This window comes from Fringilla coelebs (assembly GCF_963513975.1).
Source record: "Fringilla coelebs genome assembly, chromosome: 8".
Taxonomy (NCBI): Eukaryota; Metazoa; Chordata; class Aves; order Passeriformes; family Fringillidae; genus Fringilla; species Fringilla coelebs.
This window is the reverse complement of record NC_140066.1, coordinates 3,750,091-3,879,840: the sequence shown is the minus strand read 5'-3', so window position 1 is coordinate 3,879,840 and position 129,750 is coordinate 3,750,091. Positions and strand designations below refer to the sequence as shown.

The window sequence follows — 129,750 nt, the reverse complement described above, 5'->3', positions numbered from 1 at the left end:
GCTGGTCTGATTTCACTGATGAAATGGTGCCACCTCTCTGGAGGAAGAACAACAAGGGAACCATCTGGACAAGGAAAGCTTAGTGAAAGAGACACTTTAGGGAAAGGATGTTTGATCTGCTGCTGACTTGGGCTGACAGTCCTTTCTGCCTGCTTGGTCAGAGCTCAGATGCCAAGGTTGCATTGAAGGGGGACAGGGATGTGTCCCTGACTGCCACCACTGGGATTCACTGCAAGAAACCAGTAGTAAAAATCTGCAGCCCTGACACCTGAGCAGCAAGTAAAAAAATAAGTCTTCCACACTCCTGAGAAACACTGTGTTTGCTTGGGTTACTTTTACTTCAGGAGGTTGGGAGGGGCTTCCTTCAGGCCATGGTGGCATGTACAAACACCCTTCCTGGTATTTTAGTTACCAATTAGAGAAAAAGTCTTTTCAATCTGCTCAAATAGGGGATTTTTTTGTTAGAGCTAGAACAGCTACAAGATAATAATCACATCTTTGGAAAAGCATTACACTTTAAACTGTTTTATAAAATCCTCAGTCCAGACCCTTTTGACTTAGTTATGAAACAACATTGGTGGCTTCCATTCCTGATGTTAAGCTAGCAGGAGTGATGATAGGCAGTACCCAGCTCTGAGCAGAACAGAAAAACAAGGTGAGGGACATTGTCCTCACGTGCATCTGCCTCAGAAATCTGTCTGAAGCCTGAAGAACACTCACAGGACATGGTCCATAAAGGCAAGTGACGTAGAAAAAGGAACATGCAATTCCTGACAGAGGCTTCCTCACCAAAACACAGCAGGGCTCTCCCATGGAAAAGGTACCAGGCAGCAGAAGGGCACAGAGCAACAACATATTTCTCTCAAGAATGCATCCCTTAACTGAATCCTCTTTGGAAACACTTGGCTTGTATAAATCACTGAGACCCCTCTGCTTTTAGGGATTTACAGCAAGAGCCAGCACTGGAAAGCTGCCAGCTGGGGCATTACAGCCCAACTGCTCACAGGTATTGCCAGTCAGCAGGATATGGAATGATAGCACTCATCTGATGAATCAGATGTAACTTCTTGGTTAGCAGGTGGAGAGCAGCATTCCACCTACCTCCCAAAAGCAGCAGGGCATATAACTCCTGTTGATCTGTAACAGGTGCCAGCAGAGGACTGAAGTAAGCAAACCTCATGACACAACTTGTTTGATCTCTGACTGCTCACGATGCCTTGAGAAGGCTGAGCTAGACCAGAGACTAGACAGAGTTAAAGAATAAAGCAGGGATTTATTAAAAGGATCTCCTCCATGGATCCACCTTGGGCAGCACAAGAGCCCAGCCAGGGCTGCACTCAGGATGAACCAAAATGTGCACAAAATACACAGGGCGCTCACAGAGTCTCTCACTTTTATCAGTTCTGGTTCATTTGCATTTTGGGGTTAATTGTGCAATTACAGCTTTAGGTTATGAAGTCCCATCCTCCTTGTTTTTCTCTTTTCAATTCATCCTCGTTTATGCTCTTGGGCCCAAAATTTGGATCAGATGTCCTTGGTCCCAAGCTAGAGAAGGAATTGTTTTGTCTCCCTACTCTGTGAAGAAAGCTCACCAACAATTAATGTGAAGCTCAGAACTACACACTAAAAAAGCACAGAATCTGAAAAATAGAAAAGCTAAAAATTAAAGCATGACTCAGAAAAATCTTATCTGAGAACAGTGTGGGTAGCAAATTCACTCACCACATGCTCTGCCATCACCTGGGCTGCTCTGCTACTGAGTGGAAAGGCCACACTTTGCTATCCATCATTGTGGATGGCACAAGGTCTGACTTCAGTATTACATTTCTTACATGAAGAAATTGTTTCACCTTAAAACAAGCTCCAAGACACTGTGGACAGACACTGAGCCTGATGTTTGGCCTGAGAGGACATAAGCACTCCATGGAACACCCTGACAATTTGACCTTATAAAAGTCATTTGTCACAAACCTTTTTGAGGGGACCACGAGCAGCTCAGGTCTGGCAGCTGCAGCATACAGGTTGTCAGAACAACCTGTAATTTCACAGGTACAATTCCTGTGCTCAGTCTGAGACACTGCAGGAACAAACTCAGCTGCCCCAGCCTTCAGCTCCCATCTAAATCTTGCTCTCTTTTCAACCTAGCAGCAGATGGAAAGCTGATATAACATCCACTGGTCCCTGTGCTCAGCTGGAGGCAGCATCCTTTAGGTAGTGCTCCTCAGTGTTTTTACACATGGAAATGCTGCAGAGGGACGCAGAAGATTTACTAGCATGTTAAAAAGAAGCTGAAAGACCAGGAAGGATGACATTTGAGATAGGGACAGAAGCAAATTCATACATCATATGGCAGTTAAATATGGCTGCTGTGAGTATGCAGCATGGAGGACAGCTAGATTACATTAGAATAAATTCCAAAACTATTTGGCCTTATAACTGCAGCTAAGGTTAATAATCCCCACCAATTATGAAAAAAGGAAACCTGCTCTGAACTGATTTGGATCACCATCCCTGCAGCCATTGGGTATCATGACTCCTTTTCCCCACCAAACTACAAAGGCTTTCCTGGAAATCTCTCATTTCCTGTGTCCTACCTGTAACAGTGCTCCAGTGACCTGTGTGATCTCTCTGAAGGAACTGAGCTTGACCTTCCCAACAGCTCTGCTCTTCACTTCCCAGCCTGGTGCCCTTGGGAATTTCCATCTGGGAGCGTTGGCCTGCTGAAGGAGAGGCTCTGTTCCAAACACCCACCCTTTGCAGGAGTCCCCCACCATGGCATGTTCTCCTGCCTGCACTGATCCCTTTGCCTCTCAGCTCCAGCTGCAGCCCAGAAAGCTGGCAGCTGTTAAGGGCCCTTTGCCATGGCACGGCCCCACCCAGCTGATTCCCAGCCTGGCAGCACAGTGGGCGCACATTCCCAGCCCTGGCGCTTGTTCCCATCCCGCTGCACGGAGCCCACTTGTTCCCCAGTGTTCCTGCAGGAATCCAGGCCCAGGTGTCTCTGGGGTCTGCAGGGGCTCTCCTGGGGCTACGTGGGGGTGCCTGTGGCATTTGGGAGGGGGCCTGAGGTGTGGGGGTGTCTCTGGGAGTCCTGCTCTTTCCCCTCATATTTCCCATCCTTTTTCCACTCATGTTTTGCACCCTGTCCTCCTCACCTTTCTAGAGCTTTCCTGCTTCCTAAACGCCACCTTTTCACCATTATGCCATCTCCATTTTCCGCTGCCATTTTTTGTCCAATTTTTTCCTCATTATTTCTGTCCTTTTTCCCCTCCCTTTTTTCCCCACTAATTTTGCCCCTTTTTTCCCTCCATTTGTTTCTTCTGCCCCTTTTTTCTGCCTGTTTTTGCTAGTTGTCCAATTTTATAACCTTCAAATAAGTACTCAATGTATGTCCAATTTATTAACTTCAAAGAAGTGGTCAAAGGCATCTTTAAAAAAAATTACAAAACCCTAGAACTCACAAAACCACACAGACATAAAAATTACACTTGCATGGGCCCAGACAGGTCTATACTGTTATGTATGGATCTTGAAGAATATTTAATTCTAGAGGGGTGGAAATTAAATGTAAACCAGGGAAATCACTTACACCTCACACAATCACATATGGTGGTTTTCTTCATTCAAGCGTATTTCTCCCCTTGCTTTAGATGAATAAATCAATCCCCAAATCTTGCTTTGTCCTTTTAGATTTCCAAAATAAATTCCTTTCAAGGGGGAACAACCTGCACATGTCCCTTTAAACACATTAATTCATTTGACACAGAGATAAGGATTCAAGCTCTTGCCCTGCTGCAACTCCTCACACAAGTTCAAGGGTTAAAATGTATTTTCCCTGGAATGTTCAAAAGCCACAGACACACTGCTTCACCTTAAAATAATCCTTCTCCTTCAAGTACAAATAGAGAACCAATACAAGAAGCAGCACAGCTTTTCTAAAAAAGTTATTTGAGATGCCAGAGACCACAAGCCAACCAGGAAAAACCCCTATTTTAATTGCAACAAGTTTTGTCAAATATATCTTGCTTCCATAACAACAATAATTGTTACAATTTTCTCTTCACTAGAGAAGTGCTTCAGGAGAACCACCATAACCAGACTGCTTCAGAACATCACGGGCATTAAAAAGCATTATTTCAGGTGCCACATGCGACCTCTGCTGGTTGCTGATCCTAAGAAAAGCCCGGAATGCAATGTTCCCAACTCCCTCACTCTGGCTCTTCCCTCAAACAAAATATGAGCCCTGACACTCCAGGTACACACATGCAATCAATTTTGGTGTTGTGTTCCAGCCCTTCTAAGAATCTTGGAGTAAAGGAAAAAGAATTAAACTGGTTTTTTGCTAATGACCAAATTAATGATCTCCATTTTAATCCACTGCCATTAGCAACCATCCATATCCAGGTGAAGGTGTCTGCTCATCATTTCACCTGTACAGACAAAGCCTGTGGCCTTACAGAGACAGCAACACTCCAGCCCTGAGCATTCCCTACTCTGAGGGCAGCAAATCCTCTGGCCTAAACATTCCACAACATGGTAAAAAAAAAATTCATCCAAGTGGTTCTAGCAGAGCTTGATAATTCAGATTGATACAGGAGTGCTCCTGTAGGGAGCAACAGTAAGGGACAGACAGCACTCTGGATTTGCAGAGGCAGTCAGCCACATGGCTAGAAGTGCAAGAGAAAACTCCAGCTGCTACATGAAAGGCCACTGGGTGCCCCTGGCCAACTGTACACAAGTTTTACTCACCCTGTTCTCACTGTTCTCAGGATTCAGCCACTTTGGCAGAAAATCAGCTGCTTCTATCAAGAGAAACTCTCCATCATTGTCATCAATCCTGGCCAAGGAGAAATTGGAAATTCAGCAGGAAAAGCCAGAGCACAACAACACACTTCTGCATCCATCTCCGCTGGGCTTTTTTTAATATTCATAGACACACAGGAAGCCTTATGTTAGAAGGGACCTTAAAGATCATCTGGTTCCAACCCTCTGGCACACTTTCCACTAGCCCAGGCTGCTCCAAGCCCCATCCATCCTACCCTTGGACACTTCCAACGTGTATGGGATGGGGAAACACCTCCAAGGATGGGCAATGTTAAGACAGGACCCTCAGAGCACAGGCACTGCCCCTTGGCAGCCCTCCCACAAGAGCAGTTCAGCAGCACCCGCCTTACCTGGCTGCCAGCCCCGGCAACTCCCTGCTCATCTCCCGGAGCAGGTACACAATGAACCACTCATCCTCCACGTTCTCCCCGAACACCGTGCTGCCGCCCAAGTGCGCCGGGCTCTCCCCTGCACGGGGCACAGAGAGGAGAGGCGGCTCAGCACCGCCGTGCCCAGGAACAGATTGTCCACACAGGCTGCGGAGTCTCCCTCACTGGGCATATCCCAGACCCTGCTGACACAATCTTGTGTCCTGTGCTCGGGGATGGCCCTGCAGCAGCAGGGAGGTGGCGCCAGATGCCTCACTGGCTTAGCCCGTGCTGTGACACCGAGAGTCGGGGAAGCCGCCGCGGCCCCCTCACACGCTCCTGGTTCGAGCCCGCCGGGTTCCCCTCACACGCTCCTGGTTTTTGGCCCCCGCGTCCCCCATACATTCTCCCGGTTCCGGCCGCCGGATCCCCCTCAAACGATCCCGGTTCCCCCTCACACGCTCCTCGACTCCGGCCGCCGGGCTCCCCTCACAATCCCCGGGTCCCCCTCACACTCACTCTGTTCCCGGCCTCCGGGTCCTCCTCACAAGGCCCCGTTCCCCCTCACACACCGCCGATTCCCTGCCGCCGGATTACCCTCAAAAGATCCCGGTTCCTGCCGCCAGGTGTCCCTCACAGGCTCCCGATCCCCTCTCGCACGCTCCGGGTTCCCGGCCGCCGGATTCCCTTCAGACGATCCCCCCTCATTTCCCCTCAGACGCTCCCAGTTCCCCCTCACACGCTCCTCGATTCCGCCCACCGGGTTCTCCTCACAGCCCCCCGGTTCCCCCTCACACACTCCTGGTCCCCGGCCGCCGAGTCTCCCTCACACGCTCCTGTATCTCCCTCACACTCTTCCGGTCCCCGGCTGCCGGGTCCCCCTCACAGTCCCCTGGATCTGCCTCACACTCTCCCGGTTCCCGGCCGCCGGGTCCCCCTCACATTCCCCCCGCTCCTCCCGCCCTGCCTCCCGGCCCGCTCCCGGCTCACCGCGGCGCCGCACGGAGCGCAGGCGGAACGGCTGCCGCTGCCACACGCAGCCGGCCAGGAGTGGGCCAAGCGCACCAGGGCCAGCTCAGCGCAGCGCCGCAGCAGCGCCTCGCCGCCCGGGACCGCCGCCGCCAACAGGCGGGAGCGCAGCGCGTCCTCGGGCAGCGCCGGCCGCCGCAGCGCCTCCATCGCGCCGGGGCCCAAAGCACTCTGCCCCGGGGAGGAGCGGCGCGGTGGCGGCGGCGGGGCTGCGCTCTCTGCCCGGAGCCGCTGTGTGTTCACGGGCAGGGACCAAAGCGGCCGTGCCGGCTGCGTTAGAATTTAGTGCCAGCTTTTCTTGCTGGGCCAGGGAGCACTCCACTAAGGCATTGGAGTGCTACAAGCCTACAGCCAGATTGATTCTCCTTCAGCTTAAATTCAATGTTCTTTTAGTTTGGTTTTAAGTGTTCTTAGAGATGCTATTAAGTCAAAGAAGAGAACAGAAATAAACAGGAGCACCACTGGCACAGTAATTGATATTTCACTCTTCCTCTTTTCAAAATATATGTAGATAACATGAAGCTTTTAACTCTGTGGTTTGGGACAAACACTCTTTTTTCCCTTTCTTTGGAAGAGATATGCAAGTCCTGAGACCCTGGGCCAGTGCTCCCTGCATTTTGGGTTTTTTTACAATTAAACAAGGGGCAGATAAGATTGACAAGGAAGGTACAACTCAGGAGCTCGCTGGGCAGCAGCCTCCAAACTCTTTGGCTGATGCAGAGAGCAGTAGGGTGTGAAGACTGCTTTGCAGTGTGAGATTAATCCATAATAACCTGCTCACTGACATCAAAGTCACTCCTTAGAAGCCACTTGTTATTTCCCGAGCTGCAGGAGCTGGAGTGTTTGACAGAGCCCGGGCAGAATGATGAAGAATGTTCCTGTCAGATTTCTCCTTCTCTTCCTGTGCCAGCAAGAGAATCCCATCCTCGGTAAGGGTTTTGTTCCTGCGAGCCAGTGTGTAGCTCAGAGCTAAAGCAGTGCCCAGGAGCATTAATGATTTCATCTGCACTGCCCCCTCAGCCCTGTGAGCTCTGAGCAGTGCGCTGGCAAGTGGGCCCAGCCAATTTCGGGCACTCGGACTCGGAGCCTGAACGGTTCGGAGCCAACACCGGAGACTGAGCTCCCTCTGCGCTCAGAGAGGGGAGACACCTTCCTCTGCAGGGAACGCTTTCCCAGCCGGGTTTTCTCTCCTCACAGCTCAAGTCTTGCCTCTTCAAGAGCACACCACGCAGTGCCCCCGGTGCTTTGCTGCTGGGAGCACTGGGAGAGATCCTGGAACACTGGGAGGGAACTGGGAGCACAAGGAATGCCAGGAGGGAGCTGGGAGGGAGAGTGGGAGCAGCGGGAGTGACCAAGAAGGAGCACTGGGAGGGATATCAGGAGCCCTGGGAAAGAATAGTGCTCCCAGCTCCTGCCCAATGCTCTCCCCATCCCTGCCGGGGCTTGCCAGGAAGAGGGATACTGGCAGGGAACTGGCAGGGAACTCCTCAGCACTCTGCAGGGTGCAGCAGCCCCAGGGGTGATCAGTGAGGAGGGAGAAGTAACCCCAGTCCACCCAAAAATGGGGGCTTGAGAGGAGAAAAGGGATTGAAATGGAGGGGGGAAAGCTTTTCTGTAATTGTGTTTGAACTGGGGAGGATCCCCACTGACCTGTGACTTGAAGGGTCTCAGTTGAAGGAAAACTCCTTTTTCATCATTTTGGGTGCCTCCCTGGCGGGCAGTCACTGCTTTCCCTGATTTTCATGTTTAAATGGAAGGAGAAAACCTTTAGGGTGCTGTTCCATGGGTTTGAATTGAGGGAAAGAGCCCCATTTTCTTCATCTTCAGGTTCAAACTGAGAGCAAACACCGCTGTCCCTGCTTTTATAGGTCTTCTCTTGAGAGAAACCTCTCGATGTGCCATTTTAAGAGTTCCATCGAGGGAGACCCTCCATTTCAAAGGACCTTTACAGAAGAAAAAGATGTGCAAAAGCCCCCAGAATGGTCTTTGCTGAGGGACATTGAGTAGGAAACTGCATTTCCCTTCATTTTAGGATGCTAAATTGAGGGGAAAAAAACCCTGATTCACATTTTATTCAGGATAAAACTGAGGGGAGACCCTCCTTATGCATCATTTAGGGATCTCAATCGAAAGGGAACCTCCATTCTCCCCTTGATTCCAGGCTTTGAACTGGCGACAGGAGGGAGTTTGCCCTTGGTTCAATCCATGAGGCAATTGAAATAGAGCGGTGAGGACGGGCTGGCGCTGCCGGCTGGGCTCAGTTTCTCCCTGGGGATGGCAAACGCCGCCGGGCACCGAGCAATGCCGCCGCACGCCCGGCACTGCCGGTGCCGCGCCCGCCGGGCCCAGCGGGGCTGGAAGCTCCACGGAGCAGCTCAGCGCCCGCTCCGCGCTCGGCCCTCCGAGCCCGGCACGGAGCGGGGGCTCTGGACACATCCCCATGCTGGGGCACAGCCGCTGCTCGGGCCCGGGGATCCTTTATCCCCCTGTGCAGCTGCCAGGGGCCGAGGGCACAGTCCTGGTTCCCAGGCTGGAACTCCTGCTGCTTTACCTCTCGTTCTCTTTCTCTGAGCTGTTTGATAATAAATTCACATAATTCCCCTCAGTCGTGTCCCTTATTCCTGTGACCGGTTCCCTCCCCAGCCTTTTGCCGATCCTCGAGCCTTTCCTGCTGTGTTCTGTTGCCTGCCCAGGGCCAGGAGGAGAGGCACAGAGTGGTTTTGCAGGCAAAGGGCACCAGGCCGGGCCCAGTAATCCCTGCCGAAATTCACTGTTGACAGCACCAGAAGCGGCTTCCCCTGGGCTGTGGCTCTTCACCAGCTCCTCCGGCGTAGGGCCCTTTTCTTAGCAAGATTTTTTAAGGACAGGAATGACCTAAATCCTCACCTCGCCTGGCCTCTGCCTCCGCATACGCGCCTCGCTAATTTGGCGCCAAGAGGAACAGTGATGCCAGAATGCAACAGTGACGCCGCTGACTCCAAGACGCCTTTCCCCGGCTGGCTTCCCCGCTGGCGTCTCGCCACCAGCCCTTGCTGAGTTCCTGATAGGTCAAAAAGGTCAAAAAGCTCTTCCACAACATCGGTTAAAGTGACACGGCAGCTCCAGTGCCGCACGTCTTAGGTTTGGTCGGTCCGGGACCCCAGCGGCAGCGGCGGGCGGCGCGTTCGGGTCATTCCGCACCACCGCCGGCACCCGGAGCCCGGCGAGGCGGCGGCGGAGCTCGGAAGCGGCTCCAGGCCAGGTGCGACTCGCGGTCGGTGTTGCCCCAGCTCGGGGCTCGCTGCGGGCGGAGGGGGCCGCGGTGAGGGGCGGGGGAGTTCTGGCGAGTTCCTTGTGCCGGCTTCCCCCGTGTCCCCCTGCGCTGAGATCGCCGAGGGAGGGGCTGCCCGCGGTCTCCTTGCCCGGATGGCCGGGAACGAGCCGGTGCCGCGGCAGCGATGGCTCATCCCGGCTGCTCTCGGTAGGACGGAGGCGGTTGCTCCGTGCCCGGGACAGTTCCCGGCCGTGCGGCACCGGGCTCGGGGCCGCTGCTCGGGCGGGAGGTGTCCGTGCCACCCGTGTCTGGGCTGCCACGGGATGAACTTGAACGTGCCTCAGAGCCGGAAGTGCTGCAGGCGCCGAGTGCGGGCGGAAAGCGCCGCATCCTGCCTGCTCCGGGGCCGAGGCTTCTCGGCGCTGCCCGGTGTGGCAGGAGCCGCTCCGTGTTCACGGGCAGGGAGCCCCAGCGGCCGTGCCGGCGCTCGGTGTCCCCGGGCTCCGAGGCGCCGGGGCAGGGAATGCGGGGCACAGTGGTGAGCAGCCCGGCGCTGCTGGTTCTCGTCCCTCGGCAGGCGGACTCCGAGCCGCAGCTGCCCCGGGCCGGCAGCACCCGGCAGCTCGCAGGCGCTGTCAGCGCCCGTCCCGGCACGGAGCTGGGCTGCAGAGCCACAGGGGCCGGGGCTGCGGGCACCGCAGAGCTCCCGGAGGCTGCGCTTGTCTCTGCAGCTGCCGCCGCACCTCTGGGCAGCGGGGACAGCGCAGCCAGAGCTGGCACCGCCCGCCTGAGCCGCGGGGTCCCGCAGGGCCGGCACCAGCAGTGACCGCTCATCGTGTCCCTTTCAGGGTGCCATCAGTGCGCCGGTGTAAAGCTGCTCCCGAGGCTGAACTCCCAAAGGCTTTGCCAGCACTCCTGATGTCTCGGCAGCAAGGAGCTGTTTATTCCAGGCAGAGAGATGCCAGCTGTGAGCAGGAGGAAAGTGAATCCTGCTCCATTCGTGGGGTTAGGAAGGACCCCCACAAGGACCAATCAACAACAGGGAACAGACACAGAAGATTCTGGGGTGAGTGCAGGGCCACCCCTGTGGCCTCTAGGGAGGGGATAGTGTCCCCTCCCAAGGACAGGGCTGGCAGGTGTGTGGCTGTTTCCCGATGTCTGGAAGAGGCCTCGTGCTCTGCTGGGCCCCATCAGCGGCTGGAAGCAAGAGCCCCAGCTGCCCCCAAGGCTGTGCAGCTCTCCTGCTGCAGCCTGTCCCCACAGCGGTGTCCCTGGCTGTGTCCAGGCTCTTGGCTCTCTGGCTGCCAGCTGAGTGAGGGCCACACTGGCTCAGGGCTCCCTGCTCTGCTCCCTGGCCATGGGCTGAGCAGATTGCAGGGCCAGCTCTGCTTCTGGCAGCCAGCAGCTCTTTCCTGCTCCAGGTGAATGGTTCAGGTCCCATCCCGTGGGCACGGCGGTGCTGATTCTGCTGCTCCTGGTGCTGGTGCTGGCTTTGGGGGTGGCCTGGGCTGTGCAGTCAGGTAAGGGAGGGGCAGCAGCCTGGGCCCAGCCCCTTGGGGCAGAGAGGGCTCTCTGCTCCCTGCACAGAGGAATCCTCAGACCTTCTCCTCTTCACCCTGCAGCAGCACCACAGGTTCCAGTTCCACCTGTGACCCAGCAGTGCTGTCCCTATGGCTGGGTTGGCTACAGAAGGGTCTGCTACTACTTCTCACGGGATTACAGCACCTGGGAGCAGGGTCAGGAACAGTGCTCCGAGCTCGGGGCCTCCCTGGCCATTGCCAAGGATGAGGAGGCCATGGTGAGTGAGGGGCTGCGGGCGGTGTGGGGTGGCTGAGGGCAGCCTGGGGGTGCTCCTGGGCCGGGCTCGGTGCTCGTAGGGCCGGGGCTGCAGCCCTGGGCCGGGGCCTTGCAGGGAAGGAGCCCCGGCGTGCGGGGGCAGCCCCGGGCACGTGTCCCCCCGAGGGGCCGGGGCAGCTCCCACTCCTCTCTCCTGGGCAGGATTTGCTCTCCCGACTCCGCGGGAACGGCGATTTCTGGCTTGGGCTGCGCAGACGGGGCGAGCGCCTGCAGTGGGAGGACGGCAGCAGCTACAGCTCCCGGTGAGTGCTGGGGAGCCGGGCAGGGCCTGGGGGGACAGGGGCACAAGGTGTTCCGCTGTTATCTTGTTTTGGCAAGACAGCTGTCTGTTAAGAATGGCAGGAGCCTTCTCTGAAATGGAAAATGTAAACTCCCTCCCTCTGAATTGTTATAATTTTGAAGTTACAAGGCTCTCAGGCAAAGATATGGGAGAAGGAATAACACTTCTTGACTAGGGGAACTAAAAATACAAATGTAATCATAGAAACAAAAAGAAACCTACTGGCTGGTTCAAAATATTACCTGACACCCTCTGGGTCAGGGTGGTGGCAGCAGTCCCATTCAGTGGTGGCTGCAGCCCTCCTGCAGTGACAGGCATGGTTGTGTAGGAGCAGTGCTCTTGTAGAAGGGTGGAGTTTTCCTCAGAAGGTCCAGTCATAGTGTAGATGGGCCTGTTCTTCCTCTGGGAATCCAGTGGAGAAGAAAGGTGCTCCTCTGGGAACCCAGTGGAAAAGGGTGCTGTGGCGCTCCAAACCTCAGGTTGTATCCAGGTAGGAATGCTTGGCTCCTCCCCCTCGGCTGAGCATCTCACAATGGGATGATGGAATTTTATCAGCCATGCAGTGACATTCACTTGCCCATTAACAGAATATATGGAGGGAGGATTGATTGTGGAGGAGATAAAGAAAACTGCCCAGTTAACAGAAGATAACTGCTCCTCCTCTAACAGATGGGAATAGAATACCCCTATTCCCAACCTGAGGCACCGGGCAACCAGCGCTGGCTCTGCTCCTCCCTGCAGGGTTCCTGTCCTCAGCAATTCCCAGTGTGTGTACCTGGCTCATGATGGATTGAGGAGTGACAACTGCTCCCATGAGCGGCCGTATGTCTGCAGCAAGGCCCAAGCTCCCCTGTAGCAGGGGCTGCAGAAAGGACCTTCTCCATGCTGGGCAGTGCCAGCCTCACCTCTGAGCCCAGCACAGGGCTGTCCTTCCTCAGCTGCACCCTGTGCCTTGCACTCCCTCCCAGGGTCACCTCAGTGCCTCTTCACCCCCAGCTGGCCTGGGGCTGCAAAGGAAAAGTCTCTGCAATCCATCCTGCCACCGATGCTGCCTGGAGTGAGTGCATTGCCCACATTACCCGTGAGAAACATGGCTCACTATTTACACTTTTTATAAAAGTTAATTAAGGGTTAAAATCCCACCCTGGGGTGCTTGTATATTTGTACACAGCTAACTTAAACTATGTTCTCTATATACTGTTACATTTTACAGGTACATGCATATTTAAACGAGTTGTTACAAACAAAACTTTCAATCTACATGTGTTTTTGTTTGTTTTTATCTTTTGAGTTGTCCTCAGGCCATCTTGTACCTTAAACTAATATATTTTATTTTTTTTCTTGTGGTTCTATCTTTCTGTATTTTCACTCTCTGATAACGAGGGTCAATAAAGTGGGGTTTTTTCCCAGCCTCTGGTTTTTGCTTCTGTTGTCTTTCTGATAAGAAAGTCCCCAAATGTGGGAAATCACTTATTTGATTTATACCATTTTCTGAGTGAGTTACATGAAACAATCATTTCAACATTTTAATCTCTATTATGCTATGGTCTAAGTATCCATTACACCTCTATTTATAAAAGCTATAAAGTGCATACATAAACTGACAGGTTATACTATATCAAAAGCAGTAATTACAAATTGCACTATATCAGGATTTTTGTGATCCATAATAACTTACAAAACAAAGGTTAATACATAAATACCTATATTTGTAATTTATAACATTATACAACCAGCTCAGTTGGGAAATCCAAATCACCCTGGGCTCCTGGAAATCATCACAAACTGGCCTGAAGATGAGAATTTTGGACTGTCTTGGAAGATGTGAGAAACATCCCTTACTTTTAAAATTGTACAGGTTTATTATATCTTAACAAAAAAATTCAACAACGGACTGAATAAGGAAAAATTACAGCACTGGGGGTCTCTGGGACTGTCAGCCCTGTGCTCGTTTACACAATGGGTGCTCTGCCTTTTATACCCTCAGCCCCTCCCAAAGTTTTGTCACTCAGCTCCTTCTCTGCCCTCCACTGCTGGAGATCACTTCCTCACACCGTGACTGGAGCTCAGGTGTTGTCCTGTGGCCCCTCCTGGTAATGAGCCAGCCCTCCCCAAATGCCCTGGCTACTGAGGCTGCTACAGGGGGAGGGAAAGGGGACTGTGGGGGGACATATTACAGTAACAGCACTCTCCATCTACAAACCTTCTCCTAACATAGACGTAATATCTATCCCTTAATTGTGAGAGCCAACCATCACATCATTTGTTTATAACAAACGTCTTTTTTCCTTTCCTATGAGTCATTTGCCTTGAAGAATTAACTGCCATTTTCAATTCTTATAATCTCTCAAAAACATTTTTAATGAGTCACACTAGCATCTGTCGGTGAGGGCGAGGACAGTGGGAAGAGAAGGAAAAATCTCAGGTTTTCTTTAGCCACACTTATTTGGAATGGACAAAATGGGATCACTGAGGTCTGGTGTGGCTTTTTGACCCCCATTTACCATGCTTATGGGGTTGCTGCTCATAGCAGGTGGATCTTAGTGGTGAGTACAGGCTGAGGCCAACTCACTCTTGCCTTCTAGTCCCTGTTGCATTAACAGACAGCTGAGCAATGACAGAGGTCTGGGGTTCCTTTCTTGCCCCCACCTTACCATGCTCGAGGGAGAGGATTGCAAAGGTTGACTGAGGGTCACTGCTGGTGCACAGCACACGGGGCATTTTTCACCCCTGACATTCCCATGGGGTGTTGGAAAGGAACTCACAACAGCCTGAGCCCACTGCCTGAGGAGCTTGTGCTCTGTCAGGGGGCACCTTTCACTTCTTACCTGAGCAGGGGAACGTGTGGCTCTGCTGCTGTGGAGGACAGCTCACAGTTGGGGATAGGGTGAGGAAAGCTCCAGGCCTCTCTGCAGAGGGGACAGTGGCTGTCAAACAAAGGTTTTCATCAAGATTTCATCTTGGACTGAAAGGGGGAAATGTGTCTGTGCTATGTATGGAAATTTGAGTGGAAAACAACTGCAATTTCTAATAAAGAATTCTCATCAATGGAAGGTCTCCTGTTTTCTAAAGAAGTTTTGCTTCAGTCAGACAGAAAATCACTTTCTGATGTACAGCTGTCAGTGCTGACTTAAGGTACACTTTGACAAGGTATATATTTAGTTTTCTACAGCAGTGCTAAAGATTCTGTGAGCATCTGAATCCCCGCACTGAAACAAAGCCTTTGAGACCCGGCTGTCAGAGGGTAGCCACAAGGAGGAAGTGGCTGTATGTGGTTAGCAGTTTCAGCAAAGAATATGGCAGCTTGTGGTAACCTTGGTTTTCTGCTGGGAAAACTTCCTGACAGTTTTAGGGTTAGCTGCGAACCCTAACCCTAACTCGTGCCCAAGATTGGATGTGCTGTTTCTGACACTGCTAAACTATTCCATGGCTCACCTGGAGTTCAGAAACTCCTGCTAGAAACTTTGTTATAAAAACAACTGCAGTCTTTTCTAGGGATCTTTTTCTTTGGGATCCTACCAACAGTTCTGAGTTTGCTCCCTGGCCTCACTGCATCTGTCTGTTTCTAAATTCAGCTCTTAGCTAGAAGGACACTTCCAAGCCAAAAGGATTTCTGAAGCAGGACTAACCTGCAGCACCTGGGTGCCTTCAGGCCATCCATCAAAAAGGAAAAGTGACCTCTGGACCCTGGGAGAGCCAAGTGATCTGTTGGCAGGAGAAATCAGGAATGGAGAAGGTGATTCCAGCTCTGCTGCTTGCTGCTCCTCCCCATCAGACAGGAGAGGATCAAGCACAGTCCATCAGCCTTTGCTTCCTTAGGGCAGGAAATCCCTGAGGAGACAAGGCCACCTCAGGCCATCAGATCCCACCTGAGAGAAGGAAATGCTAAAAACCTCACCATGCTCTCAGCCACTCAAATGAGCAACTTTTCTTATGGGTCCCCAATACCATTTCCAACAAAGCCCAGCTGGTGCTGAAAATTGCATTCACATTCAGGGGGCAAAACCAATAGGGAGTCACAGACACCTGAGGTAAAATGAGGGTTCCATAAAAGGAAAATTTCTCTTTGTTTTCAACAGAGGCAGATTTTCATCTTTAAAGCCCAAATCTTCTCTGACACACAAAAGAACATTAAATACAGAAACACTTTAGTTCCAACTTGAAACATCTGTTTTTTGGGAATTCTATTTGTACATGAAGTGTGGCTGGATGAACACTATTTAGTGGTTTTGGTTTGTTAATTTCAGATTTCTTTGAGATTGTTAAATTAATGTTTTGATGAGTGTGGTGGGTTTTAGTGTTGGTTAATTGCTAATGTATTTATTTTTTGTTTTGAGCTGGGATTAAGGGAAATGTAAAGTAGATTTAAAACCTTTAAAGGGTATAAAATTTTAGTGAAAGTAACTGAAATAAAAAAGTAGCAAGAATGAAAGTAAACTTTTCAGAACACTTTTCTTTCCTTTACAACATTTTTTTTACTGATAATATAAAGAAAGTAAACTTAAAATTTCTACTCAGTTTATTACTTTTAAAATAAAATTTTTTTAGTTTATTTAGGGAGAGAAGTCTTTTTTGTTAAGGTTATGGAGACTTCTCTATAAGATAAAAGAAAACAGTTTGTTGTGTGGTTTTTAATTTTGTAACGAATAGTTGTTGTTTGGGGAACTGCTATTGTGAAGTTTTTCTTATTTTTATAATCTTTTTTAAGATTATAGATTAGATATTAAAAGATTTTAGTTTGTTGATGGATTATGTTGATTTACAGGGTATTGTTTTTATGATGAGTTGTTTAAAGGCAAAAGTTATTATTATTTATTTTAAAAATTATTTTAACCTCCGAGGACAGATTTCTTTCTTTTATTGGAAGTATAAGATGATCTTTCTCTCTTTTTGTTTAAGCTGTTTATGCGATTACAGTTATTTTAATATTTGTTTATTTTAGTATGGAGGTTTTTGTTTGATATTATCTGAATACCTTCATTTTTTTATAGTTTCATGTGATAGAGGAAAAAAAGTTTTTTCTTCATAGTTTATAAGAGGATTTCCATTAAAAAACTGAGGTATTTTTCCCCCTTTTTTTTTTATTTGGGATTTAACTTCTTCTTAACTGATTTTGAAGGTTTTACGTTATTTTTTTATATGCCTGTATCTTGGTTTCTTTGTTTTTGTTTTTTTATACCCGAGGGAGGATTGAAGTATTGAAAGAGTTAGCATTTTTGTGAAAAATGCATATTTTATAATTGGCTTTTTGCAAATATTAAAATGAATATTATATGTGTTATGTTAGAAAGTTAAGCTGTATTAATTTTCTTTAGTAGTGTCTTTAATATAGTTTTAGATTATAACATAATGTTAAAATAGAAACTATGCTATGGAAGACAATTTTTTTTTTAAAGAGAGGACTCCCACTGAGACAGCAGCCACAGGACACCCGAATCTTTCAGAGAAAGAGAATTTACTGCTCCATTATCGGCAGAAACGAACTTCTTCCCGCCGCGCACGCCAGGATGACGCCGTTAGGCTTATGAGGAAGAAGCTGATACTGCCCAGCCAGAATCCTGTGTGTGAATGGAATTGATGCATCATGGATGAGCTGTATGAATGTGCAACTGGCTGCTGCTTTTAAGGGTTAATCCTCTGTTAACATGGGGCCTTTTTTGGGCTTATTTAGCCAAGAAAAAGGTACCCGGACGTCCATAACTCTTTGTTTTTATTGTCTCGTATTGTCCAAAACCAAATTGTCATTAGTCTAATTATGTTGCTATTTTTATGACCATTTTTTTACTGTTAAACTTTTAAAAACAAGGGATTTGTGTTTTTCACAAGCCAAAGTCAACTCTCCAGAAGTCTAGTATAAAAATTTTATTGATGCTTCTCCTGATACCTCGAAATATTGAGAACACTGTAATTTCATGCCCCAGGAGACCTCCAACCAGCACATCTCCCACCATCCCATCTCTATTCACAACCAACAGATCTAACAACGTCCCTTCCCTGGCAGACTCACCGGCTGTGTCTCCTGGGTCCGGACAACCCGCTCTGAGTGCCCTCGCTGTCAGCCCGGGATCCGTCCCGGGTGCTCCTCCGCGCTGCCGACTCGCCCTCGGGGCAGCCGTTCTCGGCCGGGCTTCTTCCCGCGCCTGCTCGCCCCGCTGCCATTGGCCGGTGATCCGTGCTGTGATTGTTCAAAAAAGCGCGGGCAAGCGGCGGGTTGGACCGGCACTGCTGGATGTGCTTGGGCGGCGTGTTCGGGTCATTCCGCATCAGCGGCGGCACCCGGAGCCCGGCGAGGCGGCGGCGGAGCCGCGAGCTCCAGCCAAGGTGCGACCTGCGGTCGGTGCTGCCCCAGCTCGGGGCTCGCTGCGGGCGGAGGGGGCCGCGGTGAGGGAGGGAGGGGGGGCTCTGGCGAGTTCCTTGTGCCGGCTTCCCCCGTGTCCCCCCTGCGCTGAGATCGCCGAGGGAGGGGCTGCCCGCGGTCTCCCCCGTGCCCGGATCGCCGGGAACGAGCCGGTGCCGCGGTAGCGATGGCTCATCCCGGCGGCTCTCGGTAGGATGGAGCCGGCTGCTCCGTGCCCGGGACAGTTCCCGGCCGTGCCGCACCGGCTCCGGGCCGCTGCCCGGGCGGGAGGTGTCCGTGCCACCCGTGTCTGGGCTGCCACGGGATGAACTTGAACGTGCCTCAGAGCCCAAAGCGCTGCAGGCGCCGAGTGCGGGCAGAAAGCGCCGCATCCTGCCGGCTCCGGGGCCGAGGCTTCTCGGCGCTGCCCCGTGTGCCAGGAGCCGCTCCGTGTTCACGGGCAGGGAGCCACAGCGGCCGTGCCGGCTGCGTTCAAATTTAGCGCCAGCCTTTTCTAGCCTCCTCCCTTCTTTTCTCTTTTCGAATTGAAGAGGCCTCAGCTTCCTCCCTATTTCCTTCCCCTCTCACCTTCCAGGTCCTGTTTCCCAGACCTTGTTCTTTCCTTATAAAACCCTTGATAACCCGTTCCCCACTTAAGGCTTTGTTGGATCCTTGTTTTTCTACCTTCTGGCTGCTGTGGGTGCAGGTCTGGTTTTGAGGTGCAGACCCTGCTCCCTCTGCTCCAGAAACCAGCCTTGCAGTTATCCCAATCTCCCGCTGCTGAGGGCTTCCATAGGCTCTTGCTGAAATGAGGAATATCCAGGAAGCTTTTCCTTTCTTGGGATTAGAATGATTTCTATAAGTCCTTGAGACGTGAGCATGATGGTTAAAAGCCCACTGTGCAAATGAAGGTTTTCCCCTTCTTTCCCCCACTCCATGCTCCATCCTCTCCCTTACATTGTCATCTCAACAACTGCTAAGGAAACCTTTCTCATCTTGTCAATTGGCAATGCAACTGCTCTTTAATTCAGGTTTAAAACAGGTTTTAAAGTCAGGCTCTGCCCAGGCTATTGATTTGCATTTTGGATGAAGTTGTTGGTGCTTCCCAAGCTCTGTGCTGCCTTTCTGCAAGGCTCAAAGAATGACCCTGGCAGGGAGTGCAGGAGCCTTGTGCACTCCTTGTTTAGAAATGGAGTGCATTACACCAGGTTCCTTTGAATGCCATCTGGAGTCAGTGAAATTAAGGCCCTGGCATTCCTTTGGGAAATGCTCCATTTAGGACAGACCCACCCTGCAGAAGCTGTTTGTCTGCTGGTCAGTTCATGCTCTGGTCAGTGCAGGGCCAGCCCCTCAAGGAATGCATGAGCCAAAGCCAGCAAGGAGAAGAAAAGACTCGAGCTCAGCTCAGAGAGCTGGGCAGAGGAAATGCCACAGATGTGCCTGGATCATGGCCCTCCCCAGCAGCTTTTCTTACAGTTCAGCGTTCAAAAAGCTGAAAGCTGATGCTCAGGACTTTGGGATCTGGCTTGTAACTGCAGAGGGGATGAGCTCCTTTACTGGAACTCAGGCACTGGAGTGCCACAAACCTGCAGCCAGATTGCTTCTCCTTCAGCTTAAATTCAATGTTCTTTTTTTTTTCTTTTTTTTTTTCTTTTCTTTTTTAAAAATATTTTTAGAGATGCTACAAGTCAAAGAAGAGAACAGAAATAAGCTGGAGCACCACTGGCACAGTAACTGATATTTAACTCTTCCTCTTTTCCTTTTCAAAATATATGTAGATAACATGAACTTTTCAACTCTGTGGTTTGGGACAAACACACTTTTTTCCCTTTCTTTGGAAGATATAAGCAAGTCCTGAGACCCTGGGCCAGTGCTCCCTGCATTTTATTTATTTTTTACAATTAAACAAGGGGCAGATAAGATTGAAAAGGAAGATACAACTCAGAGCTTTCTGGGCAGCAGCCTCCACACTCTTGGCTGATGCAAAGATCAGTAGGGTGTGAAGACTGCTTTCCAGTGTAAGAATAATCCATAATAACCTGCTCACTGACATCAAAGTCACTTCTTAGAAGCCATTTCTTAGTTCCTGAGCTGCAGGAGCTGGAGTGTTTGACAGAGCCTGTGCCGCGCCCGCCGGGCCCAGCGGGGCTGGAAGCTCCACGGAGCAGCTCAGTGCCCGCTCCGCGCTCGGCCCTCCGAGCCCGGCACGGAGCGGGGGCTCTGGACACATCCCCACGCTGGGGCACAGCCGCTGCTCGGGCCCGGGGATCCTTTATCCCCCTGTGCAGCTGCCAGGGGCTGAGGGCACAGTCCTGGTTCCCAGGCTGAACCCCTGCTGCTTTACCTCTCGTTCTCTTTCTCTGAGTTGTTTGATAATAAATTCACGTAATTCCCCTCAGTCGTGTTCCTTATTCCTACGACCAGTGACCGATCTCTCCCTGGCCTTTTCCCGACCCTCGAGCCTTTCCTGCTGTGTTCTGCTGCCTGCCCAGCGGCAGGAGCAGAGGCACAGAGCGGTTTTGCTGGCCCTGGGCACATGGCCAGGCCCAGCCCAGCCCAGCCCAAGAATCCCTGTGGTAATTCACTGTGGAGACCCCCAGAAGCAGCTTCCCTGGGATAGCCATTCTTCACCACCTTCAACAGCGTGGGGACTTTTGTCTTAGCACGGTTTTCGCCCGTGGCCACTTTCCAACGCGCCTAAAATTCCAAATGGCCGAAATTCCTTCCACACCAGACATTTTCTCCAGCCTGTTGCACAGTGGCTGTTCCCGATGCGTTTGGCAGACGGGAGGGGGATTATATACACACTGTTATCTTTATACGGTTACCTCACTCAGGTTCATGTATATTCATGGCTTTCATGCATTTTTCAACCATTCCTTCGAACTCTCTGATATTTTGGGAACTCCTTTTTCTGACTTCCTGGGTGTATGGTAAATATATTTTATTTCTTCTTGTGCCTCCATCCTGCTGTTTCAAATCCTCTAAAAAGATTTTAGCTGCCCTCCCTAATTTTAACATGGTATTCTATGATTGTTCTCTGGTGCTCTGGTTTGTCTCACAGTTATCACTTGGATGGGTCAGTCAGTGGATGCCCTTACAATGATTTTAAGTTACACAAAAGCCTTTTTCACATCGATGTGTTGCTCCAGTCAATAACACGGTACATTCATCACACTATTATTTCTATAAGTGATACATAGATGTTACATTGCTTACACTACTGTTTCTATGAACAATACAGTGCATACTTAAGGTGATAGATTATATTATATTAATATGCAGCTAAAAAAAGTTGTAATTGAGACTATTTCTAAATAGTTATAATCACTAAGAACATGCATAGGCTCATACATAAATGTGAAAGCCAAAATTACCTGGTCATTTTTCACACAGGCAGGGAGCCACAGCGGCCGTGCCGGCGCCCGGTGTCCCCGGGCTCCGAGGCGCCGGGGCAGGGAATGCGGGGCACAGTGGTGAGCAGCCCGGCGCTGCTGGTTCTTGTCCCTCGGCAGGCGGACTGCGAGCCGCAGCTGCCGCCGCACCTCTGGGGAGTGGGGACAGCACAGCCAGGGCTGGCACCGCCCACCTGAGCCTCGGGGTCCCGCAGGGCCGGCACCAGCAGTGACCGCTCATCGTGTCCCTTTCAGAGTGTCATGACCACAGGTGTAAAACTGTTCCCAAGGCCGAACTCCCAAAGGCTTTGCCGGCACTCCTGATGTCTCGGCAGCAAGGTGCTGTTTGTTACACGCGAAGAGATGCCAGCTGTGAGCAGGAGGAGAGTGAATCCATTCGTGGGGTGGTGAATGAGCCCGTGGATAACAGATCAGCAACAGGGAATAGACTCAGAAGATTGCTGGGTGAGTGCAGGGCCACCCCTGTGGCCTCTAGGGAGGGGATAGTGTCCCCTCCCAAGGACAGGGCTGGCAGGTGTGTGGCTGTTTCCCGATGTCTGGAAGAGGCCTCGTGCTCTGCTGGGTCCCATCAGTGGCTGGAAGCCAGAGCCCCAGCTGCCCCCAAGGCTGTGCAGTTCTCCTGCTGCAGCCTGTCCCCACAGCTGTGTCCCTGGCTGTGTCCAGGCTCTTGGCTCTCTGGCTGCCAGCTGAGTGAGGGCCACACTGGCTCAGGGCTCCCTGCTCTGCTCCCTGGCCATGGGCTGAGCAGATTGCAGGGCCGGCTCTGCTCCTGGCAGCCAGCAGCTCTTTCCTGCTCCAGGTGAATGGTTCAGGTCCCATCCCGTGGGCACGGCGGTGCTGATTCTGCTGCTCCTGGTGCTGGTGCTGGCTTTGGGGGGGGCCTTGGCTGTGCAGTCAGGTAAGGGAGGGGCAGCAGCCTGGGCCCAGCCCCTTGGGGCAGAGCGGGCTCCCTGCTCCCTGCACAGGGGAATCCTCACACCTTCTCCTCTTCGCCCTGGAGCAGCACCACAGGTTCCAGTTCCACCTGTGACCCAGCAGTGCTGTCCCTTAGGCTGGATTGGCTACAATGGGGTCTGCTACACCTTCTCACGGGATTACGGCACCTGGGAGCAGGGTCAGGAACGGTGCTCCCAGCTCGGGGCCTCCCTGGCCATTGCCAAGGATGAGGAGGCCATGGTGAGTGAGGGGCTGCGGGCGGTGTGGGGTGGCTGAGGGCAGCCTGGGGGTGCTCCTGGGCCGGGCTCGGTGCTCGTAGGGCCGGGGCTGCAGCCCTGGGCCGGGGCCTTGCAGGGAAGGAGCCCCGGCGTGCGGGGGCAGCCCCGGGCACGTGTCCCCCCGAGGGGCCGGGGCAGCTCCCACTCCTCTCTCCTGGGCAGGATTTGCTCTCCCGCCTCTGCGGGAGCGGCGATTTCTGGCTCGGGCTGCGCAGACGGGGCGAGCGCCTGCAGTGGGAGGACGGCAGCAGCTACAGCTCCCAGTGAGTGCCGGGGAGCCGGGCAGGGCCTGGGGGGACAGGGGCACAAGGTGTTCCCCTGGCAACCGGCGCTGGCTCTGCTCCTCCCTGCAGGGTTCCTGTCCTTGGCAATTCCCAGTGTGTGTACCTGGCTGACAAGAGATTGAGGAGTGAGAACTGCTCCAATGTGCGGCCGTATGTCTGCAGCAAGGCCCAAGCTCCCCTGTAGCAGGGGCTGTAGAAAGGACCTTCTCCACACTGGGCAGTGCCAGCCTCACCTCTGAGCCCAGCACAGGGCTGTCCTTCCTCAGCTGCACCCTGTGCCTTGCACTTCCTCTCAGGGTCACCTCAGTGCCTCTTCCTCCCAAGTGCCAACGCTGGGCTGGGGCTGCAAAGGAAGAGTATCTGCAATCCATCCTGCCACCAATGCTGCCTGGAGTTGTAGCAGACACTGAGTTAGCTTTAGTTCCATGGAGAACAGAAGCCTAGAGATAAGAAAATGCCAAGTCATAGTAACTAAGCCAGGAGTCTTCACTTAGGTCCTCCAGGCTTAGCTTATCTCTGTGACCCCATAAGCCATTCTCCCAAACCCTTACAACTGGTCAGTTCCTGAGCCCCCTTAATCCTACATAAGGGGCTACCTGAGCCCGTTCTGGCAGAAGCGCTGTTGTCAGAACCCTTCACAGACCCCTCATTATAACCACCGTGGAACCACCAGGCTGCCTTCTCATCTCCCTCGCCATCTGCATTCCCAATAGCCACTGCTGGCCAGAGCACCTTAGCAAGCTAAAGAGCTGAAAGTATAAAAGAGCTGAAAATCACTAAGAGCTGATAATCACTAAGGTTGCTAAAGCCAGCCTCAGCTATAGAGCAGTTTGGGTTTGGACACCCGGCCTCTGGAAGGCTGCGCTATCCGGCCCAAGACTGCTCGCCTGGGGCACCCTGATCCTGCACGGATCCCGCTATCCGGCTAGAAGCAGCCCTGTGGCTTTCACATGGAGTGAGTGCATTGCCCTCATTGTATGTGAGAAACACGGCTCACTGTTTATAATTTTTAGACAAGTTTATTATGGGATAAAATCCCACCTTTGGTTTCTTGTATATTTGCACAGGGTTGGCCTAAGCTATGTTCTCAATGTACTGTTACACTGTAGGCCTCTGCATATTCAGTAATGCTGTATTGCACTCAGTAGTTGCTGTTTTGCCCTGGGTTATTAGAGATTTGCACAGAGTAGCCTTTATATTGCACCGAATAGTTCCTGTTATATCACATGGTTTGTTCTTCCCTCTCTCCCATCACATGGTCCCTCCTCAGCACCCCAGACCCCAATAGCCCCTGGTGGTTTCTTCCCTGGTCAGTGTCTCCCCCCTCCCTCCCCACTTATATCCCCTTGGGTATGCTCCTCCTCCTCCATTCCCCTGGGAATCAAAGTCTCCCACCATCAGGCCATGCCCTCTTTCTCACCGGGGAAGTCACCAGAGTCCCAGGTGTCTCACAAGTCAATAAACAGAGGACATTTGTCCCCACATGGATAATGGCACTTCCAGTCTCTTGCTGTCCTCCCTGTAAGATCATGTGCAGTAGGGTCAATAGCTAGCTGGAGTGGACCCAAACAGCCTGCCCAGACACGGTCTTACACATTAGAGTTTATACATATTCAAACATTCATTTAAGTAATATATTCTTTTGTTTGGTTTCAACCTTTGACTTGTCTTTATGCCATATTCTTGATTAAATTAATATATTTCATTTTTATTGTGGTTCTATCTTGTATTTTCACTCCCTGATAAAAACGGTTGATAAATTTTGGTTTTTTCAGTTCTCTGGCTTCTCCTTCCGTTATCTTGTCTTCCAGATAAACAGTCCGTGAATGTGGAAAATCACTTAATTTTTATACACCATTTTCTGAGTTAGTTACATGAAATGGTCATTTCAACACTTCACAGTCTCCGTTATGCTATGGTCTAAGATAGTATCTATTACACCACTATTTAGAAAAGCTTAAGGGTGCATCCATAAACTGACAGATTATACTACATCAAAAGCAGTAATTAAAAATTGCACCATAACTTGCAAAACAAAAGTTACCACCTAAATGTGAAAGCCAATAACTATAATTGTTATTTGTAACATCATACAACAAACTCGACTGGGAAATGCAAATTGCCCTGGGCTCCTGGAAATCATCACAAGCTGGCCTGAATGTGAGAATTTTGGACTGTCCTTGGAAGATGTGAGAAAGGACCCTCGCATTTAACTGCTGTGTGGCCTGTGCTGTACAAACGGTGCAAATAGATGGAAGGGCTCCCTTAGGGCATGAGGAGAACTCCTGAGCTGAGGTTCAGAACAAAGCTGCTCTCTTGCAAACACTCCAGCTGATGTTGCTGCTTGGGTAATCTGACTTTTCCATCAGTGGGGCTGGGATTTCCCTGGGGCTGTGCTCATCCCAACTATTTCCATCTGTTCAGCAGCTTCACAGTGGAGCCCTGCAAGGCTCTGGGAGTGTTCCCAGCAGAGTTTGCCCTGGAAGAAGAAGCATTTCCATGCTGCCTCTTCCTCTGCTTTGAGGTGACACACGAGGCATCTCCACTTTGAATTCTGAGAGTGAAGGAAGCCTGATGGAGGTAATTAGGGAAGAGAGGTGGTGTGTGCTTCCCTTTCAATGGATTTCTGTCCAAGTGTATTCTGAAGTTGTTTAACTGGGTAATTTTCCCTTCTTGTCTGTGTTTCAGCTGGGGGAATCCCCATCCATCTGCAGTGTTAAGGGCATCAACTGAAAGGAACCCTGCCTTGGCCATTATTGCAGGGGTATGGATGGATGGGGAATCCCCATTTTCCTGCTGAGATAGAGCAGGGAACACCCTTTATGATGGGATTTGATAGGTTTGAAATGAGAGCAAACCTTCAATTTTCATCATCCTTCAGTTTAAATTGACCAGGAATCTCTGTTGTGCCTTATTTTTTAGAGTTTAAATTGGTAAAAACATCAATTTATTCCATAATTTGAGGGATTTATATTGAGGGGCAAAAAAAGGGCTGGAAAAAAAAGGCAGCACAAAAGGACAGCAAAAAAGAAGGTAGAAAAAAAAGTTGGTAGAAAAGGGTGGGAAAAGAAGGCAGCAAAAACAGGCAGAAAATAAAAGGGAAAGAAGAAAAAAATGGAGGAAAAAGGGGGAAAAGTGGGGGATGGGAAAGGCAGCAAAAAAAAGGGGGGAGAGGGGCAGAAAAAATCAAGAAAATATAGGAGAAAATAATGAGGGAAAAAAAGGGCAGCAGAAAAAGGGGGAAGACTTAAAAATGGAGATGGCATAATGGTGAAAAGGTGGCGTTTAGGAAGCAGGAAAGCTTGTGAAAGGTGAGGAGAAAAGGGTGTGAAACATGAGAGGAAAAAGGATGGGAAATATGAAGGAAAAAGAGCAGGACTCCCAGAGACACCCCCACACCTCAGGCCCCCTCCCAAATGCCACAGGCACCCCCACGTAGCCCCAGGAGAGCCCCTGCAGACCCCAGAGACACCTGGGCCTGGATTCCTGCAGGAACACTGGGGAACAAGTGGGCTCCGTGCAGCGGGATGGGAACAAGCGCCAGGGCTGGGAATGTGCGCCCACTGTGCTGCCAGGCTGGGAATCAGCTGGGTGGGGCCGTGCCATGGCAAAGGGCCCTTAACAGCTGCCAGCTTTCTGGGCTGCAGCTGGAGCTGAGAGGCAAAGGGATCAGTGCAGGCAGGAGAACATACCATCGTGGGGGACTCCTGCAAAGGGTGGGTGTTTGGAACAGAGCCGCTCCTTCAGCAGGCCAGCGCTCCCAGATGGAAATTCCCAAGGGCACCAGGCTGGGAAGTGAAGAGCAGAGCTGTTGGGAAGGTCAAGCTCAGTTCCTTCAGAGAGATCACACAGGTCACTGGAGCACTGTTACAGGTAGGACACAGGAAATGAGAGATTTCCAGGAAAGCCTTTGTAGTTTGGTGGGGAAAAGGAGTCATGATACCCAATGGCTGCAGGGATGGTGATCCAAATCAGTTCAGAGCAGATTTCCCTTTTTATAAATTGGTGGGGGTTATTAACCTTAGCTGCAGTTATAAGGCCAAATAGTTTTGGAATATATTCTAATTTAATCTAGCTGTCCCCCATGCTGCATACTCACAGCAGCCATATTTAACTGTCATATGATGTGTGAATTTGCTTCTGTCCCTATCCCAAATGTCATCCTTCCTGGTCTTTCAGCTTCTTTTTAACATGCTAGTAAATCTTCTGCGTGCCTCTGCAGCATTTCCATGGGTTAAAGCACTGAGGAGCACTACCTAAAGGATTTTACATCCAGCTGAGCACAGGGACCAGTGGGAAAGGATGTTATATCAGCATTTTCTGTGCCTGTGCTGATACTGTTCTCACTGGGAGGGAGCTGGGAAATCTGTATTTCTGCTCCTGTGCTCTTCCTGATGTTTGTCACAGCTGATGCCAACCCCAGTTTTCCCAGTGTAATGATGATTCTGGACACCTCTGAGTGTACCTGCTGGCCTTGGAAATGCCACTGGTGGTTATTAAGGGAAAGGCAAGTCCCACCACTTCTGTGTGGAAATGGAATCGTGTGGCCGTCCCTCTGTGCAGCTCTTTTAGTGACAGCAGTCAGTGGCCATTCCTGGTGCAGTTCTGTTATCTCCCACCCTTTTCCATTCCTCTCTTCTTAACCAGCCCTGCCCTAATGGTCCCTCGGTGCAGCTCTTTTAGAGAACAGGGCTCGTCTCAACAGGCGGCTGCTGCAGCTAGGGCAGGGGCAGGGCAAGGCACACCACAACACTGGTGGTGCTTGGAGACTGTTGGCTTTTGCAGTTCAGGGAGATTAAATGAACCTCAATTGTCAGAGATTTCCACCACCTGCTACTTCTCCCCTTATTTTCTGGATGGATTTTACAGTTCTTCCTTTCCTTCCACAGAGCTACAAAGCAAAATGCCCGCCTGCCCCATGGCCATCCCCACCACCTTGTCCCTCTTTCTCTCCCCTTTACTTGGCACCACTTTCTCCCTCCTCCTCCTGCTCTCCCTGCCAGCTGGCAGCAAAGCCATTTCACCCGCTGGCACCGGCTGCCTCCTCTCCCTCGCTCCCATTTTGCCCACTCTGAGCTCCTGGAGCCGCCTGCCCGCGGAGCCGGAGCCGCCGTGGGGCCGGGTGATGGTGCAGGGAATGATGGCAGGGATTCCTGGGCTGGGCTGGGCCGGGCCAGGTGCCCGGGGCCAGCAAAAGCGCTCTGTGCCTCTCCTGCTGCCCCTGGGCAGGCAACAGAACACAGCAGGAAAGGCTCGGGGCTCTCAGTAAAGGCAGCCAGAGATCTCTCACCCATGATGGGCAGAACAGGCCCAGACTGGGGAAATTAAAATTCATTTAATTTATTATCAAACACACCAGAGCAAGGAATTACATGTATGCCAAATCCTAAAAATGCACCTTCTCCACACCCTTCTCTCCTGCCTGGGCTTCACTTTGTCCCCAGTTCCTTCCTACAGAAGGAGCTGAGTCACAAAACTTTGGGAGGGGCTGAGGCTATAAAAGGCAGAGCATCCATTTTGTAAACGGGTACATGGCTGACAGCCACGGAAACACCCAGTGCTGTAATTTTATCTTGTTCAGTCCATTGTTGTAATTTTTTGTGAAGGTTTAATTAACCTTAAAATTTTTTAACTGCTCATTATCCTTGTCTCAATTAAAAAACCTCTGTTAACCCCATTTCTCCACCACAGATTTGTCTGAGTCTCTCACCTCTCAGCAGTCCAAATTCCTTGAAATTCAGCAGAACCATCTTCACACTTCCCAGCTCTTGCTGTCCATCTCTAATCCCTGTCCAACCTGCCAGTGCTCTCCCTGAACTGGTGACAAAGTCAATTACACAACATCAGTGGAGGAGAACTCAGTAATTGCTGAATGAAAAAAAATAAAGAGAAATTAAAAAGCTGATTTCAAACTGGCATTGGATTGCATTGCTGGTGTCTGGGTATCAAGAATTTCTACGTATTTCATTTCAAATTTATCTTGTTGAAATTAAAGTTGTCATATTTGAAATAGATTTTTCATTCCATATGCAAGCAATGTGCTGCATGCCTTCCAGGCACGTTTTCACTGAAACAACCCCAAAACTGCTCAGCCTGGGCTCACATGCAGCTACTGCTGGCATGATACCAATGTTCAGCAATTATGGAATTCATTTAGATAATGAACTATTACAAAAATACTTTAACTCCAAGAACTGATACTGCACTGAGGAACTTATGCAGACCTTCAAAAAGAGTTCAGCACTCAAGTTCTATTTCTGTTTTTATTGAAATAAAATTGAAAAATACTTCTGGCCAATATTTACACCTTTGCTCCAATTACTGTTCAAATCCTTGTGCTAAATAATGAACAGGCTTTTACAGAATTGTCAGAAGGTCTCACAATGCAGCATCGTGCTCTTGGCAAGGATTAAGTGCCTGCCCAACATTACACCAGCGTTCCGAAATCCCTGAGACTCTTCCTGCAATGTGCTATTTCCCCAGCTGCCCCTGAAGGCAGCAGCATTCTCAGAACAAGAACTGCTGCCCAGATATTGAACCCACTCAGCAATGGGTAAAAGGACATTTTAGAAATGTGGCAAACTGGATCACTGATTGGAAAAATGGAAGAGAGGTTTTGTAATAAAAGAAAACCTCATTTCAGTCATTCATTCTACATCATTTTCCAGTTTTCTGAAAATGCGTCACCACTAAGAAAATCTCATTTCCACCCAAACCAGTGTCCAAACAGGAGCTTTTGCAGGTAAATTCACTCTGCTGAAGTGACACATAAGGAACAGAATGCTCAAATTAAAACCTTTGGCCTCTCCTTCCACATGCTGCTCGTCTGTCTGTGCTCCATCTCCCCACCAGCCATGTCTTGTCCAAAGGCTCTCCCTGCCTTGCTCAGCTGCCAGTGAGCTCGCTGCTCTCAGGTAAATTCAGCCCCAGGCTCTGTAAAATGTTCGAGGTGGGTCCTGCCAGGCCAGCCTGGGCACTGTAGGACTCCAGCAGGTTTGCCACCAGGTTCATGTCCACATCCAGGGCTGCCAGCTCAGCAGCCTCAGCTCCAGAATCAGGGCCAGCACTCTCACATGGGGCTGCTCCAGCAGAACTTGCCTGCAGTGAGTACAAAGAGAAAGGGTCATCACATTGCATGAGCAGATTTAAAGGGGAAAAAAAAGGCAAACCACAGGAGAAAAGAAACAACAATTCTGCAGCCAACAAAGTCCAGTACACTCCTGAGTCCTGACAGACAGGAATTCAGACACCAAATGCTCATGCCAGCTGAAAATCACCACTGACCTTCACCCAGGTTAGGTTCCAAGAGAAGGACACAAAGTGTTGCTGAGTCCTGGCTCCAATTCCTGTGGGAGAAAACTACTACAGGAATTGGAGCAAGTCCTGAAGCTGCTTGCCCCACTACTCAAAGCAGGGAAATGCAACTAAGCCTTGGAAAAGATGGACAAATTCCAAGCTTAGGTAAGCTCTAGTTTGACAAAAACGTATGGTGGTGCAGGTCCAGCACACTTTGCTTGCACGTGGGAAGGTTCTGATCCCATCACTCAGAATGGCCACTGGCAGCACAATTCCAGCTTGGAAATTACTGCTGCAAATCAGAGCTCAGGGCACACTCACCCCTCTCTTGTGGCTGCTGAAACTTTTCCCAACGTTGGTCTTTGCCATGTGCACTTGGAACTCAATACAGGAGTGGGCCGTTCCTATAACTGAAGTATATTAAAGGATATTACCCTAAGAATTTCCATAAAGTTGTCCAATATAATACCATTCAAGTAAGTACTCAATTTATGTCCAGTTTATTAACTTGAAAGAAGTGGTCAAAGGCATCTTTAAAAAAAATACAAAACCTCAGAACTACCAAAAGCCCCAGAACTCACAAAAACCAAACACACATAAAAATTACACTTGCATGGGCCCAGGCAGGTCTATGCTGTTATGTATGGACCTTGAAGAATATTTAATTCTAGAGGGGTGGAAATTAAATGTAAACCAGGGAAATCACTTACACCTCACACAATCACATATGGTGGTTTTCTTCACTCAAGTGTATTTCTCCCCTTGCTTTAGATGAATGAATCAATCCCCACATCCCTCTTTTTCCTTTTTAACTTCCAAAACAAAATCCTTTCAAAGTGGAACAACCTGCACATGTCCCCTTTAAACACATTAATTCATTTGACACAGAGATAAGGATTCAAGCTCTTGCCCTGCTGCAACTCCTCACACAAGTTCAAGGGTTAAAATGTATTTTCCCTGGAATGTTCAAAAGCCACAGACACACTGCTTCACCTTGAAATAATCCTTCTCCTTCAAGTACAAATAGAGAACCAATACAAGAAGCAGCACAGCTTTTCTAAAAAAGTTATTTGAGATGCCAGAGACCACAATGCAACCAGGAAAAATACCTCTTTTAACTGAAACAAGTTTCATCAAATATATCTTGCTTCCATAACAACAATAATTGTTACAATTTTCTCTTCAACTAGAGAAGTGCTTCAGGAGAACCAGCATAGCCTGACTGCTTCAGAACATCACAGGCATTAAAAAGCATTATTTCAGGTGCCACATGCGACCTCTGCTGGTTCCTGATCCTAAGTAAAGGCCTGAATGCAATGTTCCCAACTCCCTCACTCTGGCTCTTCCTCAAACAAAATATGAGCCCGGACACTCCAGGCAGCCCTCGCACAAGAGCAGCTCAGCAGCACCCGCCTTACCTGGCTGCCAGCCCCAGCAACTCCCTGCTCATCTCCCGGAGCAGGTACACAATGAACCACTCATCCTCCACGTTCTCCCCGAACACCGTGCTGCCGCCCAAGTGTGCCGGGCTCTCACCTGCACAGAGAGGACACGCGGCTCAGCACCGCCATGCCCAGGAACACATTGTCCACACAGGCTGCGGAGTCTCCCTCACTGGGATATCCCAGACCCTGCTGACACAATCTTGTGTCCTGTGCTCGGGGATGGCCCTGCTGCAGCAGGGAGGTGGCACCAGATGCCTCACTGGGTTTGCCCGTGCTGTGACACCAAGAGTCGGGGAAGCCGCCGGGGCCCCCTCACACGCTCCCGGTTCCCCTCACACGCCCCGGTTCCAACCCGCCGGGTGCCCCTCACACGCCCCTAGTTCCCCCTCACACGCTCCTGGTTTCTGGCCCCCATGTCCCCCATACACTCTCCCGCTTCCCGGCCGCCGGATCCCCCTCAAACGATCCCGGTTCCCCCTCACACGCTCCTCGACTCCGGCCGCCGGGCTCCCCTCACAATCCCCGGATCCCCCTCACACTCACTCTCTTCCCGGCCTCCGGGTCCTCCTCACACGGCCCCGTTCCCCCTCACACACCGCCCATTCCCTGTCGCCGGATTACCCTCAAAAGGTCCCGGTTCCCGCCGCCAGGTGTCCCTCACAGGCTCCCGATCCCCTCTCGCACGCTCCGGATTCCCGGCCGCCGGATTCCCTTCAGACGATCCCCCCTGGTTTCCCCTCAGACGCTCCCAGTTCCCCCTCACACGCTCCTCGATTCCGCCCACCGGGTTCTCCTCACAGCCCCCGATTCCCCCTCACACGCTCCCGTATCTCCCTCACACTCTCCCGGTTCCCGGCCGCCGGGCCCCCCTCACAGTCCCCCCGCTCCGGCCGCTCCTCCCGCCCTGCCTCCCGGCCCGCTCCCGGCTCACCGCGGCGCCGCACGGAGCGCAGGCGGAACGGCTGCCGCTGCCACACGCAGCCGGCCAGGAGCGGGCCAAGCGCACCAGGGCCAGCTCAGCGCAGCGCCGCAGCAGCGCCTCGCCGCCCGGGCCCACCGCCGCCAACAGGCGGGAAGGCCCCGCATCCTCGGGCAGCGCCGGCCGCCGCAGCGCCTCCATCGCGCCGGGGCCCAAAGCGCTCGGCCCCGGGGAGGAGCGGCGCGATGGCGGCGGCGGTGCTGAGGATGATATCGCGATACGCGCGCACACCGGTGCAGCCGTGAGTGGCCGCCGCTCCCCCGGTACCCGGCGCGGCCCCGAGCCCCATCGCGGTTCTGGGCACGATCCCCCGGCCCCGCTCCCCTCAGCACCGAGTAGGGCCCTGTGACGGCCCGGTCACCCCCTGTCCCCGACGGGATTCCTGAGCACCGGACACCGGTGTGACAGAACGCGATTAAATCCCTGTAACTGCCTTTAACCCCTGACCCAAGAGTTGGCTCAGTTCTGACTTACTCGGCTCGTTTACTCTTGTTCTATTTAATTTAATTCAATGTAATTAATCTACAGGGATAATGGCATCATCTCTCCTTTTAGGGAGCTGTAGCCCAATTGACAGCATCTTAGGTTTAAGTTTACCTGATTTTGATCCAGCTGTCCTATTGTTAGAGGGTCAAATTGCCAAGTCCAAGAGACATGAATACAGATCTGAGGCAGAAAACATCTGGGTTTGTTGGCAATTTTCCAACCAGGTAGAGCCACAGCCTGGCCAGAGCCCAGACCCTCATTGGGAGGGTCTCCCTCACATTCCTTAAAAACAGATCCCTCAATAACAGCAGCTGTGAGATGCCCCAAACACAGCAAACTGCTGGAGTGCTCCTGTGAGAATAACTGGGGCTGTGTCTGATTGCCACAGGGCAGAAGCTGCCTTGCCCTCAGCAGGGCACAGCCCTGGCCCATCAGGATGGGTCACAAAAGGGTCAGCAAAGACCACAGGAGCTCAGCTCAGATGGGGCTTTTGACAGAGCCCAGAGATCTTATCCTGGAGCTCTGAAAACACAGGAAAATGATGAGACAGCCCTGGCTCAAGGCACAGCAACCCTGCTGGAACAAGAGGAGGGACCAAAGGCTGAGAAGGCAGTGCAGGGAAGGGCTGCAGGCAGCCTGGGCACAGAGATGCACCTGCAGCTGGGGAACAAACCAGAGAGATCCCAAAGTGACACCAGTCTGTAGACAGTCACACAAAGAGATGGCACAGCTCATGAAAAGCCAGGTATCAATAAGGTAATGATACCTTATGAATAATGCCTGTTCTAAAAATGAGTGAATTGACATGATGGAACCAATAGATCAGCAGTGACTGTCTCAGGAATTGCAGACAATATTCTTCCAGCATTCCTGTATCCATACCAGTGAAACACTGAACAGCTGACAATGGATAACAGCCATAATGTAGAACAACCCCCCACTCTGCTGTGTTATCTATGGAAGATAAACCAGAAGAGATCACAGTGAATGATCCTGTCAGGCAGTGCAGCACTGACACCTGTGCAACCTGTGAGAGGATCAAGGGCCCAACGAACTGTATCTGCTTCTGCCCAAAAGCAGGGGTTTATCAGTGCTTCATCACAGCTGTTTCAGTCGGATGTGTCTTATCTCTAGAAGCAAATAAAAATAACCATATCTTGCAATGTAAAAAACCCATATTTAAACAAAATTAACTTAGGACTTAAAATTAGTTGCAGTGTAATTCTAACTTAAAGTTAACATCTTTAATACTGAATAAAAACTGATCTTACTAAAACTGGAATAGAACATGAAACGGCTTAAAGTGAAGACTGAAACTTGACATTGTTCAAAATCAGTAACACTCAAACCTGACAGAAATCCACCTCAACGTAAACGAGTCTTAAAAAATTAACTTAATAGAGTAATAAAACATAACATTACTCAGACCTAGCTTTGCTTAATCTTAAGAACACTAAAATCATATGCTTAAAAGTTCTGGGTACTACAAAATGTAACTTATTCTGCTGCTATTAATAGCAAAAGGCACTGAAAATGTGAACAAAGTGTAGCTGAAATAACGGCCTGATGGTTTTACTGGAGAGATTAGAAAAATGTTATAAATATGTTGACCACATGTAATTTAAGACTGAGAAAAACTCATGGTAGCCACAAATTTTAAGGAACCATAAATTTACTCAGACCTTTTAAAGTGCAATTGTACCAAAAGAAACAACAATGTGGAATTTGGCAAGCTGTCCTACAAACCGGGTGCTTCTCGAGATTGTATTTAGTGTAACACCATATGGTCAATGTTTTCAGCATTTCTGTTAAAGAAATTAGATTATGTTGTACATTACAATAATTCACTGTGTTTACCACTTTGAATCTCTCCAGTAACAAGTCTCAGAGAAATCAGAGTACACGAAAAACACAAGATGAACATTAAAGAACCATTTCAGCACATATTTGAGGCATTCTAGCACACGGTGCGTGAGGCTTCGGTAATCAGGGGCAATCAGAGCCCTTCCGGCAGATGCCGGGGGTTCGCCCCGCCGGACGGGGGGAGCCACGGGGGTGTGAGGTCGCCCGGGGCCAAGCGGAGCCGCCGTGCCCGCCGGGCAAAGCCGAGCCCCGGCAGTGGGGAAGCCCCGGCGGCAGCGAGGGGCTCGGCGGGGAAAGCCGAGCTGCGACCCCGCCCGGGGCTCGGGGTGAGGCGGGGCAGCCCCGCGCCTGCCGACACCGCCGGGGTTTGCATTGCGCTCGGCCGAGCCGAAGGCACTCGGGTTCTGATCCCCGGTGCGGGCCGGCAGCGCCGGGAGGCGGCAGAACGGTGAAGGAACCGATCCGGGAGAAGGCAACGGGGGGAACGGGGGGAACGGGGAGAGGGGACGGGGCGGGGAACAAAACGGCCGCACCACGATTGGCTGCGCTCCCGAAGGCTGATTGGCCAAAACGTCCAAAATTCCTCACACACTAACGTCAGCTCTAAATGTGTAGCAGCAGCGGAAGGAACCGCAGCGGTGGCAGCACCCAGAGGTTGGCAAGGCGATGGCGGAGCTTAGAGGCGGCTTCAGTGCAGGTGCGAACCGCGGTCGGTTGTGCTCCGTTCACGGGTAGGGAGCCACAGCGGCCGTGCCGGCGCTCGGTGTCCCCGGGCTCCGAGGCGCCGGGACAGGGAATGCGGAGCACAGAGGTGAGTAGCCCGGCGCTGCTGGTTCTTGTCCCTCGGCAGGCGGACTCCGAGCCGCAGCTGCCCCGGGCCGGCAGCACCCGGCAGCTCCTGTTCCAGGGGCGAGGCCGCCGCGAGCGGAGCCGGGCCAGCAGTGTTGCTCTCACGGCTGCAGAGGGCGGCGGGAGCGGCTTGGAGTGCGGCCAGCGGTGACTGCATTGGCGGGGCCGCGCGGGGGCCGGGCCGGGGTGAGAGGAGAGGCCCAGAGCGCTTTTGCTGGCCCCGGGCACCTGGCCTGGCCCAGCCCAAAAATCCCTGCCATCATTCTCTGCACAGTTATCCAGCCCCACGGCGGCTCCGGCTCTGCGGGCAGGCGGCTTCAGGAATTCAGAGTGGGCAAAATGGGAGAGAGGGAGAGGAGGCAGCTGGTGCCAGTGGGTGAAATGTCTTTGCTGCCAGCTGGCAGGGAGAGGAAGAGGGTGAAAGTGGCACCAAGTAAACAGGAGAGAAAGAGGGACAAGGTTGCAGTGGTGGAAGGCGGCAGAGATGGCCATGGGGCAGGCAGGTATTTTGCTTTCCAGCTCCGTGGGAGGAAACCAAGAACTGTTTCTAGGAAAAGAGGAGAGAAACAGAAGATGGTGGATATCGTCGATAATTGGCATTCATTTCATATGCCTAAACCGCAAAGGCTCCGCGGGGCGCAGGGACGCTACGGCTCCTGTCCCGAAAACCTGCACTAATAAAAAGGGACCCACGCCGAAGAGCCTGGAGAAGAACCTCGGCCCCTCGGGACGCTGCTTCTGGGGGTCTCCCTCACTGCGGGCCGCGACCCTCCGCTCTCACGGACGGCCCCTCGCTGCTTTCCCGCACGACGAATGCTCAAAACCGCCAAAATCCCCCCTCACACCCACATCGGCTCTAAACCACGGTGCCAGCGGCCGTGCCCGCTGTGTCTGGCCGGGAGTGGAGCGGCGGCGGCGAGCGACACGTTCGTCTCATTCCGGAGCGACGGCGGCACCCGGAGCCCGGCGAGGCGGCGGAGGAGCTCGGAGGCGGCTCCAGCCCAGGTGGGACTCGAGGTCGGTGCTGCCCCAGCTCCCGGAGGCTGCGCTTGTCTCCGCAGCTGCCGCCGCACCTCTGGGCAGCGGGGACAGCGCAGCCAGAGCTGGCACCACCCGCCCGAGCCCCCGCAGGGCCGGCACCAGCAGTGACCGCTCATCGTGTCCCTTTCAGGGTGCCATCAGCGCCGGTGTAAAGCTGCTCCCGAGTCTGAACTCCCAAAGGCTTTGTCAGCACACCTGATGTCTCAGGAGACAGGTGCCGTTTATTCCAGGAAGAGAGATGCTGGCTGCTCCCGAGTCTGAACTCCCAAAGGCTTTGTCAGCACACCTGATGTCTCAGGAGACAGGTGCCGTTTATTCCAGGAAGAGAGATGCTGGCTGCGAGCAGGAGGAGAGTGAATTGTGCTCCATTTCTGGAGCTGGGAATGAGTCCCCGGAGAACAAATCAGAAACAGGGAACAGACACAGAAGATTGCTGGGTGAGTGCAGGGCCCCTGCTGTTGCCTCCAAGGAGGTGACAGTGTCACCTCCCAAGGACAGGACTGGCAGGTGTGTGGCTGTTTCCCGATGTCTGGAAGAGGCCCCATGCTCTGCTGGGCCCCATCAGGGGCTGGAAGCAAGAGCCCCAGCTGCCCCCAAGGCTGTGTCCCTGGCTGTCCCCACAGCTGTGTCCCTGGCTGTGTCCAGGCTCTTGGCTCTCTGGCTGCCAGCTGAGTGAGGGCCACACTGGCTCAGGGCTCCCTGCTCTGCTCCCTGGCCATGGGCTGAGCAGATTGCAGGCCCGGCTCTGCTCCTGGCAGCCAGCAGCTCTTTCCTGCTCCAGGTGAATGGTTCAGGTCCCATCCCGTGGGCACGGTGGTGCTGATTCTGCTGCTCCTGGTGCTGGTGCTGGCTTTGGTGGTGGCCTTGGCTGTGCAGTCAGGTAAGGGAGGGGCAGCAGCCTGGGCCCAGCCCCTCGGGGCAGATTGGGCTCCCTGCTCAGGGGAATCCTCACACCTTCTCCTCTTCCCCCGGCAGCAAAACAGGTTCTAGTTCCCTCTGCGACTCCACAGTGTGTTCTGTGCTGTCTCCCTGGCTGGGTTGGCTACAATGGTGTCTGCTACTACTTCTCACGGGATTACGGCACCTGGGAGCAGGGTCAGGAACAGTGCTCTGAGCTCGGGGCCTCCCTGGCCATTGCCAAGGATGAGGAGGCCATGGTGAGTGAGGGGCTGCGGGCGGTGTGGGGTGGCTGAGGGCAGCCTGGGGGTGCTCCTGGGCCGGGCTCGGTGCTCGTAGGGCCGGGGCTGCAGCCCTGGGCCGGGGCCTTGCAGGGAAGGAGCCCCGGCGTGCGGGGGCAGCCCCGGGCACGTGTCCCCCCGAGGGGCCGGGGCAGCTCCCACTCCTCTCTCCTGGGCAGGATTTGCTTTTCCGCCTCCGCGGGAGCGGCGATTTCTGGCTCGGGCTGCGCAGACGGGGCGAGCGCCTGCAGTGGGAGGACGGCAGCAGCTACAGCTCCCAGTGAGTGCCGGGGAGCCGGGCAGGGCCTGGGGGGACAGGGGCACAAGGTGTTCCCCTGGCAACCGGCGCTGGCTCTGCTCCTCCCTGCAGGGTTCCTGTCCTCGGCAATTCTGAGTGCGTGTACCTGGGTGACGGGAATAGATTGAGGAGTGAGAACTGCTCCAGTGAGCGGCCGTATGTCTGCAGCAAGGCCCAAGCTGCCCTGCAACAGGGGCTGCAGAAAGGACCTTCTCCACTCTGGGCAGTGCCATCTTCACCTCTGAGCCCAGCACAGGGCTGTCCTTCCTCAGCTGCACCCTGTGTTAATGCATAAATAGAAAAGCCAATAGCTTTCTTTGTTATTAATAACATATATAACAATCTCGACTGGCAAATCTGTATCACCCTCAGCTCTTGGAAATTACCACAAACTGGCCTGAACGTGATGCTTTAGCTTGGAAGAGGAAGAAGAGCAGCTGACATGTGCTGAGGAGGAACCCTACTTTTGTCATCAGGCACCTGACTGTGAACAAGGCTCTGTCAGCTGCTGGTTCTCTCTGTGTCTCTCGGCTTTGGAGGAGGACAGTCTGTCAGCTGCTGCTTGAAGAAGAGAATTCGCTGGCACTGCCATAACTCAGCCCAGAGCTGTTTCTCCTGCTGTGGGGTGAGCCTGTGCTTGTGAGAGCAGCCCCTGCACGGGGACCTCACTGTCACCCCTCAGTGCCAGGGGGCCCTGTCCCCCTGCTCGGTGCCCGGGACCCTGAGCTGGGCTCCCCCTGCCGGCCGGGCCCGGAACTGCAGCGAGGGGAAAGCGCCGGGAGCGGCCGGGCAGGGTCTGTGTCTGCCGGGGCAGCGCTGCGCTGGCTGTTACACTTGGTTATACTTTGTAATACTAATGAACGATTGTTTTCCATATTCTCATATCTTTGCCTGAAAGCCCCTTAATCTCAGAATTACAGTACATTGGAGGTAGGGTGATTACACTTTCCATTGCCAGGGAGACTCCTGCCTTCCCTAGCCAACACCTGTCTTCCAAACCAGAACACCCCCATCCCTCTCTGCAAGTGTGTGGGGAGGAGGGAGGGAACCGGGAACAAAGTGAAGCCCAGGCAGGAGAGAACAGCGTGGGCAAAGTATGTTTTTAGGATTTGACTTACTTCTCCTTCCTTTGCTCTGATTTCTTTGATAATAAATTAAATTAAAATTAATTTCCCAAGTCTGGGCCTGTTCTGCCCATGATGGGTGAGAGATCTCTGGCTGCCTTTATTGAGAGCCCCGAGCCTTTCCTGCTGTGTTCTGTTGCCTGCCCAGGGGCAGCAGGAGAAGCACAGAGCGCTTTTGCTGGCACCGGGCAGCTGGCCCAGCCCAGCCCAGGAATCCCTGCCATCATTCCCTGCACCATCACCCGGCCCCACGGCGCCTCCGGCTCCGCGGGCAGGCAGCTCCAGGAGCTCAGAGTGGGCAAAATGGGAGCGAGGGAGAGGAGGCAGCCGGTGTCAGTGGGTGAAATGGCTTTGGGGGCAGAGAGAGGAAGAGGGGGGAGAAAGTGGAGCAATGTGTTCTGGTTTAGGGCAATTTTGGGAGAAAAACTTTTAAAGGGGTTTCATCTGGAAACAAATTCAAGCTCCCCCACCCCCAACTGGTTTGGGAAAAACATTTCCTTAGAGAAAAGTGGGAAAAGCTGTTCATTTAACAGGCAAAGCACTCACCAGCACAAAAAAATGATCAATATTAAACAGCAGAACCTCTCACTGTTCAAAGAGATGACAAACTGAGAAAGTCTCCTCTGTGTGATATAGCTCAGTTCACTCAGTCCCTTATCAGTCCCTTATCAGTCCCTTATCAGTCCCTCATCTGTCCCTCTGGTGCCAGGCCCAGCCTGGTGGGTGGTAGGTGTGAGCCACCTGCACTCTCCTGGTGTTCAGTCCAGAGTTTGTTTAAACAGGCCCAAAGAAAAGGAAAAACCACAGTACAGGGAACTTCTCTGCCTCATCGAGGTAACAATTAAAACAGCAAAGGAGAGCTCTGCCTCGCCATCTGTTCTGCAGACAGCTCCAGCAGCAGCAGTGGCAGAGGGAGCGCAGGGTGTGATAACAACCTGGGCCTTCTTCCCTGCCCCTTTGCTCTCAGAACCTGCCGAAAGGTGCAGAATTATTTCTGGGCTAAAGAGCCAAACGGGGATATGAGTGTCATAAAGTCACCCCAGCACACTCCTGTACCTCCTAAAAATAAAACTATTAATCTTAACAAATTCCCTCCCACAGAAATTATCAAAAATATTAACTCATTGATAAAAATAAAACCTAGCAAAACATTTCCTCAAAATACAAAAATAGCCCATATAACAACTCGCTATAACAACAACAACATCAAACAACACACTATAACACCTAATATTGAAAAAACCATCCAAAATTCCATTAAAAAGTCTACCCATGGTTATTAAAAAAAACCTGCAATAACAATTTTAACCCCTAAAACCCTACAAAACAAGTTACATCAAATTTCTTTTTACCTCAACTCACCTCAACTATAACATTAAAAGAAAAAAACAGATATTAACTAAACGAAAAAATCAAAACTACCTTCATTATTATCAATAACATAATAACAAGTATTAGTACTATTAAACATACCATCTTACAAAACAAAACCACCATCAATTTTCTCTAACTAGTGCATAAACATAATCATAAAAAATTTAAAATATTATATTACATAAACTTATCTAACCACTCAGTCCACCCACAAACATCTTCAAAAATGAGATATTTAACAAATTAGATTAAAACAAACAATAAATCCTAGTTAATCAATTTATTTTTAAAAACCCAACTTTATACCTTATCTAAAAAGAAGTTACAAAATAAATTTCCAAATATTAATTATTATAATACCAGTATAAGTAATAGTATCTTATATAGTTCACTGTATACAACACATAACAAATACAACCATCAAAAAAGTTTTTACAGTCCAAAAAAGAAAGAAAGGTGTGAGAAATGGATTTGTAAAGAATTCTCAAACCCTGACAAAGCTCACACAGCCTTGAACATCTGTTTGCAAACGCTGAGATAAGGAGTGCTGACTTAGAGAGGTCACACAACAGAGATGGCATTGTTGAGAGGGAGATTGTTTCAATGAGTTTCAAAATATGGCCTTGAAAAAAGAGCAGGTACTTTAGAGAATTAGAACCATGAAAGATGCACTGAAACAGGGCCACATGAGGTAAAAATGCAGGTGATGGGGGTTAGGAGTAAAAGTAGTTCTGAAAGAAAACATTCACTTGTGTTAAAATTTTAGAAGTTTAGTAATAATGAAAATAGTAATAAAAAGGAGGACAATAGGAATTTGGACAATCAGAGTTAGGCCAACCAAAGACAATAAAACCCCAAAGAATTATGGATGTCTGGGTGCTTTTGCATTCTGCCACAAAAGCACACCTGGCTAACAAAGGATTAACCCTTAAAAGCAATAGCCTAATTCATATTCATATATCTCATACATGAATCAAACATTCCTTGCAAACTAAGGGGGTTTCTGCTTAATTTCAACTTTCCCTCTCACCTTGTAAATCAATCATTTTGGTCCCTCAAAGTCTGAGCTTTCCCGACAAGGAGGCAAGAGTTCTTCTCTTGGGATCTTGGTGAGTTGCTGCTGTTATCTCTATGCAAAGAATTTCTTGGTTATCTTATCCATCCCTCGAGCTACTTACAAAAAGTATCTTCCATCACATAGTTTCTATTTTAATAATATGCTATAGCCCAAAAACTATATTTACCACACTTCTAAAAAGAGATTAATACAGCTCTGCTTAAAAGAGACTAATACAGCATAACCTATCTAGTGTGAAAAATGCGTATTTTATGATTGGCTTTTTGCAAGTATTCAAATGAATATTATATGTGTTATGTTAGAAAGTGATGCTGTATTAATTGCCTTAAGTAGTGTGTTAAATACAGTTTTAGCATTATAACATAATGTTAAAATAGAAACTATGCTATGTAGGATACTCTTCTCCTAAAGAAAGGACTCGCACCGAGAGAGCAGCCACAGGACACCCAAATCTTTCAGAGAAAGAGAATTTATTGCTCCATTATCGAGTTCTTCCTGCCTTGCTCAGCCCTGAAGACGCCGTCAGGACTCAGAGGAAGAAGCTGACACTGCCCAGCCAGAATCCTGTGTGTGAATGGAATTAATGCATCATGGATGAGCTGTTTGAATGTGCAACAGGCTGTTGCTTTTAAGGGTCAATCCTCTGTTAACGTGGGGCCTTTTTTGGGCTTATTTTGCCCAGAAAGAGGAACCCAGACTGTCTGTAACTCTTTGTTTCTATTGTCTCATATTGTCCTAATCCAAATTGTCCAAATTATTATTACTCTAATTATATTGCTGTTTTTATAACCATTTTATTATCATTAAACTTTTTGTAATTTTAAAAACAAGTTGTTGGTGTTTTTCATATATAGAATTCATTTTATTATGTGCAAAGAGCCAATCATATAATAGGCATTTGTCATAGTGGTATTGTGTGGTAAAAGTTTTCAGCTAATATGCTGAAAAATATTCATAAGATATTGTAACCAGGAATTAAGTTAGCTGTTAATAGAATAACACTGACTCTGACATCTCTCAGCTCTCATTCTCCATTGAGACTGATCATGAAATCAAATCTTTTAAAACACCTCTGCGTTACCCTGTCAATACAAAAATAAAAACCCAACCTTGTAGCAGTGTGATGTCACAGCCTGTCTCAGGTATCCCTGTCCTTTCCCAGGCGCCAATCGCGTTCCTTCTCCCCACCCCTGACCCTGCTGCTGCTGTCTGTCCATCCTGGCATTCCGGAGGGCATCGAGTGATTGGCGGAGTTCAAAGGATGCCCTGCATCCCTGGGGGCCATTGGCCCTCCCAGGTGTCGCTTGCACCTGAGACCTGCCCGCCCAGCACCTGCTTGGAGGGATCCCTGCCCTTCCCCTCCCCTCTCCTAGAGTTTAAATTAGCCACAACCAGGGGTTCGGGATTCTGTTAGAGCTGTTCCGAGACTCAGAAGCCTGCCATCGGAATAAACTCTGGATCGACCTCTCTAGCAGAATCCACTCCTTTCCTTCGCCATTCGCCTTAAAGCATCTGCACAGAGGTAAAACCGGAGCTTTGCTTGTCTGGGCCTGTCCCGAGGGCCAATGACGAAAGGTGTCTGTGAGGCGAATGCACCGCACCTGCCGCCTTTCGGCCAAGCACCAAAGGCTCGACAAGCCCGGACAAGCCCCATCTGCACATATATTGGATATTAGTTCAATACAAAGCGTATCGCCTACCCTGGGTGCCGAGCCATCCCTGCTGCTCCCCAGAGCCCCGCGGGCACCGGGCCCGCCTGGCCCGCCCTTGGCAGCGAGGCCTCTCCTCCGTCCCTCGGGCCGGGCCGAGCCGCCAGCGCCACAGCGCCCCCTGCAGCCGCGGGGAGGCCCCGCACCCGCCCTGCCGGCCGCGTCCGCAACTGCAGCGAGGGGAAAGCGCCCGGGGCGGGAGAGGCCGGGCTGCGGCTGGGGCTGCGGGGGCAGCGCCGCGCTGGGGTGCGCTGGGGGACACACCGGCACAGAGCTGTCATTGTGCTCTCGGCTCTGCGCCCGACAGCCCCTTCATTGCAGGATTACAGTCATTCCCTTAGCAGATCCCTGTCCTTCAAACCAAAACACCCCCCTCCCTCTGGGCCACTGTGTGGGGAGGAGAGAGGGAGGGAACTGGGGATAACATGGAGCCCAGGAAAGAGAAAGCACTGTGGGGAAGGTGCATTTTCAGGATTTGGCGTACTTCTCATTCCATTGCTCTGATTTGTTTGATAATAAATTCAATTAAAATTCATGTCCCCACTCCGGGCTTCTTATGCCTGTGAAAGGTGAGAGATCTGTTGGTAAATGATGGAGAGCAGCCTCCCAAGCTCATCTGCCAGCTCCCTCATCCCCCTGGGGTGGATCCCCTCTGGCCCACAGATTTATGAACATCCAAGCAGCTCAGCAGTTCTCTGACTGCCTCCTCCTGGATAACAGGGGGTCCATTCTGCTCCCTGACACCATCTACCAGCCCAGGAGGACACTTGTCCTGAGGACAAGCTGTGTTCCCACTGAAGGCTGAGGGAAAGAAGGCATTGAGCACCTCTGCCTTCTCCTCATCTGCAGTTACTGAGTTCCTTCCTGCATTCAAAAGAGAACAAAAGTTGGTCCTTCCCTTCCTTTTTCTAGTAATACATCAGTAATCCTTTACAAAATTACCAAATTACGTTTAAGCTGAGCTTTGGCCTTCCATTATTTTTTTCTACATATCCTAGCAGCCCCCTTAAATACTTCCTGAGAAACCTGACCCTCCTTCCAAAGATGACACGTCCTACTCTTATTCCTAAATTCCTTCAAAACCTCATTCCCCATCCAGGCTGGACGTCTGCCTTGTTGAGGTCTTTTTTGGCACACAGGTACAGTCTGCTCCTGTGCCCTCAAGATCTCTGGTTTGAAGCATGCCCACCCTTCCTGAACTCCTTTGATTTCAAGGGCTGCTTTCAAGGGAATTTCTGAATAAGTCTCCTCAGTAGCCCAAAGTCTGCCCTCAGGAAGTCTAATGTAAAAATTCTATTGCTGTTCCTCCTGGTATCACCAAATATCAAAACCACTACAATTTCAGGATCTCTGTGCCAAATGAGGCCTCCAGCCAGCACATCTCCCACCAGCCCGTGTGTACTCACAAAGAGCAGGTGTGAGGAAGTCCCTCCCTGGAACGCTGCCCTGGAAACATGCCGGGAATGGTGCGGATCTGAACAGAGCTCATTTGTGGTTTCTCAGGCTCCCTGCCAACGCTCCTGTTTTCATCCTGGCTCTTTTTATCTGTTCCCGTGCTACCTGCCATCTGTTTTTGTTTGCAATTGCCTTCAGCCTGGCTCTTTTTTTGTTCTCGGCCTCACCTGCCAACCGTTCCCGTATGCAATTGAGCCCAGCCTGGCTCTTTGTTCCCTTCTCGACCTCCCTGAAACTGGTCCTGTTTGCATCCGCTCTTGACTCGCTTCCTCCCACGCCCCCTCCCCGCACCGCCGTCGGCTCTTTGTCCGTGCTGATTGTTCAAAACGGCCAAAAGCCGCTCCGACCCCACAGCGGCTCTACCCTGCGGTGCCAGCCGGAGCTCGGAGTGTCTGACCGGGATGGGAGCGGCTTCGGGCGGCACGTTCGGGTCATTTCGGAGCGGCGGCGGCACCCGGAGCCCGGCGAGGCGGCGGCGGAGCTCGGAGGCGGCTCCAGCCCAGGGGCGACCCGCGGTCGGTGCTGCCCCAGCTCGGGGCTCGCTGCGGGCGGAGGGGCCGCGGTGAGGGGCGGGGGGCTCTGGTGAGTTCCTTGTGCCGGGTCCCCCCGTGTCCCCCTGCGCTGAGATCGCCGAGGGAGCGGCTGCCCGCGGTCACAGAATAACAGAATCTCTGGGTTGGGTTGCAAGAGACCTCCAAGATCATCGAGTCCAACCCAGCCCCAACACCTCAACTAAACCCTTGCACCCAGTGCCACATCCAGGCTTTGTTAAACACATCTAAGGATGGTGACTCCACCACGTTCCTGGCGAGACCATTCCAGTACTTTATCACCCCTTCTGTAAAAAACCTCTTCCAAGTATCCAGCCTATATTTCCCTTAGTGCACATTAAGGGCCTGTGTCCCCTGGTTCTGTCAGTGCTGCCTGGAGAAAGAGCTCAGCCCCAGCTGAGCACAGCCACCTTTCAGGAGCTACAGAGAGTGATAAGGGCACCCCTGAGTCTCCTTTTCTCCAGGCTGAGCACCCCCAGCTCCCTCAGTGCTTCCTCACAGGGTTTGTGTTCCCAGCCCCTCTCCAGCCCTGTTGCCCTCCTCTGGATGCGCTCCAGCCTCTCAAGGTCCTTCCCACCCTGAGGGGCCAGAGCTGGACACAGCACTCCAGGTGTGGCCTCACCAGGGCCAGGTACAGGGGCAGAGTGACCTCCCTGCTCCTGCTGGCCCCACCATCCCTGATCCAGGCCAGGAGCCATTGCCCTTCTTGCCCACCTGGGCACTCTGCTGGCTCATGTTCAGCCGGCTGTGCACCAGCACCCCCAGGTCCCTTTCTGCCTGGGCACTGCCCAGCCACACCGTCCCCAGCCCAGAGCATTGCAGGGGTTATTGTGGCCAAAATGCAGGACTGGGCACTTGGATTTATTGAACTTCATCTCCCTGGACTCTGCCCATCCATCCAACAGTTCCAGGTCTCTCTGCAGAGCCCTCCTACCTTCCCACAGATGGACACAGCTCCCAGCTCCCTGTTCTCTGCAGATTTACTCATGAAAGCCTCAATTTCCTCATCCATGTCGCCAATAAAAATATGGAAAAATATTACTATTAAAAATTATGCCCACTAGAGACTGAGGCAAAGAAGGAAATAAGCACCTCTGCCTTCTCCTCATCTGCAGTTACTAAGTTTCCTCACACATCCAAAAGATAACAAAAGCTGGTCCTACCCTTCCTTTTACCAATAATATATTTCTAAATACATGTTTATTATCTTTTACAAAATTACCAAATTAAGTTCAAACTGAGTTTTGCCCTCCCTAATTTTTATCCTACATACCCTACCAGCCCCCTTAAAGACTTCCTGAGAAACCTGACCCTTCTTCCAAAGCTGATACATCCTCCTTTTATTCTAAAGTCCTTCAAAATGTTTCCGATCCAGGCTGGACATTTTCCTTGCTCACTCATCTTTGGGCACACAGGGACAGTCGGTTCCTGTGCCAAAGATCTCTGGTTTGAAGCACGCCCACCCTTCCTGAACAACTTTGTTTTCAAGGGCTGCTTCCCAAAGAACCTTCTGAATAAGTCTCCTAAATAGGCCCAAGTCTGTCCTCTGGAAGTTGAATGTAAAAATTTTATTGGTGTTCCTCCTGATATCACCAAATATCAAGAACACTACAAGTTCTTGATCACCGTGCCCCAGGAGGCCTCCATCCAGCACATCTCCATTTACAAAGAATAACTAACAAAGTTCTATCCCTGAAGGGCTCACTCACCAGCTGTGATTGCTGCGCCCTGGAAAGACTCTAAGATTGCTAAGCCCTGGAAAGTGCTTTGGACACGGACCAGATTCCTTCCTGACTGCCAAACGCATTTCTCGTCATCACCCCAATAAATGCTTCTATTGCTCGCCTCCTCTTCTCCCCGCCCCTCGCTGCTTCCCCGGGCTCAGTTTGTTCAAAAGATCCAAATTCCCTCCCACACTCAGTTCGGCTTCGCCCTGCGGCGGTGTGGCCGGGACCGGCGGGTCTGACCGGGAGCGGAGCGGCGGCGGCGCCCGGAGCTCGGAGGCTCCAGCCCAGGTGGGACCCGCGATCGGGTGTGCCCCTCTCGGGGCTGAGGGCGGGAGGAGGGGGCCGCTGCCCGGGCGGGAGGTGTCCGTGCCACCCGTGTCTGGGCTGCCACGGGATGAACTTGAACGTGCCTCAGAGCCCAAAGCGCTGCAGGCGCCGAGTGCGGGCAGAAAGCGCCGCATCCTCCTGCTCCGGGGCCGAGGCTTCTCCGTGTTCAGGAGCCGCTCCGTGTTCACGGGCAGGGAGCCACAGCGGCCGTGCCGGCTGAGTTAGAATTTAGGGCCAGCTTTTTCTTTCTTCCTTTGAAATACAAAGCCGTGTTTCGTGTCATGTAAATACAGGCAGCGTGTGTATTGTGATTCCAATATGTGTGGAAACCGACTATGGGAGAGTCATAAAGACGAACTCAAATAATAACTGAGGAAAGTAAAGTGTGCAAGAAGGGCTTTGATCCTATCCTTTGTTTGCAATTAATCTTTATAAGTTGATTTAGGAGCATTTGAATTGAAGCACTACGGATGTTGCTTTTTGACAGGAATTTTCTGCTTGTAGATAAGCCTTAAAGAGTTTTGCAATGATAACTTTGTGAAGTATAATTTTCGAATATTGCTTGTAGTAAGGATCTTTGAAACTATAGCTTTAGAATATATAACAAGGAAATATGCTTATCTCACGCCTTAATAAAAAAGTGAAAAGCAGCTTGAGAAAGGAAGATGAAAAACAACGGAATTATTAATAGATTAGAACAAGGGAAGCTGGACATCACTGTTTTGAGATTTATAGTCCTTGCAATTTAAAGGTGGACCTAAATCTGGAATCTGTACCTCACCAGACAGGAGATTTCCTTCTTCCTTTGGAAGCTGGACCCCCACCATCTGGGGATACTCCTTTTCTGGGATACACCCTTTGAAAAACTAAATCACAACAGTGTATAGAATTGTGACGTAAAAATTTGGAATAGAAACTGCTGAGAAAGCTTATGAGTACCCCGATAAATACCTGTAAGCCCCAACTATGGGTGTGCAGTTTGTGTGCAGCTGTGTCCCCACTGCACCCAGCACTGTCTTGCTCATACTTTATTAATTAATAAATTGATTGCCGCTTGAATATTGGCCTAGTCAAGCTTCTCATTTGTAACACTCCTCCCTTCTCCCTTCTTTTCTCTTCTCTGTTTGAATCTGAAGAGGCCTCGGCTGCCTCCCGTTTTCCTTCCTCTCTCACCCTCCAGGTCCTGTTTCCCAGACCTTGTTCTTTCCTTATAAAACCCTCGATAACCCGTTCCCCACTTAAGGCTTTGTTGGATCCTTGTTTTTCTACCTTCTGGCTGCTGTGGGTGCAGGTCTGGCTTTGAGGAGCACACCCTGCTCCCTCTGCTCCAGAAACCAGCCTTGCAGTTATCCCACTCTCCTGCTGCTGAGGGCTTCCTTAGGCTCCTGCTGAAATGAAAAATATCCAGGAAGCTTTTCCTTTCTTGGGATTAGAATGCTTTCTGCAAATCCTTGAGATGTGAGCATGATGGTTAAAACCCCACTGTGCAAATGAAGGTTTTCCCCTTTTTCCCCCCTCTCCATGCTCCATCCTCTCCCTTACATTGTCATCTCAACAACTGCTAAGGAAACCTTTCTCATCTTGTCAATTGGCAATGCAACTGCTCTTTAATTCAGGTTTAAAACAGGTTTTAAAGTCAGGCTCTGCCCAGGCTATTGATTTGCATTTTGGATGAAGTTGTTGGTGCTTCCCAAGCTCTGTGCTGCTTTAAAGCCTTTCTGGAAGGCTCAAAGAATGACCCTGGCAGGGAGTGCAGGAGCCTTGTGCACTCCTTGTTTAGAAATGGAGTGCATTACACCAGGTTCCTTTGAAAGCCATCTGGAGTCAGTGAAATTAAGGCCCTGGAATTCCTTTGGGAAATGCTCCATTTAGGACAGACCCACCCTGCCAGAAGCTGTTTGTCTGATGGTCAGTTCATGCTCTGGTCAGTGCAGGGCCAGCCCCTCAAGGAATGCATGAGCCAAAGCCAGCAAGGAGAGGAAAAGTCATGAGCTGAGCTCAGAGAGCTGGGCAGAGGAAATGCCACAGATGTGCCTGGAGCATGGCCCTCCCCAGCAGCTTTTCTTACAGTTCAGTGTTCAAAAAGTTGAAAGCTGATGCTCAGGACTTTGGGATCTGGCTTGTAACTGCAGAGGGGATGAGCTCCCTTACTGGAACTTAGGCACTGGAGTGCCCCAAGCCTGCAGCCAGATTGCTTCTCCTTCAGCTTAAATTAAATGTCCTCTCTTTTTTTGGTAGTTTCTATTTTTGTCTGTTTGTTTTGTTTTGGTTTTTTTTTTAAGTATCCTCAGAGATGCTACATGAAGAGAAAGAGAGCAGAAAGAAGCTGGAGCAACACTGGCACAGTAATTCATATTTAACTCTTTCTCTTTTCCTTTTCAAAATATATGTAGATAACATGAACTTTTCAACTCTGTGGTTTGGGACAAACACTCTTTTTTCCCTTTCTTTGGAAGAGATATGCAAATCCTGAGACCCTGGGCCAATGCTCCCTGCATTTCATTTATGTTTTTACAATTAAACAAGGGGCAGATAAGATTGACAAAGATGACAAAACTCAGGAGCTCGCCGGGCAGCAGCCTCCAAACTCTTGGCTGATGCAGAGAGAAGTAGGGTGTGAAGACGGCTTTCCAGTGTAAGAATAATCCATAATAACCTGCTCACTGACATCAAAGTCACTCCTTAGAAGCCATTTGTTATTTCCCGAGCTGCAGGAGCTGGAGTGTTTGACAGAGCCTGTGCCGCGCCCGCCGGGCCCAGCGGGGCTGGAAGCTCCACGGAGCAGCTCAGCGCCCGCTCCGCGCTCGGCCCTCCGAGCCCGGCACGGAGCGGGGGCTCCGGGCACATCCCCATGCTGGGGCACAGCCGCTGCTCGGGCCCGGGGATCCTTTATCCCCTGTGCAGCTGCCAGGGGCTGAGGGCACAGTCCTGGTTCCCAGGCTGAAACCCCTGCTGCTTTACCTCTCATTCTCTTGACAAGATTTGTGTCATAATAAATTCCAATAACTCCCCCAGTCGTGTCTCTTATTCCGGTGACCGGTGACCGATCTCTCCCTGGCCTTTTCCCGACCCTCGAGCCTTTCCTGTTGTGTTCTGCTGCCTGCCCAGGGGCAGCAGGAGAGGCACAGAGCGCTTTTGCTGGCACTGGTCACCTGGCCAGGCCCAGCCCAGGCCCGCCCAAGAATCCCTGTGATAATTCACTGTACAGACCCCCAGAAGCGGCTTCCCCGGGGCTGCGCTCCTTCGCCAGCTCCAATAGAGTGGGGCCCCTTTCTTAGAACGGCTTTCTTCAGAAAAAAGAGCGATCTGACTTCTCCCCTCCTCCCCTCTCTTCCTCGCCCCTCGCTGCTTTCCCCGCACGCTGATTGCTCAAAAGGCCAAAACCCCTCTCACTCCAGACATTTTCTCTACCCTGTTCCGCCCTGCCCGCTGTGTCTGCCCGGCAGCGGAGCGGCGGTGGCACCCGGAGCCCAGCGAGGGGCAGGGGGCTCTGGCGAGTTCCTTGTGCCGGGTCCCCCGTGTCCCCCCTGCGCTGAGATTACAGAGGGAGCCATTGTAAGAGTTCCATCAAGAGGGAGCCTCCATTTGAAGGGACCTTCACATATGAAAAGATGTCTGAAAGCCCCCAGAATGATCTTCATTGAGGGAAATCGCAAAGGAAACTGTATTTCCCCTCATTTTAGGAGGCTAAATTGAGGAAAAATCCCCCTTGATTTGTCACAATATAAACAGGCGGGACACTGTTTCTTCATCCAGGAAAGGCTCATCTTTACTGCACAGCTCATATTTTATAGGATTATCAGCTGGCACCGTGTTAGATCTTTTTGGCTCACAACACTCTGACACTCAGTTCATTGGTCAGTAAATGGCATTTTGCATTGCTATTAAACCTCTCTATTTTTGGCTAGTTTACATTTATTCTTCACTGATTCGTATGGGACAGATTTCTTGTTTTTGTGAGTATGAACCTGTTTTTCTTTACAACAATGGATTGTTCTGCAAACTGATTCTCATTCCTCTGATTCTCTCTCATGGGAATTAACAGAAGAGCTGTGAGCTGCACCCAGCCCAATCAGCAGGCCTAAACCATGGTATTAAAGGCTTTTCTTTAATAGGGTTTCTAGACATATGCAACAATTCCCCTTTCTTTTTGTTTTTTAAAAGAAGCTTATGTATTCTGATGTTAAAACAGTTTGGTCCTCTGAGATTGTTCCTGTCTGTTCTGTTAAACTTTCTCTGGATCTCAGTTCGGCATTGAGCACCTTCCTCACAACCCTGTGTTAAGACACTTCCCTGCCCTTCATACAGAAACTGCATTCAAACTTTTGTCCTCCTCCAGCACCAAGACATCATCACTCTGCATTCCAATATCCCACAGTCTGCTAACCACCCCCTCCCCTTCTTCACCTTCTCTGTTTCTTTTCTTCTTACTTTCTTTTCTTTTCCCAATCTTTTTCTCTTTTCTTTGTTTCAAGGTACCTCGGACTGTACGAAGGGTATACACAACCAGTTTACTTCTAAAAGTAAGCTTACAACTTTCTTGTACTAGGACTGCAGTAGCTGTTATAGCTTGGATACACGCTGCCCAGCCAAGGCTTATTTGGTCCAACATCTTTGATAAATAAGCTGCTGGTCTCTTTACTCCTCCCACCCCTAAATTGGAATGCTATGAGCGACTCCATTTTCTACATTTATGTACAAATGAAAAGGGTTTTTCTAACGAAGGTAAGCTTAAAGCTGGTACTTAAGCCAGCTTTAATTTCAGCTCTCCTAATTTAACATAATTTTCCTTTGTTAATCTTCCATATAAAAATTTTATTGCTTGTGTGTACCCATCAAACCATAATCTGCAATATCCCAATAATCTGAGTAGTTTTCTGATTTCCCTGTTTGAAGAGGGAGGGGGAAGAGATAAAATTCCTGCAATTCTCTCAGGGTTGAGTTTCCAGTGACTCATACTTGTTAAGTGTCCAAAATATTTTACCTCTAGTTCTACAAATTGCAGTTTTCCTTTTGATACCCTTAATCCTTTTTCCCCGGAGAGGATTCCAAAGTTACACAGTAGCTTCTCTAACTTCAACTTCAGTTTCTCCAGACAATAAAAGATAGTTTCTATTGGGCTTCTTCAGTGGGAGAACAGGGGTGTTATGAGAAGACATATAAGGTTCTAACATCCCATCCTTTATAATTCCTTCTATTACTGGCTTCAAACCTTCCCATCTTTCTAAGGATATAGGATACTGACATGCACATATGGGACAATCTTCTCTCTCAGTTGTGACCTTTGTGGGGTCAATATTTAATCCTCCTCTATTTCTTTCTCCAGCCCAAACTTCCTTGTTATTTTTTCTCATCCTCTTAGCCAAGTTTTAAAACCGTAGCTGTCATTTTCTCTTCCTCTTGTATAACTCCTATTTCTAGTTTTACTTGTAACTCTCTTTTTATTAAATTGCTACCTGCCCCAGGGACCAATAAGACATCCCCCATCAAAATTTTAGTTTCTCCCTCAATTACCACATCTCTATTGTCAGGAATTGTGAAACTCTCTCCTTTTGTTCCTGTTACTTTTACAACCTTTTTGAATACTTAAGAGGCATGTTCTTTCTGTCTGTTCTGGTTTGAAAGCAAAACCAGTGAGAGACTCCAAGTCAAAAATACAATTTATTAGGGAAAAGGAAAAACCAAAATACGTTGAATTAAGTAATCCTCTTTCTTTCTAATTTTTTCTAAAGGTATGTACTACTCCAAAAGCATACCTTGAATCAGTATATATGGTTCTTTTCTTTTGTGCTAATTATTCTAGAGCTCTTTTTAAAGTATATAATTCACAAGTTTGAGCTTACCAGTTTGAGGTTAAGGTTAATTTCCCTTATTCAATAGTTTGTGTGTTCAATAGTTTTTCCTATCAACTATTGCATACCCTGTATTTTATCATTTTGCAAGGATTTGTATCTCTGTTAGCTAACATAACTCCCAAAGGGCTATTTTGGGCTATCTCTGCTAGTGTGCTTTTTACTCCCTTTTTTCTTTCCTGTATTTAGCTTCCTGGTTTTCTGTCCCATTTTTCAAGATCTTATTTATCCATCCCTGCCTCTGTTTTTCACTTTCTCTAGCAACCTAAATACCACCTTCTTCCGACCACACACACAAAAAATTAAAAACCTTTTCTCTCACACTGCTTTTCAATACAATACAGCTCCCTCCAAGGACATATAGTGAAGCTTAAAACAAACAACCTACATTACACATACTTTCATTTGTCTACTTTCACTCACTTTCATTGCTCATTCACCTTCACACATGCCTTCACACCCTCAAAACCCAAAGCAGATCCCTGTCACCAGGGAATCGCGGGTGCGTTTGGCCCCCCTGGCCTCGGGGTTGGCCTCGGGGTTTCAGGATCGCCGGGTTTCAGCATCGGGGTTTCAGTACCGCCTCCGGGAGGGGCCCCGGCTCTGCTCACCTCCGGTGCCCGTTCCCCTGCGAGGCTGGCTGCGTGTCAGTCACGCTCTGTAGCCACGACCCTTTAACAAGCCAGAGAGAACAATGGCCTGTTTGCAGGTCACACACGTGTTCTGCCACAGCCCCCACCCGCCCAGGGGAACAACGGCTGATTTTGTGTGTGACTCACTCTCACATACACACAAGAAGAAAACAATAAGGTACCTGTGACTTTCAAATCGCCTGTTACAATTCCAGGTGTTACTGGCCAGTCCCAGTACTCTTGAATATCCCTCAATCCAGCTGTGTTGTCCGGCTCCGGATGCTTTGGGCATTCTCAATCCAGCAGAATTTTGCTCAGCCCTGGATGTTCCTGGGAATATTAATACCTCAGCTCAGCAGGTTGAATCCTGGATGCGCTCGGGCATTCTCATCCCTCAGCCCAGCAGAATTTTTAAGGGCCCCTTCCACACTTTTCTTTTTTATTTTATTCTGCTTTCCCAGTGGATTTTGTCAGGAAAACCGTCAGCTCCCTTCCTCCAATGGGTCCCAGCCCTTCCCTGAGACCTGATCCCAGTTTCTCCAGGGGGAATTCTCTCACACTTTTTATCACTCACTTTGTCTGTTTACTGGCTGCTTTTCTTGGGAAAAGATGAAAACACAGCATTTCATCGGGGACTACTCACTCACTTGGCAGGTCTGGGATATGCAGCCCATCTCTCAGCCACACACAGTCATCCCCCCACCCCGTACCTGCTCCAGCCTAAAAAAATACCCATTCTTTATCCTTGGGTCTTCATCTTCATGTACACTTTTGTCTTAGGGGGTCAATTACCCTGGTTTTAGAGAATACTTTCCCTTTTCTTTGTTTTATTGTCTCTTTTTGTCCACTGGTTGCAGCCTGCATCTGTTGGCCATCCAGATGAAACAGAGGGAGGCTGCCGAATGGGCAGGGTGTGCCTTCCCTACTTGGGATCCCCTAGGGCCCTGGCAGCGAGGTGCTGATCTGAGTCACAGCACCAAAACTGTGATAAACCCCAATCCCCTGTTTTAAAATTGTTGAAGTTTAATACTAATAAAATGGTCATAAAAATAGTAATACAAATTAGAGCAATAAGAATTTGGACAATCACAGTTAGGACAATAAAGGACATTAAGAGCAAAGAATGACGAACATTCAGATGCTTTCCTCAAAAAAGCATGGCTCACTAACAAAGGATTAACTCGTAAAAGCAATAGCCTGTTGCATATTCATACATCTCATACATGATTCAAAAACTCTTTGCAAACAACGGATGTTTTCTGGTTATTGTCAACCCCCCCCTTCCAATCTTGTAAATCATGGTCAGACTCCGTTGAGTCACTCTCTTCCTGATTGAATGGTTTCTTAGCTCCTATGTACATGTTTAATGCTCGGCATGTCCATCCCTCGTCTGACTCGTATCTCGGCCAGTAGACATGATCATTCCTAATTTCCCTTCTGGTCCATTCCAATACCAGTACTGAACCGCTTTGTTCTCATCCTTATCTCTGGTGTTGGGGTCATTTTTCCACCGGGCTAGCTTCCTTCCCAGTGGACTATCTGGAGGGATGCCCATTGGTTCCTCTTCAATTTCTGCTTCTTCCTTTGGGGATCCGCTACTCACCCATGATCCCATCCTGACCAGCAGATCACAGGTCTTTCCCTGACAGAGCCCGACTTTCCAACCGGAGGCCCTCCCGACAGGAGGGCGAGGGAAAGGGGAGAGAGAGAGGAAAAAAAAAGGGGAAAAAAACTAGGAAAAAAGCTTTACTTCTCTTTCGAAAAAACCTATGGTCCAGGAGGCTTCTGTCCCCAGCCCAGCCTGGCTCAACACGCTCCGCCCCGACTTGCACAGCACGTCAAGTGTTACACCTACTGGCCGCGCACTGGAGCCCGGCAGTGCCCCTCGTGAACCCCCGCTCGACGCCCTTTATGTGCGCTGGTTCTGTGCTGCAAAACCCTTCCCAAACCCTCCACCGGCCTAAGGGAAATCTCCGCTTTCCTCTTCACCATGCGTCCCGCCCTGCCCTCCAACCACCCAATATCCTAAAACTCCAACAGATCAGGACGGGTCTAATACAGTACTGACGTGGAGTTCGCTTCCTATACCGGAGTTACGGAGTAATTGTCTGGCCAAAAAATAGTACCCACCCCTTTTCTTCTCTTTTCTTTATCCAGCCTCCTGCTGTCTCCGGGCTTCAGCCGGCAACCACCAGTGGCCCTGGGAGTGTCCAACAGACTCCGCTAAATTTGTGGTGTGGGCCACAAATTGCGAAAACTCCTGGCACCACAGGGGTGAGGTGTTTATCCTGGACGAGTCCCCAAAACTGTGAGAAATAGCTACTCACTTTTTATAATTTTAAACTTTATCAAAAATACAACAGAAGACTGAAAAGAGAAAATGTTACAGAGGCGGGAGCAAAGGATTTTCCCCATGAAGTGCTCACCCACACAATAGATGTTTGACATTTTAACCCTTTAACTCCTCCCCAAGATCTGTCCTTCTTCACTATCCAGTGGCGGAGATCACATCCTCCTGACTGGAAGTCAGATATTGCCACAGTGACAAGCCGACCCTCCCAGATGTCCCAACTTCGGCATTCTGTTGAAAACAATGCAAGGGGATAAAAAATAATGGTAAATCTATAAAATTTTTCTTAACCTATATAAAGGATATTTATCTGTTAATTGTGAGAGTCAACCATTGCATTACTGATCTATAACAAGCCGGTGCCGAAGCAGCGATGGCTCATCCCGGCTGCTGTCGGTAGGACAGAGGTGGCTGCTCCGTGCCCGGGACAGTTCCCGCCCGTGCGGAACCAGGCTCGGGGCCGCTGCTCGGGCGGGAGGTGTCCGTGCCACCCGTGTCTGGGGCTGGCAGGGGATGAACTTGAACGTGCCTCAGAGCCCAAAGCGCTGTATCCTGCCTGCTCCGGGGCCGAGGCTTCTCGGCGCTGCCCTGTGTGCTAGGAGCCGCTCCGTGTTCACGGGCAGGGAGCCACAGCGGCCGTGCCGGCGCTCGGTGTCGCCGGGCTCCGAGGCGCCGGGGCAGGGAATGCGGGGCACAGTGGTGAGCAGCCCGGCGCTGCTGGTTCTTGTCCCTCGGCAGGCGGACTGCGAGCCGCAGCTGCCCCGGGCCGGCAGCACCCGGCAGCTCGCAGGCGCTGTCAGCGCCCGTCCCGGCACGGAGCTGGGCTGCAGAGCCACAGGGGCCGGGGCTGCGGGCACCGCAGAGCTCCCGGAGGCTGCGCTTGTCTCCGCAGCTGCCGCCGCACCTCTGGGCAGCGGGGACAGCGCAGCCAGAGCTGGCACCGCCCGCCTGAGCCGCGGGGTCCCGCAAGGCCGGCACCAGCAGTGAGCTCTCATCGTGTCCCTTTCAGGGTGCCATCAGCGCCGGTGTAAAGCTGCTCCCGAGGCCGAACTCCCAAAAGCTTTGCCAGCACTCCTGATGTCTCAGGAGACAGGTGCCGCTTATTCCAGGCAGAGAGATGCTGGCTGTGAGCAGGAGGAGAGGGAACCCTGCTCCACTCGTGGGGTTAGGAAGGACCCCCACAAGGACCGATCAGCAACAGGAAATAGACACAGAAGATTCCTGGGTGAGTGCAGGGCCACCCCTGTTGCTTCCAAGGAGGTGACACTGTCCCCTCCCAAGGACAGGGCTGACAGGTGTGTGGCTGTTTCCCGATGTCTGGAAGAGGCCTCGTGCTCTGCTGGGTCCCATCAGTGGCTGGAAGCAAGAGCCCCAGCTGCCCCCAAGGTTGTGCAGTTCTCCTGCTGCAGCCTGTCCCCACAGCTGTGTCCCTGGCTGTGTCCAGGCTCTTGGCTCTCTGGCTGCCAGCTGAGTGAGGGCCACACTGGCTCAGGGCTCCCTGCTCTGCTCCCTGGCCATGGGCTGAGCAGATTGCAGGGCCGGCTCTGCTCCTGGCAGCCAGCAGCTCTTTCCTGCTCCAGGTGAATGGTTCAGGTCCCATCCCGTGGGCACGGCGGTGCTGATTCTGCTGCTCCTGGTGCTGGTGCTGGCTTTGGGGGTGTCCTGGGCTGTGCAGTCAGGTAAGGGAGGGGCAGCAGCCTGGGCCCAGCCCCTCAGGGCAGAGCGGGCTCCCTGCTCCCTGCACAGGGCAATCCTCACACCTTCTCTTCTTCCCCCTGCAGCAGCACCACAGGTTCCAGTTATACCCGTGACTCTGCAGTGCTGTCCCTTTGAATGGGTTGGGTACAGAGGGGTTTGCTACTACTTCTCACGGGATTACAGCACCTGGGAGCAGGGTCAGGAATGGTGCTCCAAGCTCGGGGCCTCCCTGGCCATTGCCAAGGATGAGGAGGCAATGGTGAGTGAGGGGCTGCGGGCGGTGTGGGGTGGCTGAGGGCAGCCTGGGGGTGCTCCTGGGCCGGGCTCGGTGCTCGTAGGGCCGGGGCTGCAGCCCTGGGCCGGGGCCTTGCAGGGAAGGAGCCCCGGCGTGCGGGGGCAGCCCCGGGCACGTGTCCCCCCGAGGGGCCGGGGCAGCTCCCACTCCTCTCTCCTGGGCAGGATTTGCTCTTCCGCCTCCGTGGGAGCGGCGATTTCTGGCTCGGGCTGCGCAGACGGGGCGAGCGCCTGCAGTGGGAGGACGGCAGCAGCTACAGCTCCTGGTGAGTGCCGGGGAGCTGGGCAGGGCCTGGGGGCACAGGGGCACAAGGTGTTCCCCTGGCAACCAGCGCTGGCTCTGCTCCTCCCTGCAGGGTTCCTGTCCCCAGCAATTCCCAGTGTGTGTTCCTGGCTGATGGGAATAGATTGAGGAGTGACAACTGCTCCAGTGAGCGGCCGTATGTCTGCAGCAAGGCCCAAGCTCCCCTGTAGCAGGGGCTGCAGAAAGGACCTTCTCCACGCTGGGCAGTGCCATCTTCACTTCTGAGCCCAGCACAGGGCTGTCCTTCCTCAGCTGCACCCTGTGCCTTGCACTTCCTCTCAGGGTCACCTCAGTGCCTCTGCATGCCCAGTGCCAACGCTGGGCTGGGGCTGCAAAGGAAAAGTCTCTGCAATCCATCCTGCCACCGATGCCGCCTGGAGTGAGTGCATTGCCCTCATGATACAACAAGCTCTGATGAGAACTCCAAATCTCCCTGGCATCTTGGAAATCATCACAAACTGGTCTGAATGTGACACTTTTGGACTGTCTTTGGAAGAGGAGGAAGAACTGCTGACACGTGCTGAGGAGGAATCCCACTTTTGTCATCAGGCACCTGACTGTGGAGAATAGTCTGTTGTCTTTCTATCTGTCTGTCTGCTGTGAAGGATCTGACTGTCCTCCCAGGCTGGAGCATGACAAGGATTTGTCTCTCTGAGGGAGAAGCAGTGACATGACATGGCATGACTGTAACCCCCATCCCTCTGTGCCACTGTGTGGTGAGGAGGGAGGGAGGGAGGGAACTGGGGACAAAGTGAAGCCCAGGAAGGAGAGAACAGCGTGGGGAAGGTGCATTTTTAGGATTTGCTGTACATCTCATTCCCTTGCTCTGATTTGTTTGATAATAAATTCAATTAAATTTAATTTCCCCAGTCCGAGCCATGATGGGTGAGAGATCTCTGGCTGCCTTTATTGAGAGCCCCGAGCCTTTCCTGCTGTGTTCTGTTGCCTGCCCAGGGGCAGCAGGAGAGGCCCAGAGCGCTTTTGCTGGCCCCGGGCACCTGGCCCAGCCCAGCCCAGGAATCCCTGCCATCATTCCCTGCACCATCACCCGGCCCCACGGCGGCTCCAGCTCCGTGGGCAGGCGGCTCCAGGAGCTCAGAGTGGGCAAAATGGGAGCGAGGAGCCAGTGGGTGAAATGGCTTTGCTGGAGCTGGCAGGGAGAGGAGGAGAAGGGAGAAAGTGGAGCAAAGTAAAGGGGAAAGAAAGGGGGACAAGGCTGGAGCAGTGGAAGGCAGGGGATGGCCATGGGGCCATGGGGCAGGTGGGCCATGGGGCAGGTGGGCATTTTGCTTTTCAGCACTGTGGGAGGAAAGCAAGAGCTGTCAAATCCATGCAAGAAAAGAGGGGAGAAATAGCAGGTGGTGGAAATTGCTGACAATTGGGATTCATTTGCTCTCCCTGAATTGCAAATGCCAACAGCCTCTGAGGAGGATGAGTGTTGGGATGTTTCTTGCCCCTGCCCTGGCTGCAAGCAGCCGCCTGTTGAGACGAGCCCTGTTCTCTAAAAGAGCTGCACCGAGGGACCATTGGGGCAGGGCTGGATAAGAAGTGAGGAATGGAAAAGGGTGGGAATTGTGAAGGGAATAAAATAGAATGGTATAAGGAAAAATGATAACAGAACTGCACCAGGAATGGCCACTGACCACTAAAAGAGCTGCACAGAGGGACAGCCACACGATTCCATTTCCACACAGAAGTGGTGGGACTTGCCTTTCCCTTAATAACCACCAGTGGCATTTCCAAGGCCAGCAGGTACACTCAGGGGTGTCCAGAATCATCATTACACTGGGAAAACTGGGGTTGGCATCAGCTGTGACAAACATCAGGAAGAGCACAGGAGCAGAAATACAGATTTCCCAGCTCCCTCCCAGTGAGAACAGTATCAACACAGGCACAGAAAATGCTGATATAACATCCTTTCCCACTGGTCCCTGTGCTCAGATGGAGGCAGCATCCTTTAGGTAGTGCTCCTCAGTGCTTTTACCCATGGAAATGCTGCAGAGGGACACAGAAGATTTACTAGCATGTTAAAAAGAAGCTGAAAGACCAGGAAGGATGACATTTAGGATAAGGACAGAAGCAAATTCACACATCATATGACAGTTAAATATGGCTGCTGTGAGTATGCAGCATGGGGGACAGCTAAATTAAATTAGTATCTATTCCAAAACTATTTGGCCTTATAACTGCAGCTAAGGTTAATAATCCCCACCAATTATGAAAAAAGGAAACCTGGTCTGAACTGATTTGGATCACCATCCCTGCAGCCATTGGGTACCATGATTCCTTTTCCCCACCAAACTACAAAGGCTTTCCTGGAAATCTCTCATTTCCTGTGTCCTACCTGTAACAGTGCTCCAGTGACCTGTGTGATCTCTCTGAAGGAACTGAGCTTGACCTTCCCAACAGCTCTGCTCTTCACTTCCCAGCCTGGTGCCCTTGGGAATTTCCATCTGGGAGCGTTGGCCTGCTGAAGGAGAGGCTCTGTTCCAAACACCCACCCTTTGCAGGAGTCCCCCACGATGGCATGTTCTCCTGCCTGCACTGATCCCTTTGCCTCTCAGCTCCAGCTGCAGCCCAGAAAGCTGGCAGCTGTTAAGGGCCCTTTGCCATGGCACGGCCCCACCCAGCTGATTCCCAGCCTGGCAGCACAGTGGGCGCACATTCCCAGCCCTGGCGCTTGTTCCCATCCCGCTGCACGGAGCCCACTTGTTCCCCAGTGTTCCTGCAGGAATCCAGGCCCAGGTGTCTCTGGGGTCTGCAGGGGCTCTCCTGGGGCTACGTGGGGGTGCCTGTGGCATTTGGGAGGGGGCCTGAGGTGTGGGGGTGTCTCTGGGAGTCCTGCTCTTTTTCCCTCATATTTCCCATCCTTTTTCCACTCATGTTTCACACTCTTTTCTCATCACCTTTCTAGAGCTTTCCTGCTTCCTAAATGCCACCTTTCAACCATTATGCCATCTCCATTTTTAACTCTTGCCCCCTTTTCTGCTGCCATTTTTTGTCCCATTTTTTCCTCCTTTTTTCTGCCTTTTTCCCCCCTCTCTTTTATCCCCACTTATTTTCCGCCTTTTTCCCCTCCATTTGTTTCTTCTGCCCCTTTTTTCTGCCTGTTTTTGCTAGTTGTCCAATTTTATAACCTTCAAATAAGTACTCAATTTATGTCCAATTTATTAACTTCAAAGAAGCGGTCAAAGGCATCTTTAAAAAAAATACAAAACCTCAGAACTCACAAACCCCCCAGAACTCACAAAAACCACACACACATAAAAATTACACTTGCATGGGCCCAGACAGGTCTATGCTGTTATGTGAAGAATATTTAATTCTGGAGGGGAGGAAATGAAATGTAAACCATCAGTTACCCCTCACACAATCACATATGGTGGTTTTCTTCACTCAAGTGTATTTCTCCACTTGCTTTAGATGAATCAATCAATCCCCAAATCTTGCTTTGTCCTTTTAGATTTCCAAAATAAATTCCTTTCAAGGGGGAACAACCTGCACATGTCCCTTTAAACACATTAATTCATTTGACACAGAGATAAGGATTCAAGCTCTTGCCCTGCTGCAACTCCTCACACAAGTTCAAGGGTTAAAATGTATTTTCCCTGGAATGTTCAAAAGCCACAGACACACTGCTTCACCTTGAAATAATCCTTCTCCTTCAAGTACAAATAGAGAACCATTGCAGGAAGCAGCACAGCTTTTCTAAAAAAGTTATTTGAGATGCCAGAGACCACAAACCAACCAGGAAAAATACCTCTTTTAACTGAAACAAGTTTTGTCAAATATATCTTGCTTCCATAACAACAATAATTGTTACAATTTTCTCTTCAACTAGAGAAGTACTTCAGGAGAACCAGCATAGCCTGACTGCTTGAGAACATCACAAGCATTAAAAAGCATTATTTCAGGTGCTACATGCGACCTCTGCTGGTTCCTGATCCGAAGAAAAGGCCTGAATGCAATGCTCCCAACTCCGTCACTCTAGCTGTTCCCTCAAACAAAATATGAGCCCTGACACTCCAGGCAGCCCTCGCACAAGAGCAGTTCAGCAGCACCCGCCTTACCTGGCTGCCAGCCCCGGCAACTCCCTGCTCATTTCCCGGAGCAGGTACACAATGAACCACTCATCCTCCACGTTCTCCCCGAACACCGTGCTGCCGCCCAAGTGCGCCGGGCTCTCGCCTGCACGGGGCACAGAGAGGACACGCGGCTCAGCACCGCCATGCCCAGGAACAGATTGTCCACACAGGCTGCGGAGTCTCCCTCACCGGGCATATCCCAGACCCTGCTGACACAATCTTGTGTCCTGTGCTCGGGGATGGCCCTGCTGCAGCAGGGAGGTGGCGCCAGATGCCTCACTGGGTTAGCCCGTGCTGTGACACCGAGAGTCGGGGAAGCCGCCGGGGCCCCCCTCACACGCCCCGGTTCGAGCCCGCCGGGTGCCCCCCCACATGCCCCAGTTCCCCTCACACGCTCCCGGTTCCCCACACACGCCCCGGTTCCAACCCGCCGGGTGCCCCTCACACGCCCCAGTTCCCCCTCACACGCTCCTGGTTTCTGGCCCCCATGTCCCCCATACACTCTCCCGCTTCCCGGCCGCCGGATCCCCCTCAAACGATCCCGGTTCCCCCTCACACGCTCCTCGACTCCGGCCGCCGGGCTCCCCTCACAATCCCCGGGTCCCCCTCACACTCACTCTCTTCCCGGCCTCCGGGTCCTCCTCACACAGCCCCGTTCCCCCTCACACACTGCCGATTCCCTGCCGCCGGATTACCCTCAAAAGGTCCCGGTTCCCGCCGCCAGGTGTCCCTCACAGGCTCCCGATCCTCTCTCGCACGCTCCGGGTTCCCGGCCGCCGGATTCCCTTCAGACGATCCCCTCCAGTTACCCCTCACACGCTCCGGAATTCCGCCCACCGGGATCTCCTCACACCCCCCCGGTTCCCCCTCACATCCTCCCGGTTCCCAGCCGCCGGGTCCCCTTCACACTCTCCCGGTTCCCGGCTCCCGGTTCCCCCTCACACCATCCCAGTTTCTCGGCCGCCGGGTCCCCCTCACAGTCCCCCCGCTCCGGCCGCTCCTCCCGCCCTGCCTCCCGGCCCGCTCCCAGCTCACCGCGGCGCGGCACGGAGCGCAGGCGGAATGGCTGCCGCTGCCACACGCAGCCGGCCAGGAGCGGGCCAAGCGCACCAGGGCCAGCTCAGCGCAGCGCCGCAGCAGCGCCTCGCCGCCCGGGCCCCCAGGGCCAACAGGCGGGAGCGCAGCGCGTCCTCGGGCAGCGCCGGCCGCTGCAGCGCCTCCATCGCGCCGGGGCCCAAAGCGCTCCGCCCCGGGGAGGAGCGGCGCGGTGGCGGCGGTGGGGCGGCGGGGCTGAGGATGATATCGCGATACGCGCGCACACCGGTGCCGCCGTGAGTGGCCGCCGCTCCCCCGGTACCCGGCGCGGCCCCGAGCCCCATCACGGGCCCGGGCGCGATCCCCCGGCCCCGCTCCCCTCAGCACCGAGCAGGGCCCCGTGACGGCCTGGTCACCCCCTGTCCCCGACGGGATTCCTGAGCACCGGACACCGGTGTGACAGAACGCGATTAAATCCCTGTAACTGCCTTTAACCCCTGACCCAAGAGTTGGGTCAGTTCTGACTTACTCGGCTCGTTTACTCTTGTTCTATCTAATTTAATTCAATGTAATTAATCTACAGGGATAATGGCATCATCTCTGCTTTTAGGGAGCTGTAGCCCAATTGACAGCATCTTAGGTTTAAGTTTACCTGATTTTGATCCAGCTGTCCTATTGTTAGAGGGTCAAATTGCCAAGTCCAAGAGACATGAATACAGATCTGAGGCAGAAAACATCTGGGTTTGTTGGCAATTTTCCAACCAGGTAGAGCCAGGGCCTGGCCAGAGCCCAGACCCTCATTGGGAGGGTCTCCCTCACATTCCTTAAAAACAAATCCCTCAATAACAGCAGCTGTGAGATGCCCCAAACACAGCAAACTGCTGGAGTGCTCCTGTGAGAATAACTGGGGCTGTGTCTGATTGCCACAGGGCAGAAGCTGCCTTGCCCTCAGCAGGGCACAGCCCTGGCCCATCAGGATGGGTCACAAAAGGGTCAGCAAAGACCACAGGAGCTCAGCTCAGATGGGGCTTTTGACAGAGCCCAGAGATCTTATCCTGGAGCTCTGAAAACACAGGAAAATGATGAGACAGCCCTGGCTCAAGGCACAGCAACCCTGCTGGAACAAGAGGAGGGACCAAAGGCTGAGAAGGCAGTGCAGGGAAGGGCTGCAGGCAGCCTGGGCACAGAGATGCACCTGCAGCTGGGGAACAAACCAGAGAGATCCCAAAGTGACACCAGTCTGTAGACAGTCACACAAAGAGATGGCACAGCTCATGAAAAGCCAGGTATCAATAAGGTAATGATACCTTATGAATAATGCCTGTTCTAAAAATGAGTGAATTGACATGATGGAACCAATAGATCAGCAGTGACTGTCTCAGGAATTGCAGACAATATTCTTCCAGCATTCCTGTATCCATACCAGTGAAACACTGAACAGCTGACAATGGATAACAGCCATAATGTAGAACAGCCCCCCACTCTGCTGTGTTATCTATGGAAGATAAACCAGAAGAGATCACAGTGAATGATCCTGTCAGGCAGTGCAGCACTGACACCTGTGCAACCTGTGAGAGGATCAAGGGCCCAACAAACTGTATCTGCTTCTACCCAAAAGCAGGTGTTTATCAGTGCTTCATCACAGCTGTTTCAGTTGGATCTGTCTTATCTCTAGAACAAAATAACTCCATCTTGCAATGTAAACAAACATATTTAAACAAATCTAACTTCAGACTTAAAATCAATTGCAGTGGAATTCAGTGCCACCTCAGTAGAATTAGAGGTACATTTAAGAGAACTTAAAGTTAGCATATTTAATACTGAATAAAAACAGATCTTAATAAAACTGGAATAGAACATGAAACAGCTTAAAGTGAAGAAGACTGAAACTTGGACCTTGTCCAAACTCAGCAGCACTCAAACCTGACAGAAATTCACATGGACATAAATGACTCTTAAAAAATTAATAGAGTAATAAAACATAACATTACTCAGACCTATCTTTGCTTAATCTTAACACTAAAATCATATTCAAACAAAACAAAACCAAACTAACAATCAGTATCCTTCAAAGTTCTGGGTACTACAAAATGTAACTTATTCTGCTGCTATTAATACCAAAAGGCACTGAAAATGTGAACAAAGCGTAGCTGAAATAACAGCGTGATGGATTTACTGGAGGGATTAGAAAAGTGTGACAAATACCTTGACCCTATCTAATTTAACATTGAGAAAAACTCATGATAGCTGCAAATTTTATGGAATCATAAATTTACTAAGACATTTTAAAGTACAATTGTACCAAAAGAAACAACCATGTAGAATATGGCAAAGTGTCCAACAAACCGGGAGCTTCTCGAGATTGTATTTAGTGTAATACCATATGGTAAATGTTAATCAGCATTTCTGTTAAAGAAATTAGATTGTGTTATTCTAATAATAATAATAAAAATAATAATAATGATGATGATGATGCACTGGATTCACCGCTTTGAATCTCTCCAGTAACAATTCTCAGGGAAATCAGAATTCATGAAAAACACAAGATGAACTTTAAAGAACCATTTCAGCACATATTTGAGGCATTCTAGCACACGGTGCGTGAGGCTTCAGTAATCAGGGGCACTCAGAGCCCTTCCGGCAGATGCCGGGGGTTCGCCCCGCCGGACGGGGGGAGCCACGGGGGGCAGTGAGGTCGCCCGGGGCCAAGCGGAGCCGCCGTGCCCGCCGGGCAAAGCCGAGCCCCGGCAGTGGGGAAGCCCCGGCGGGAGCGAGGGGCTCGGCGGGGAAAGCCGAGCTGCGACCCCGCCCGGGGCTCGGGGTGAGGCGGGGCAGCCCCGCGCCTGCCGACACCGCCGGGGTTTGCATTGCGCTCGGCCGAGCCGAAGGCACTCGGGCTCTGATCCCCGGTGCGGGCCGGCAGCGCCGGGAGGCGGCAGAACGGTGAAGGAACCGATCCGGGAGAAGGCAGCGGGGAGCCCTGCGGAGACCGGCCCGCGGCCGCGCCGCCAGGTGGCCGCACCTCCGAACAGCGCTCCCGGGTCGCGCCCCCGAGCCGCGCTTGGCTGCGTTCCCGCACGCTGAATAATCAAAAGGGCAAAATCCCTCCCACACTGCCGTCAGCTTTAAAAGAGCGGCGGCAGCGGCCGGGCCCGCTGTGTCTGGCCGAGAGCCCGGCGAGGCGGCGGAGGAGGTCGGAGGTGGCTCCAGCCCAGGGGCGACCCGCGGTCGGTGCTGCCCCAGCTCGGGGCTCGCTGCGGGCGGAGGGGTCCGCAGTGAGGGGCGGGGGGCTCTGGCGAGTTCCTTGTGCCGGGTCCCCCCGTGTGCCCCCTGCGTTGGGATCGTCGAGGGAGCGGCTGCCCGCGGTCACAGAATCACACAATCGCTTGGTTGGGTTGCAAGAGACCTCCAAGATCATCGAGTCCAGCCCAGCCCCAACACCTCAACTAAACCCTGGCACCCAGTGCCACATCCAGGCTTTATTAAAACACATCCAAGCATGGTGACTCCACCACCTCCCTGGGCAGACCATTCGAGTACTTTATCTCTCTTTACGTAAAAAAAACATATTCATTGGGGAAAAAACATTTTCCCTTGGGAAAATAGGTTGGATATTAGGAATATGTTCTGGTTCTGTCACTGCTGCCTGGAGAAAGAGCCCAACCCCAGCTGAGCACAGCCACCTTTCAGGAGCTGCAGAGAGTGATAAGGGCACCCCTGAGTCTCCTTTTCTCCAGGCTGAGCACCCCCAGCTCCCTCAGTGCTTCCTCACAGGGTTTGTGTTCCCAGCCCCTCTCCAGCCCCGTTGCCTCCTCTGGACGCGCTCCAGCCTCTCAAGGTCCTTCCCACCCTGGACACAGCACTCCAGGTGTGGCCTCACCAGGGCCAGGTACAGGGGCAGAGTGACCTCCCTGCTCCTGCTGGCCACACCATCCCTGATCCAGGCCAGGAGCCATTGCCCTTCTTGCCCACCTGGGCACTCTGCTGCCTCATGTTCAGCCGGCTGTGCACCAGCACCCCCAGGTCCCTTTCTGCCTGGGCACTGCCCGGCCACACCGTCCCCAGCCCAGAGCATTGCAGGGGTTATTGTGGCCAAAATGCAGGACTGGGCACTTGGAATTATTGAACTTCATCTCCTTGGACTCTGCCCATCCATCCAACAGTTCCAGGTCTCTCTGCAGAGCCCTCCTACCTTCCCACAGATGGACACAGCTCCCAGCTCAGAGTCCTCTGCAGATTCACTCATGAAAGCCTCAATCCCCTCATCCATGTGGTCAATGCAAGCACTGGGCAGAGCTGGCCCCAGCACAGAGCCCTGAGGGACACCCCTGGTGCCTGGCACCAGCTGCATGCAGCACCCTCACCAGCCCTCTCTGGGCCGTCCAGCCAGGTCTGAGCCCAGCACAGAGTGCTCCTGTTCCAGCCCTGGGCTGCAGCTTTGCCAGGAGGGAGCTGTGGGAGACACTGCCAAAGGCCTTGCTGGAGCCCAGACAGACACATCCACAGCCTCTCCTGTGCCCAGCAGGAGGGTCAGCTGGTCATGGAAGGAGACCAGGTTGGGCAAACATGGCCTAGCCCTCCTAAACCCCTGCTGGCTGGCTCTGACACCCTGGCCATCCTGGAAGTGCTGTCTGATGAAATCAATATCAACTGCTCCACGGCCTCACTGGGCACTGAGGTCAGGCCAACTGGCCTGTAATTGCCAGGATCCTCCTTCCCAGCCTTGTTGTGAGTGGGTGTCACACTGGCCACCTTCCAGCCCTCTGGAACCTCCCCAGTGAGCCAGGGCTGTTGGTAAATGATGGAGAGCAGCTTCCCAAGCTCATCTGCCAGCTCCCTCATCCCCCTGGGGTGGATCTCCTCTGGGCCCAAGGATTTATGAACATCCAAGCAGCTTAGCAGTTCTCTGAATGCCTCCTCCTGGATAACAGGGGGCCCATTCTGCTCCCTGACACCATCCACCAGCCCAGGAGGACACTTGTCCTGAGGACAAGCTGCTGTGCTCCCACTAAAGGCTGAGGCAAAGAAGGCATTGAGTATTGGTGATGAGGAGAGACAGGGAAGGCTTTGAGATGGTCAAAGATTCCGATTTTATTGTGGGATACAAATGCTTATATATTCATTCTAGGAAGATTTGTAATGTTGTACTACAGTGATTGGGTTAATCATCACATAAACTAACTTAGACACTTTAAACATCTCTTGCTTGCAGAAGTCCTATGTAATTTTCTTTTTCCAGTAAACTCATCTGATTCAGTCTCTTGTAATATTGATTTAATCATCAATGCTTTATTTGCAATTGCCAAGTCACCCTGTTATCAAATTTCTTATTCTAACCATGTCCAAACTCCTTCATCTGTCATTGATCCAATATTTAAACAGTTGAGCACCTCTGCCTTCTCCTCCTCTGCAGTTACCAAGTTCCCTCACGCATCCAAAGGAGAACAAAAGCTGCTCTTCCCCTTCCTTTTATTGTTAATATATTTGTAAAAACATTTTTTCATTATCCCTTCCAAAAAATGCCAAATTAAGTTCAAACTGAGCTTCGGCCTCCCTATTTTTTTTCCTACATTCCCTAGCAAACCCCTTAAATACTTCCTGAGAAACCTGACCCTCCTTCCAAAGATGACACATCCTCCTTTTATTCCTAAATTCCTTCAAAACCTCGTTGCCTGTTGGGAAGGATGAAAATTTGACAAGAAAGTCTCACAGATATGTATGCTTGGCAGAAAGATTTTTGAATGTAGAATCTGAAGAAGGAAGAGAAATGAAAGCAAGTTTTGGTGCAGAAAAGAATTGCTGAGCCAGTCTTACTGGGTAACTAAGAAGGCAAAGGGTGTGTTAGGAGAGCTTTTATGACTTTAAAAGTTTAAGTTTTGATACAGAAAAGAATTGCTGAGCCCGTCTTACTGGGTAACTAAGAAGGCAAAGGGTATATTAGGAGAGGTTTTATGGCAGGATAAACCTGCCTCCAACAAGAGCTGTTTTTACCAAGCAGAAATATACCACAGGCAAACAAGACATGTTGATGTGGCAAGTAGAAAAAAGTCTCAGAATTTTCCCCTGCAAGAAAACTAAAAAACAACTTCTAGCTTAAACTGTAACATACTAACTTTTAGTGATTGGAGAATAGTAACATGAATATGGTAATTATAGTAGTTATGATAGGCTATAGATAAAAATCCAGGTATAGGTTGATTCTTATGTATTAAGATGCTCAAGAAAGAAAAGTATATAATACAATGTAACCAAAACTAAAGCATCTTCAGGCTGGTCTGCAGCTGGAGCTGACAGCTGGAGAGCTGGAGTTGTGGCTCTGTCACCCACAGCCCTGGACTGCTGTAATGTCCTGGATACAACAAACTGCATCATGAAGAACTGCCTGGAGTCCCGCATCTCTCCTATCAGGCTCTTAAGGTTGCCCATCCAGGCTGGATGTTTTGCCTCGTGGATTCATCTTTGGGCACACAGGGACAGTCTGTTCCTGTGCCAAAGATCTCTGTTTTGAAGCAAGACCACCTTTCCCAGAGTCCTTTGTTTTCAAGGGCTGCTTCCCAAGGAACTCTCTGAATAAGGCTCCTAAACAGGCCAAAGTCTGCCCTCTGGAATGTAAGAACTTTATTTATGTTCCTCCTGATATCACTAAATATGGGGAACACTGTAATTTCGTCATCACCACACCCAGGAGGCCTCCAGCCAGCACATCTCCCACCAGCCCATCCCTCTTTACAAACCACAAGTCTAACAAAGCTCCTCCCATGGGAGGCTCACTCACCAGCTGTGACTTGTGAGCCCAGGAAACACACCTTAAATGCTGTCACTCTGCACCTGGCTCCTTTCCACGTGCTCCTGAGCCACGGCAATACTCCCTACGTGCCATTGCTTTCGACCTAGCCCATTCCCGGATGCTCCTGAGCCCTGGCAACATAGCCTAAATGCTGTCACTCTGCACCTGGCTCCTTTCCAGGGCCTCCTGAGTCCTGGCAATACTCCCTACATACCATTGCTTTTGACCTGGCCCATTCCTGGATGCTTCTGAGCCCTGGTAACATGCCCTAGCATACGGTGACTCTCAGCAGCTCCAGGAGTTCAGAGTGGGCACAATGGGAGCAAGGGAGAGGAGGCAGCCGGTGCCAGCGGGTGAAATGGCTTTGCTGGAGCTGGCAGGGAGAGGAGGAGGAGGGAGAAAGTGGTGCCAAGTAAAGGGGAGAGAAAGAAGGACCAGGCTGTTGTGATGGAAGGCAGCAGTGATGGCCATGGGTCAGGAAGGCATTTTGCTTTCCAGCTCTGTGGGAGGAAAGGAAGAGCTGTCAAATCCATGCAGGAAAAGGGGAGAAATAGCAGGTGGTGGAAACAGCTGACAATTGGGATCAATTTGATCTGCCCGAACTGAAAATGCTCCGTGAGGGGGGAGGACGGAGGGAGGTCCTATCCCGAAAAACACGCGCTAAGAAAAAAGGACCCAGCTCGGAAGACCTGGAGAAGAACCTCAGCCCCAGAGGAAGCTGATTCTGGGGGTCTCACCACACCACGGGCCGCGGCACTCCCCTTTGTCCCCGCGGTCCACTGCCCTTCTACCTCCATTCCCCGGCACGGCACGCCCATCTCTTCACTGCGGGCAAAGGTCCGTTATCCTCCTTTATCGTTTTATGCTCCTTTATTGCACTCTTTATGCAAAAGGCGCTCCCACACGGTCATTAAACTGCGTTGGCAGTGGCCGTGACAGGGATTTTTGGCGGGGATCGGAGCGGCGGCTGCGAGCGGCGCGTTCGTGTCATTCCGGAGCGGCGGCGGCACCCGGAGGCCGGCGAGGCGGCGGCGGAGCTCGGAGGCGGCTCCAGCCCACCTGCGACCCGCGGTCCGTGCTGCCCCAGCTCGGGGCTCGCTGCGGGCGGAGGGGGCCGCGGTGAGGGGCGGGGTGCTCTGGCGAGTTCCTTGTGCCGGCTCCCGCTGTGTCCCCCCTGCGCTGAGATCGCCGAGGGAGCGGCTCCCCGCGGTCTCCTCCTTGTCCGGATCGCTGGGGACGAGCCGGTGCCGCGGCAGCGATGGCTCATCCCGGCTGTTCTCGGTAGGACGGAGGCGGCTGCTCCGTGCCCGGGACAGTTCCCGGCCGTGCCGCACCGGCTCCGGGCCGCTGCCCGGGCGGGAGGTGTCCGTGCCACCCGTGTCTGGCCTGCCACGGGATGAACTTGAACGTGCCTCAGAGCTCAAAGCGCTGCAGGCGCCGAGTGCGGGCAGAAAGCGCCGCGTCCTGCCGGCTCCGGGGCCGAGGCTTGTCGGCGCTGCCCTGTGTGCCAGGAGCCGCTCCGTGTTCACGGGCAGGGAGCCACAGCGGCCGTGCCGGCGCTCGGTGTCCCCGGGCTCCGAGGCGCCGGGGCAGGGAATGCGGGGCACAGTGGTGAGCAGCCCGGCGCTGCTGGTTCTTGCTCCTCGGCAGGCGGACTCCGAGCCGCAGCTGCCCCGGGCAGGCAGCACCCGGCAGCTCGCAGGCGCTGTCAGCGCCCGTCCCGGCACGGAGATGGGCTACAGCGGCTGCAGAGCCACAGGGGCCGGGGCTGCGGGCACCGCAGAGCTCTTACTCTGTCTCCGCAGCTGCCGCCGCACCTCTGGGCAGGGGGGACAGCGCAGCCAGAGCTGGCACCGCCCGCCTGAGCCGCGGGGTCCCGCAGGACCGGCGCCAGCAGTGACCTCTCATCGTGTCCCTTTTAGGGTGCCATGAGCGCCGGTGTAAAGCTGCACCCGAGGCCGAACTCCCAAAGGCTTTGCAGCACTCCTGATGTCTCAGGAGCAAGATGCTGGCCGTGAGCAGGAGGAGAATGAATTGTGCTCCAGTCCTGGGAGTGAGTCCCGGGAGAACAGAAGAGCAACAGAGAATAGACACAAAAGATTGCTGGGTGAGTGCAGGGCCCCCGATGTTGCCTCCAAGGAGGTGACACTATCACCTCCCAAGGACAGGGATGGCAGGTGTGTGGCTGTTTCCCAGTGTCTGGAAGAGGCCTCATGCCCTGCTGGGCCCCATCAGGGGCTGGAAGCAAGAGCCCCAGCTGCCCCCAAGGCTGTGCAGTTCTCCTGCTGCAGCCTGTCCCCACAGCTGTGTCCCTGGCTGTGTCCAGGCTCTTGGCTCTCTGGCTGCCAGCTGAGTGAGGGCCACACTGGCTCAGGGCTCCCTGCTCTGCTCCCTGGCCATGGGCTGAGCAGATTGCAGGGCCGGCTCTGCTCCTGGCAGCCAGCAGCTCTTTCCTGCTCCAGGTGAATGGTTCAGGTCCCATCCCGTGGGCACGGCGGTGCTGATTCTGCTGCTCCTGGTGCTGGTGCTGGCTTTGGTGGTGTCCTGGGCTGTGCAGTCAGGTAAGGGAGGGGCAGCAGCCTGGGCCCAGCCCCTCGGGGCAGAGCGGGCTCCCTGCACAGGGGAATCCTCACACCTTCTCTTCACCCAGCAGCGAAACAGGTTCCAGTTACACCTACAACTCTGTGCTGTCCCTTTGAATGGGCTGGGTACAGAGGGGTTTGCTACAACTTCTCACGGGATTACAGCACCTGGGAGCAGGGTCAGGAACGGTGCTCTGAGCTCGGGGCCTCCCTGGCCATTGCCAAGGATGAGGAGGCCATGGTGAGTGAGGGGCTGCGGGCGGTGTGGGGTGGCTGAGGGCAGCCTGGGGGTGCTCCTGGGCCGGGCTCGGTGCTCGTAGGGCCGGGGCTGCAGCCCTGGGCCGGGGCCTTGCAGGGAAGGAGCCCCGGCGTGCGGGGGCAGCCCCGGGCACGTGTCCCCCCGAGGGGCCGGGGCAGCTCCCACTCCTCTCTCCTGGGCAGGATTTCCTCCTCCGCCTCCGTGGGAAAGGCGATTTCTGGCTCGGGCTGCGCAGACGGGGCGAGAACCTGCAGTGGGAGGACGGCAGCAACTACAGCTCCCAGTGAGTGCCGGGGAGCCGGGCAGGGCCTGGGGGGACAGGGGCACAAGGTGTTCCCCTGGCAACCAGCGCTGGCTCTGCTCCTCCCTGCAGGGTTCCTGTCCTCGGCAATTCCCAGTGTGTGTTCCTGGCTGACAAGAGATTGAGGAGTGACAACTGCTCCAGTGAGCGGCCGTATGTCTGCAGCAAGGCCCAAGCTCCCCTGTAGCAGGGGCTGCAGAAAGGACCTTCTCCACGCTGGGCAGTGCCAGCTTCACCTCTGAGCCCAGCACAGGGCTGTCCTTCCTCAGCTGCACCCTGTGCCTTGCACTCCCTCCCAGGGTCACCTCAGTGCCTCTTCATCCCCAGTGCTGGGCTGGGGCTGGGGCTGCAAAGGAAAAGTCTCTGCAATCCATCCTGCCACCGATGCTGCCTGGAGTGAGTGCATTGCCCTCATGACACAACAAGCTCCAATGGGAAATCCAATTCTGCCTGGCTCTTGGAGATCATCACAAACTGCCCAGAATGTGACACTTTTGGACTGTCTTTGGAAGAGGAAGATGAACAGCTCACATGTGCTGTGGAGGAGTCCCACTTTCTGCATCAGGCTCCTGACTGTGAGGAAGGGTCTGTCAGTTTCTGACTCTCTCTCACCTTTGGAGGAGGACGATCAGAGGTGCTGCTTGGGGAAGGGAATTCGCTGCCACGGCCATAAACCCAGTTTGCAGCTGCTTCTTCTGCCTTCTCCCTCACTCCATAAACCAGACAGGCCTTGCCCTTGCAAACTCAGCTGGAGATCCTCATATGTGGGACTTGGCCCAGCTGTGACTCAGACTCAGCTGGATTTTACCCAAAAAGAGACAGGCAATGGCTTCAAGCCCTGGGAATCATTTGTTTAATTCAGGGCCAGCCTGAGAGCTCCCCCATCAGCCTTTGGTGGTTTTATGTTAAGTTGCCCAAGTTCTGCTCCCCTAGTGCTTCCTTGTTTCCCCTCTCTGGTTACAGTTCTAGAATGTTCCACCCCTGAGTGTATATATTGTTGCTTCCCCTTTGTTTGGGGTCTCTGGATCCTGCCCCTCGTACTGTGCATGGCTCCTCCCCGTTTGCTGTTTCTCACCCTTTATTAAAGTTCTTTCTGGGCAGCTCCATTGAACCCGCTCCTTTTAATTTTCACCACCCTCGCCTGAAGTCAGGGAACCTGAGAGGTTTGTCACAGCCACCCTCACTGTGACACTGACAGAAAAGCTTTAAAAATACTTTTAGTATAAATATTGCATTATTCAGACATTGTTTAGGAGGTAATTCCCCTTTCTTTTTGTTTTAAAAATAACACGCATGTCTCTTGCTGTGGACATGAAGGGAACATCAAAACAAAACAATATAGGCAGTGAAAGAAGAAACTATCAGTAATCAAGAATAAGTCAGATAATACATGTAATTAATACCAAATGTGAAATTGTAAGATTATCAATGTCTGCACCATCACCCAGAGGTTGCAGCAGCTGACAAACCTCATTTCAGTGAGGACCAGGAGAGCCATTCCCAGGAAAGGTGTCCAAGCTCACTTTAAAAATAGATCCAGCTGTCCTATTGTTAGAGGGTCAAATTGCCAAGTCCAAGAGACTTGGATACAGATCTGAGGCAGAAAACATCTGGGTTTGTTGGCAATTTTCCAACCAGGGAGAGCCAGGGCCTGGCCAGAGCCCAGACCCTCATTGGGAGGGTCTCCCTCACATTCCTTAAAAACAAATCCCTCAATAACAGCAGCTGTGAGATGCCCCAAACACAGCAAACTGCTGGAGTGCTCCTGTGAGAATAACTGGGGCTGTGTCTGATTGCCACAGGGCAGAAGCTGCCTTGCCCTCAGCAGGGCACAGCCCTGGCCCATCAGGATGGGTCACAAAAGGGTTGGGAAAGACCACAGGAGCTCAGCTCAGATGGGGCTTTTGACAGAGCCCAGACATCTTATCCTGGAGCTCTGAAAACACAGGAAAATGATCAGACAGCCCTGGCTCAAGGCACAGCAACCCTGCTGGAACAAGAGGAGGGTCCAAAGGCTGAGAAGGCAGTGCAGGGAAGGGCTGCAGGCAGCCTGGGCACAGAGATGCACCTGCAGCTGGGGAACAAACCACAGAGATCCCAAAGTGACACCAGTCTGTAGACAGTCACACAAAGAGATGGCACAGCTCATGAAAAGCCAGGTATCAATAAGGTAATGATACCTTATGAATAATGCCTGTTCTAAAAATGAGTGAATTGACATGATGGAACCAAGAGATCAGCAGTGACTGTCTCAGGAATTGCAGACAATATTCTTCCAGCATTCCTGTATCCATACCAGTGAAACACTGAACAGCTGACAATGGATAACAGCCATAATGTAGAACAACCCCCCACTCTGCTGTGTTATCTATGGAAGATAAACCAGAAGAGATCACAGTGAATGATCCTGTCAGGCAGTGCAGCACTGACACCTGTGCAACCTGTGAGAGGATCAAGGGCCCAACAAACTGTATCTGCTTCTACCCAAAAGCAGGGGTTTATCAGTGCTTCATCACAGCTGTTTCAGTCAGATGTGTCTTATCTCTAGAAGCAAATAAAAATAACCATATCTTGCAATGAAAACAAATATATTTAAAGAAAATAAACTTAAGACTTAAAATTAGTTGCAGCGGAATTCAATGTCACCTCATGGCACTAGGGATAAACTAAACTAAATGTATTGTTACATCTTAAATACTGAAAAAAGCTGGACTTTTATTAAACTGGAATGAAAAGGCTTTAAGCGAAAAAGACTGAAACTTGAATATGTCCAAACTCAGCAAGACTAAAACTTGCCAGAAATACAACTGGAAAAAAATTATTAGCAGAAAAAATAAACTCAATAGAGTAATCAAACATTAATTAACAAAACTCACACCTAACTCTGCTTAATTTTATAAACACTAAAACCATATACCAAAAAACCAGAAGTGAACAAATAATAAATATCCATAAAAATTGCGGGTACTAGTAAATGTAATTTAATTCTGCTGCTATAAACACCAAAAGAAAGTAGTGAAACCTTGGGTCCAGGAGGTATCGCACGCAAGGCGGAATAGCAGCAAGAGGCCAGCCACTGCAGGCCAAAGGCCCATGAACACAAATACCGGCCCATTTCCCCAGGAAACTAAACTCACAAACCCAGGTTTCTGGAGTCAGTGTGCAAATAGCCCCTGGAACTGTGAAACAAGCCCGACCTAGCAGTAGTGCCATCTTGGGACCAAGAGCCATCGTGCGTTATAAAGGACTCCAGAAGTCAGCCAGCCATTTCAGGCCTCAGGCCCCTGAACAACTGTCCACGCCTTTTCCCCAGCAAACAAAACTCACCAGACCAGGCACTTGGTGTCAGATTGCTGAAGCCGCTTGGCACTGTCAAACCAGCCTAGGTTGGCAAGGGGGCCATCTTGGGTCCCAGAGGCATCCTGGAGGATAAGGAATACCAGTAGTCAGCCGGCCATTTCAGGCCTCAGGCCCCTGAACAACTGGCCACAGCTTTTCCTTCTGCAAAAAAAACTCACCAGACAAGGCACTTGGTGCCAGATTGCAGAAGCCACTTGGCACTTTCAAACCAGCCTAGGTTGGCAAGGGGGCATCTTGGGTCTGAGAGGCATCCTGAAAGAAAAGGAATTCCAGTAGTCAGCCGGCCATTTGAGGCCTCAGGCCCCTGAACAACTGTCCACGCCTTTTCCCCAGCAAACAAAACTCACCAGACCAGGCACTTGCTGCCAGATTGCAGAAGCCACTTGGCACTGTCAAACCAGCCTAGCTTGGCAAGGGGGCCATCTTGGGTCTGAGAGGCATCCTGGAGTATAAGGAATACCAGTAGTCAGCCGGCCATTTCAGGCCTCAGGCCCCTGAACAACTGTCCACGCCTTTTCCCCAGCAAACAAAACTCACCAGACCAGGCACTTGGTGCCAGATTGCAGAAGCCACTTGGCACTGTCAAACCAGCCTAGCTTGGCAAGGGGGCCATCTTGGGTCCCAGAGGCATCCTGATAGAAAAGGAATTCCAGTAGCCAGCCAGCCATTTCAGGCCTCAGGCCCCTGAACAACTGTCCACGCCTTTTCCCCAGCAAACAAACTCACCAGACCAGGCACTTGCTGCCAGATTGCAGAAGCCACTTGGCACTGTCAAACCAGCCTAGGTTGGCAAGGGGGCCATCTTGGGTCCCAGTGGCATCCTGGAGTATAAGGAATTCCAGTAGTCAGCCGGCCATTTGAGGCCTCAGGCCCCTGAACAACTGTCCACGCCTTTTCCCCAGCAAACAAAACTCACCAGACCAGGCACTTGGTGCCAGATTGCAGAAGCCGCTTGGCACTGTCAAATCAGCCTAGCTTGGCAAGGGGGCCATCTTGAGTCTGAGAGGCATCCCGTATGAAAAGGAACTCCAGAAGTCAGCCGGCCATTTCAGGCCTCAGGCCCCTGAACAACTGTCCACGCCTTTTCCCCAGCAAACAAAACTCACCACACCAGGCACTTGGTGCCAGATTGCAGAAGCCACTTGGCACTGTCAAACAAGCCTAGCTTGGCAAGGGGGCCATCTTGGGTCTGAGAGGCATCCTGGAGCATAAGGAATTCCAGTAGTCAGCCGGCCATTTCAGGCCTCAGGCCCCTGAACAACTGTCGAAGCCTCTTCCCCAGCAAACAAAACTCACCAGACCAGGCACTTGCTGCCAGATTGCAGAAGCCACTTGGCACTGTCAAACCAGCCTAGCTTGGCAAGGGGGCCATCTTGGGTCTGAGAGGCATCCTGAAAGAAAAGGAATTCCAGTAGTCAGCCGGCCATTTCAGGCCTCAGGCCCCTGAACAACTGTCCACGCCTTCTCCCAGGCAAAGAAAACTCACCAGACCAGGCACTTGGTGCCAGATTGCAGAAGCCACTTGGCACTGTCAAACCAGCCTAGCTTGGCAAGGGGGCCATCTTGGGTCCCAGAGGCATCCTGATAGAAAAGGAATTCCAGTAGTCAGCCGGCCATTTCAGGCCTCAGGCCCCTGAACAACTGTCCACACCTTTTCCTTCTGCAAAAAAACCTCACCAGACCAGGAACTGGGTGCCACATTGCAGAAGCCACTTGGCACTGTCAAACCAGCCTAGCTTGGCAAGGGGGCCATCTTGGGTCTGAGAGGCATCCTGGAGTATAAGGAATACCAGTAGTCAGCCGGCCATTTCAGGCCTCAGGCCCCTGAACAACTGTCCACGCCTTTTCCCCAGCAAACAAAACTCACCAGACCAGGCACTTGGTGCCACATTGCAGAAGCCACTTGGCACTGTCAAACCAGCCTAGGTTGGCAAGGGGGCCATCCTGGGTCCCAGAGGCATCCTGATAGAAAACGAATTCCAGTAGTCAGCCGGCCATTTGACGCCTCAGGCGCCTGAACAACTGTCCACGCCTTTTCCCCAGCAAACAAAACTCACCAGACCAGGCAGGGCAGCCAATCAGCCTAGGGTTAGGGCAGGGGCCAAGGAGAAAGCCCACAAGGAGGCCAGGTTGTGGCAGTTTTTTGATGCCCCTGGGATGCCCTTTGCAGATGCAGTGTGCCCGGAGCCCAGGGCCTTTTAGTTTGTGGAAGCCTGACCCCTAGCCGTAACCTTAACCCTAACCCTAACCCTAACCCTAACCCTAACCCTAACCCTAACCCTAGGCAGGGCAGCCAATCAGCCTAGGGTTAGGGCAGGGGCCAAGGAGAAAGCCCTCGAGGAGGCCAGGTTGTGGCAGTTTTGCGATGCCCCTGGGATGCCCTTTGCAGCTGCAGTGAGCCCAGAGCCCAGGGCCTTTTAGTTTGTGGAAGCCTGACTACTAGGTGTAACCCTAAACCCTAACCCTAACCCTAGGCAGGGCAGCCAATCAGCCTAGGGTTAGGGCAGGGGCCAAGGAGAAAGCCCTCGAGGAGGCCAGGTTGTGGCAGTTTTGTGATGCCCCTGGGATGCCCTTTGCAGCTGCAGTGTGCCCGGAGCCCTGGGCCTTTTAGTTTGTGGAAGCCTGACCCCTAGGCGTAACCCTAACCCTAACCCTAACCCTAACCCTAGGCAGGGCAGCCAATCAGCCTAGGGTTAGGGCAGGGGCCAAGGAGAAAGCCCTCAAGGAGGCCAGGTTGTGGCAGTTTTGCGATGCCCAGGTGATGCCCTTTGCAGCTGCAGTGTGCCCGGAGCCCTGGGCCTTTTATTTTGTGGAAGCCTGACCCCTAGGCGTAACCCTAACCCTAACCCTAGGCAGGGCTGCCAATCAGCCTAGGGTTAGGGCAGGGGCCAAGGAGAAAGCCCTCGAGGAGGCCAGGTTGTGGCAGTTTTGCGATGCCCCTGGGATGCCCTTTGCAGCTGCAGTGTGCCCGGAGCCCTGGGCCTTTTAGTTTGTGGAAGCCTGACCCCTAGGCGTAACCCTAACCCTAACCCTAGGAAGGGCAGCCAATCAGCCTAGGGTTAGGGCAGGGGCCAAGGAGAAAGCCCTCGAAGAGACCAGGTTGTGGCAGTTTTGCAATGCCCCTGGGATGCTCTTTGCAGCTGCAGTGTGCCCAGAGCCCAGGGCATTTTAGTTTGTGGAAGCCTGACCCCTAGGCGTAATCCTAACCCTAACCCTAACCCTAACCCTAGGCAGGGCAGCCAATCAGCCTAGGGTTAGGGCAGGGGCCAAGGAGAAAGCCCTCAAGGAGGCCAGGTTGTGGCAGTTTTGTGATGCCCCTGGAATGCCCTTTGCAGCTGCAGTGTGCCCGGAGCCCTGGGCCTTTTAGTTTGTCGAAGCCTGACCCCTAGTCGTAACCCTAACCCTAACCCTAGGCAGGGCAGCCAATCAGCCTAGGGTTAGGGCAGGGGCCAAGGAGAAAGCCCTCGAAGAGACCAGGTTGTGGCAGTTTTGCAATGCCCCTGGGATGCTCTTTGCAGCTGCAGTGTGCCCAGAGCCCAGGGCATTTTAGTTTGTGGAAGCCTGACCCCTAACCCTAACCCTAACCCTAACCCTAGGCAGGGCAGCCAATCAGCCTAGGGTTAGGGCAGGGGCCAAGGAGAAAGCCCTCAAGGAGGCCAGGTTGTGGCAGTTTTGCGATGCCCCTGGGATGCCCTTTGCAGCTGCAGTGTGCCCAGAGCCCTGGGCCTTTTAGTTTGTGGAAGCCTGACCCCTAGGCGTAACCCTAACCCTAACCCTAACCCTAGGCAGGGCAGCCAATCAGCCTAGGGTTAGGGCAGGGGCCAAGGAGAAAGCCCTCGAGGAGGCCAGGTTGTGGCAGTTTTGCAATGCCCCTGGGATGCCCTTTGCAGCTGCAGTGTGCCCGGAGCCCTGGGCCTTTTAGTTTGTGGAAGCCTGACCCCTAGGCGTAACCCTAACCCTAACCCTAACCCTAACCCTAACCCTAGGCAGGGCAGCCAATCAGCCTAGGGTTAGGGCAGGGGCCAAGGAGAAAGCCCTCGAAGAGACCAGGTTGTGGCAGTTTTGCAATGCCCCTGGGATGCCCTTTGCAGCTGCAGTGTGCCTAGAGCCCAGGGCCTTTTAGTTTGTGGAAGCCTGACCCCTAGGCGTAACCCTAACCCTAACCCTAACCCTAGGCAGGGCAGCCAATCAGCCTAGGGTTAGGGCAGGGGCCAAGGAGAAAGCCCTCGAGGAGACCAGGTTGGGGCAGTTTTGCGATGCCCCTGGGATGCCCTTTGCAGCTGCAGGGTGCCCGGAGCCCTGGGCCTTTTAGTTTGTGGAAGCCTGACCCCTAGACGTAACCCTAACCCTAACTCTAACCCTAGGCAGGGCAGCCAATCAGCCTAGGGTTAGGGCAGGGTCCACGGAGAAAGCCCTCGAAGAGACCAGGTTGTGGCAGTTTTGCAATGCCCCTGGGATGCTCTTTGCAGCTGCAGTGTGCCCGGAGCCCAGGGCCTTTTAGTTTGTGGAAACCTGACCCCTAGGCGTAACCCTAACCCTAACCCTAACCCTAACCCTAGGCAGGGCAGCCAATCAGCCTAGGGTTAGGGCAGGGGCCAAGGAGAAAGCCCTCAAGGAGGCCAGGTTGTTGCAGTTTTGTGATGCCCCTGGAATGCCCTTTGCAGCTGCAGTGTGCCCGGAGCCCTGGGCCTTTTAGTTTGTGGAAGCCTGACCCCTAGGCGTAACCCTAACCCTAACCCTAGGCAGGGCAGCCAATCAGCCTAGGGTTAGGGCAGGGGCCAAGGAGAAAGCCCTCAAGGAGGCCAGGTTGTGGCAGTTTTGCGATGCCCAGGTGATGCCCTTTGCAGCTGCAGTGCGCCCGGAGCCCTGGGCCTTTTAGTTTGTGGAAGCCTGACCCCTAGGCGTAACCCTAACCCTTACCCTAACCCTAGGCAGGGCAGCCAATCAGCCTAGGGTTAGGGCAGGGGCCAAGGAGAAAGCCCTCAAGGAGGCCAGGTTGTGGCAGTTTTGTGATGCCCCTGGAATGCCCTTTGCAGCTGCAGTGTGCCCGGAGCCCTGGGCCTTTTAGTTTGTGGAAGCCTGACCCCTAGGCGTAACCCTAACCCTAACCCTAACCCTAGGCAGGGCAGCCAATCAGCCTAGGGTTAGGGCAGGGGCCAAGGAGAAAGCCCTCGAAGAGACCAGGTTGTGGCAGTTTTGCAATGCCCCTGGGATGCCCTTTGCAGCTGCAGTGTGCCCAGAGCCCTGGGCCTTTTAGTTTGTGGAAGCCTGACCCCTAGGCGTAACCCTAACCCTAACCCTAGGCAGGGCAGCCAATCAGCCTAGGGTTAGGGCAGGGGCAAAGGAGAAAGCCCTCAAGGAGGCCAGGTTGTGGCAGTTTTTTGATGCCCCTGGGATGCCCTTTGCAGCTGCAGTGTGCCCGGAGCCCTGGGCCTTTTAGTTTGTGGAAGCCTGACCCCTAGGCGTAACCCTAACCCTAACCCTAACCCTAACCCTAACCCTAACCCTAACCCTAGGCAGGGCAGCCAATCAGCCTAGGGTTAGGGCAGGGGCCACGGAGAAAGCCCTCGAAGAGACCAGGTTGTGGCAGTTTTGCGATGCCCCTGGGATCCCCTTTGCAGCTGCAGTTTGCCAAGAGCCCTGGGCCTTTTAGTTTTTGGAAGCCTGACCCCTAGGCGTAACCCTAACCCTAACCCTAACCCTAGGCAGGGCAGCCAATCAGCCTAGGGTTAGGGCAGGGGCCAAGGAGAAAGCCCTCGAGGAGGCCAGGTTGTGGCAGTTTTGCAATGCCCCTGGGATGCCCTTTGCAGCTGCAGTGTGCCCGGAGCCCTGGGCCTTTTAGTTTGTGGAAGCCTGACCCCTAGGCGTAACCCTAACCCTAACCCTTATCCTAACCCTAACCCTAGGCAGGGCAGCCAATCAGCCTAGGGTTAGGGCAAGGGCCAAGGAGAAAGCCCTCGAAGAGACCAGGTTGTAGCAGTTTTGCAATGCCCCTGGGATGCTCTTTGCAGCTGCAGTGTGCCCGGAGCCCTGGGCCTTTTATTTTGTGGAAGCCTGACCCCTAGGCGTAACCCTAACCCTAACCCTAACCCTAGGCAGGGCAGCCAATCAGCCTAGGGTTAGGGCAGGGGCCAAGGAGAAAGCCCTCGAGGAGGCCAGGTTGTGGCAGTTTTGCAATGCCCCTGGGATGCTCTTTGCAGCTGCAGTGTGCCCAGAGCCCAGGGCATTTTAGTTTGTGGAAGCCTGACCCCTAGGCGTAACCCTAACCCTAACCCTAACCCTATTCAGGGCAGCCAATCAGCCTAGGGTTAGGGCAGGGGCCAAGGAGAAAGCCCTCGAGGAGGCCAGGTTGGGGCAGTTTTGCGATGCCCCTGGGATGCCCTTTGCAGCTGCAGTGCGCCCGGAGCCCTGGGCCTTTTAGTTTGTGGAAGCCTGACCCCTAGGTGTAACCCTAACCCTAACCCTAGGCAGGGCAGCCAATCAGCCTAGGGTTAGGGCAGGGGCCAAGGAGAAAGCCCTCGAGGAGGCCAGGTTGTGGCAGTTTTGCGATGCCCCTGGGATGCCCTTTGCAGCTGCAGTTTGCCAAGAGCCCAGGGCCTTTTAGTTTGTGGACGCCTGACCCCTAGGCGTAACCCTAACCCTAACCCTAACCCTAGGCAGGGCAGCCAATCAGCCTAGGGTTAGGGCAGGGGCCAAGGAGAAAGCCCTCGAAGAGACCAGGTTGTGGCAGTTTTGCGATGCCCCTGGGATGCCCTTTGCAGCTGCAGTGTGCCCAGAGCCCAGGGCCTTTTAATTTGTGGAAGCCTGACCCCTAGACGTAACCCTAACCCTAACTCTAACCCTAGGCAGGGCAGCCAATCAGCCTAGGGTTAGGGCAGGGGCCAAGGAGAAAGCCCTCGAAGAGACCAGGTTGTGGCAGTTTTGCAATGCCCCTGGGATGCTCTTTGCAGCTGCAGTGTGCCCGGAGCCCAGGGCCTTTTAGTTTGTGGAAACCTGACCCCTAGGCGTAACCCTAACCCTAACCCTAACCCTAACCCTAGGCAGGGCAGCCAATCAGCCTAGGGTTAGGGCAGGGGCCAAGGAGAAAGCCCTCAAGGAGGCCAGGTTGTTGCAGTTTTGTGATGCCCCTGGAATGCCCTTTGCAGCTGCAGTGTGCCCGGAGCCCTGGGCCTTTTAGTTTGTGGAAGCCTGACCCCTAGGCGTAACCCTAACCCTAACCCTAGGCAGGGCAGCCAATCAGCCTAGGGTTAGGGCAGGGGCCAAGGAGAAAGCCCTCAAGGAGGCCAGGTTGTGGCAGTTTTGCGATGCCCAGGTGATGCCCTTTGCAGCTGCAGTGCGCCCGGAGCCCTGGGCCTTTTAGTTTGTGGAAGCCTGACCCCTAGGCGTAACCCTAACCCTTACCCTAACCCTAGGCAGGGCAGCCAATCAGCCTAGGGTTAGGGCAGGGGCCAAGGAGAAAGCCCTCGAAGAGACCAGGTTGTGGCAGTTTTGCAATGCCCCTGGGATGCCCTTTGCAGCTGCAGTGTGCCCAGAGCCCTGGGCCTTTTAGTTTGTGGAAGCCTGACCCCTAGGCGTAACCCTAACCCTAACCCTAGGCAGGGCAGCCAATCAGCCTAGGGTTAGGGCAGGGGCAAAGGAGAAAGCCCTCAAGGAGGCCAGGTTGTGGCAGTTTTTTGATGCCCCTGGGATGCCCTTTGCAGCTGCAGTGTGCCCGGAGCCCTGGGCCTTTTAGTTTGTGGAAGCCTGACCCCTAGGCGTAACCCTAACCCTAACCCTAACCCTAACCCTAACCCTAACCCTAACCCTAGGCAGGGCAGCCAATCAGCCTAGGGTTAGGGCAGGGGCCACGGAGAAAGCCCTCGAAGAGACCAGGTTGTGGCAGTTTTGCGATGCCCCTGGGATCCCCTTTGCAGCTGCAGTTTGCCAAGAGCCCTGGGCCTTTTAGTTTTTGGAAGCCTGACCCCTAGGCGTAACCCTAACCCTAACCCTAACCCTAGGCAGGGCAGCCAATCAGCCTAGGGTTAGGGCAGGGGCCAAGGAGAAAGCCCTCGAGGAGGCCAGGTTGTGGCAGTTTTGCAATGCCCCTGGGATGCTCTTTGCAGCTGCAGTGTGCCCAGAGCCCAGGGCATTTTAGTTTGTGGAAGCCTGACCCCTAGGCGTAACCCTAACCCTAACCCTAACCCTATTCAGGGCAGCCAATCAGCCTAGGGTTAGGGCAGGGGCCAAGGAGAAAGCCCTCGAGGAGGCCAGGTTGTGGCAGTTTTGCGATGCCCCTGGGATGCCCTTTGCAGCTGCAGTTTGCCAAGAGCCCAGGGCCTTTTAGTTTGTGGACGCCTGACCCCTAGGCGTAACCCTAACCCTAACCCTAACCCTAGGCAGGGCAGCCAATCAGCCTAGGGTTAGGGCAGGGGCCAAGGAGAAAGCCCTCGAAGAGACCAGGTTGTGGCAGTTTTGCGATGCCCCTGGGATGCCCTTTGCAGCTGCAGTGTGCCCAGAGCCCAGGGCCTTTTAATTTGTGGAAGCCTGACCCCTAGACGTAACCCTAACCCTAACTCTAACCCTAGGCAGGGCAGCCAATCAGCCTAGGGTTAGGGCAGGGGCCAAGGAGAAAGCCCTCGAAGAGACCAGGTTGTGGCAGTTTTGCAATGCCCAGGTGATGCTCTTTGCAGCTGCAGTGTGCCCGGAGCCCAGGGCCTTTTAGTTTGTGGAAACCTGACCCCTAGGCGTAACCCTAACCCTAACCCTAACCCTAACCCTAGGCAGGGCAGCCAATCAGCCTAGGGTTAGGGCAGGAGCCAAGGAGAAAGCCCTCAAGGAGGCCAGGTTGTTGCAGTTTTGTGATGCCCCTGGAATGCCCTTTGCAGCTGCAGTGTGCCCGGAGCCCTGGGCCTTTTAGTTTGTGGAAGCCTGACCTCTAGGCGTAACCCTAACCCTAACCCTAGGCAGGGCAGCCAATCAGCCTAGGGTTAGGGCAGGGGCCAAGGAGAAAGCCCTCAAGGAGGCCAGGTTGTGGCAGTTTTGCGATGCCCAGGTGATGCCCTTTGCAGCTGCAGTGTGCCCGGAGCCCTGGGCCTTTTATTTTGTGAAAGCCTGACCCCTAGGCGTAACCCTAACCCTAACCCTTACGCTAGGCAGGGCAGCCAATCAGCCTAGGGTTAGGGCAGGGGCCACGGAGAAAGCCCTCAAGGAAACCAGGTTGTGGCAGTTTTGTGATGCCCCTGGGATGCCCTTTGCAGCTGCAGTGTGCCCAGAGCCCAGGGCCTTTTAGTTTGTGGAAGCCTGACCCCTAGGTGTAACCCTAACCCTAACCCTAGACAGGGCAGCCAATCAGCCTAGGGTTAGGGCAGGGGCCAAGGAGAAAGCCCTCGAGGAGACCAGTTTGTGGCAGTTTTGTGATGCCCCTGGGATGCCCTTTGCAGCTGCAGTGCGCCCGGAGCCCTGGGCCTTTTAGTTTGTGGAAGCCTGACCCCTAGGCGTAACCCTAACCCTAACCCTAACCCTAACCCTAACCCTAGGCAGGGCAGCCAATCAGCCTAGGGTTAGGGCAGGGGCCACGGAAAAAGCCCTCGAAGAGACCAGGTTGTGGCAGTTTTGCGATGCCCCTGGGATCCCCTTTGAAGCTGCAGGTTGCCAAGAGCCCTGGGCCTTTTAGTTTTTGGAAGCCTGACCCCTAGGCCTAACCCTAACCCTAACCCTAACCCTAGGCAGGGCAGCCAATCAGCCTAGGGTTAGGGCAGGGGCCAAGGAGAAAGCCCTCGAAGAGGCCAGGTTGTGGCAGTTTTGCGATGCCCCTGGGATGCCCTTTGCAGCTGCAGGGTGCCCGGAGCCCTGGGCCTTTTAGTTTGTGGAAGCCTGACCCCTAGGTGTAACCCTAACCCTAACCCTAGGCAGGGCAGCCAATCAGCCTAGGGTTAGGGCAGGGGCCAAGGAGAAAGCCCTCGAGGAGACCAGTTTGTGGCAGTTTTGTGATGCCCCTGGGATGCCCTTTGCAGCTGCAGTGCGCCCGGAGCCCTGGGCCTTTTAGTTTGTGGAAGCCTGACCCCTAGGCGTAACCCTAACCCTTACCCTAACCCTAGGCAGGGCAGCCAATCAGCCTAGGGTTAGGGCAGGGGCCAAGGAGAAAGCCCTCAAGGAGGCCAGGTTGTGGCAGTTTTGCGATGCCCCGGGGATGCCCTTTGCAGCTGCAGTGTGCCCAGAGCCCTGGGCCTTTTAGTTTGTGGAAGCCTGACCCCTAGGCGTAACCCTTACCCTAACCCTAGGCAGGGCAGCCAATCAGCCTAGGGTTAGGGCAGGGGCCAAGGAGAAAGCCCTCAAGGAGGCCAGGTTGTGGCAGTTTTGCGATGCCCCGGGGATGCCCTTTGCAGCTGCAGTGTGCCCAGAGCCCTGGGCCTTTTAGTTTGTGGAAGCCTGACCCCTAGGCGTAACCCTAACCCTAACCCTAGGCAGGGCAGCCAATCAGCCTAGGGTTAGGGCAGGGGCCAAGGAGAAAGCCCTCAAGGAGGCCAGGTTGTGGCAGTTTTTTGATGCCCCTGGGATGCCCTTTGCAGCTGCAGTGTGCCCGGAGCCCTGGGCCTTTTAGTTTGTGGAAGCCTGACCCCTAGGCATAACCCTAACCCTAACCCTAGGCAGGGCAGCCAATCAGCCTAGGGTTAGGGCAGGGGCCAAGGAGAAAGCCCTCAAGGAGGCCAGGTTGTGGCAGTTTTGCGATGCCCAGGTGATGCCCTTTGCAGCTGCAGTGTGCCCGGAGCCCTGGGCCTTTTATTTTGTGAAAGCCTGACCCCTAGGCGTAACCCTAACCCTAACCCTAACCCTAGGCAGGGCAGCCAATCAGCCTAGGGTTAGGGCAGGGGCCAAGGAGAAAGCCCTCGAGGAGGCCAGGTTGTGGCAGTTTTGCGATGCCCCTGGGATGCCCTTTGCAGCTGCAGTTTGCCAAGAGCCCAGGGCCTTTTAGTTTGTGGACGCCTGACCCCTAGGCGTAACCCTAACCCTAACCCTAACCCTAGGCAGGGCAGCCAATCAGCCTAGGGTTAGGGCAGGGGCCAAGGAGAAAGCCCTCGAAGAGACCAGGTTGTGGCAGTTTTGCGATGCCCCTGGGATGCCCTTTGCAGCTGCAGTGTGCCCAGAGCCCAGGGCCTTTTAATTTGTGGAAGCCTGACCCCTAGACGTAACCCTAACCCTAACCCTAACCCTAGGCAGGGCAGCCAATCAGCCTAGGGTTAGGGCAGGGGCCAAGGAGAAAGCCCTCAAGGAGGCCAGGTTGTGGCAGTTTTGCAATGCCCCTGGGATGCCCTTTGCAGCTGCAGTGTGCCCGGAGCCCAGGGCCTTTTAGTTTGTGGAAACCTGACCCCTAGGCGTAACCCTAACCCTAACCCTAACCCTAACCCTAGGCAGGGCAGCCAATCAGCCTAGGGTTAGGGCAGGAGCCAAGGAGAAAGCCCTCAAGGAGGCCAGGTTGTTGCAGTTTTGTGATGCCCCTGGAATGCCCTTTGCAGCTGCAGTGTGCCCGGAGCCCTGGGCCTTTTAGTTTGTGGAAGCCTGACCTCTAGGCGTAACCCTAACCCTAACCCTAGGCAGGGCAGCCAATCAGCCTAGGGTTAGGGCAGGGGCCACGGAGAAAGCCCTCAAGGAAACCAGGTTGTGGCAGTTTTGTGATGCCCCTGGGATGCCCTTTGCAGCTGCAGTGTGCCCAGAGCCCAGGGCCTTTTAGTTTGTGGAAGCCTGACCCCTAGGTGTAACCCTAACCCTAACCCTAGACAGGGCAGCCAATCAGCCTAGGGTTAGGGCAGGGGCCAAGGAGAAAGCCCTCGAGGAGACCAGTTTGTGGCAGTTTTGTGATGCCCCTGGGATGCCCTTTGCAGCTGCAGTGCGCCCGGAGCCCTGGGCCTTTTAGTTTGTGGAAGCCTGACCCCTAGGCGTAACCCTAACCCTAACCCTAACCCTAACCCTAACCCTAGGCAGGGCAGCCAATCAGCCTAGGGTTAGGGCAGGGGCCACGGAAAAAGCCCTCGAAGAGACCAGGTTGTGGCAGTTTTGCGATGCCCCTGGGATCCCCTTTGCAGCTGCAGGTTGCCAAGAGCCCTGGGCCTTTTAGTTTTTGGAAGCCTGACCCCTAGGCCTAACCCTAACCCTAACCCTAACCCTAGGCAGGGCAGCCAATCAGCCTAGGGTTAGGGCAGGGGCCAAGGAGAAAGCCCTCGAAGAGGCCAGGTTGTGGCAGTTTTGCGATGCCCCTGGGATGCCCTTTGCAGCTGCAGGGTGCCCGGAGCCCTGGGCCTTTTAGTTTGTGGAAGCCTGACCCCTAGGTGTAACCCTAACCCTAACCCTAGGCAGGGCAGCCAATCAGCCTAGGGTTAGGGCAGGGGCCAAGGAGAAAGCCCTCAAGGAGGCCAGGTTGTGGCAGTTTTTTGATGCCCCTGGGATGCCCTTTGCAGCTGCAGTGTGCCCGGAGCCCTGGGCCTTTTAGTTTGTGGAAGCCTGACCCCTAGGCATAACCCTAACCCTAACCCTAGGCAGGGCAGCCAATCAGCCTAGGGTTAGGGCAGGGGCCAAGGAGAAAGCCCTCAAGGAGGCCAGGTTGTGGCAGTTTTGCGATGCCCAGGTGATGCCCTTTGCAGCTGCAGTGTGCCCGGAGCCCTGGGCCTTTTATTTTGTGAAAGCCTGACCCCTAGGCGTAACCCTAACCCTAACCCTAACCCTAGGCAGGGCAGCCAATCAGCCTAGGGTTAGGGCAGGGGCCAAGGAGAAAGCCCTCGAAGAGACCAGGTTGTGGCAGTTTTGCGATGCCCCTGGGATGCCCTTTGCAGCTGCAGTGTGCCCAGAGCCCAGGGCCTTTTAATTTGTGGAAGCCTGACCCCTAGACGTAACCCTAACCCTAACCCTAACCCTAGGCAGGGCAGCCAATCAGCCTAGGGTTAGGGCAGGGGCCAAGGAGAAAGCCCTCAAGGAGGCCAGGTTGTGGCAGTTTTGCAATGCCCCTGGGATGCCCTTTGCAGCTGCAGTGTGCCCGGAGCCCAGGGCCTTTTAGTTTGTGGAAACCTGACCCCTAGGCGTAACCCTAACCCTAACCCTAACCCTAACCCTAGGCAGGGCAGCCAATCAGCCTAGGGTTAGGGCAGGAGCCAAGGAGAAAGCCCTCAAGGAGGCCAGGTTGTGGCAGTTTTGTGATGCCCCTGGAATGCCCTTTGCAGCTGCAGTGTGCCCGGAGCCCTGGGCCTTTTAGTTTGTGGAAGCCTGACCCCTAGGCGTAACCCTAACCCTAACCCTAGGCAGGGCAGCCAATCAGCCTAGGGTTAGGGCAGGGGCCAAGGAGAAAGCCCTCAAGGAGGCCAGGTTGTGGCAGTTTTGCGATGCCCCTGGGATGCCCTTTGCAGCTGCAGTGTGCCCGGAGCCCTGGGCCTTTTAGTTTGTGGAACCCTGACCCCTAGGCGTAACCCTAACCCTAACCCTAACCCTAGGCAGGGCAGCCAATCAGCCTAGGGTTAGGGCAGGGGCCAAGGAGAAAGCCCTCAAGGAGGCCAGGTTGTGGCAGTTTTGCGATGCCCCGGGGATGCCCTTTGCAGCTGCAGTGTGCCCGGAGCCCTGGGCCTTTTATTTTGTGAAAGCCTGACCCCTAGGCGTAACCCTAACCCTAACCCTTACGCTAGGCAGGGCAGCCAATCAGCCTAGGGTTAGGGCAGGGGCCACGGAGAAAGCCCTCAAGGAAACCAGGTTGTGGCAGTTTTGTGATGCCCCTGGGATGCCCTTTGCAGCTGCAGTGTGCCCAGAGCCCAGGGCCTTTTAGTTTGTGGAAGCCTGACCCCTAGGTGTAACCCTAACCCTAACCCTAGACAGGGCAGCCAATCAGCCTAGGGTTAGGGCAGGGGCCAAGGAGAAAGCCCTCGAGGAGACCAGTTTGTGGCAGTTTTGTGATGCCCCTGGGATGCCCTTTGCAGCTGCAGTGCGCCCGGAGCCCTGGGCCTTTTAGTTTGTGGAAGCCTGACCCCTAGGCGTAACCCTAACCCTAACCCTAACCCTAACCCTAACCCTAGGCAGGGCAGCCAATCAGCCTAGGGTTAGGGCAGGGGCCACGGAAAAAGCCCTCGAAGAGACCAGGTTGTGGCAGTTTTGCGATGCCCCTGGGATCCCCTTTGCAGCTGCAGGTTGCCAAGAGCCCTGGGCCTTTTAGTTTTTGGAAGCCTGACCCCTAGGCCTAACCCTAACCCTAACCCTAACCCTAGGCAGGGCAGCCAATCAGCCTAGGGTTAGGGCAGGGGCCAAGGAGAAAGCCCTCGAAGAGGCCAGGTTGTGGCAGTTTTGCGATGCCCCTGGGATGCCCTTTGCAGCTGCAGGGTGCCCGGAGCCCTGGGCCTTTTAGTTTGTGGAAGCCTGACCCCTAGGTGTAACCCTAACCCTAACCCTAGGCAGGGCAGCCAATCAGCCTAGGGTTAGGGCAGGGGCCAAGGAGAAAGCCCTCGAGGAGACCAGTTTGTGGCAGTTTTGTGATGCCCCTGGGATGCCCTTTGCAGCTGCAGTGCGCCCGGAGCCCTGGGCCTTTTAGTTTGTGGAAGCCTGACCCCTAGGCGTAACCCTAACCCTTACCCTAACCCTAGGCAGGGCAGCCAATCAGCCTAGGGTTAGGGCAGGGGCCAAGGAGAAAGCCCTCAAGGAGGCCAGGTTGTGGCAGTTTTGCGATGCCCCGGGGATGCCCTTTGCAGCTGCAGTGTGCCCAGAGCCCTGGGCCTTTTAGTTTGTGGAAGCCTGACCCCTAGGCGTAACCCTAACCCTAACCCTAGGCAGGGCAGCCAATCAGCCTAGGGTTAGGGCAGGGGCCAAGGAGAAAGCCCTCAAGGAGGCCAGGTTGTGGCAGTTTTTTGATGCCCCTGGGATGCCCTTTGCAGCTGCAGTGTGCCCGGAGCCCTGGGCCTTTTAGTTTGTGGAAGCCTGACCCCTAGGCGAAACCCTAACCCTAACCCTAACCCTAACCCTAACCCTAGGCAGGGCAGCCAATCAGCCTAGGGTTAGGGCAGGGGCCAAGGAGAAAGCCCTCGAAGAGACCAGGTTGTGGCAGTTTTGCGATGCCCCTGGGATCCCCTTTGCAGCTGCAGGTTGCCAAGAGCCCTGGGCCTTTTAGTTTTTGGAAGCCTGACCCCTAGGCCTAACCCTAACCCTAACCCTAACCCTAGGCAGGGCAGCCAATCAGCCTAGGGTTAGGGCAGGGGCCAAGGAGAAAGCCCTCGAAGAGGCCAGGTTGTGGCAGTTTTGCGATGCCCCTGGGATGCCCTTTGCAGCTGCAGTGCGCCCGGAGCCCTGGGCCTTTTAGTTTGTGGAAGCCTGACCCCTAGGTGTAACCCTAACCCTAACCCTAGGCAGGGCAGCCAATCAGCCTAGGGTTAGGGCAGGGGCCAAGGAGAAAGCCCTCGAGGAGGCCAGTTTGTGGCAGTTTTGTGATGCCCCTGGGATGCCCTTTGCAGCTGCAGTGCGCCCGGAGCCCTGGGCCTTTTAGTTTGTGGAAGCCTGACCCCTAGGCGTAACCCTAACCCTTACCCTAACCCTAGGCAGGGCAGCCAATCAGCCTAGGGTTAGGGCAGGGGCCTAGGAGAAAGCCCTCAAGGAGGCCAGGTTGTGGCAGTTTTGCGATGCCCCTGGGATGCCCTTTGCAGCTGCAGTGTGCCCAGAGCCCTGGGCCTTTTAGTTTGTAGAAGCCTGACCCCTAGGCATAACCCTAACCCTAACCCTAGGCAGGGCAGCCAATCAGCCTAGGGTTAGGGCAGGGGCCAAGGAGAAAGCCCTCAAGGAGGCCAGGTTGTGGCAGTTTTGCGATGCCCCTGGGATGCCCTTTGCAGCTGCAGTGTGCCCGGAGCCCTGGGCCTTTTATTTTGTGAAAGCCTGACCCCTAGGCGTAACCCTAACCCTAACCCTAATCCTAGGCAGGGCAGCCAATCAGCCTAGGGTTAGGGCAAGGGCCAAGGAGAAAGCCCTCGAAGAGACCAGGTTGTGGCAGTTTTGCAATGCCCCTGGGATGCTCTTTGCAGCTGCAGTGTGCCCGGAGCCCTGGGCCTTTTATTTTGTGCAAGCCTGACCCCTAGGCGTAACCCTAACCCTAACCCTAACCCTAACCCTAGGCAGGGCAGCCAATCAGCCTAGGGTTAGGGCAGGGGCCAAGGAGAAAGCCCTCGAGGAGGCCAGGTTGTGGCAGTTTTGCAATGCCCCTGGGATGCTCTTTGCAGCTGCAGTGTGCCCAGAGCCCAGGGCATTTTAGTTTGTGGAAGCCTGACCCCTAGGCGTAACCCTAACCCTAACCCTAACCCTAGGCAGGGCAGCCAATCAGCCTAGGGTTAGGGCAGGGGCCAAGGAGAAAGCCCTCAAGGAGGCCAGGTTGTGGCAGTTTTGCGATGCCCCTGGGATGCCCTTTGCAGCTGCAGTGTGCCCAGAGCCCAGGGCCTTTTAATTTGTGGAAGCCTGACCCCTAGACGTAACCCTAACCCTAACCCTAACCCTAGGCAGGGCAGCCAATCAGCCTAGGGTTAGGGCAGGGGCCAAGGAGAAAGCCCTCGAAGAGACCAGGTTGTTGCTGTTTTGCAATGCCCCTGGAATGCTCTTTGCAGCTGCAGTGTGCCCGGAGCCCAGGGCCTTTTAGTTTGTGGAAGCCTGACCCCTAGGCGTAACCCTAACCCTAACCCTAACCCTAACCCTAGGCAGGGCAGCCAATCAGCCTAGGGTTAGGGCAGGAGCCAAGGAGAAAGCCCTCAAGGAGGCCAGGTTGTTGCAGTTTTGTGATGTCCCTGGAATGCCCTTTGCAGCTGCAGTGTGCCCAGAGCCCAGGGCATTTTAGTTTGTGGAAGCCTGACCCCTAGGCGTAACCCTAACCCTAACCCTAACCCTAGGCAGGGCAGCCAATCAGCCTAGGGTTAGGGCAGGGGCCAAGGAGAAAGCCCTCGAAGAGACCAGTTTGTGGCAGTTTTGTGATGCCCCTGGGATGCCCTTTGCAGCTGCAGTGCGCCCGGAGCCCTGGGCCTTTTAATTTGTGGAAGCCTGACCCCTAGGCGTAACCCTAACCCTTACCCTAACCCTAGGCAGGGCAGCCAATCAGCCTAGGGTTAGGGCAGGGGCCAAGGAGAAAGCCCTCAAGGAGGCCAGGTTGTGGCAGTTTTTTGATGCCCCTGGGATGCCCTTTGCAGCTGCAGTGTGCCCAGAGCCCTGGGCCTTTTAGTTTGTGGAAGCCTGACCCCTAGGCGTAACCCTAACCCTAACCCTAACCCTAACCCTAGGCAGGGCAGCCAATCAGCCTAGGGTTAGGGCAGGGGCCAAGGAGAAAGCCCTCGAAGAGACCAGGTTGTGGCAGTTTTGCAATGCCCCTGGGATGCTCTTTGCAGCTGCAGTGTGCCCGGAGCCCAGGGCCTTTTAGTTTGTGGAAGCCTGACCCCTAGGCGTAACCCTAACCCTAACCCTAACCCTAACCCTAGGCAGGGCAGCCAATCAGCCTAGGGTTAGGGCAGGGGCCAAGGAGAAAGCCCTCAAGGAGGCCAGGTTGTGGCAGTTTTTTGATGCCCCTGGGATGCCCTTTGCAGCTGCAGTGTGCCCGGAGCCCTGGGCCTTTTAGTTTGTGGAAGCCTGACCCCTAGGCGTAACCCTAACCCTAACCCTAACCCTAACCCTAGGCAGGGCAGCCAATCAGCCTAGGGTTAGGGCAAGGGCCAAGGAGAAAGCCCTCGAAGAGACCAGGTTGTGGCAGTTTTGCAATGCCCCTGGGATGCTCTTTGCAGCTGCAGTGTGCCCGGAGCCCTGGGCCTTTTAATTTGTGGAAGCCTGACCCCTAGGCGTAACCCTAACCCTAACCCTAACCCTAACCCTAGGCAGGGCAGCCAATCAGCCTAGGGTTAGGGCAGGGGCCAAGGAGAAAGCCCTCGAGGAGGCCAGGTTGTGGCAGTTTTGCAATGCCCCTGGGATGCTCTTTGCAGCTGCAGTGTGCCCAGAGCCCAGGGCATTTTAGTTTGTGGAAGCCTGACCCCTAGGCGTAACCCTAACCCTAACCCTAACCCTAGGCAGGGCAGCCAATCAGCCTAGGGTTAGGGCAGCGGCCAAGGAGAAAGCCCTCGAAGAGACCAGGTTGTGGCAGTTTTGCAATGCCCCTGGGATGCCCTTTGCAGCTGCAGTGTGCCTAGAGCCCAGGGCCTTTTAGTTTGTGGAAGCCTGACCCCTAGGCGTAACCCTAACCCTAACCCTAACCCTAGGCAGGGCAGCCAATCAGCCTAGGGTTAGGGCAGCGGCCAAGGAGAAAGCCCTCGAGGAGACCAGTTTGTGGCAGTTTTGTGATGCCCCTGGGATGCCCTTTGCAGCTGCAGTGCGCCCGGAGCCCTGGGCCTTTTAGTTTGTGGAAGCCTGACCCCTAGGCGTAACCCTAACCATTACCCTAACCCTAGGCAGGGCAGCCAATCAGCCTAGGGTTAGGGCAGGGGCCAAGGAGAAAGCTCTCAAGGAGGCCAGGTTGTGGCAGTTTTGCGATGCCCCTGGGATGCCCTTTGCAGCTGTAGTTTGCCAAGAGCCGAGGGCCTTTTAGTTTGTGGAAGCCTGACCCCTAGGCGTAACCCTAACCCTAACCCTAACCCTAACCCTAGGCAGGGCAGCCAATCAGCCTAGGGTTAGGGCAGGGGCCAAGGAGAAAGCCCTCGAAGAGACCAGGTTGTGGCAGTTTTGCGATGCCCCTGGGATGCCCTTTGCAGCTGCAGTGTGCCTAGAGCCCAGGGCCTTTTAGTTTGTGGAAGCCTGACCCCTAGGCGTAACCCTAACCCTAACCCTAACCCTAGGCAGGGCAGCCAATCAGCCTAGGGTTAGGGCAGGGGCCAAGGAGAAAGCCCTCGAAGAGGCCAGGTTGTGGCAGTTTTGCGATGCCCCTGGGATGCCCTTTGCAGCTGCAGGGTGCCCGGAGCCCTGGGCCTTTTAGTTTGTGGAAGCCTGACCCCTAGGTGTAACCCTAACCCTAACCCTAGGCAGGGCAGCCAATCAGCCTAGGGTTAGGGCAGGGGCCAAGGAGAAAGCCCTCGAGGAGACCAGTTTGTGGCAGTTTTGTGATGCCCCTGGGATGCCCTTTGCAGCTGCAGTGCGCCCGGAGCCCTGGGCCTTTTAGTTTGTGGAAGCCTGACCCCTAGGCGTAACCCTAACCCTTACCCTAACCCTAGGCAGGGCAGCCAATCAGCCTAGGGTTAGGGCAGGGGCCAAGGAGAAAGCTCTCAAGGAGGCCAGGTTGTGGCAGTTTTGCGATGCCCCTGGGATGCCCTTTGCAGCTGCAGTTTGCCAAGAGCCCAGGGCCTTTTAGTTTGTGGACGCCTGACCCCTAGGCGTAACCCTAACCCTAACCCTAACCCTAACCCTAGGCAGGGCAGCCAATCAGCCTAGGGTTAGGGCAGGGGCCACGGAGAAAGCCCTCGAAGAGACCAGGTTGTGGCAGTTTTGCGATGCCCCTGGGATGCCCTTTGCAGCTGCAGTTTGCCAAGAGCCGAGGGCCTTTTAGTTTGTGGAAGCCTGACCCCTAGGCGTAACCCTAACCCTAACCCTAACCCTAACCCTAGGCAGGGCAGCCAATCAGCCTAGGGTTAGGGCAGGGGCCAAGGAGAAAGCCCTCGAAGAGACCAGGTTGTGGCAGTTTTGCGATGCCCCTGGGATGCCCTTTGCAGCTGCAGTGTGCCCAGAGCCCAGGGCCTTTTAATTTGTGGAAGCCTGACCCCTAGGCCTAACCCTAACCCTAACCCTAACCCTAATCCTAGGCAGGGCAGCCAATCAGCCTAGGGTTAGGGCAAGGGCCAAGGAGAAAGCCCTCGAAGAGACCAGGTTGTTGCAGTTTTGCAATGCCCCTGGGATGCCCTTTGCAGCTGCAGTGTGCCTAGAGCCCAGGGCCTTTTAGTTTGTGGAAGCCTGACCCCTAGACGTAACCCTAACCCTAACCCTAACCCTAGGCAGGGCAGCCAATCAGCCTAGGGTTAGGGCAGGGGCCAAGGAGAAAGCCCTCAAGGAGGCCAGGTTGTGGCAGTTTTTTGATGCCCCTGGGATGCCCTTTGCAGCTGCAGGGTGCCCGGAGCCCTGGGCCTTTTAGTTTGTGGAAGCCTGACCCCTAGGTGTAACCCTAACCCTAACCCTAGGCAGGGCAGCCAATCAGCCTAGGGTTAGGGCAGGAGCCAAGGAGAAAGCCCTCAAGGAGGCCAGGTTGTTGCAGTTTTGTGATGCCCCTGGGATGCCCTTTGCAGCTGCAGTGTGCCCGGAGCCCTGGGCCTTTTAGTTTGTGGAAGCCTGACCCCTAGGCGTAACCCTAACCCTAACCCTAACCCTAGGCAGGGCAGCCAATCAGCCTAGGGTTAGGGCAGGGGCCAAGGAGAAAACCCTCAAGGAAACCAGGTTGTGGCAGTTTTGTGATGCCCCTGGGATGCCCTTTGCAGCTGCAGTGTGCCCAGAGCCCAGGGCCTTTTAGTTTGTGGAAGCCTGACCCCTAGGTGTAACCCTAACCCTAACCCTAGGCAGGGCAGCCAATCAGCCTAGGGTTAGGGCAGGGGCCAAGGAGAAAGCCCTCGAGGAGACCAGTTTGTGGCAGTTTTGTGATGCCCCTGGGATGCCCTTTGCAGCTGCAGTGTGCCCGGAGCCCTGGGCCTTTTAGTTTGTGGAAGCCTGACCCCTAGGCGTAACCCTAACCCTAACCCTAACCCTAGGCAGGGCAGCCAATCAGCCTAGGGTTAGGGCAGGGGCCAAGGAGAAAGCCCTCGAAGAGACCAGGTTGTGGCAGTTTTGCGATGCCCCTGGGATGCCCTTTGCAGCTGCAGTGTGCCCAGAGCCCAGGGCCTTTTAATTTGTAAAAGCCTGACCCCTAGGCCTAACCCTAACCCTAACCCTAACCCTAACCCTAACCCTAACCCTAGGCAGGGCAGCCAATCAGCCTAGGGTTAGGGCAGGGGCCAAGGAGAAAGCCCTCGAAGAGGCCAGGTTGTGGCAGTTTTGCGATGCCCCTGGGATGCCCTTTGCAGCTGCAGGGTGCCCGGAGCCCTGGGCCTTTTAGTTTGTGGAAGCCTGACCCCTAGGTGTAACCCTAACCCTAACCCTAGGCAGGGCAGCCAATCAGCCTAGGGTTAGGGCAGGGGCCAAGGAGAAAGCCCTCGAGGAGACCAGTTTGTGGCAGTTTTGTGATGCCCCTGGGATGCCCTTTGCAGCTGCAGTGCGCCCGGAGCCCTGGGCCTTTTAGTTTGTGGAAGCCTGACCCCTAGGCGTAACCCTAACCCTAACCCTAGGCAGGGCAGCCAATCAGCCTAGGGTTAGGGCAGGGGCCAAGGAGAAAGCCCTCGAGGAGACCAGGTTGTGGCAGTTTTGCGATGCCCCTGGGATGCCCTTTGCAGCTGCAGTTTGCCAAGAGCCGAGGGCCTTTTAGTTTGTGGAAGCCTGACCCCTAGGCGTAACCCTAACCCTAACCCTAACCCTAACCCTAGGCAGGGCAGCCAATCAGCCTAGGGTTAGGGCAGGGGCCAAGGAGAAAGCCCTCGAAGAGACCAGGTTGTGGCAGTTTTGCGATGCCCCTGGGATGCCCTTTGCAGCTGCAGTGTGCCCAGAGCCCAGGGCCTTTTAATTTGTGGAAGCCTGACCCCTAGGCCTAACCCTAACCCTAACCCTAACCCTAACCCTAGGCAGGGCAGCCAATCAGCCTAGGGTTAGGGCAAGGGCCAAGGAGAAAGCCCTCGAAGAGACCAGGTTGTTGCAGTTTTGCAATGCCCCTGGGATGCCCTTTGCAGCTGCAGTGTGCCTAGAGCCCAGGGCCTTTTAGTTTGTGGAAGCCTGACCCCTAGACGTAACCCTAACCCTAACCCTAACCCTAACCCTAGGCAGGGCAGCCAATCAGCCTAGGGTTAGGGCAGGGGCCAAGGAGAAAGCCCTCAAGGAGGCCAGGTTGTGGCAGTTTTGCGATGCCCCTGGGATGCCCTTTGCAGCTGCAGTTTGCCAAGAGCCCAGGGCCTTTTAGTTTGTGGAAGCCTGACCCCTAGGCGTAACCCTAACCCTAACCCTAACCCTAGGCAGGGCAGCCAATCAGCCTAGGGTTAGGGCAGGGGCCAAGGAGAAAGCCCTCGAAGAGACCAGGTTGTGTCAGTTTTGCGATGCCCCTGGGATGCCCTTTGCAGCTGCAGTGTGCCTAGAGCCCAGGGCCTTTTAGTTTGTGGAAGCCTGACCCCTAGACGTAACCCTAACCCTAACCCTAACCCTAGGCAGGGCAGCCAATCAGCCTAGGGTTAGGGCAGGGGCCAAGGAGAAAGCCCTCGAAGAGACCAGGTTGTTGCAGTTTTGCGATGCCCCTGGGATGCCCTTTGCAGCTGCAGGGTGCCCGGAGCCCTGGGCCTTTTAGTTTGTGGAAGCCTGACCCCTAGGCGTAACCCTAACCCTAACCCTAGGCAGGGCAGCCAATCAGCCTAGGGTTAGGGCAGGGGCCAAGGAGAAAGCCCTCGAAGAGACCAGGTTGTGGCAGTTTTGCGATGCCCCTGGGATGCCCTTTGCAGCTGCAGTGTGCCCAGAGCCCAGGGCCTTTTAATTTGTGGAAGCCTGACCCCTAGGCCTAACCCTAACCCTAACCCTAACCCTAACCCTAACCCTAACCCTAGGCAGGGCAGCCAATCAGCCTAGGGTTAGGGCAGGGGCCAAGGAGAAAGCCCTCGAAGAGGCCAGGTTGTGGCAGTTTTGCGATGCCCCTGGGATGCCCTTTGCAGCTGCAGGGTGCCCGGAGCCCTGGGCCTTTTAGTTTGTGGAAGCCTGACCCCTAGGTGTAACCCTAACCCTAACCCTAGGCAGGGCAGCCAATCAGCCTAGGGTTAGGGCAGGGGCCAAGGAGAAAGCCCTCGAGGAGACCAGTTTGTGGCAGTTTTGTGATGCCCCTGGGATGCCCTTTGCAGCTGCAGTGCGCCCGGAGCCCTGGGCCTTTTAGTTTGTGGAAGCCTGACCCCTAGGCGTAACCCTAACCCTTACCCTAACCCTAGGCAGGGCAGCCAATCAGCCTAGGGTTAGGGCAGGGGCCAAGGAGAAAGCCCTCAAGGAGGCCAGGTTGTGGCAGTTTTGCGATGCCCCTGGGATGCCCTTTGCAGCTGCAGTTTGCCAAGAGCCCAGGGCCTTTTAGTTTGTGGACGCCTGACCCCTAGGCGTAACCCTAACCCTAACCCTAACCCTAACCCTAGGCAGGGCAGCCAATCAGCCTAGGGTTAGGGCAGGGGCCAAGGAGAAAGCCCTCGAAGAGACCAGGTTGTGGCAGTTTTGCGATGCCCCTGGGATGCCCTTTGCAGCTGCAGTGTGCCCAGAGCCCAGGGCCTTTTAATTTGTGGAAGCCTGACCCCTAGACGTAACCCTAACCCTAACCCTAACCCTAGGCAGGGCAGCCAATCAGCCTAGGGTTAGGGCAGGGGCCAAGGAGAAAGCCCTCGAAGAGACCAGGTTGTGGCAGTTTTGCAATGCCCCTGGGATGCTCTTTGCAGCTGCAGTGTGCCCGGAGCCCAGGGCCTTTTAGTTTGTGGAAGCCTGACCCCTAGGCGTAACCCTAACCCTAACCCTAACCCTAACCCTAGGCAGGGCAGCCAATCAGCCTAGGGTTAGGGCAGGGGCCAAGGAGAAAACCCTCAAGGAGGCCAGGTTGTTGCAGTTTTGTGATGCCCCTGGAATGCCCTTTGCAGCTGCAGTGTGCCCGGAGCCCTGGGCCTTTTAGTTTGTGGAAGCCTGACCCCTAGGCGTAACCCTAACCCTAACCCTAGGCAGGGCAGCCAATCAGCCTAGGGTTAGGGCAGGGGCCAAGGAGAAAGCCCTCAAGGAGGCCAGGTTGTGGCAGTTTTGCGATGCCCCTGGGATGCCCTTTGCAGCTGCAGTGTGCCCGGAGCCCTGGGCCTTTTATTTTGTGAAAGCCTGACCCCTAGGCGTAACCCTAACCCTAACCCTAACCCTAGGCAGGGCAGCCAATCAGCCTAGGGTTAGGGCAGGGGCCAAGGAGAAAGCCCTCGAAGAGACCAGGTTGTGGCAGTTTTGCGATGCCCCTGGGATGCCCTTTGCAGCTGCAGTGTGCCCAGAGCCCAGGGCCTTTTAATTTGTGGAAGCCGGACCCCTAGGCCTAACCCTAACCCTAACCCTAACCCTAACCCTAGGCAGGGCAGCCAATCAGCCTAGGGTTAGGGCAAGGGCCAAGGAGAAAGCCCTCGAAGAGACCAGGTTGTGGCAGTTTTGCAATGCCCCTGGGATGCCCTTTGCAGCTGCAGTGTGCCTAGAGCCCAGGGCCTTTTAGTTTGTGGAAGCCTGACCCCTAGGTGTAACCCTAACCCTAACCCTAGGCAGGGCAGCCAATCAGCCTAGGGTTAGGGCAGGGGCCAAGGAGAAAGCCCTCGAGGAGACCAGTTTGTGGCAGTTTTGTGATGCCCCTGGGATGCCCTTTGCAGCTGCAGTGTGCCCGGAGCCCTGGGCCTTTTAGTTTGTGGAAGCCTGACCCCTAGGCGTAACCCTAACCCTAACCCTAACCCTAACCCTAACCCTAGGCAGGGCAGCCAATCAGCCTAGGGTTAGGGCAGGGGCCACGGAGAAAGCCCTCGAAGAGACCAGGTTGTGGCAGTTTTGCGATGCCCCTGGGATGCCCTTTGCAGCTGCAGTTTGCCAAGAGCCGAGGGCCTTTTAGTTTGTGGAAGCCTGACCCCTAGGCGTAACCCTAACCCTAACCCTAACCCTAACCCTAGGCAGGGCAGCCAATCAGCCTAGGGTTAGGGCAGGGGCCAAGGAGAAAGCCCTCGAAGAGACCAGGTTGTGGCAGTTTTGCGATGCCCCTGGGATGCCCTTTGCAGCTGCAGTGTGCCCAGAGCCCAGGGCCTTTTAATTTGTGGAAGCCTGACCCCTAGGCCTAACCCTAACCCTAACCCTAACCCTAATCCTAGGCAGGGCAGCCAATCAGCCTAGGGTTAGGGCAAGGGCCAAGGAGAAAGCCCTCGAAGAGACCAGGTTGTTGCAGTTTTGCAATGCCCCTGGGATGCCCTTTGCAGCTGCAGTGTGCCTAGAGCCCAGGGCCTTTTAGTTTGTGGAAGCCTGACCCCTAGACGTAACCCTAACCCTAACCCTAACCCTAGGCAGGGCAGCCAATCAGCCTAGGGTTAGGGCAGGGGCCAAGGAGAAAGCCCTCAAGGAGGCCAGGTTGTGGCAGTTTTTTGATGCCCCTGGGATGCCCTTTGCAGCTGCAGTTTGCCAAGAGCCCAGGGCCTTTTAGTTTGTGGAAGCCTGACCCCTAGGCGTAACCCTAACCCTAACCCTAACCCTAGGCAGGGCAGCCAATCAGCCTAGGGTTAGGGCAGGGGCCAAGGAGAAAGCCCTCGAAGAGACCAGGTTGTGTCAGTTTTGCGATGCCCCTGGGATGCCCTTTGCAGCTGCAGTGTGCCTAGAGCCCAGGGCCTTTTAGTTTGTGGAAGCCTGACCCCTAGACGTAACCCTAACCCTAACCCTAACCCTAGGCAGGGCAGCCAATCAGCCTAGGGTTAGGGCAGGGGCCAAGGAGAAAGCCCTCGAAGAGACCAGGTTGTTGCAGTTTTGCAATGCCCCTGGGATGCCCTTTGCAGCTGCAGTGTGCCTAGAGCCCAGGGCATTTTAGTTTGTGGAAGCCTGACCCCTAGGCGTAACCCTAACCCTAACCCTAACCCTAGGCAGGGCAGCCAATCAGCCTAGGGTTAGGGCAGGGGCCAAGGAGAAAGCCCTCGAAGAGGCCAGGTTGTGGCAGTTTTGCGATGCCCCTGGGATGCCCTTTGCAGCTGCAGGGTGCCCGGAGCCCTGGGCCTTTTAGTTTGTGGAAGCCTGACCCCTAGGTGTAACCCTAACCCTAACCCTAGGCAGGGCAGCCAATCAGCCTAGGGTTAGGGCAGGAGCCAAGGAGAAAGCCCTCAAGGAGGCCAGGTTGTTGCAGTTTTGTGATGCCCCTGGGATGCCCTTTGCAGCTGCAGTGTGCCCGGAGCCCTGGGCCTTTTAGTTTGTGGAAGCCTGACCCCTAGGCGTAACCCTAACCCTAACCCTAACCCTAGGCAGGGCAGCCAATCAGCCTAGGGTTAGGGCAGGGGCCAAGGAGAAAACCCTCAAGGAAACCAGGTTGTGGCAGTTTTGTGATGCCCCTGGGATGCCCTTTGCAGCTGCAGTGTGCCCAGAGCCCAGGGCCTTTTAGTTTGTGGAAGCCTGACCCCTAGGTGTAACCCTAACCCTAACCCTAGGCAGGGCAGCCAATCAGCCTAGGGTTAGGGCAGGGGCCAAGGAGAAAGCCCTCGAGGAGACCAGTTTGTGGCAGTTTTGTGATGCCCCTGGGATGCCCTTTGCAGCTGCAGTGTGCCCGGAGCCCTGGGCCTTTTAGTTTGTGGAAGCCTGACCCCTAGGCGTAACCCTAACCCTAACCCTAACCCTAGGCAGGGCAGCCAATCAGCCTAGGGTTAGGGCAGGGGCCAAGGAGAAAGCCCTCGAAGAGACCAGGTTGTGGCAGTTTTGCGATGCCCCTGGGATGCCCTTTGCAGCTGCAGTGTGCCCAGAGCCCAGGGCCTTTTAATTTGTGGAAGCCTGACCCCTAGGCCTAACCCTAACCCTAACCCTAACCCTAACCCTAGGCAGGGCAGCCAATCAGCCTAGGGTTAGGGCAAGGGCCAAGGAGAAAGCCCTCGAAGAGACCAGGTTGTTGCAGTTTTGCAATGCCCCTGGGATGCCCTTTGCAGCTGCAGTGTGCCTAGAGCCCAGGGCCTTTTAGTTTGTGGAAGCCTGACCCCTAGACGTAACCCTAACCCTAACCCTAACCCTAGGCAGGGCAGCCAATCAGCCTAGGGTTAGGGCAGGGGCCAAGGAGAAAGCCCTCAAGGAGGCCAGGTTGTGGCAGTTTTGCGATGCCCCTGGGATGCCCTTTGCAGCTGCAGTTTGCCAAGAGCCCAGGGCCTTTTAGTTTGTGGAAGCCTGACCCCTAGGCGTAACCCTAACCCTAACCCTAACCCTAGGCAGGGCAGCCAATCAGCCTAGGGTTAGGGCAGGGGCCAAGGAGAAAGCCCTCGAAGAGACCAGGTTGTGTCAGTTTTGCGATGCCCCTGGGATGCCCTTTGCAGCTGCAGTGTGCCTAGAGCCCAGGGCCTTTTAGTTTGTGGAAGCCTGACCCCTAGACGTAACCCTAACCCTAACCCTAACCCTAGGCAGGGCAGCCAATCAGCCTAGGGTTAGGGCAGGGGCCAAGGAGAAAGCCCTCGAAGAGACCAGGTTGTTGCAGTTTTGCAATGCCCCTGGGATGCCCTTTGCAGCTGCAGTGTGCCTAGAGCCCAGGGCATTTTAGTTTGTGGAAGCCTGACCCCTAGGCGTAACCCTAACCCTAACCCTAACCCTAGGCAGGGCAGCCAATCAGCCTAGGGTTAGGGCAGGGGCCAAGGAGAAAGCCCTCGAAGAGGCCAGGTTGTGGCAGTTTTGCGATGCCCCTGGGATGCCCTTTGCAGCTGCAGGGTGCCCGGAGCCCTGGGCCTTTTAGTTTGTGGAAGCCTGACCCCTAGGCGTAACCCTAACCCTAACCCTAGGCAGGGCAGCCAATCAGCCTAGGGTTAGGGCAGGGGCCAAGGAGAAAGCCCTCGAAGAGACCAGGTTGTGGCAGTTTTGCGATGCCCCTGGGATGCCCTTTGCAGCTGCAGTGTGCCCAGAGCCCAGGGCCTTTTAATTTGTGGAAGCCTGACCCCTAGGCCTAACCCTAACCCTAACCCTAACCCTAACCCTAACCCTAACCCTAGGCAGGGCAGCCAATCAGCCTAGGGTTAGGGCAGGGGCCAAGGAGAAAGCCCTCGAAGAGGCCAGGTTGTGGCAGTTTTGCGATGCCCCTGGGATGCCCTTTGCAGCTGCAGGGTGCCCGGAGCCCTGGGCCTTTTAGTTTGTGGAAGCCTGACCCCTAGGTGTAACCCTAACCCTAACCCTAGGCAGGGCAGCCAATCAGCCTAGGGTTAGGGCAGGGGCCAAGGAGAAAGCCCTCGAGGAGACCAGTTTGTGGCAGTTTTGTGATGCCCCTGGGATGCCCTTTGCAGCTGCAGTGCGCCCGGAGCCCTGGGCCTTTTAGTTTGTGGAAGCCTGACCCCTAGGCGTAACCCTAACCCTTACCCTAACCCTAGGCAGGGCAGCCAATCAGCCTAGGGTTAGGGCAGGGGCCAAGGAGAAAGCCCTCAAGGAGGCCAGGTTGTGGCAGTTTTGCGATGCCCCTGGGATGCCCTTTGCAGCTGCAGTTTGCCAAGAGCCCAGGGCCTTTTAGTTTGTGGACGCCTGACCCCTAGGCGTAACCCTAACCCTAACCCTAACCCTAGGCAGGGCAGCCAATCAGCCTAGGGTTAGGGCAGGGGCCAAGGAGAAAGCCCTCGAAGAGACCAGGTTGTGGCAGTTTTGCGATGCCCCTGGGATGCCCTTTGCAGCTGCAGTGTGCCCAGAGCCCAGGGCCTTTTAATTTGTGGAAGCCGGACCCCTAGGCCTAACCCTAACCCTAACCCTAACCCTAACCCTAGGCAGGGCAGCCAATCAGCCTAGGGTTAGGGCAAGGGCCAAGGAGAAAGCCCTCGAAGAGACCAGGTTGTGGCAGTTTTGCAATGCCCCTGGGATGCCCTTTGCAGCTGCAGTGTGCCTAGAGCCCAGGGCCTTTTAGTTTGTGGAAGCCTGACCCCTAGGTGTAACCCTAACCCTAACCCTAGGCAGGGCAGCCAATCAGCCTAGGGTTAGGGCAGGGGCCAAGGAGAAAGCCCTCGAGGAGACCAGTTTGTGGCAGTTTTGTGATGCCCCTGGGATGCCCTTTGCAGCTGCAGTGTGCCCGGAGCCCTGGGCCTTTTAGTTTGTGGAAGCCTGACCCCTAGGCGTAACCCTAACCCTAACCCTAACCCTAACCCTAGGCAGGGCAGCCAATCAGCCTAGTGTTAGGGCAGGGGCCACGGAGAAAGCCCTCGAAGAGACCAGGTTGTGGCAGTTTTGCGATGCCCCTGGGATGCCCTTTGCAGCTGCAGTTTGCCAAGAGCCGAGGGCCTTTTAGTTTGTGGAAGCCTGACCCCTAGGCGTAACCCTAACCCTAACCCTAACCCTAACCCTAGGCAGGGCAGCCAATCAGCCTAGGGTTAGGGCAGGGGCCAAGGAGAAAGCCCTCGAAGAGACCAGGTTGTGGCAGTTTTGCGATGCCCCTGGGATGCCCTTTGCAGCTGCAGTGTGCCCAGAGCCCAGGGCCTTTTAATTTGTGGAAGCCTGACCCCTAGGCCTAACCCTAACCCTAACCCTAACCCTAATCCTAGGCAGGGCAGCCAATCAGCCTAGGGTTAGGGCAAGGGCCAAGGAGAAAGCCCTCGAAGAGACCAGGTTGTTGCAGTTTTGCAATGCCCCTGGGATGCCCTTTGCAGCTGCAGTGTGCCTAGAGCCCAGGGCCTTTTAGTTTGTGGAAGCCTGACCCCTAGACGTAACCCTAACCCTAACCCTAACCCTAGGCAGGGCAGCCAATCAGCCTAGGGTTAGGGCAGGGGCCAAGGAGAAAGCCCTCAAGGAGGCCAGGTTGTGGCAGTTTTTTGATGCCCCTGGGATGCCCTTTGCAGCTGCAGTTTGCCAAGAGCCCAGGGCCTTTTAGTTTGTGGAAGCCTGACCCCTAGGCGTAACCCTAACCCTAACCCTAACCCTAGGCAGGGCAGCCAATCAGCCTAGGGTTAGGGCAGGGGCCAAGGAGAAAGCCCTCGAAGAGACCAGGTTGTGTCAGTTTTGCGATGCCCCTGGGATGCCCTTTGCAGCTGCAGTGTGCCTAGAGCCCAGGGCCTTTTAGTTTGTGGAAGCCTGACCCCTAGACGTAACCCTAACCCTAACCCTAACCCTAGGCAGGGCAGCCAATCAGCCTAGGGTTAGGGCAGGGGCCAAGGAGAAAGCCCTCGAAGAGACCAGGTTGTTGCAGTTTTGCAATGCCCCTGGGATGCCCTTTGCAGCTGCAGTGTGCCTAGAGCCCAGGGCATTTTAGTTTGTGGAAGCCTGACCCCTAGGCGTAACCCTAACCCTAACCCTAACCCTAGGCAGGGCAGCCAATCAGCCTAGGGTTAGGGCAGGGGCCAAGGAGAAAGCCCTCGAAGAGGCCAGGTTGTGGCAGTTTTGCGATGCCCCTGGGATGCCCTTTGCAGCTGCAGGGTGCCCGGAGCCCTGGGCCTTTTAGTTTGTGGAAGCCTGACCCCTAGGTGTAACCCTAACCCTAACCCTAGGCAGGGCAGCCAATCAGCCTAGGGTTAGGGCAGGAGCCAAGGAGAAAGCCCTCAAGGAGGCCAGGTTGTTGCAGTTTTGTGATGCCCCTGGGATGCCCTTTGCAGCTGCAGTGTGCCCGGAGCCCTGGGCCTTTTAGTTTGTGGAAGCCTGACCCCTAGGCGTAACCCTAACCCTAACCCTAACCCTAGGCAGGGCAGCCAATCAGCCTAGGGTTAGGGCAGGGGCCAAGGAGAAAACCCTCAAGGAAACCAGGTTGTGGCAGTTTTGTGATGCCCCTGGGATGCCCTTTGCAGCTGCAGTGTGCCCAGAGCCCAGGGCCTTTTAGTTTGTGGAAGCCTGACCCCTAGGTGTAACCCTAACCCTAACCCTAGGCAGGGCAGCCAATCAGCCTAGGGTTAGGGCAGGGGCCAAGGAGAAAGCCCTCGAGGAGACCAGGTTGTGGCAGTTTTGCGATGCCCCTGGGATGCCCTTTGCAGCTGCAGTGTGCCCAGAGCCCAGGGCCTTTTAATTTGTGGAAGCCTGACCCCTAGGCCTAACCCTAACCCTAACCCTAACCCTAACCCTAACCCTAACCCTAGGCAGGGCAGCCAATCAGCCTAGGGTTAGGGCAGGGGCCAAGGAGAAAGCCCTCGAAGAGGCCAGGTTGTGGCAGTTTTGCGATGCCCCTGGGATGCCCTTTGCAGCTGCAGGGTGCCCGGAGCCCTGGGCCTTTTAGTTTGTGGAAGCCTGACCCCTAGGTGTAACCCTAACCCTAACCCTAGGCAGGGCAGCCAATCAGCCTAGGGTTAGGGCAGGGGCCAAGGAGAAAGCCCTCGAGGAGACCAGTTTGTGGCAGTTTTGTGATGCCCCTGGGATGCCCTTTGCAGCTGCAGTGCGCCCGGAGCCCTGGGCCTTTTAGTTTGTGGAAGCCTGACCCCTAGGCGTAACCCTAACCCTAACCCTAACCCTAGGCAGGGCAGCCAATCAGCCTAGGGTTAGGGCAGGGGCCAAGGAGAAAACCCTCAAGGAAACCAGGTTGTGGCAGTTTTGTGATGCCCCTGGGATGCCCTTTGCAGCTGCAGTGTGCCCAGAGCCCAGGGCCTTTTAGTTTGTGGAAGCCTGACCCCTAGGTGTAACCCTAACCCTAACCCTAGGCAGGGCAGCCAATCAGCCTAGGGTTAGGGCAGGGGCCAAGGAGAAAGCCCTCAAGGAGACCAGTTTGTGGCAGTTTTGTGATGCCCCTGGGATGCCCTTTGCAGCTGCAGTGTGCCCGGAGCCCTGGGCCTTTTAGTTTGTGGAAGCCTGACCCCTAGGCGTAACCCTAACCCTAACCCTAACCCTAACCCTAACCCTAGGCAGGGCAGCCAATCAGCCTAGGGTTAGGGCAGGGGCCACGGAGAAAGCCCTCGAAGAGACCAGGTTGTGGCAGTTTTGCGATGCCCCTGGGATGCCCTTTGCAGCTGCAGTTTGCCAAGAGCCGAGGGCCTTTTAGTTTGTGGAAGCCTGACCCCTAGGCGTAACCCTAACCCTAACCCTAACCCTAACCCTAGGCAGGGCAGCCAATCAGCCTAGGGTTAGGGCAGGGGCCAAGGAGAAAGCCCTCAAGGAGGCCAGGTTGTGGCAGTTTTGCGATGCCCCTGGGATGCCCTTTGCAGCTGCAGTGTGCCCGGAGCCCTGGGCCTTTTATTTTGTGAAAGCCTGACCCCTAGGCGTAACCCTAACCCTAACCCTAACCCTAGGCAGGGCAGCCAATCAGCCTAGGGTTAGGGCAGGGGCTAGGAGAAAACCCTCAAGGAAACCAGGTTGTGGCAGTTTTGTGATGCCCCTGGGATGCCCTTTGCAGCTGCAGTGTGCCCAGAGCCCAGGGCCTTTTAGTTTGTGGAAGCCTGACCCCTAGGTGTAACCCTAACCCTAACCCTAGGCAGGGCAGCCAATCAGCCTAGGGTTAGGGCAGGGGCCAAGGAGAAAGCCCTCAAGGAGGCCAGGTTGTGGCAGTTTTGCGATGCCCCTGGGATGCCCTTTGCAGCTGCAGTTTGCCAAGAGCCCAGGGCCTTTTAGTTTGTGGAAGCCTGACCCCTAGGCGTAACCCTAACCCTAACCCTAACCCTAGGCAGGGCAGCCAATCAGCCTAGGGTTAGGGCAGGGGCCAAGGAGAAAGCCCTCGAAGAGACCAGGTTGTGTCAGTTTTGCGATGCCCCTGGGATGCCCTTTGCAGCTGCAGTGTGCCTAGAGCCCAGGGCCTTTTAGTTTGTGGAAGCCTGACCCCTAGACGTAACCCTAACCCTAACCCTAACCCTAGGCAGGGCAGCCAATCAGCCTAGGGTTAGGGCAGGGGCCAAGGAGAAAGCCCTCGAAGAGACCAGGTTGTTGCAGTTTTGCGATGCCCCTGGGATGCCCTTTGCAGCTGCAGGGTGCCCGGAGCCCTGGGCCTTTTAGTTTGTGGAAGCCTGACCCCTAGGCGTAACCCTAACCCTAACCCTAGGCAGGGCAGCCAATCAGCCTAGGGTTAGGGCAGGGGCCAAGGAGAAAGCCCTCGAAGAGACCAGGTTGTGGCAGTTTTGCGATGCCCCTGGGATGCCCTTTGCAGCTGCAGTGTGCCCAGAGCCCAGGGCCTTTTAATTTGTGGAAGCCTGACCCCTAGGCCTAACCCTAACCCTAACCCTAACCCTAACCCTAACCCTAACCCTAGGCAGGGCAGCCAATCAGCCTAGGGTTAGGGCAGGGGCCAAGGAGAAAGCCCTCGAAGAGGCCAGGTTGTGGCAGTTTTGCGATGCCCCTGGGATGCCCTTTGCAGCTGCAGGGTGCCCGGAGCCCTGGGCCTTTTAGTTTGTGGAAGCCTGACCCCTAGGTGTAACCCTAACCCTAACCCTAGGCAGGGCAGCCAATCAGCCTAGGGTTAGGGCAGGGGCCAAGGAGAAAGCCCTCGAGGAGACCAGTTTGTGGCAGTTTTGTGATGCCCCTGGGATGCCCTTTGCAGCTGCAGTGCGCCCGGAGCCCTGGGCCTTTTAGTTTGTGGAAGCCTGACCCCTAGGCGTAACCCTAACCCTTACCCTAACCCTAGGCAGGGCAGCCAATCAGCCTAGGGTTAGGGCAGGGGCCAAGGAGAAAGCCCTCAAGGAGGCCAGGTTGTGGCAGTTTTGCGATGCCCCTGGGATGCCCTTTGCAGCTGCAGTTTGCCAAGAGCCCAGGGCCTTTTAGTTTGTGGACGCCTGACCCCTAGGCGTAACCCTAACCCTAACCCTAACCCTAACCCTAGGCAGGGCAGCCAATCAGCCTAGGGTTAGGGCAGGGGCCAAGGAGAAAGCCCTCGAAGAGACCAGGTTGTGGCAGTTTTGCGATGCCCCTGGGATGCCCTTTGCAGCTGCAGTGTGCCCAGAGCCCAGGGCCTTTTAATTTGTGGAAGCCTGACCCCTAGACGTAACCCTAACCCTAACCCTAACCCTAGGCAGGGCAGCCAATCAGCCTAGGGTTAGGGCAGGGGCCAAGGAGAAAGCCCTCGAAGAGACCAGGTTGTGGCAGTTTTGCAATGCCCCTGGGATGCTCTTTGCAGCTGCAGTGTGCCCGGAGCCCAGGGCCTTTTAGTTTGTGGAAGCCTGACCCCTAGGCGTAACCCTAACCCTAACCCTAACCCTAACCCTAGGCAGGGCAGCCAATCAGCCTAGGGTTAGGGCAGGGGCCAAGGAGAAAACCCTCAAGGAGGCCAGGTTGTTGCAGTTTTGTGATGCCCCTGGAATGCCCTTTGCAGCTGCAGTGTGCCCGGAGCCCTGGGCCTTTTAGTTTGTGGAAGCCTGACCCCTAGGCGTAACCCTAACCCTAACCCTAGGCAGGGCAGCCAATCAGCCTAGGGTTAGGGCAGGGGCCAAGGAGAAAGCCCTCAAGGAGGCCAGGTTGTGGCAGTTTTGCGATGCCCCTGGGATGCCCTTTGCAGCTGCAGTGTGCCCGGAGCCCTGGGCCTTTTATTTTGTGAAAGCCTGACCCCTAGGCGTAACCCTAACCCTAACCCTAACCCTAGGCAGGGCAGCCAATCAGCCTAGGGTTAGGGCAGGGGCCAAGGAGAAAGCCCTCGAAGAGACCAGGTTGTGGCAGTTTTGCGATGCCCCTGGGATGCCCTTTGCAGCTGCAGTGTGCCCAGAGCCCAGGGCCTTTTAATTTGTGGAAGCCGGACCCCTAGGCCTAACCCTAACCCTAACCCTAACCCTAACCCTAGGCAGGGCAGCCAATCAGCCTAGGGTTAGGGCAAGGGCCAAGGAGAAAGCCCTCGAAGAGACCAGGTTGTGGCAGTTTTGCAATGCCCCTGGGATGCCCTTTGCAGCTGCAGTGTGCCTAGAGCCCAGGGCCTTTTAGTTTGTGGAAGCCTGACCCCTAGGTGTAACCCTAACCCTAACCCTAGGCAGGGCAGCCAATCAGCCTAGGGTTAGGGCAGGGGCCAAGGAGAAAGCCCTCGAGGAGACCAGTTTGTGGCAGTTTTGTGATGCCCCTGGGATGCCCTTTGCAGCTGCAGTGTGCCCGGAGCCCTGGGCCTTTTAGTTTGTGGAAGCCTGACCCCTAGGCGTAACCCTAACCCTAACCCTAACCCTAACCCTAACCCTAGGCAGGGCAGCCAATCAGCCTAGGGTTAGGGCAGGGGCCACGGAGAAAGCCCTCGAAGAGACCAGGTTGTGGCAGTTTTGCGATGCCCCTGGGATGCCCTTTGCAGCTGCAGTTTGCCAAGAGCCGAGGGCCTTTTAGTTTGTGGAAGCCTGACCCCTAGGCGTAACCCTAACCCTAACCCTAACCCTAACCCTAGGCAGGGCAGCCAATCAGCCTAGGGTTAGGGCAGGGGCCAAGGAGAAAGCCCTCGAAGAGACCAGGTTGTGGCAGTTTTGCGATGCCCCTGGGATGCCCTTTGCAGCTGCAGTGTGCCCAGAGCCCAGGGCCTTTTAATTTGTGGAAGCCTGACCCCTAGGCCTAACCCTAACCCTAACCCTAACCCTAATCCTAGGCAGGGCAGCCAATCAGCCTAGGGTTAGGGCAAGGGCCAAGGAGAAAGCCCTCGAAGAGACCAGGTTGTTGCAGTTTTGCAATGCCCCTGGGATGCCCTTTGCAGCTGCAGTGTGCCTAGAGCCCAGGGCCTTTTAGTTTGTGGAAGCCTGACCCCTAGACGTAACCCTAACCCTAACCCTAACCCTAGGCAGGGCAGCCAATCAGCCTAGGGTTAGGGCAGGGGCCAAGGAGAAAGCCCTCAAGGAGGCCAGGTTGTGGCAGTTTTTTGATGCCCCTGGGATGCCCTTTGCAGCTGCAGTTTGCCAAGAGCCCAGGGCCTTTTAGTTTGTGGAAGCCTGACCCCTAGGCGTAACCCTAACCCTAACCCTAACCCTAGGCAGGGCAGCCAATCAGCCTAGGGTTAGGGCAGGGGCCAAGGAGAAAGCCCTCGAAGAGACCAGGTTGTGTCAGTTTTGCGATGCCCCTGGGATGCCCTTTGCAGCTGCAGTGTGCCTAGAGCCCAGGGCCTTTTAGTTTGTGGAAGCCTGACCCCTAGACGTAACCCTAACCCTAACCCTAACCCTAGGCAGGGCAGCCAATCAGCCTAGGGTTAGGGCAGGGGCCAAGGAGAAAGCCCTCGAAGAGACCAGGTTGTTGCAGTTTTGCAATGCCCCTGGGATGCCCTTTGCAGCTGCAGTGTGCCTAGAGCCCAGGGCATTTTAGTTTGTGGAAGCCTGACCCCTAGGCGTAACCCTAACCCTAACCCTAACCCTAGGCAGGGCAGCCAATCAGCCTAGGGTTAGGGCAGGGGCCAAGGAGAAAGCCCTCGAAGAGGCCAGGTTGTGGCAGTTTTGCGATGCCCCTGGGATGCCCTTTGCAGCTGCAGGGTGCCCGGAGCCCTGGGCCTTTTAGTTTGTGGAAGCCTGACCCCTAGGTGTAACCCTAACCCTAACCCTAGGCAGGGCAGCCAATCAGCCTAGGGTTAGGGCAGGAGCCAAGGAGAAAGCCCTCAAGGAGGCCAGGTTGTTGCAGTTTTGTGATGCCCCTGGGATGCCCTTTGCAGCTGCAGTGTGCCCGGAGCCCTGGGCCTTTTAGTTTGTGGAAGCCTGACCCCTAGGCGTAACCCTAACCCTAACCCTAACCCTAGGCAGGGCAGCCAATCAGCCTAGGGTTAGGGCAGGGGCCAAGGAGAAAACCCTCAAGGAAACCAGGTTGTGGCAGTTTTGTGATGCCCCTGGGATGCCCTTTGCAGCTGCAGTGTGCCCAGAGCCCAGGGCCTTTTAGTTTGTGGAAGCCTGACCCCTAGGTGTAACCCTAACCCTAACCCTAGGCAGGGCAGCCAATCAGCCTAGGGTTAGGGCAGGGGCCAAGGAGAAAGCCCTCGAGGAGACCAGTTTGTGGCAGTTTTGTGATGCCCCTGGGATGCCCTTTGCAGCTGCAGTGTGCCCGGAGCCCTGGGCCTTTTAGTTTGTGGAAGCCTGACCCCTAGGCGTAACCCTAACCCTAACCCTAACCCTAGGCAGGGCAGCCAATCAGCCTAGGGTTAGGGCAGGGGCCAAGGAGAAAGCCCTCGAAGAGACCAGGTTGTGGCAGTTTTGCGATGCCCCTGGGATGCCCTTTGCAGCTGCAGTGTGCCCAGAGCCCAGGGCCTTTTAATTTGTGGAAGCCTGACCCCTAGGCCTAACCCTAACCCTAACCCTAACCCTAACCCTAGGCAGGGCAGCCAATCAGCCTAGGGTTAGGGCAAGGGCCAAGGAGAAAGCCCTCGAAGAGACCAGGTTGTTGCAGTTTTGCAATGCCCCTGGGATGCCCTTTGCAGCTGCAGTGTGCCTAGAGCCCAGGGCCTTTTAGTTTGTGGAAGCCTGACCCCTAGACGTAACCCTAACCCTAACCCTAACCCTAGGCAGGGCAGCCAATCAGCCTAGGGTTAGGGCAGGGGCCAAGGAGAAAGCCCTCAAGGAGGCCAGGTTGTGGCAGTTTTGCGATGCCCCTGGGATGCCCTTTGCAGCTGCAGTTTGCCAAGAGCCCAGGGCCTTTTAGTTTGTGGAAGCCTGACCCCTAGGCGTAACCCTAACCCTAACCCTAACCCTAGGCAGGGCAGCCAATCAGCCTAGGGTTAGGGCAGGGGCCAAGGAGAAAGCCCTCGAAGAGACCAGGTTGTGTCAGTTTTGCGATGCCCCTGGGATGCCCTTTGCAGCTGCAGTGTGCCTAGAGCCCAGGGCCTTTTAGTTTGTGGAAGCCTGACCCCTAGACGTAACCCTAACCCTAACCCTAACCCTAGGCAGGGCAGCCAATCAGCCTAGGGTTAGGGCAGGGGCCAAGGAGAAAGCCCTCGAAGAGACCAGGTTGTTGCAGTTTTGCAATGCCCCTGGGATGCCCTTTGCAGCTGCAGTGTGCCTAGAGCCCAGGGCATTTTAGTTTGTGGAAGCCTGACCCCTAGGCGTAACCCTAACCCTAACCCTAACCCTAGGCAGGGCAGCCAATCAGCCTAGGGTTAGGGCAGGGGCCAAGGAGAAAGCCCTCGAAGAGGCCAGGTTGTGGCAGTTTTGCGATGCCCCTGGGATGCCCTTTGCAGCTGCAGGGTGCCCGGAGCCCTGGGCCTTTTAGTTTGTGGAAGCCTGACCCCTAGGCGTAACCCTAACCCTAACCCTAGGCAGGGCAGCCAATCAGCCTAGGGTTAGGGCAGGGGCCAAGGAGAAAGCCCTCGAAGAGACCAGGTTGTGGCAGTTTTGCGATGCCCCTGGGATGCCCTTTGCAGCTGCAGTGTGCCCAGAGCCCAGGGCCTTTTAATTTGTGGAAGCCTGACCCCTAGGCCTAACCCTAACCCTAACCCTAACCCTAACCCTAACCCTAACCCTAGGCAGGGCAGCCAATCAGCCTAGGGTTAGGGCAGGGGCCAAGGAGAAAGCCCTCGAAGAGGCCAGGTTGTGGCAGTTTTGCGATGCCCCTGGGATGCCCTTTGCAGCTGCAGGGTGCCCGGAGCCCTGGGCCTTTTAGTTTGTGGAAGCCTGACCCCTAGGTGTAACCCTAACCCTAACCCTAGGCAGGGCAGCCAATCAGCCTAGGGTTAGGGCAGGGGCCAAGGAGAAAGCCCTCGAGGAGACCAGTTTGTGGCAGTTTTGTGATGCCCCTGGGATGCCCTTTGCAGCTGCAGTGCGCCCGGAGCCCTGGGCCTTTTAGTTTGTGGAAGCCTGACCCCTAGGCGTAACCCTAACCCTTACCCTAACCCTAGGCAGGGCAGCCAATCAGCCTAGGGTTAGGGCAGGGGCCAAGGAGAAAGCCCTCAAGGAGGCCAGGTTGTGGCAGTTTTGCGATGCCCCTGGGATGCCCTTTGCAGCTGCAGTTTGCCAAGAGCCCAGGGCCTTTTAGTTTGTGGACGCCTGACCCCTAGGCGTAACCCTAACCCTAACCCTAACCCTAGGCAGGGCAGCCAATCAGCCTAGGGTTAGGGCAGGGGCCAAGGAGAAAGCCCTCGAAGAGACCAGGTTGTGGCAGTTTTGCGATGCCCCTGGGATGCCCTTTGCAGCTGCAGTGTGCCCAGAGCCCAGGGCCTTTTAATTTGTGGAAGCCGGACCCCTAGGCCTAACCCTAACCCTAACCCTAACCCTAACCCTAGGCAGGGCAGCCAATCAGCCTAGGGTTAGGGCAAGGGCCAAGGAGAAAGCCCTCGAAGAGACCAGGTTGTGGCAGTTTTGCAATGCCCCTGGGATGCCCTTTGCAGCTGCAGTGTGCCTAGAGCCCAGGGCCTTTTAGTTTGTGGAAGCCTGACCCCTAGGTGTAACCCTAACCCTAACCCTAGGCAGGGCAGCCAATCAGCCTAGGGTTAGGGCAGGGGCCAAGGAGAAAGCCCTCGAGGAGACCAGTTTGTGGCAGTTTTGTGATGCCCCTGGGATGCCCTTTGCAGCTGCAGTGTGCCCGGAGCCCTGGGCCTTTTAGTTTGTGGAAGCCTGACCCCTAGGCGTAACCCTAACCCTAACCCTAACCCTAACCCTAGGCAGGGCAGCCAATCAGCCTAGGGTTAGGGCAGGGGCCACGGAGAAAGCCCTCGAAGAGACCAGGTTGTGGCAGTTTTGCGATGCCCCTGGGATGCCCTTTGCAGCTGCAGTTTGCCAAGAGCCGAGGGCCTTTTAGTTTGTGGAAGCCTGACCCCTAGGCGTAACCCTAACCCTAACCCTAACCCTAACCCTAGGCAGGGCAGCCAATCAGCCTAGGGTTAGGGCAGGGGCCAAGGAGAAAGCCCTCGAAGAGACCAGGTTGTGGCAGTTTTGCGATGCCCCTGGGATGCCCTTTGCAGCTGCAGTGTGCCCAGAGCCCAGGGCCTTTTAATTTGTGGAAGCCTGACCCCTAGGCCTAACCCTAACCCTAACCCTAACCCTAATCCTAGGCAGGGCAGCCAATCAGCCTAGGGTTAGGGCAAGGGCCAAGGAGAAAGCCCTCGAAGAGACCAGGTTGTTGCAGTTTTGCAATGCCCCTGGGATGCCCTTTGCAGCTGCAGTGTGCCTAGAGCCCAGGGCCTTTTAGTTTGTGGAAGCCTGACCCCTAGACGTAACCCTAACCCTAACCCTAACCCTAGGCAGGGCAGCCAATCAGCCTAGGGTTAGGGCAGGGGCCAAGGAGAAAGCCCTCAAGGAGGCCAGGTTGTGGCAGTTTTTTGATGCCCCTGGGATGCCCTTTGCAGCTGCAGTTTGCCAAGAGCCCAGGGCCTTTTAGTTTGTGGAAGCCTGACCCCTAGGCGTAACCCTAACCCTAACCCTAACCCTAGGCAGGGCAGCCAATCAGCCTAGGGTTAGGGCAGGGGCCAAGGAGAAAGCCCTCGAAGAGACCAGGTTGTGTCAGTTTTGCGATGCCCCTGGGATGCCCTTTGCAGCTGCAGTGTGCCTAGAGCCCAGGGCCTTTTAGTTTGTGGAAGCCTGACCCCTAGACGTAACCCTAACCCTAACCCTAACCCTAGGCAGGGCAGCCAATCAGCCTAGGGTTAGGGCAGGGGCCAAGGAGAAAGCCCTCGAAGAGACCAGGTTGTTGCAGTTTTGCAATGCCCCTGGGATGCCCTTTGCAGCTGCAGTGTGCCTAGAGCCCAGGGCATTTTAGTTTGTGGAAGCCTGACCCCTAGGCGTAACCCTAACCCTAACCCTAACCCTAGGCAGGGCAGCCAATCAGCCTAGGGTTAGGGCAGGGGCCAAGGAGAAAGCCCTCGAAGAGGCCAGGTTGTGGCAGTTTTGCGATGCCCCTGGGATGCCCTTTGCAGCTGCAGGGTGCCCGGAGCCCTGGGCCTTTTAGTTTGTGGAAGCCTGACCCCTAGGTGTAACCCTAACCCTAACCCTAGGCAGGGCAGCCAATCAGCCTAGGGTTAGGGCAGGAGCCAAGGAGAAAGCCCTCAAGGAGGCCAGGTTGTTGCAGTTTTGTGATGCCCCTGGGATGCCCTTTGCAGCTGCAGTGTGCCCGGAGCCCTGGGCCTTTTAGTTTGTGGAAGCCTGACCCCTAGGCGTAACCCTAACCCTAACCCTAACCCTAGGCAGGGCAGCCAATCAGCCTAGGGTTAGGGCAGGGGCCAAGGAGAAAACCCTCAAGGAAACCAGGTTGTGGCAGTTTTGTGATGCCCCTGGGATGCCCTTTGCAGCTGCAGTGTGCCCAGAGCCCAGGGCCTTTTAGTTTGTGGAAGCCTGACCCCTAGGTGTAACCCTAACCCTAACCCTAGGCAGGGCAGCCAATCAGCCTAGGGTTAGGGCAGGGGCCAAGGAGAAAGCCCTCGAGGAGACCAGGTTGTGGCAGTTTTGCGATGCCCCTGGGATGCCCTTTGCAGCTGCAGTGTGCCCAGAGCCCAGGGCCTTTTAATTTGTGGAAGCCTGACCCCTAGGCCTAACCCTAACCCTAACCCTAACCCTAACCCTAACCCTAACCCTAGGCAGGGCAGCCAATCAGCCTAGGGTTAGGGCAGGGGCCAAGGAGAAAGCCCTCGAAGAGGCCAGGTTGTGGCAGTTTTGCGATGCCCCTGGGATGCCCTTTGCAGCTGCAGGGTGCCCGGAGCCCTGGGCCTTTTAGTTTGTGGAAGCCTGACCCCTAGGTGTAACCCTAACCCTAACCCTAGGCAGGGCAGCCAATCAGCCTAGGGTTAGGGCAGGGGCCAAGGAGAAAGCCCTCGAGGAGACCAGTTTGTGGCAGTTTTGTGATGCCCCTGGGATGCCCTTTGCAGCTGCAGTGCGCCCGGAGCCCTGGGCCTTTTAGTTTGTGGAAGCCTGACCCCTAGGCGTAACCCTAACCCTAACCCTAACCCTAGGCAGGGCAGCCAATCAGCCTAGGGTTAGGGCAGGGGCCAAGGAGAAAACCCTCAAGGAAACCAGGTTGTGGCAGTTTTGTGATGCCCCTGGGATGCCCTTTGCAGCTGCAGTGTGCCCAGAGCCCAGGGCCTTTTAGTTTGTGGAAGCCTGACCCCTAGGTGTAACCCTAACCCTAACCCTAGGCAGGGCAGCCAATCAGCCTAGGGTTAGGGCAGGGGCCAAGGAGAAAGCCCTCAAGGAGACCAGTTTGTGGCAGTTTTGTGATGCCCCTGGGATGCCCTTTGCAGCTGCAGTGTGCCCGGAGCCCTGGGCCTTTTAGTTTGTGGAAGCCTGACCCCTAGGCGTAACCCTAACCCTAACCCTAACCCTAACCCTAACCCTAGGCAGGGCAGCCAATCAGCCTAGGGTTAGGGCAGGGGCCACGGAGAAAGCCCTCGAAGAGACCAGGTTGTGGCAGTTTTGCGATGCCCCTGGGATGCCCTTTGCAGCTGCAGTTTGCCAAGAGCCGAGGGCCTTTTAGTTTGTGGAAGCCTGACCCCTAGGCGTAACCCTAACCCTAACCCTAACCCTAACCCTAGGCAGGGCAGCCAATCAGCCTAGGGTTAGGGCAGGGGCCAAGGAGAAAGCCCTCAAGGAGGCCAGGTTGTGGCAGTTTTGCGATGCCCCTGGGATGCCCTTTGCAGCTGCAGTGTGCCCGGAGCCCTGGGCCTTTTATTTTGTGAAAGCCTGACCCCTAGGCGTAACCCTAACCCTAACCCTAACCCTAGGCAGGGCAGCCAATCAGCCTAGGGTTAGGGCAGGGGCTAGGAGAAAACCCTCAAGGAAACCAGGTTGTGGCAGTTTTGTGATGCCCCTGGGATGCCCTTTGCAGCTGCAGTGTGCCCAGAGCCCAGGGCCTTTTAGTTTGTGGAAGCCTGACCCCTAGGTGTAACCCTAACCCTAACCCTAGGCAGGGCAGCCAATCAGCCTAGGGTTAGGGCAGGGGCCAAGGAGAAAGCCCTCAAGGAGGCCAGGTTGTGGCAGTTTTGCGATGCCCCTGGGATGCCCTTTGCAGCTGCAGTTTGCCAAGAGCCCAGGGCCTTTTAGTTTGTGGACGCCTGACCCCTAGGCGTAACCCTAACCCTAACCCTAACCCTAGGCAGGGCAGCCAATCAGCCTAGGGTTAGGGCAGGGGCCAAGGAGAAAACCCTCAAGGAAACCAGGTTGTGGCAGTTTTGTGATGCCCCTGGGATGCCCTTTGCAGCTGCAGTGTGCCCAGAGCCCAGGGCCTTTTAGTTTGTGGAAGCCTGACCCCTAGGTGTAACCCTAACCCTAACCCTAGGCAGGGCAGCCAATCAGCCTAGGGTTAGGGCAGGGGCCAAGGAGAAAGCCCTCGAGGAGACCAGTTTGTGGCAGTTTTGTGATGCCCCTGGGATGCCCTTTGCAGCTGCAGTGTGCCCGGAGCCCTGGGCCTTTTAGTTTGTGGAAGCCTGACCCCTAGACGTAACCCTAACCCTAACCCTAACCCTAACCCTAACCCTAGGCAGGGCAGCCAATCAGCCTAGGGTTAGGGCAGGGGCCAAGGAGAAAGCCCTCGAAGAGGCCAGGTTGTGGCAGTTTTGCGATGCCCCTGGGTTGCCCTTTGCAGCTGCAGGGTGCCCGGAGCCCTGGGCCTTTTAGTTTGTGGAAGCCTGACCCCTAGGCGTAACCCTAACCCTTACCCTAACTCTAGGCAGGGCAGCCAATCAGCCTAGGGTTAGGGCAGGGGCCAAGGAGAAAGCCCTCGAAGAGACCAGGTTGTGGCAGTTTTGCGATGCCCCTGGATTGCTCTTTGCAGCTGCAGTGTGCCCGGAGCCCAGGGCCTTTTAGTTTGTGGAAGCCTGACCCCTAGGCGTAACCCTAACCCTAACCCTAACCCTAACCCTAGGCAGGGCAGCCAATCAGCCTAGGGTTAGGGCAGGAGCCAAGGAGAAAGCCCTCAAGGAGGCCAGGTTGTTGCAGTTTTGTGATGCCCCTGGAATGCCCTTTGCAGCTGCAGTGTGCCCGGAGCCCTGGGCCTTTTAGTTTGTGGAAGCCTGACCCCTAGGCGTAACCCTAACCCTAACCCTAACCCTAGGCAGGGCAGCCAATCAGCCTAGGGTTAGGGCAGGGGCCAAGGAGAAAGCCCTCAAGGAGACCAGGTTGTGGCAGTTTTGCGATGCCCCTGGGATGCCCTTTGCAGCTGCAGTGTGCCCAGAGCCCAGGGCCTTTTAATTTGTGGAAGCCTGACCCCTAGGCCTAACCCTAACCCTAACCCTAACCCTAACCCTAACCCTAGGCAGGGCAGCCAATCAGCCTAGGGTTAGGGCAAGGGCCAAGGAGAAAGCCCTCGAAGAGACCAGGTTGTGGCAGTTTTGCAATGCCCCTGGGATGCCCTTTGCAGCTGCAGTGTGCCTAGAGCCCAGGGCCTTTTAATTTGTGGAAGCCTGACCCCTAGACGTAACCCTAACCCTAACCCTAACCCTAGGCAGGGCAGCCAATCAGCCTAGGGTTAGGGCAGGGGCCAAGGAGAAAGCCCTCAAGGAGGCCAGGTTGTGGCAGTTTTGCGATGCCCAGGTGATGCCCTTTGCAGCTGCAGTGTGCCCGGAGCCCAGGGCCTTTTAGTTTGTGGAAGCCTGACCCCTAGGCGTAACCCTAACCCTAACCCTAACCCTAGGCAGGGCAGCCAATCAGCCTAGGGTTAGGGCAGGGGCCAAGGAGAAAGCCCTCAAGGAAACCAGGTTGTGGCAGTTTTGTGATGCCCCTGGGATGCCCTTTGCAGCTGCAGTGTGCCCGGAGCCCTGGGCCTTTTAGTTTGTGGAAGCCTGACCCCTAGGCGTAACCCTAACCCTAACCCTAGGCAGGGCAGCCAATCAGCCTAGGGTTAGGGCAGGGGCCAGGGAGAAAGCCCTCAAGGAAACCAGGTTGTGGCAGCTTTGCGATGCCCCTGGGATGCCCTTTGCAGCTGCAGTGTGCCCGGAGCCCTGGGCCTTTTAGTTTGTGGAAGCCTGACCCCTAGGCGTAACCCTAACCCTAACCCTAGGCAGGGCAGCCAATCAGCCTAGGGTTAGGGCAGGGGCCAAGGAGAAAGCCCTCGAAGAGGCCAGGTTGTGGCAGTTTTGTGCCGCCCCTGGAATGCCTTTTGCAGCTGCAGTGTGCCCGGAGCCCTGGGCCTTTTAGTTTGTGGAAGCCTGACCCCTAGGTGTAACCCTAACCCTAACCCTAGGCAGGGCAGCCAATCAGCCTAGGGTTAGGGCAGGGGCCAAGGAGAAAGCCCTCAAGGAGGCCAGGTTGTGGCAGTTTTGCGATGCCCCTGGGATGCCCTTTGCAGCTGCAGTGTGCCCAGAGCCCTGGGCCTTTTAGTTTGTGGAAGCCTGACCCCTAGGCGTAACCCTAACCCTAACCCTAACCCTAGGCAGGGCAGCCAATCAGCCTAGGGTTAGGGCAGGGGCCAAGGAGAAAGCCCTCAAGGAAACCAGGTTGTGGCAGTTTTGTGATGCCCCTGGGATGCCCTTTGCAGCTGCAGTGTGCCCAGAGCCCAGGGCCTTTTAGTTTGTGGAAGCCTGACCCCTAGGCGTAACCCTAACCCTAACCCTAACCCTAGGCAGGGCAGCCAATCAGCCTAGGGTTAGGGCAGGGGCCAAGGAGAAAGCCCTCGAGGAGACCAGTTTGTGGCAGTTTTGTGATGCCCCTGGGATGCCCTTTGCAGCTGCAGTGTGCCCGGAGCCCTGGGCCTTTTAGTTTGTGGAAGCCTGACCCCTAGGCGTAACCCTAACCCTTACCCTAACCCTAGGCAGGGCAGCCAATCAGCCTAGGGTTAGGGCAGGGGCCAAGGAGAAAGCCCTCAAGGAGGCCAGGTTGTGGCAGTTTTGTGATGCCCCTGGAATGCCCTTTGCAGCTGCAGTGTGCCCGGAGCCCTGGGCCTTTTAGTTTGTGGAAGCCTGACCCCTAGGCGTAACCCTAACCCTAACCCTAGGCAGGGCAGCCAATCAGCCTAGGGTTAGGGCAGGGGCCAGGGAGAAAGCCCTCAAGGAAACCAGGTTGTGGCAGCTTTGCGATGCCCCTGGGATGCCCTTTGCAGCTGCAGTGTGCCCGGAGCCCTGGGCCTTTTAGTTTGTGGAAGCCTGACCCCTAGGCGTAACCCTAACCCTAATCCTAGGCAGGGCAGCCAATCAGCCTAGGGTTAGGGCAGGGGCCAAGGAGAAAGCCCTCGAAGAGACCAGGTTGTGGCAGTTTTGCAATGCCCCTGGGATGCCCTTTGCAGCTGCAGTGTGCCCAGAGCCCAGGGCATTTTAGTTTGTGGAAGCCTGGCCCCTAGGCGTAACCCTAACCCTAACCCTAACCCTAACCCTAGGCAGGGCAGCCAATCAGCCTAGGGTTAGGGCAGGGGCGAAGGAGAAAGCCCTCGAAGAGACCAGGTTGTGGCAGTTTTGCGATGCCCCTGGGATGCCCTTTGCAGCTGCAGTGTGCCCAGAGCCCTGGGCCTTTTAGTTTGTGGAAGCCTGACCCCTAGGCGTAACCCTAACCCTAACCCTAACCCTAGGCAGGGCAGCCAATCAGCCTAGGGTTAGGGCAGGGGCGAAGGAGAAAGCCCTCGAAGAGGCCAGGTTGTGGCAGTTTTGTGCCGCCCCTGGAATGCCTTTTGCAGCTGCAGTGTGCCCGGAGCCCTGGGCCTTTTAGTTTGTGGAAGCCTGACCCCTAGGTGTAACCCTAACCCTAACCCTAGGCAGGGCAGCCAATCAGCCTAGGGTTAGGGCAGGGGCCAAGGAGAAAGCCCTCAAGGAGGCCAGGTTGTGGCAGTTTTGCGATGCCCCTGGGATGCCCTTTGCAGCTGCAGTGTGCCCAGAGCCCTGGGCCTTTTAGTTTGTGGAAGCCTGACCCCTAGGCGTAACCCTAACCCTAACCCTAACCCTAGGCAGGGCAGCCAATCAGCCTAGGGTTAGGGCAGGGGCCAAGGAGAAAGCCCTCAAGGAAACCAGGTTGTGGCAGTTTTGTGATGCCCCTGGGATGCCCTTTGCAGCTGCAGTGTGCCCAGAGCCCAGGGCCTTTTAGTTTGTGGAAGCCTGACCCCTAGGCGTAACCCTAACCCTAACCCTAACCCTAGGCAGGGCAGCCAATCAGCCTAGGGTTAGGGCAGGGGCCAAGGAGAAAGCCCTCGAAGAGACCAGGTTGTGGCAGTTTTGCGATGCCCCTGGGATGCCCTTTGCAGCTGCAGTGTGCCCAGAGCCCAGGGCCTTTTAGTTTGTGGAAGCCTGACCCCTAGGCGTAACCCTAACCCTAACCCTAACCCTAACCCTAACCCTAACCCTAGGCAGGGCAGCCAATCAGCCTAGAGTTAGGGCAGGGGCCACGGAGAAAGCCCTCGAAGAGACCAGGTTGTGGCAGTTTTGCGATGCCCCTGGGATGCCCTTTGCAGCTGCAGTTTGCCAAGAGCCGAGGGCCTTTTAGTTTGTGGAAGCCTGACCCCTAGGCGTAACCCTAACCCTAACCCTAACCCTAACCCTAGGCAGGGCAGCCAATCAGCCTAGGGTTAGGGCAGGGGCCAAGGAGAAAGCCCTCGAAGAGACCAGGTTGTGGCAGTTTTGCGATGCCCCTGGGATGCTCTTTGCAGCTGCAGTGTGCCCTGAGCCCAGGGCATTTTAGTTTGTGGAAGCCTGACCCCTAACCCTAACCCTAACCCTAGGCAGGGCAGCCAATCAGCCTAGGCTTAGGGCAGGGGCCAAGGAGAAAGCCCTCGAAGAGACCAGGTTGTGGCAGTTTTGCAATGCCCCTGGGATGCCCTTTGCAGCTGCAGTGTGCCCAGAGCCCAGGGCATTTTAGTTTGTGGAAGCCTGGCCCCTAGGCGTAACCCTAACCCTAACCCTAACCCTAACCCTAGGCAGGGCAGCCAATCAGCCTAGGGTTAGGGCAGGGGCGAAGGAGAAAGCCCTCGAAGAGACCAGGTTGTGGCAGTTTTGCGATGCCCCTGGGATGCCCTTTGCAGCTGCAGTGTGCCCAGAGCCCTGGGCCTTTTAGTTTGTGGAAGCCTGACCCCTAGGCGTAACCCTAACCCTAACCCTAACCCTAGGCAGGGCAGCCAATCAGCCTAGGGTTAGGGCAGGGGCGAAGGAGAAAGCCCTCGAAGAGGCCAGGTTGTGGCAATTTTGTGCCGCCCCTGGAATGCCTTTTGCAGCTGCAGTGTGCCCGGAGCCCTGGGCCTTTTAGTTTGTGGAAGCCTGACCCCTAGGTGTAACCCTAACCCTAACCCTAGGCAGGGCAGCCAATCAGCCTAGGGTTAGGGCAGGGGCCAAGGAGAAAGCCCTCAAGGAGGCCAGGTTGTGGCAGTTTTGCGATGCCCCTGGGATGCCCTTTGCAGCTGCAGTGTGCCCAGAGCCCTGGGCCTTTTAGTTTGTGGAAGCCTGACCCCTAGGCGTAACCCTAACCCTAACCCTAACCCTAGGCAGGGCAGCCAATCAGCCTAGGGTTAGGGCAGGGGCCAAGGAGAAAGCCCTCAAGGAAACCAGGTTGTGGCAGTTTTGTGATGCCCCTGGGATGCCCTTTGCAGCTGCAGTGTGCCCAGAGCCCAGGGCCTTTTAGTTTGTGGAAGCCTGACCCCTAGGCGTAACCCTAACCCTAACCCTAACCCTAGGCAGGGCAGCCAATCAGCCTAGGGTTAGGGCAGGGGCCAAGGAGAAAGCCCTCGAAGAGACCAGGTTGTGGCAGTTTTGCGATGCCCCTGGGATGCCCTTTGCAGCTGCAGTGTGCCCAGAGCCCAGGGCCTTTTAGTTTGTGGAAGCCTGACCCCTAGGCGTAACCCTAACCCTAACCCTAACCCTAACCCTAGGCAGGGCAGCCAATCAGCCTAGGGTTAGGGCAGGGGCCAAGGAGAAAGCCCTCGAAGAGACCAGGTTGTGGCAGTTTTGCGATGCCCCTGGGATGCCCTTTGCAGCTGCAGTGTGCCCAGAGCCCTGGGCCTTTTAGTTTGTGGAAGCCTGACCCCTAGGCGTAACCCTAACCCTAACCCTAACCCTAACCCTAGGCAGGGCAGCCAATCAGCCTAGGGTTAGGGCAGGGGCGAAGGAGAAAGCCCTCGAAGAGGCCAGGTTGTGGCAGTTTTGTGCCGCCCCTGGAATGCCTTTTGCAGCTGCAGTGTGCCCGGAGCCCTGGGCCTTTTAGTTTGTGGAAGCCTGACCCCTAGGTGTAACCCTAACCCTAACCCTAGGCAGGGCAGCCAATCAGCCTAGGGTTAGGGCAGGGGCCAAGGAGAAAGCCCTCAAGGAGGCCAGGTTGTGGCAGTTTTGCGATGCCCCTGGGATGCCCTTTGCAGCTGCAGTGTGCCCAGAGCCCTGGGCCTTTTAGTTTGTGGAAGCCTGACCCCTAGGCGTAACCCTAACCCTAACCCTAACCCTAGGCAGGGCAGCCAATCAGCCTAGGGTTAGGGCAGGGGCCAAGGAGAAAGCCCTCAAGGAAACCAGGTTGTGGCAGTTTTGTGATGCCCCTGGAATGCCTTTTGCAGCTGCAGTGTGCCCGGAGCCCTGGGCCTTTTAGTTTGTGGAAGCCTGACCCCTAGGCGTAACCCTAACCCTAACCCTAGGCAGGGCAGCCAATCAGCCTAGGGTTAGGGCAGGGGCCAGGGAGAAAGCCCTCAAGGAAACCAGGTTGTGGCAGCTTTGCGATGCCCCTGGGATGCCCTTTGCAGCTGCAGTGTGCCCGGAGCCCTGGGCCTTTTAGTTTGTGGAAGCCTGACCCCTAGGCGTAACCCTAACCCTAATCCTAGGCAGGGCAGCCAATCAGCCTAGGGTTAGGGCAGGGGCCAAGGAGAAAGCCCTCGAAGAGGCCAGGTTGTGGCAGTTTTGTGCCGCCCCTGGAATGCCTTTTGCAGCTGCAGTGTGCCCGGAGCCCTGGGCCTTTTTGTTTGTGGAAGCCTGACCCCTAGGTGTAACCCTAACCCTATTCAGGGCAGCCAATCAGCCTAGGGTTAGGGCAGGGGCCAAGGAGAAAGCCCTCAAGGAGGCCAGGTTGTGGCAGTTTTGCAATGCCCCTGGGATGCTCTTTGCAGCTGCAGTGTGCCCAGAGCCCAGGGCCTTTTAGTTTGTGGAAGCCTGACCCCTAGGTGTAACCCTAACCCTAACCCTAGGCAGGGCAGCCAATCAGCTTAGGGTTAGGGCATGGGCCAAGGAGAAAGCCCTCAAGGAGGCCAGGTTGTGGCAGTTTTTTGATGCCCCTGGGATGCCCTTTGCAGCTGCAGTGTGCCCGGAGCCCTGGGCCTTTTAGTTTGTGGAAGCCTGACCCCTAGGCGTAACCCTAACCCTAACCCTAACCCTAACCCTAACCCTAACCCTAGGCAGGGCAGCCAATCAGCCTAGGGTTAGGGCAGGGGCCAAGGAGAAAGCCCTCGAAGAGACCAGGTTGTGGCAGTTTTGCGATGCCCCTGGGATGCCCTTTGCAGCTGCAGTTTGCCAAGAGCCCAGGGCCTTTTAGTTTGTGGAAGCCTGACCCCTAGGCGTAACCCTAACCCTAACCCTAACCCTAACCCTAGGCAGGGCAGCCAATCAGCCTAGGGTTAGGGCAGGGGCGAAGGAGAAAGCCCTCGAAGAGACCAGGTTGTGGCAGTTTTGCGATGCCCCTGGGATGCCCTTTGCAGCTGCAGTGTGCCCAGAGCCCTGGGCCTTTTAATTTGTGGAAGCCTGACCCCTAGACGTAACCCTAACCCTAACCCTAACCCTAGGCAGGGCAGCCAATCAGCCTAGGGTTAGGGCAGGGGCCAAGGAGAAAGCCCTCGAAGAGACCAGGTTGTGGCAGTTTTGCAATGCCCCTGGGATGCTCTTTGCAGCTGCAGTGTGCCCGGAGCCCAGGACCTTTTAGTTTGTGGAAGCCTGACCCCTAGGCGTAACCCTAACCCTAACCCTAACCCTAACCCTAACCCTAGGCAGGGCAGCCAATCAGCCTAGGGTTAGAGCAGGAGCCAAGGAGAAAGCCCTCAAGGAGGCCAGGTTGTTGCAGTTTTGTGATGCCCCTGGAATGCCCTTTGCAGCTGCAGTGTTCCCGGAGCCCTGGGCCTTTTAGTTTGTGGAAGCCTGACCCCTAGGCGTAACCCTAACCCTAATCCTAGGCAGGGCAGCCAATCAGCCTAGGGTTAGGGCAGGGGCCAAGGAGAAAGCCCTCGAGGAGGCCAGGCTGTGGCAGTTTTGCAATGCCCCTGGGATGCTCTTTGCAGCTGCAGTGTGCCCGGAGCCCTGGGCCTTTTAGTTTGTGGAAGCCTGACCCCTAGGCGTAACCCTAACCCTAACCCTAACCCTAACCCTAGGCAGGGCAGCCAATCAGCCTAGGGTTAGGGCAAGGGCCAAGGAGAAAGCCCTCGAAGAGACCAGGTTGTGGCAGTTTTGCAATGCCCCTGGGATGCTCTTTGCAGCTGCAGTGTGCCCAGAGCCCAGGGCATTTTAGTTTGTGGAAGCCTGACCCCTAGGCGTAACCCTAACCCTAACCCTAACCCTAACCCTAGGCAGGGCAGCCAATCAGCCTAGGGTTAGGGCAGGGGCCAAGGAGAAGAGACCAGGTTGTGGCAGTTTTGCAATGCCCCTGGGATGCCCTTTGCAGCTGCAGTGTGCCTAGAGCCCAGGGCCTTTTAGTTTGTGGAAGCCTGACCCCTAGGCGTAACCCTAACCCTAACCCTAGGCAGGGCAGCCAATCAGCCTAGGGTTAGGGCAGGGGCCAAGGAGAAAGCCCTCGAAGAGGCCAGGTTGTGGCAGTTTTGTGCCGCCCCTGGAATGCCTTTTGCAGCTGCAGTGTGCCCGGAGCCCTGGGCCTTTTAGTTTGTGGAAGTCTGACCCCTAGGTGTAACCCTAACCCTAACCCTAGGCAGGGCAGCCAATCAGCCTAGGGTTAGGGCAGGGGCCAAGGAGAAAGCCCTCAAGGAGGCCAGGTTGTGGCAGTTTTGCGATGCCCCTGGGATGCCCTTTGCAGCTGCAGTGTGCCCAGAGCCCAGGGCCTTTTAGTTTGTGGAAGCCTGACCCCTAGGCGTAACCCTAACCCTAACCCTAACCCTAGGCAGGGCAGCCAATCAGCCTAGGGTTAGGGCAGGGGCCAAGGAGAAAGCCCTCAAGGAAACCAGGTTGTGGCAGTTTTGTGATGCCCCTGGGATGCCCTTTGCAGCTGCAGTGTGCCCAGAGCCCAGGGCCTTTTAGTTTGTGGAAGCCTGACCCCTAGGTGTAACCCTAAACCAAACCCTAGGCAGGGCAGCCAATCAGCCTAGGGTTAGGGCATGGGCCAAGGAGAAAGCCCTCAAGGAGGCCAGGTTGTGGCAGTTTTTTGATGCCCCTGGGATGCCCTTTGCAGCTGCAGTGTGCCCGGAGCCCTGGGCCTTTTAGTTTGTGGAAGCCTGACCCCTAGGCGTAACCCTAACCCTAACCCTAACCCTAACCCTAACCCTAGGCAGGGCAGCCAATCAGCCTAGGGTTAGGGCAGGGGCCAAGGAGAAAGCCCTCGAAGAGACCAGGTTGTGGCAGTTTTGCGATGCCCCTGGGATGCCCTTTGCAGCTGCAGTTTGCCAAGAGCCCTGGGCCTTTTAGTTTGTGGAAGCCTGACCCCTAGGCGTAACCCTAACCCTAACCCTAACCCTAACCCTAACCCTAGGCAGGGCAGCCAATCAGCCTAGGGTTAGGGCAGGGGCCAAGGAGAAAGCCCTCAAGGAAACCAGGTTGTGGCAGTTTTGTGATGCCCCTGGGATGCCCTTTGCAGCTGCAGTGTGCCCAGAGCCCAGGGCCTTTTAGTTTGTGGAAGCCTGACCCCTAGGCGTAACCCTAACCCTAACCCTAACCCTAGGCAGGGCAGCCAATCAGCCTAGGGTTAGGGCAGGGGCGAAGGAGAAAGCCCTCGAAGAGACCAGGTTGTGGCAGTTTTGCGATGCCCCTGGGATGCCCTTTGCAGCTGCAGTTTGCCAAGAGCCCTGGGCCTTTTAGTTTGTGGAAGCCTGACCCCTAGGCGTAACCCTAACCCTAACCCTAACCCTAACCCTAGGCAGGGCAGCCAATCAGCCTAGGGTTAGGGCAGGGGCGAAGGAGAAAGCCCCCGAAGAGACCAGGTTGTGGCAGTTTTGCGATGCCCCTGGGATGCCCTTTGCAGCTGCAGTGTGCCCAGAGCCCTGGGCCTTTTAATTTGTGGAAGCCTGACCCCTAGACGTAAC

General features: G+C 54.4%; 4 protein-coding genes across 4 annotated transcripts; all 4 read left to right on the top strand.

Annotated features, from left to right (window-relative positions):
* Positions 1 to 10,392: 10,392 nt before the first annotated feature.
* On the top strand, positions 10,393 to 11,577 carry LOC311156127 (C-type lectin domain family 2 member D11-like; the record flags this gene model as incomplete). The annotated part of the gene is made up of 4 exons (XM_084209857.1): positions 10,393 to 10,540; positions 10,896 to 10,994; positions 11,100 to 11,272; positions 11,473 to 11,577. 4 exons carry the CDS (start codon positions 10,393 to 10,395, stop codon positions 11,575 to 11,577), a joined length of 525 nt encoding a protein of 174 aa, XP_084065983.1.
* Positions 11,578 to 21,666: 10,089 nt separating this feature from the next.
* LOC311156694 (C-type lectin domain family 2 member B-like) lies at positions 21,667 to 23,197 on the top strand (the record flags this gene model as incomplete). Its single annotated transcript, XM_084210873.1, has 5 exons — positions 21,667 to 21,808; positions 22,113 to 22,262; positions 22,368 to 22,540; positions 22,741 to 22,841; positions 22,932 to 23,197. The coding sequence occupies 5 exons, from the start codon at positions 21,667 to 21,669 to the stop codon at positions 23,044 to 23,046; spliced, it is 681 nt and encodes a 226-aa protein (XP_084066999.1). The 3' UTR covers positions 23,047 to 23,197.
* Positions 23,198 to 36,640: 13,443 nt separating this feature from the next.
* LOC311156693 (uncharacterized protein) lies at positions 36,641 to 59,482 on the top strand (the record flags this gene model as incomplete). Its single annotated transcript, XM_084210872.1, has 6 exons — positions 36,641 to 36,785; positions 57,486 to 57,701; positions 58,057 to 58,155; positions 58,261 to 58,433; positions 58,634 to 58,734; positions 58,825 to 59,482. Coding segments are annotated over 6 exons (852 nt in total), but the record flags the coding sequence as incomplete, so codon positions are not given.
* LOC311156128 (C-type lectin domain family 2 member E-like) lies at positions 36,642 to 39,648 on the top strand. Its single transcript, XM_084209858.1, has 7 exons — positions 36,642 to 36,797; positions 36,952 to 37,035; positions 37,127 to 37,258; positions 37,603 to 37,701; positions 37,797 to 37,978; positions 38,179 to 38,279; positions 38,370 to 39,648. Exons 2-7 carry the CDS (start codon positions 37,020 to 37,022, stop codon positions 38,590 to 38,592), a joined length of 753 nt encoding a protein of 250 aa, XP_084065984.1. The 5' UTR covers positions 36,642 to 36,797; positions 36,952 to 37,019; the 3' UTR covers positions 38,593 to 39,648.
* Positions 59,483 to 129,750: the final 70,268 nt, after the last annotated feature.

Coding starts and splice junctions, on each gene's coding strand:
- LOC311156128 (XM_084209858.1), top strand. Junction 37,259..37,602: donor CAGACACAGAAGATTGCTGG/GTGAGTGCAGGG, acceptor TTCCTGCTCCAG/GTGAATGGTTCAGGTCCCAT. Junction 37,702..37,796: donor GGCCTTGGCTGTGCAGTCAG/GTAAGGGAGGGG, acceptor TTCCCCCGGCAG/CAAAACAGGTTCTAGTTCCC.